General features: G+C 37.9%; 5 protein-coding genes across 9 annotated transcripts in view; 3 read left to right on the forward strand and 2 right to left on the reverse strand.

Annotated features, from left to right (window-relative positions):
• Nucleotides 1-1813, forward strand: part of zgc:101663 (alpha-1,3-mannosyl-glycoprotein 4-beta-N-acetylglucosaminyltransferase C) — a 27811-nt gene extending 25998 nt beyond the window's left edge. For both annotated transcript variants that reach the window (XM_067371893.1, XM_067371892.1), the window contains exon 4: nucleotides 1-1813. This exon is cut by the window's left edge and continues 2174 nt beyond it. The gene's annotated coding sequence lies outside the window, so the exon portion shown is untranslated.
• An 18841-nt stretch (nucleotides 1814-20654) lies between these two features.
• On the forward strand, nucleotides 20655-23282 carry LOC137009572 (thyrotropin subunit beta). The gene is made up of 2 exons (XM_067371901.1): nucleotides 20655-21361; nucleotides 22937-23282. The coding sequence occupies exons 1-2, from the start codon at nucleotides 21164-21166 to the stop codon at nucleotides 23174-23176; spliced, it is 438 nt and encodes a 145-aa protein (XP_067228002.1). The 5' UTR covers nucleotides 20655-21163; the 3' UTR covers nucleotides 23177-23282.
• Nucleotides 23283-28294: 5012 nt separating this feature from the next.
• Nucleotides 28295-33942, forward strand: slc25a55b (solute carrier family 25 member 55b). Its single transcript, XM_067371894.1, has 9 exons — nucleotides 28295-28416; nucleotides 28707-28832; nucleotides 29165-29220; nucleotides 29615-29705; nucleotides 29796-29914; nucleotides 30138-30324; nucleotides 31446-31600; nucleotides 31688-31763; nucleotides 31874-33942. The coding sequence occupies exons 1-9, from the start codon at nucleotides 28397-28399 to the stop codon at nucleotides 32031-32033; spliced, it is 990 nt and encodes a 329-aa protein (XP_067227995.1). The 5' UTR covers nucleotides 28295-28396; the 3' UTR covers nucleotides 32034-33942.
• Nucleotides 33943-34441: 499 nt separating this feature from the next.
• Nucleotides 34442-64659, reverse strand: tspan2b (tetraspanin 2b). 4 transcript variants are annotated; one of them, XM_067371899.1, is made up of 9 exons: nucleotides 64486-64659; nucleotides 48130-48229; nucleotides 42566-42663; nucleotides 42126-42200; nucleotides 41940-42023; nucleotides 38770-38832; nucleotides 37917-38000; nucleotides 37033-37064; nucleotides 34442-36667 (listed from the first exon to the last, which is right to left on the reverse strand). In XM_067371899.1, the coding sequence occupies exons 1-8, from the start codon at nucleotides 64552-64554 to the stop codon at nucleotides 37053-37055; spliced, it is 585 nt and encodes a 194-aa protein (XP_067228000.1). In that variant the 5' UTR covers nucleotides 64555-64659; the 3' UTR covers nucleotides 34442-36667; nucleotides 37033-37052. The 4 variants fall into 4 exon arrangements, 3 of the variants coding, with proteins under 3 accessions (XP_067228000.1, XP_067227997.1, XP_067227999.1); XR_010892928.1 differs by having other exon boundaries at nucleotides 37033-38000; XM_067371896.1 differs by lacking the exon at nucleotides 37033-37064.
• Nucleotides 64660-84759: 20100 nt separating this feature from the next.
• ngfa (nerve growth factor a (beta polypeptide)) lies at nucleotides 84760-87306 on the reverse strand. The gene is made up of 2 exons (XM_067371900.1): nucleotides 87249-87306; nucleotides 84760-85460 (listed from the first exon to the last, which is right to left on the reverse strand). Exon 2 carries the CDS (start codon nucleotides 85447-85449, stop codon nucleotides 84760-84762), a length of 690 nt encoding a protein of 229 aa, XP_067228001.1. The 5' UTR covers nucleotides 85450-85460; nucleotides 87249-87306.
• Nucleotides 87307-144179: the final 56873 nt, after the last annotated feature.

A 144179-nucleotide genomic window follows, 5' to 3' on the forward strand; every position in this document is an offset into this window, starting at 1 on the left:
TACAATAACATTAATAATAGCATCCATGAATGTGATTTCTTCCTGACTCCAATCCCTATTCTTTTGCACCGTTCGTTGAGATGGAGACATCATGTCCCAAGATTCCGCTCTAAAACTTGGCATCATCAAGCTACGCTTATGTTTTGAATAGGCTTCTAGCGACCTCTAGCGGACGGAATTATTACATATTGCACCTTTAATTTTTCTTATCCCATTGTAAAATATTTTGTTGTCATTTTAAATTCATTTTAACTTTTAAATAAATCATTTCGGAGTGTATAGCCTGTCTTGTTGGCCAAGGCTATTTTACACAAACTCCACCCACCAATGTCTGGTTGGGCCACACAAAATTAAAAAAGATGCACAGCACTCAACGTCTGCAGTAGTGTAGGCTGTAGAGAGTATGGCGCATGAGAGTAGCTTTTGACGCGATCGAGCTTTTGATGCACCTTTCGCCAAACTCGCTCTTCTTCCTTTTCCCATCACAAATCAGATCGGAAATTAATTTATTTTCAATGAAGAACATATTTGAAAAATGGAAATAAAGTGCCTAACAAGTGTTTCATATAAAGTATTTATTGGGTAGGGTTTGGGGTGTAGGGTGGGCTTTATTGTCCCAATAAGGTGGCATCCATTTGATAATTTTAATAAATATAACCTTGTACACTCCGTTATTATTGCATCCTGTTAATGTATAACAGTACTGAGGTGCAAATAGTATCTGCATTGCAAAGAACTGCCACTTTTATATAGTGTAAATAGAATATAGTGTTATTTTCATTAAGTGTAAATAGCACTTAATCAGCCGCTGCCAAATAATTTACATTTATTTTAATGTTAAAATAACATAACTTTTAACTTTTCTTAAAACAAGTGAACTGGTCATTCTGCTGCCTTACATATAAGGGGCTTGGACCCTTAAAAAGTAGGTTACAAAATGTTAAACTTTTAAAAGATAAAAGTGTCAAATAATAATATTAAAAAACCTTCCTCAATTAATATAAATAAATATCAAAATATGAATTTTCATGTCAGAGATGTGGCCTGTTTTTTGTGTAGTTGAGTGGTGGAATAAGATTTCTTGAAATACATTTTCCTAGTTTCATGGCACCAGTGAGGGGGAAGTGCAGATACTAGTTTACATTTAACACACACACACACACACACACACACACGCACGCACGCACACACACGTTGGGTTTCCATGTTTTATTGGGACTTATAGATGTAAGGATTTTTATACTGTACAAACTGTATTCATATGATTTATCAGCTGTTTTTCTCACGGGGACCAAAAAAAATATCCCCACAATTTGGAATTACTGGTATTACTATCCTTGTATTACTATCCTTGTGAGGACATTGGTACTTATAACGAAGGGAATACCAGGTGCAAAATTTTAAAATTTACAATTTTAAAAGTTAAAAGTACCACAAATATCCTAAATTAATTTCAATAAATATAAAAATATAAATGTGTAGTTGAGTGGATGGCAAGAGGTAAAGAACATTTTACAGTCAAAACATTTACATTTACAAATATTATAATTATTATTTTTTTAAGTGCATGTTTGTAAGGTACATACCGCCCCCTAGGTGTAATGCATGTATTTATTGAAAATAAATACATGTCCCAAGTTTCATGGCTTATTGCCATCAGAGTTTAAAGCAGAGTTTATGAGGACACACACACATATTAATATTAACTTAATTTTGTTAAGTATTTGATGAAAAGACTTTATATATTTGTATATTTTATACTGGATATTGGATGATAGTAAGAAAGAACATCAGTGTATACATATATATATATATATATATATATATATATATATATATATATATATATATATATATATATATATATATATATATAGTTATAGTTCTGAGATAACTGCACAACTTAATTGCATAACATTATTACATAACATCAGAAACCAAAAACCTGAAATCTGTTTTATATTTTTGTTCTATGAATATGAGTGTTATTTTTTATTACTCTTGTCTAAATGACAGCCAATTAAACATAACACTCACATAATCAGATACTTTAAACTCAAATCAATATTTCATGTCTATTTATGTGCTCATCGTTAGTATAATTGGCTGTGGAGGCAGGATAATTTACAGTTTGTTGATCATTATTGTAAAATAAACCACTTTATTTGGGTACTCTGCATTGCAATATGGGTCTCATTTGAAGTAATGACTTGCTAACTGTATGTGTGGTGTTTATGTGTGGGTGGTCTTTATGAATTTTATAGTGCACTAATTTATATACCGAATCAAATTTGTTAAGTTATTTAGGGAGTCCAAAAAATCTGGATCCACTAGTGAAAATACATATATTTTTATGAATTAACAGCATTTATAGAAGATATATGATACTGCAGGAAATGAAATAGTCCTATATACACAATATACAGTGTATATGGGTATGTTAGATACATCATACTTTATAGGTTTTGTTTTATTTATTACAAAATAATTTAACATTAATTTAAAGTAGGGTTTAAAAAACACTGTTTGGAAGTTAGTTGGGCTGACAACAACAACAAAGGTGTAACCAATCAGCATTAGGGGGCATATAACTGTTGAGGAGAGAGAACGAGCAAGAGGGAGATTTGAAAGAAAAAAGAGAGATGAAACACAATACAAAAGAACTCAAAAGAATATCAATAGAATTAAGGTTTATTACTGGGCAAGTACTTTAGGACCTGCGTTTCTATTAGAAATCGTTTTCTGTTCACTAGGGCATTTCCTTGATTTATTTTATTGTTGTATTTTATTACATTACATTTCTATACAGTCAAACCAAAAATTATTCAGACATTTTTGATATATAAGTGAGGATAGCAAAATAAACTGTGACATATTATACCCAAAAAATCATGGGTTCAAAAATTCAGTGGACTCCCAGTAAAATTGATAAAAATTTGGAACCAAAAATTATTCAGACACTTTGACCTGACCATGTTTTGCTTAAGTGTTATCTGACATAATTAAGATTTTTTTTTTTCTGACACAGTTTAACTCTGAGATCTTGTCATATTTTATTGCCATTTTTTTAAACTAGTGAATAAACTATCAATGAATAAAATGTTTAAGGTGTTTGACTGTATGTGTATATGTTTTTTTTGTGTGTGTGTGTGTGTGTGTGTATTTCTCTTCTTTAAAGCACTTTACAAATGCTGTTTTAAAAGGTGTTATATAATTAAAGTTTTGCTTACAATTAGATTGAGCTCTGATGGCCATTATAGTGAATTCATTGTCATGTTCAAGAAACAGTTTGAGATGATATGAGCATTGTGGCATGATTCATTATCCTGCTGGAAGTAGATCAGAAGATGATACACTGTGGTCATAAAGGGATGGACATGGTCAGCAACAATACTCAATACTTTAAATATACTGTTTAAATGATGCTCAGTTGGTACTTAGAGGCTCAAAGTGTGCCAAGAAAAATATCCCCCACACCATTACACCAGCAGCAGCATGAACCGTTGATACAAGACAGGATGGATCTACTTTCATGAGGTTTATGCCAAATTCTGATCCTCCATCTGAATGCCACAACAGAAATCCAGACTCATCAGACCAGGTAATGTTTTTCCAGTCTTCTATTGTCCAGTGAGTTTGTGTGATTTGTAGCCTCAGTTTGCTGCTCTCAGCTGACAGGAGTGTGACCGGTGTGTCTTCTGCTGCTGTAGCTCATTTGCTTCAAGGTTGGATGTTTTGTGTGTTCAGAGATGCTCCTCTGCAGACCACGGTTGTAACGAGTGTTTATTTGAGTTCCTGTTGTCTTTCTATCAGTCTGGTCATTCTCCTCTGACCTCTGGCATTAACAAGGCATCTTCTCCCACAGAACTGCTGCTCACTGGATATTTTCTCTTTTTCAGACCATTCTCTGTAAACCCTTGAGATGGTTGTGATTGAAAATCCCAGTAGATCAGCAGTTCCTGAAATACTCAGACCAGCCTGTCTCACACCAACAACTATGCCACGTTCATAGTCACTTAAAACCCCTCAGTTTGAACTTCAGCAAATCATCTTGACTATGTCTACATGCCTAAATGCGTTGAGTTGCTGTAGCAAAACAATGATGAAATGTTTTGGTCACGACTGTTTCGGTAGTGACAATTTTAGATACTTTTGAGCCTAGTTTAAAAAAATGATAATACATGGTTAGCTAGCACAGTTCTGAACAGTTGTACACAGAAAAAAACTAAATTGTATGGAATAACACCCAAAAAGTTTGCTTAATTGTTCGGTAGTGACGTTCCTTAAAGTTATACACAGATTTTCAGACTTATGAACACATTTAACTCAAAATGATGCTACCTATCTACTATGAAAAAGAGGCTACGAGAGGGAGGGACACCGAAATATTTCCTGATCAAAAATGCAGGACACACTTTTTTTAACATTAAGTTTCATGATTTAAAAATATAAAATAAATATATATTTTTAATTAACTTAAAAAAAAGCAAAAAAATATTTTTAAAAACAACAATGGGAAAAAAGTGCAAAAATAATTTTCAATATCTGTGGCGAACAGGGCGGGCGAGAGCCATGAGGGCACGGCGCGAGGCCGGTGACGCGAGAGTTAACGAGCTCCACTTGTGAGGTGCACCGGCCTTAAGTCTCTCACGGAGGAGCTCCGGGAGCATAAAAGGTGGAGCAACGTGTAACAATCAATGTCTGTTCCTGTCACTCCCCGGACTACACTTCCCACAATTCTCCCTGTCAGTCACATGTTCACTCCACACCAATCACCTGTCGCCACATACAGCCATGCACACACTCCTCACTAATCACCACACCCAGCTGCAGCTTGTTACCTGGACTATAAAAGGACTCTCCCTCGCACCATCTAATCGCGAAGTCTTGTTTACCCTGTGTGACATTGCCGAGCGTTTCCCTGTGTTTATTGCCTGCCTGCCTGTTTATTGTTACCGATCCTGCCTGTTTCCTGTTTATTGACCCGTTGCTGCCTGTCCTGACCCTTGCTTTGTACACCGACCTGTGAGTGATATCTGCCTGTCCTGATCATTGCCTGTTCCTTGACCACGATTCTGCCTGTTCCTTGCTGTTCCTGTTCGCTCCTGATTGACCCTGCCTGTACGACCATTCTCACTATAATAAAAGCTGCAAATGGATCTTACCATGAGTCCGCAATCATTACAGAAGACTTCTGCTCTCTCCGGAGAGCATCTGCACGATATGGACATTACTTAATTGTTGTTGTGGAGTACGCAGGACACACGATCATTGGAGGAATATGTGGCGGAATATTTAAACATTGCACAATATTCAAACTTGCCTGACTGCGCACTCATAGACTTCTTCTGTGATGGTGTGAACCAACCACTTAAATCTCAAATCATCCATGGATCCTCGTACACCCCGTACATCTCTAAGTCATTTCATAGATTATGCTTTATTGACTGTTGGCTCTCTCTTTACTGTGGGTGTTGCTGAGGAATACGACACCTCGCTGAGTCATGTAATGGCCGCCGCGCCAATAGACACTCACAAAATGGCAATTACTACCACAACAACACCATGTCAAGTCTCCGCTGATCGCATAGAGTCACGTCACCTCTCTAGATCAGCTAGGGAGCGGAGAGGATTGCGTTGCAGTGTGGCAGATCCACCAATGACTTCAGCATGAGCGGCTGGCATTTCTAAGCATCCACCAGCCGCTTCATTTTCAAGCCAGCCGGTCGCTTCGCTCTCAAGCCAGCCGGTCGCTACGCTCTCAAACCAGCCGGTCGCTTCGCTCTCAAGCCAGTCGGCCGCTTCGCTCTCAAGCCAGCCGGCCACTCTGCTCTCAAGCCAGTCGGCCGCTTCGCTCTCAAGCCCGGTGGCCGCTTTCGTACTCAAGCAAGCCGGCCACTTCGCTCTCAAGCCCGGCTGTCGATTCGCACTCAAGCCCGGCTGACGCTTCGCACTCAAGCCCGGCTGTCGCTTCGCACTCAAGCCCGGCGGTCGCTTCGCACTCAAGCCTAGCGGCCGCTTCGCTCTCAAGTTCGTCTGTTGCAACGCACTCAAATTCTCCGGTTGCAATGCACTCAAGTTCGAGTCTGCCGGTTGCAACGCTCTCAAGTTCGTCTGTTGCAATGCCCTCAAGTTCGCCGGTTGCTATGGACTCAAGCGCTCTGGACGCGATGGACAAAATGGCTGCTTTGTCAGTGCCCACGGGCAAGATGGCCACCCCTGCAGTTCTGAAGGTTGTAGGGGGCGTTCCAGCCACTGAGTCCGCTCCAGAAACCGCTCCAGCTGGTGAACCATCGCCTCACTTTCGGAGGAGGAGGAGGAGGAAGAAGACGTCCTCCTCTCCTCAAGACGCAGACGTCCTTCAGGAGGCCGCTCAAACTCCTTGCTCTGCCAGCACCACCCATGCGTCTTGCCCTGCCGGCACCACCCGAACTCCTTGCCCGCGAGGCCGCAACAGACCCCGTTGAAATCCCCAAGAACTTTTTGGGGGGGGCAGTATACCTGAGGGTGGGGAGCTTGCAGGTGGGGAGCTTGTGGGTGGGCACCCTGCCTGGCCAGTGCCGTCATTGGCCTTTGAACAATTATGGCCGTTTATGAACCCTAACCTGCCGTGGTTACCCAAGCCACCTGATCTACTGTGGTTACCCAAAACCCCTGACCTACCGTGGTTACCCAAACCATCGGACCTGCCGTGGTTACCCAAACCACCTGACCTGCTGTGGTTGCCCGAACCACCTGACCTGCTGTGGCTGCCCAGCCACCTGACCCGCCGTGGAGTTATGGCACTCCTGACCTGCACTGGCTGCCCGTAGCACCTGAGGTGCCACGGGTAACTGATCCACCGTGGCTACCCTGGAGCCTGCATTGGAGACCATGGTCCCGCTATAGCTCCAATGCACCCACCCTCCCTCCCTATTCGTGCCTTTTACGTCGCGAGGACGCGCCTTCCGGAAGGGGGGCGTTATGTAACGATCACCGTCTGTTCCTGTCACTCCCCGGACTACACTTCCCACAATTCTCCCTGTCAGTCACATGTTCACTCCACACCAATCACCTGTCGCCACATACAGCCATGCACACAGTCCTCACTAATCACCACACCCAGCTGCAGCTTGTTACCTGGACTATAAAAGGACTCTCCCTCACACCATCTAGTCGCGAAGTCTTGTTTACCCTGTGTGACATTGCCGAGCGTTTCCCTGTGTTTATTGCCTGCCTGCCTGTTTATTGTTACCGATCCTGCCTGTTTCCTGTTTATTGACCCGTTGCTGCCTGTCCTGACCCTTGCTTTGTACACCGACCTGTGAGTGATATCTGTCTGTCCTGATCATTGCCTGTTCCTTGACCACAATTCTGCCTGTTCCTTGCTGTTCCTGTTCGCTCCTGATTGACCCTGCCTGTACGACCATTCTCACTATAATAAAAGCTGCAAATGGATCTTACCATGAGTCCGCAATCATTACACAACGACAGTGAAGGACAAGAGAGGACCAGGCCTGGACTTTATTTTATGTTTTATTATGTTTGTGTGGCTTGCATACGTCCGCGAGGGTCTGCCAGCATTACTTTGTACTTTGTATCTGTTTTTTTTTTTTTTTTTAACGTTTTTCTTTAATTCAAAATAAACAGATACAAAATGAAAGTAATGCCAGCAGACCCTCACCACACAAACATAATAAAACATAAAATAAAGTCCAGGCCTGGTCCTCTCTCGTCCTTCACTGTCATCGCTCCTCCTTTTATGCTCCCGGAGCTCCTCCGTGAGAGACTCAAGGCCCTCACGGCTCTTGCCTGCCCTGCTTGCCACAATATAACTTTCACAAGTTGAAATTTAGGGGTCTGGGTTCAGGATTCCTTGATGAATAGAAAGTTCAAAAGAACAGCATTTTTCTGAAATACAAAGCTTTTGTAACATTATATAGTAGGCTACCGTTCAAAAGTTTGGGGTCAGTAAGAATTTGAATTTTTTTTAAAAAAAGAAATTAATACTTTTATTCAGCAAGGATGTATTAAATCGATCAAAAGTGACAGTACAGACATTTATAATGTTACAAAAGATTATATTTCAAATATATGCTGTTCTTTCTATTCATCAAAGAATCCTGAAAAAAAATATTGAGCAGCAAATCAGCATACTAGAATGATTTCTGAAGGATCATGTGACACTGAAGACTGAAGTAATGATGCTGAAAATTCAGCTTTGCCAACAGAAGAATAAATTACATTTTAAAATATATTCAAATAGAAAACAGTTATTTTAAATTGTAATAATATTTTACAATATTACAGTTTTTACTGTATTTTTAATTAATGCAGCCTTGATGGGCAGATAAAACTTCTTTTAAAAACATAAAAAATCTTACAGATCCCAAACTTTTGAACGGTAGTATATATATATATATATATATATATATATATATATATATATATATATATATATATATATATATATATATATATATATATATATACGTATATATACAGACCTGCCATTTTGACCTCAAAGTACGCTGGTACGATTTGTCACTCTATACTACGCGAAAACCCGGTGAGTCCTCTGTGCGCGCGTAGTACTCAAATCCAGCAAAAGAAAGAGTTTGACCAATCATATCGCTGGGTTCATTTCCCCAAATAGCAAGCGGGGATGATTGACAAAGGCATACGGCCTATCAATAAAAAGAGACCGCAAATCGACAGCAACTATGGGAAGCCAAACACACCAAAAGTGGTACGAGGCAGCGGGGTGTTACAAAGCTCGCGCCGCGCTGACATGTCATCTGCGCGGATCAATGGACCGAGCCACGCGACCGACTCGTCAGCGCAGCGCAGACGAGTTTTCTAGCGCCACCCAATGGGCAGCGCGGCGCGAGCTAATCTCATCCAATAGTATCCAGCTGCAGACCCGCAGCACCACAGTTTCAGAACCGCAGTTTCATGATGTCTACAGTATTTAACAACAATACTTTTAAATAAAGTCATTTTTCTGTTCATATCGGCCTAACATGCATAAGATATCATGATGTACAAAGAGCAAAATTTTAAAACAGCCTATATGCTTAATGTCAATGAATGGATACAAACACAGTCGTGTATAGGCTACTGCGAGAATAGGCTACAACTACGCCGTTTTTATTTTTAAATTATTTTCTCCACGTTTTAAATAGGCTAATACAATGACACAGAGTTTGAGAATATTTATTTATTATTATTTTTATTAATTCAAACATATATTAATACATGTGTAACATTTGACTGTATAATTGATCGTATTATTTCCTTCATGTTCAAATTGTTACACATAATACTTAGGCCTACATTATGTAACGTAGGCTATTTAATGTCAAATAAAAATAACCATTTAAAAAAAAGCCTTGAACAAGTAAAACGTGTGTTGAAAACAAATAGGATATAAAACATTTCTAAAATAATAGGATTAAAACATATTTAAACTGCTGATAATAAAATGAAAACAAGCAAAAAACAAATAATCATCTTAAAACACTTAAAGATTATAAGCCCATATCATGGCATTTCTGCAGAAAACCCTGTCTTTTCATCCCTGAAAACAAAATGAATAAGTTTTATTAATATTTATTTAATATTAACACGATACATATCTTTGACAAATGCAAAAAAAATCTTTAATGATAAAATGTAAATGATTCAATAGCCTAGCAGACACTTAGTAATACAAATACTTAGTAATATAAATATATAAATATAAATTCGCTCACCACATCATGACAGAAATATCATACACTCACCATATACACCTTCTGATGTCTCATTGGCTTAAATGCATGTTTCACTTGTTCAAGGATTTGGAATGATTAAATACATGTAGGCTTATATTTTGACATTAAATGCCCTTAAATGCCTCTGTGTCTTTATACTATTTGTCAGAAGTTCACAACATGAACGGAAATAATATCTCAAGGGAGACATTTTACTATATGGTTACACATTTATTAATATATTTTCAAAATTATTTGGTTAAAAGTATATTTGTTCACAGTTTATACAAATTAGTTCATGCCTTAACAAAACATAGTTTTGCAAAACATTGCATTATCGATTAACTTGGTAATTAAAACTCCTCTTTGTACATCATGATATCTTATGCATGTTAGGCCGATATGAACAGAAAAATGACTATTTAAAAGTATTGTTGTTAAATACTGTAGACATCATGAAACTGCGGTTCTGAAACTGTGGTGCTGCGGGTCTGCAGCTGGATACTATTGGATGAGATTAGCTCGCGCCGCGCTGCCCATTGGGTGGCGCTAGAAAACTCGTCTGCGCTGCGCTGACGAGTCGGTCGCGCGGGCGCGGCTCGGTCCATTGATCCGCGCAGATGACATGTCAGCGCGGCGCGAGCTTTGTAACACCCCGCTGCCTCGTACCACTTTTGGTGTGTTTGGCTTCCCATAAGCAACACAAAATCCCGCGCGATCCTCCTTCCACTCTTGCAGTCTCAGTGACTGAATTTTCAGGCGAGGACAGTACAGCACAGGGGCGGCGCCAGCCGATTTTGCCGGGGCTTCAGCCCCGAATGTTTTGAGTCAAGCCCCGAATGTAATGACTGTCACTGAGAAAATATGAAACTGGACAATAGCCTATGTAAACCCCCGAAATCATAAGTTGCTTTATTTCATTGCGCTTTGGCTTTGCATATACTGCATACAGCCTGTAAAAATAGACCTTAAAAATAATCTAGCCTATAGAATACATTTCTTTGCTGTCGGTAGCCTATGGGCTACTCCGTTTCTTCCTCTCTGTTGAATATGCAGCAGGTAGGGGAGGAGCTAGCACAGTCAACCGCAAGAGTGCGAGAGAGTCAGCAAGCAGGAATTTCAGGTTAGAGGTTTCTTAACAGTGCTCTCAAAATATAATTTTTCTTAACACATCTCTCTATTAAAATACGTTAAGCAGTTCAATACCGCTTTTCTACAGTATCCGACCATACACCGGCCGCGCTTTCTCTCTCTCGCACATTTGCGCACACGATCAGCTGGTGATGATCAAAATAAAAGCTCAAGGATTTATCTTTTAAAAAGAAATGAGTACAAAAGTATTGTAAAAAAAAGATGTTTGAACCCTTTTTAATGTCCAGGTACAAGTCAATGCTGTTTCTTTGTTCAATTTGCACACACGTGTGTTGAAGCTCTTAATTTTGTGTTTCCAGAGTGCACCAGATTGATGCATTTAACCTTAAAATGTACAAAATTTTCTCCCGGGGGAGCATGCCCCCGGACCCCCTAGAGCTGGTACGTTCAATAAAGTTTTACAAATTACAGTGTCAAATACTGTACATTTTCTGAACAAGAATACGGCAACAAAAGCTCCTTTCATGTCAGTAAAGCTGTTAATAGAAAATTAAAATGTCTTTGGACAAACATACACTGTAAAACTTTACTGTAAATTTACAGGAAATTTCTAACAGTATTATACTGTATTTTCATAAAACAGTAACATGCTGTATATTTTACAGAATGTCTGTAAATATACAGTAGTTTTCTGTTTTCAGCCCATTTCACTCATAATACAGTATAATACTGTAGAAGCATTGCATTATGGGATTGATTTTTTTTTTTTACCGCGCTCATTTCAAATTTCTAGGCCAGGCATACATTTTAGCTTCTCTCCCAACACTTTTAGTGTTTCACGTCGACTCTTCAGGGTTTAATGTTATCATTAAACGATATTTGAGTGAATATAGTGTGCAGTTTTAAGCTTTTGAAGCGTCAGTTTGCCTGAGACGCGGGATGACCGGACGGCGCTGCTGAGAAGACGGAGATGTTATTTTCCGCCTGATTTATCAAAACGTTTGCCTGTGTTGAGAAGACGGATAAACGATTGTTCGGCTGAGAATACGGTAAGTCAGTCTTTTATGGAGCTTTTCGTTCGCGTTTCTATTTTGTCATGAATGGGTTGATCTTGAAATGTTAAACTTCTCATGAGCAAACGGTTAACGTTACTCTGTTCTCAGCGCTTCATGCAGTAAACACTGTTTCATGTTATAAACAACCTTATGTTATTCTTACAACCTGATTTTTAAACTGTTTTATTTATTTATTTATTTTTTCTCTGTTTCAGGCTCAATCATCTGATGTGCTCCATTGTTTACGTAAGTGTTGTGCTTATTTTCAAGTGTATCAGGTTTATGACAAAGAATTCAGTGAATAAACGATTTTATTTTGTCAATTATTTTAAGCAATATTTTAAGATGCATCTTTTCTGAAGTGTAACAGGAGACATTACTGAGCTCATATGCTTAGCTGTGAGTCCTTGTTTTCACAAAAATGCTATGGTGAATGAATGCACAATATTCACTTCTCTCTCTTTCTCTCTCTCTTTGCTTTTCTGCTTTTAGGCTCTTTGACATACACCCTAAACATGGCTCAAGAACCAGGAAGGGGGGGAAATGACCTTCTGTGAAATATGGTTATGTTAATGTAAGTATTGCACCTAATTTCACATGTGATGTAATCAGGTTTATGGCAAATAATGGACTACTTGCACTGAGGCTTGTAACAAACGTTTTGAAATAATACAACTTGCCTATTTCTGCTTAGTGATCGATGCTGCAGTGTGTGTGAGACCTGATGAATAATTTCAGGACAAACCTTCATTTATTTTTATTAATTTTAATCCCTATTTTTCATTGACAATCATTTCACTGTGTGTAATTCTTAGTATTCAAATTCTTGATATTCAAAGTATATTTGTCAGTTCGCTGTCAGTGCGTTACTGTTTAAAGGGTTATTTCACCAAAAAATGAAATTTCTGTCATTAATTACTCACTCTCATGTCGTTCCACACCTGTAAGACCTTCACTCATCTTCAGAACACAAATCAAGTTATTTTTGATGTGAGAGCTTTCTGTCACATGTCGCAGAGACACATGGATTACTTTAACAATCTGTTTCCTACCATTCTTCACCTTGAATGTGTAAGTTGTGCTGCTGCCTATGGAGGAACAGAAAGCTCTCAGATTTCATCAAAAAATATCTCCATTTGTGTTCCAAAGATGAACAAATGTCTTACGGGTGTGGAACGACACGAGGGCAAGAAATTAACAACAGAAATTTAATTTTTGGGTGAACTAACCCTTAAAGATGAATTTAAATATTTAACATTTATTATACTATTTTAAAAGACTGGGATAAGAGCACCAACACACACAAGCTAAATTCAACAGGTATAAAATATGAGAAAAACGGTAAGAGAAAAACGGTAAGAGAAAAACAGTAAGAGAAAAACAGTTAATGAGAAGATGAGCACTGGACTGCAGCAGGTTAGTGCTGTATGGAAGGGAGCTGAATGCTTTTACCAGAAACTCCCGAGATGTAATACGACGTACAACGCAGAAGCAGTTGTGCATATAGTCCATTCAATGAATGAACAATTTCATTGAATACAATTATAATCATTATTTTTTAGGTGCATCTTTTCTGAAGTGTTAATTGGACATTTTAACTTACTGCAATAAAATGCTTAGGCTGTTAGTCCTTATGTTCACAAAAATGCTATGGTGCATATACTCACAATATTCATTACTGTTTTCTCTCTCTCCTTTTTTTCTCTTTCTTTTCTGCTTTTTTAGGTACTTTGACATCAACCATGAACACGGCTCAAGAAACAAGAAGGGAAAGTGACTCCAAGACTGGCAACACTGTGCAAAAAAGGAGCAGTACTGAAAAACTTGTAGGCCTACTATTTGTTTTTACTCCACATTTGAAAAAATGTTAAATGTAAATAAGATTGCTGTATTGTTCATTGATAACTGCTGAGTGCATTTAAAATGTTGACCTTTCAACATTGCAATTTTATGCTTTTTTCCATTAAAAAATAATAAAAGTTTTAAAACTCAAGAGTATGTTGCTTTCCATTTCCTTTGCCATAACATAACAAAACTATATTTTTAAATTATTTAATGACAAATATAAGTGTAGTATGAAAAGCTGTATAAATGCAGTTAATAGCTGTAGATAAACAGTATAATGCTGTAAAAGTACATAATATTACAGCAGGATACTGTATTTGATAATTACAGCACTATACTGTAAATGTTGTTTACAGAAGTAGTACTGTAAAAATACAGTAAGTGGCTGGCAACCCAGCTGCCAGTATTTTACTGTAAATTTACAGCGAAAAGTTTTACAGTGTAGATTTGGGCTAAGCCCCGAATGTTTACAATGTCTGGCTCCGGTACTTCTGACTCCTTGAGGTAAACGGGTATAAAATGCTCAAGTAATGTTGAACAACAAATTGCTGTGATGTGTGACTGACTGACAAGAGCGAGTCTGGAGAAACAGGCGTTTATTTATTTATTCTCAGTGTTGAGAAACGTATAGCCTACATGTGTTGCGTTATTGTGTTAATACTAACTAAAGTACCTAATTATGTTACATAGCCTACTTATTTTGTATGAAAACTAGCACATTAGTTACTTATGCATTTAAAAGCACCGTTGTCTCAGTGCTGCGCGAGCTCTCTCTCATACACACAAACGCGCGCGAGCACAGAGAGGGAAGATCATTGTAAAATGAAAATTGCCGTGGTTTAAAATTTGTTCTTGCTTGTGTTATTTTTTTTGTCAGAAAACATTTTTAATTATCCACCCGTGTTTTTAAGATTCGGCAATATGGCGGACTCTTTAGTTAACACAACCGATACTCGATTCGTTTTGCACTTATGGGTCCTGTCTATTCACTGTTTACTGTTTTCTATAAATATGTTTGTATTGGCTAACCTTTAATCAGCGAATGTTTGTCTTGTTCAAATACAGCATGTTACAAATAGATACCTTTTTTTCTGTGGGATTTAGTATATCCAATATTATTCCAATATCCAAATATTTTAGCATATTTGGATATTGGAATAATAAATTAAGTATTTTAAATGAATCACATGTTAACTCAATGTTTACTCTTTTCTAAGGGTTTCTTAATTTTAGACTAGTTTTCATTACAAAACCTGTGTAAAGGACTCAACTGTCAGGTAAGTTGTATGTAAATAGAGCCTATTGAAATTGCAAAAAACATTTTTTAGTCCATATTAATGTGAATGTGATTCACTTGTGGTTGTCAGTTTGTATAAGCACACATTATGCAATGCAATATTAATCATGAATTAAAAAAAAATGCTTTTGAGCAGGTGTAGTGAAATTTTAAAACTTTAACAGTCAAAATTAGATTAACGAAGATGGGTGTGTGTTTGTGCTTTGTGTATTGTATTCTCAAAAATTTAAAAAAATATATGACCCCCCCCCCCCCCAAAAAAAAACCTGTGTCCTGTCCCGTCAAACTGGTACTCGAAATTTTTTTCCAAGGTTGGCAGGTCTGTATATATATTTTTATATTTATATATATATATAGTGTGTTTCAGCCAAGGCCAGAGGTCAAAGGTGAATGTGCAGATTTATTTCAGATTTAATTCCCTAAAATATATATATATATATTAATTTATATATTTTAAGGGATTAAATCTGAAATAAATCTGCACATTCACCTTTGACCTCTGACCTTGGCTGAGACACGCTCTGCTCTCAGCTGTCCCTTAGAAGATATGGCCGAGGAGACATCACACAAAATAGGGAAGGGTCATGTATCCTTGTGACCTAGTTTTTCCTGGAGCAACCAGCGTGTATCACGTTGCCCTCTAGCGTTAGCTTCCATGTCCCATGATCAACGTGACCAGGTCGACTTGCCAGCAAGAGACTGTGAATGTAACTGATTGCACAACCATATATTGTCCTACTGGAATCCTCTGTGCGCCACAGAGAATCTTTCGGTTATAAAGGGCTCAAATAACATCCTAATTATATAAACCCGACACTGTGATTGAGGCTGACAGTGCACTAAACATAGACTGATTCAGTTACAGTCACCTGGAGTCAATGCTGTGGTCAAACCAAACGCACGCATCATCCCATGCTGAGGCTTTTTTTTCCAGAGTTCTGTCATGTTTCGTTGTCCAGTTGACCTTAACAAGTAAATTGAGGACCAGGTGTCTTCTTTTTTAACAAATACATTTGCAGGTAGGTCAACCATGTTTATTAATTGATAGAGAGCTGTATTGATATGAGACTGAACTTCTTTTGTGATTTGGAACTATAATAATAATAAAAAAAACATTTTTTTACACTGTACAATGTTTTGCCAGGTAATATAAAGGGCCAGATCTGGTAGAAACAGTTCTTTAAAGAACACTAAAGAAAACACTGGCATATATATATATATATGTGTATATATATATATATATATATATATATATATATATATATATATATATATATATATATATAGCAATTAATAATAGAAATGTCAAAATCAACCCAATATTTTACTTTGGTTTTCCCTCTGACCTAATTCAAACTAGCTGTTTTAACCCTTTTTTTTTTTCCCCCTGTTAAAATGTATGGTATGTACATTTCTTTTAATATTTATTTAACCTTTTCTTTTGATAAAATATGTATTGTTTTTCATACAAAATTCTTTTAAGTGAAGTTTTTTTTAAACATTATTTATTCAAATTAAATTCATAAATATTTAAACAATTATTAAAGTCACAAGGTATATGCTTTAATATTTTGAACATTTCTTGATCTATTAAACGATTTTTGAGAAATATATTGCAATGTGTATTTTATACATATTACATGTTTAAATTAGTGCAATAAAAAAGAACAACATGTACAAGCTGCTCAAAAATTAGTATCTAGAATATTCATCATTATTCACCTGTATCTGACCCATAACGATTCATTCTGGTTTAATCAGTCTGATCCTTTGACCCATGTTTAACATGTTTCCTTTCAGGTGTCATGATGAATTATGTAATGAAAACACTTACAGATCTAATAACAGAAGAACCAGGGTTCAGCAGTTCATTTAAGTGCTAAATACTTTGTGGGCATTTTTTCTATATATTAAATATACATTTAACCTGACTTATTCATATTTAATATAAATCAACCTGACTACACACTTACAAAAATATTCTTACATTGGTCAAAAGTAGAAATTGCACTTTTTTTTAACAATTAATAATAGCAATTTCAAAATCAACACATTATTTTACCACTTGATTTTTAAAATCTTTTCCTCAGACTTAATTCAAACTAAGAAGGTATTTTTGCGATTTTAATAATCTTAAATTCACATTTAAGATAAATTATGGACATAATGTTTTTATTATATTATAATGTCAGTTAACATGATATAATGTTTAATAGTTCTTTAATGTACATCCAGAAATGCTGTGATAATGTGGATTTGTTGCCTTATAAGGAACTTATAGCTATGGTAAGCTAATGTATAGTCAGGTTCATTCTGTCATATAAATAATTAAATGAATAATATTTTTTATTTTGATCTTTTGAATAAACCCAGTTTATTGAAATATGAATTTATTTCTTAATGAGTTAACATATTTGACGTTTTGTATTACTACTATGTTTGAATGTGAAAATAATTTTTTTTTAGACTTTTGATACTCGAGTCTTTTTTTATTTTTATTTGGGACCAAGTTTTGAGACAGCAGCGACCACAGCACTGTTGCCATAGCTGCAGTTTGGAAGCATGCTGAAACAGGCACATGTCCCAGCGGCAGAGAGCGGAGCTTTAGTAGGGATTAGACACAAAACAACACTGTCCAGGTGAACGACGGAACACGTGAAACATGGCTGCTGTCCACGGCAGAATTGGGACATGGCAGGAAATGCAACACGAAGACAACTGTGATAAGGGATCAAAACCAGCATAAAGACGATCAGTTCGATATAGACTGAAAACTGTTCGCACGAAAAGCTCAGCAAACACACAATGTAAAAGACGCAATTGTGCAGATGTCATAAGCTTGATTTGACCCTTAAAAACGTTTGTCAGTGTCTAATATAGTTGTTGTATTAATTTAATATTTTAACTTTGAATAAAGTAGTTTATAAAGTTTATTTATACCAAAGTGTCTGAAAACTCGATTCTGATTGGCTGGAAGGTGTGCAATAAACCCGATTAATGCACAGGTAGTTCCAGTCAGTTTAATCACCGTCCTATATTAATGCTATTTTCTTTGAAACACACAAAAGGGCTTTTCACACTTGAAAAAGTTAACCCTGGGTCATTCTAAACCCTGGTAAACGAAATCCTGGGTTATTCACATTTCACACAGTTCATACTATAACCAGGTTTAACAGCTGATTCATAAGCTAGCCTACTATTTCACACTGCACATACCTAAACTGAGGGATAAAGTCCTTATCTGCATAGTTGCGGTATCAGTGTCACTGACTGGACAAACGCAGCACGTGACCTGTTTACATAAAGGCTCTAGCATTGCGGGTCCTCATATTACACATTGCTGGAAAAAAATAGTAGGCTAAATCGTGCACAAGATACTAATTCGTATATTTACTAAAATGTGCGCACGATTTACTATTTCTTTCCCTCGATTTATAAATCATGCGCATGATTTATAAATCGAGGGAAAGAAATAGTAAATCGTGTGCACGTTTTAGTAAATCGAGGGAACGAATTAGTAAATCGTGCGCACGATTTAGAAAATCGAGGGAACGAAATAGTAAATCGTGCGCACGATTAAATTTTTTTCTTGCGTGTCATGTGCGGGGCTCTGTATTTTCCATTGCCGTTTGACATTTTTCCTACCATACGCAGAAACTGTTTATACATCGCACGGTGTTTCCGTGACTTCCCAAAGCGCATGAATATACGGCACACCATTGGCTGTCGGTTTCCAAGCGTGTAGTTGTAACATTCTAATAAGGGGCCGTTCACACAGAACGCGTTTTTCTATTCCAATGCGCTACTTTCCCATTGTTTTTCTATGTAAACACGCGCTTGACGGACGTGCATGACCGTTACGCTCGCGTCTCGCGTCTTTTGCAGCGCCTCACACATGAGCGCCGCATTTTTAAGACGCCGTGTCAAGTTAAAAGAATTTCAACTTTTACACGCAGCGCCGCTCATCAATGTCAGTTCCAAAACAGTGGACCAATCAGAAGAACTTGGAGGCGGGGCAAGCGTTGCGAGTTGGCATGACAACTGTTTTATATAATGGCAACATGGCGGAGGAGGCGCTCATTATTATCTTATTTTCGTTTTTTCCATGTCAAAACTTGTATCTGTAAATTCTGCAGATTGCCAATTTCTATTATTTCTGTTATTGTTGTCTCGTTTTTAGACGCAAAGACGCGTTATGTGTGAACGCCCCTAACACAGCATCGTTTCACACTGTACAAGTTTGGCGTACAAAAGCAGTGCTAACCCCGGGTAAAAAGCGGTGCTAACCCCACATCTAAATTACAAGTGTGAAATTTTCCTTTACCCGGGGTTAAAAGCGATGTTTAGAACGACGATAACGCGGGGTTAAGCGCAGTGTGAAATTCCTTAGAGAGACGCGTAGGTCACGTGCGCACAGAAACATTCAGGAGCACAGGAACTTATCAATGCTGCCGCGCGACTTTTATTAATAAAATAGTTCGCCACTGAATCACTACATTATATTTCTCAGCAACGACGGGGGTAAAATCGGTTTTGAAGTACTAATTGAACTCACAGCTTCGTTGTTAGTAGAGAGAACTGAACAGATACAACACAGGTAGTTCAGACACGCATCTCTCTCTCTCTCAAATTCAAATTCAAAATTGCTTTATTGGCATGACTGTAAATCATAGAATATTGCCAAAGCATACATACAACAATAATAAAAAACTGTATAAAGAACTCTGTATAATAGAAGAAAATAATATCAAATATTATAATGCTATCAAATATTACAACATAATTTAAACTTAAATTAACAGTGTAACACAGAACATTTAGTACCACAGTGGTTAAACAAATATATACACACGTAATGTAGGGAATACACTGAGGTCAAACACACACATTACACACATTCACCTGCTGTCTCTCAGGCTGTGGCACATCCACACGTATCTCGCAGCCAGTGCTGCTGTCGGTCCCTCTCCTAATATTATCTTTATTTGCTCTACTTCACTCATGGCTGTAAAGTTATTTATCACGTTACTAAATTTGGTGAAGTAGAGATCTCTAATAGGAGTGTATTTTTGACAGTGAAGGAGGAAGTGCGTCTCTCTCTCTCTCTCTCTCTCTCTCTCTCTCTCTCTCTCTCTCTCTCTCTCGATAATGAATTAAAATAAATGCAATAATTCACTTTTTTAAAATAAATGTAATCTTACGCACTACTTTATCTCTGTGTCTGATTCCGCTTCATGTCGGGCGGTTCTTTGCCTCCACGTGCATTAGAATTGTTTTAATGCACATATTATCCCTTACATGTTGCCACCACATGACGCACATTTTGTTAACTGACAAAATATTTTGATTATATAGTGAAAAAATAATAATAATAAGAAGAAGAAAGATTCATATATTTTCTGTTATTCGTGTTATTCATATCCTAAATATTCTTTAGTGTTATCATTTCACTAGGCCTATATAAAAATATAATTTATTCTATATAGAGTTCCTAAACATTTGCTGCATGACAATCTTTTAATTTTAATATATATATATATATATATATATATATATATATATATATATATATATATATATATATATATATATATATATGGGGATATTTTCATGAATGTGTTTATATCAGATATCAGTCATTCATAGCTTAGAAATTACAGATCTTGATATTATAGATCTTGATATTCACATTAATCATAAAAGGAGATTATAAACTGGTATTTATGTGAAATTTGCTGAAATTATTTCCAGTATCAAATTGTTAAGATACAATTATTCATAAATGCAGTCAAGTCATGTTGGTACATGAATGGGGTCACCTGAAACCAAATGCAAGATGTTTTTCTAATTAGCAATTCCACCGAACACTTGTTGTTACATCAGGAGATGTTGGAGCGGGGCCGTGCGTGGCCATCCTCCCTGGTGTCACGTTGATTTGTGGAGGATCAACCTGAAGATCCTCCCTCCCTGCACAGCCAGATAAGAGGCACACGCAACATTTGGGATTAGTGTGAGTCTAAAAGCAAGCGAGGAACTCTGATTTAATCAAAATTTGGGTGAAAGGAGGACTTTTTTTTTACCCTTATTATATGAAGGATTCTCAACAGCATTGATCAGAACATTAGCCAGAGTAACATTTTATGCTGGTTCTGGAGTTTTTGGACAGGTGCTGGATGAAGATGAGGATGTTGTTTTTTTGCACTCTGCTTTTCCTGATGGGAGGAGATGTTCTCCTGGCCTGCTCTCTGAAGAACTACACGCTGTTCGTGGAGAGACACGAGTGCGGTCACTGCATGGCCGTCAACACCACCATGTGCAGCGGAATGTGCTTCACGCAGGTAAGAGCCTTAAAGTTTACCACGCAAATTCATGGAGATAAAAGAAAGAAAACCGACCAAATCAATCCCAGAGGTTTCATGACGAAGGATGTTTTCTGTTTCATTTTGTGTGAGGCATTTATGAAAATGAAGAGCTCTTAAGTGAAGTCTCAGAATATTAAGAAATCATTATTATATTGAATTTAATATTGAATATATTAAAAGTATTGACTCATAAACAACTATTATCTTATTCAAAGAATATATTATAAGAACATAGTTCTGTCTACACTGTAAAAAATGATTTTAACAGTAAAAGACTGTAAAAATGCTGCAGTGAAAAACTGTCAATTGGCTTACAGAAAGTTTCAGTACCATATAGGGTGAATAACTGTAATAGATCTAATGGTACATTTAATGTAATTTTACGGTAAAATACCGTTAAATTCACAGATTTTGGAAGAGAAAAATAACAATTCATTGTAAAATTTACAGTGAAAAACCGTAAATTGACATTCCCACAATTCCCTGCGTGACACTTCACATTTGATATATTTTCGTTGAAATAACTCTGTTTCTTCTTAGTTTTTCTCATTTTTTTTTTGCAATCAGTTATGTACATTAGGGTTTTATGTTACATCTAATGTTGTTAAATTATTGTTTATTGCATTTTTAAAATTTAATGCATGTTACCATGATGGTGTTTAGTGTGTGTGTGAATGACACTGTGTGCACCTTCTATATATTAGTATTGTCCTCCTCAGCTTGTGGAAAATCTGTTTGTGATGAACTCTGATTCATCATGTGACTCTTATCACCACTGTGTTTGGTGTCAGTGTATTATAAAGGTTCAAAACAGATATTAGTACTTGATTAGGTTGGTAAATTAACATTATATCAGTTAATGAAATATGTTATTTTACCGTAAATTTAACAGATTTTTTTTTTTTTACGTTGCTACTGTATTTTTTACGTTAAAGTTCTGGCAACCACAGCTGCCGTGTTTTTACCGTAAATTTTACTGGGATTGTTTTTTACAGTGTAGTATATGCTTTTTGTGTATGCTGTGTGTGTGTAAGAGAGATAAAATAGATATATATAGAGAGAGTAAGTGAAACAAGAAATAAGACAATATTATTCATAAATGACTTGTTTTGGGGTCATAACACACACGGCATATGGCCTACATTATGTGAAATGCCAATAATAAGAACAATTGTCTCTTATTAGCCTGTTATATTTTTAAATGTTGCTTGTAAATCAAACCAGGCCTCCCGAATTTCATTTTGACCCTGAGAAATATAAAAGCATACCATATAAAATATACGGGCCAGAATCAAACTCTCAGCAGACTACAAATAACATGTGAATCAATGTAATAATAATGGGTCACACTTTAGATTACTAACTATTAACTACGACTTTTGCCTCAAATTACTGCTTATTAATAGTTAGTAAGGTTGTTAAGTTTAGGTTTTGGGTAGGATTATGGGATGTAGAATATGGTCATGCAGAATAAGACATTAATATGTGCTAATAAACATAAGATTTTAAATAAAGTGTTACCTAATATATTCTTTATTGTGTATGTGACAGGACACAAACGTGAGAGGATTTGTGGGCAAGCGTTTCCTGATTCAGAGAGGATGCATGCATCTTTCTGTGGTCTATCTTTCTGCCAGGATGCCTGGCTGTCCTGTCCACATTGACCCACTATTCTTTTACCCGGTGGCACACCGGTGCCGCTGCACGAAATGCAACACTGTCAAGAACGAGTGTGTCTATAAGCCAAGTCACATTCCCAGGAATTGCTCCGATCACCTGCATGCAGTCTGAGAATAAAGAACGAGGACCTTTCCTCCTCACAATAAGATTTTTTTTTTTCTGATAACCTTTATTTTCTAATGTTCTGAGTATTCTGTTTGAATTCAGGTATAAACAAAACGGCTGGTTTTAAAACAATGCTATATATATAGTGTCTAGATGAATAAATGAATATTGCAGGTGACAGAAAGTCTTTGTTCTGGTTCTTCTGCCTGTATCTTTTTCACTATAAATTTCTGCATTAACCTCTCAAGTCTCATTTACTGTAAATCATAATATCATTCACTACTTTTTTTTTTTTTTTTTTTTTTTTTTTTTTTTTAACAACCAAAGGCTTCCTTTTTACTTGGCATCGAAAAACACCATCAGAGCAGCAAAATACATATTTCACAAAAATTATTAAAATTCTCCACAATAATGATAAAACATTGATCCATGAGAACAATTTAAAAATTGCTAGATTACTTTTTACGTTATATCAGAAGGGCTCATGGAATATATTAACTTATTAATTGCACAGCTTATCAACTACATTATGTTTACATGTGTGTCAGAAAAAAATCTGCAAAAATGTATTTTAAAACTGTTACGGATTGCTAACAATGAAATCAAAGTATATAAATAAGGGTTGCGAAAACTGAAAAATAAACAAATGATAAAATTTGGTTGAAAATTGCAAGCAAATTTGTAATTTGTGTGATTTTTGTTTTCAATATCCGTATCACTTTTGGCAGTCAACTTTTATTCAATAGGCTATTACTATAAAATAGAAAAGATGATATATATAAAAAAAATGTATGGTCATAACATAATATGAAACATATCAATTGAAGTTTATTTTCAGTTAAGAGTTTTTCCAGTGACACCAACAAGAAAATTATATTCATTAACACATTATACTATCCTTTTTTTTTTTTTTTGTCATTTTTGCACATATTTATTTATATTTATATTCATCTAGAGTTGGTAAACATCCTTTTTCTTTTTTTAGTCTTTTGTTGTGCCACATTAAAAATTCTTTGTTGAATTCATTGAAAAATCCTCTGTGAAGCGAAAAAAGCGACTGATAACCAGAGGACCATGCAAGGAAAACGTTCTATTGTCGTTTTTGGAATAGCGTTCAACACAATATATTATAAAATTAAACTAATATTATAATTTGGTTAAAGTTAATATGATACTTCAGTCAACATTTATGAAAGTAAAAAATAAGTTTAAATTATATTTTCATATATAAAATAATTTTTAAATTATCTTGCGTGCACTAGCCTAAATTGTATGTATTTTTTTTAGTCTCATTTTACCCACAACTAGACAAAACCTAAAAATGGCACAAGCACAAAACAAATGTGTATCTCCATTGTACGTTAAAAGATATTGTACCATGGAGGGCAATGATATATAATTTACATTCATTATTTTGTTGACGCTTTCACCTATAGCGACTCAAGGAATGTTTATTACAGCTGCAGCTATAATTAGATTAAGTGAGGTTAAGGGTCTTGAAATTGGTTGATAAAGGACACAGTGATATTTGATTCTTGGAAAGAACCTTTACATATTTCAATCTACAGTCTATCAATGGTCAACCAGTCAGTAACCTTCTATTGAGATCTGTACTATTAATATTTATATATTATATACTATTTATGCACCATTTATAAAGTTACCTGTTGCTGGTTCAAGTATTTTATATTTACTGTTCCTTTAACAACTTAACTGAAACAAAAATGCTACCATTGTGAAAAAGAAGTGCACTTTAGCATACTTTTATAAAGTGTACTTATTACGCAAATAATATAACATAATTCACTTAAGTGTGAATTAAATGTAATGTTTTCGAAAACAAATGCAAATGTATTATAGTTTAAATTTATATTAAATGCAATTAGTTGAACTTATAAGTGATTTTTGACCCACTTAAGTGGGACTTTCATATGTACTTTCATAATTACTTATGCTGTCTTCGAAATGTGGTTAAAGTGTTCTTCTGAATGTACTGACAAGCAATTAATGTGAACTAAAATACACTTTAATCAAATAATAGTGTAAATGAAACTAGCATTAAAGACATTTGTAATGAAATTATTGTAAATTAAATTAAATTGTATTTCAAAAAAAGTGTATTTTATTTAAACGCACTACAATGTATTTTTAGTAAGTACACTTTAAACAACTTGACTAGTCATATATAGTCTTCTAACTATAAATCAAATCTAAACACAGATTTTTACCTGGTTGAAATCAACACAAATTCAAAATTGAAATCTAGATTTATTGACAGACCAATGTCCAAAACAAATACACAAACAAAAACCTTTTTGTTGATGCACAAGAAAAACCCAAGAAACACTTGGATTACAACACAACTGCATTTGGAAAGAGTCTGGAGGACAATGAACGAGGCTTACATGCACACTAACTTTCTCGCTCACAGTACAGTACTTCCCCTCTCTCTCTCTCTAAGAAAGATTGCCCATTGTTCATGTTGGCTAATACATTAACCAATGTTACCAAATTATTGTAAAGTGTTACCAAACTTTGTGATTTATTAGCTCTCAAAACTTCACCAGCACAAACATTAAACAGGACCAAAAGGGAGTTCAACAAACAAAACATTTTAGCACAAACTCTTCTTACAAACATGAGATAAGTGTATGTTTACTATGTCAAACTGAAGAACTCCAAAGGAGCAAGAAAACCAGAAGTGCTTGTCATTGAAGACAATTGTTATAAAGCAGAGAGATCCAGTCCATTATTAGAATTGACTAAAATGAATGAAAAACAATAGATATGCAGTCCAAGTTTATATACATCTGAAAAACGTTAACAATTTTAGCAATAAGTGGAATCATAAAAAATGCATGTTGTTTTTTATTTAGCACTGCCCTGATTAAGCAATTTCACATATCCGATGTTTGCATATACTCCACAAGACAAAATTATAGCTGAATTAAAAAAGTGAATCCATTCAAAAATGTGCCTACACTTGGTTCTTAATACTGTGTGTCGGTACCCAGATGATTGTTTATTTTGTGGACTCATTTACAGCTACTAAACAAAAGTGAAAGCATTCACTGCTCAGGGTGGCAATGCAATGCATCAGGAGTCCGGAGGTGTAAACTTTATAATAGTGGTGTAAGAGTCCATCAGTTTAACCCGGTGTGAAAAGATGCATCTCAAAATCATACAGTCAGTGTGAAAAGTATGCAGAAGATGCTGGAAAAGCAAAGACTGTGAAGGACCTGGAGGATTTATCTGAAGAACAGAGGACAGTTAAACTGCTCAGGATGAACAAAGGACTCATCACAAAACAAGTATCCAGGTAATGACACACAGTATTAAGAATCAAATGTATGTAAACTTTTGAACTGGGACACCTGTTCATTTTTTTTTTAATTAAGCTTTTATTAAAAAAAAAAAATAATAATAATCAACATTTTGCAGATTCGCAGTACTTTTGAACACCAACTGTGTTACCTAAGTGATGATTTACCTCAATCATCAGGGCAAAATCGAAATAGAAAGCTGGGAGAAGTTCCTTCACATTTTCCACAAACACCAGGATTCCCTCTATCAAATCGTCTTCACTGACACTTTACTATGTTTCAGTAAAACTTAATTAGATAATATAACAATAAGGGTCCAGTTCTCACTATTAACTAGTTGCTTATTATCATGCATATTACTCGGATATTGGCTGTTTGTTAGTACTTATAAAGTACATATTAATGCCTTATTCTGCATGACCATATTATACATCCCTTAATCTTACCCAAAACCTAAACTTAACAACCTTACTAACTATTAACAAGCACTAATTAGGAGTTTATTGAGGCAAAAGTTGTAATTAACTACCTATACCCTAAACTAAAGTGAGACTAATTAAACATTATTACAAAGTGCATTTTTTTAAAAGCGTACTTAAGTGTGTTAGGAAATATAGTCAAGAAAGTGTACTCTCTTTAAGTACACTTAAGTGGCCTTTATTTTTAAATATATTAAATTGTCTGCAAGTAAAATTTTTAAAAAGTATACTTTTAAGACTTTTAAGAAGTACAATTAAGCACACTTATTTTTCACAAGGGTATCTCTCAATGCTTTAAGATGAGACAACAACACTGGAAAAAAATGATGTATAAACAAATTTCACTCAGAAACTGTCACAGTCACCAGCTCAGTCACCCTCAACACTACACTTCCCAGAATCCCTCCTGCTCACCACCTGCACGCTCTCCTCAATCACCTGCACCTGCAATCCGCCACCCTCGTTATCACTCATCAGCACTTCCTATATCAGCAGTCACCATCCTCACCACAGTGGTCTGGTCTTGTTTATACTAATGGACACTTATCTGAACACCTACCTGATCTACTTACCTGTTACCACCAACGTCCTGTTTCTTCTGTCACCAGTCTTCAGTCATCTGTCTCCATCTGCCAGCTCATCAAAGATTTGTTCTGCAACACAAGATCTCTGTTATCATCCTAAGTCATCCTCAAACATTCTGACTGCAGTTATACTGACCATTAACTCAGTCCTGCTATTGATTCCGGTTTCTGCAAATAAATACCAATGATTCACTACTTATCTGTGTTGTCTCCTTCTGTGTTATGACAGAAACTGCACATTGAATCAAATGTGAAATTGAGGCCCAAAAAAAAAAAAAAAAAAAAAATCATCTGAACTATTAAAAATGAATTTGATGTAAATCAATTTTACATAATTTGAAGTGAAAATACAAAAATAAATCCTGCCATATTAACATTTTTATGTTATTGTTCTTCGTGTAACTAGCACTTCTTATAAATTGTTCAATAAAATTAAAAACAAAGAATTTGTACTATGGAAGTTTTCTGATAGTGAAGGAAATATTAAAAAAAAAAAAAAAAAAACTATTTGGAGTCATTCAGGTATGGACATGTAAGAGCATGTTTTGGAAGAAATCCAACATTCTTAATTCCCCCCAAATGTACTCACCTAAAATCCTTAAATATGTATGCAAGTGTGTGTGCAGTAGTGTAAGTGTCTGTTTGCATGCTTACTGTAAGAAGATCCTGCTTCTCTGATTGGCTGTGCAGTCAGTCCTAGTGGAGACACACAGTGAGGGAGTGAACGCCAGTGTTGCCCGAAGCTCCTGGGAGGGGTTGCTGTATATAACCCCTCTCTGCTGCTTTGCACAGTGACTGCTCCTCTGTCTACCTCAGTCCTCAGATCACAAACCTCTCACCATGTCTCAACAACCAATCAGGTATGGAAACAGAACCACTGTATGTTGTGTACTGTATTCAGTAAAAACACTTTTGGTGCTGCAGTGTTCATGTAATTAGTCTGAACCTGTTGATTTTAACTCTTATATACAAGTGTCAACCTGTCATTGCCTCTTTTGTCATTTATCTTTACCTTCGAAGCGGTGCCTTGAGTTTGTACAAATGTGAAATGGAAGAATGGGTTAGGACTGATTGAAAGCGCTAGGAATACAATGACTATATTTTTGGTGGGTATTGATTCATTTATTTGCTTTTTTCTATTCCTCGCAAGCCTCCCTGCCAAGCTCATCAATGGTGGAGTTGCTGGACTGGTGGGCGTTACCTGTGTGTTTCCCATAGATCTTGCCAAGACAAGACTCCAGAACCAAAGAGGAAGTCAACGGGTCTACAAAAATATGTATGTTTGCATTCCACATTTGTAATATTTAGTTTATTTTAATTCATTTAGGAACTTTGTTTTGTCTATTCTAATCCACTTTCAAAACTTGACACCGAACACTTATTGCAAGTTAACTGAAGCCTAAACAAAGAAAGCAGTTTCTTTGAAAGAGAGTTCCTGGGAGAAAGTGAGATAATTACCTGTTATGGAGGCCCGAAAACTAGTTTTTCTTTTTCAGAACACAATGTATGAGTGAAAAAGGTGCGGCTTATTCAGGCTTCATTGTATTGATTTAGAATGCTGATATAGCTCAGTAGACAACAATAACATATTCTTATTATTGTGCTTAGGATGGACTGTCTGATAAAGACTGTTCGATCTGAGGGATACTTTGGAATGTACAGAGGTAAGTAGTTTTAAATTGATAGAATTTTTAAAAGAAAAAACACACGACCTTCATCTTTTCCTAAAATCTTAAGCCCCTAGAGACATCTTCATAAAGCAATATAATTTGCATGTCAGCACTTTATACCATTAACTGGAGCGAGGCACTGATCCAAAATGATTGAAATGGACTGAAATGGGTGTTGGTCTGGGCAGCTGTGTTTATATACCTTTAACTGTGACTTACTTTTAGATATTTGATATAGTTTGCAAAGTTCTATACATTCGCAAACAAAATATTTTATAAAGGATCCAAAGCAGGAATTTCCCCCACAAAACTTAAAACAACAAAATTAAAGTATCTTTGTAGTGGTAAATATTTGAGATGGATGGAATGATAAGTTTTCTTCCTACAGGTGCAGCAGTCAACCTGACACTGGTGACTCCTGAAAAGGCCATCAAACTGGCCGCCAATGATTTCTTCCGTCAGCGACTCAGTAGGGGAGAGTATGTTCCCTCTGCTTCTATCAAAAAATTGTGCTGTGCTCAAGAATAGTTACATGAAAAGAGGGTGAATGATACACACCTGTGTTTCAGACTCAAGCTGAGCGTGTTTCAGGAAATGCTGGCTGGTTGTGGGGCAGGGATGTGTCAGGTTATTGTAACAACCCCCATGGAAATGCTCAAGATCCAACTTCAGGATGCAGGACGACTTGGTGAGTCATAAATACTGACCCAGGTTCACCTTCTATCATGATGAATCTAGTTTCAATGCCCTTAATGTTTATGATGTAAACAATCATCACATCTGAGGATATGTCTTTCTTGTACCCAACACACTTTTCTTGTTTCCCCAACACACTTTGTATGAATTAGAAGACTTGTAAGGTTTTTTTTTGGGAAGAAAGATATTTGACAGGCTGTATTTTTCACATCCAGTGGCTCAGCAGAGGCACATGCTCCACACTGTGAAACTTGGAACGGCCAGTCCAGTCCTGAACTGCTCGTACAGTGTGGGTCCTGTGTCTTCAACCAGGAAAGTGTCAGCCATTCAGATTACCCAGGAACTGCTCCGCACAAAGGGCATCCAGGGACTTTACAAAGGACTAGGTGCAACCCTCATGAGGTAAGACTCCATCCTGTAATGTAAATGATGAGGCAATGCATCCTATTGCTTAAACTGTGGTAGGGGCAAACAGAATATGAACAAATCTAATACCACAGGCCTAAATAAGAGGTACCACTAGCCTAAATATCACAATCAAATATTGGTGTAAGTTGGGGTGTCCAATCCTGCTCCTAGCTCCTTTCCTACTGAGTTTAGCTCTAACACATCTACCTGGAAGATTCTAGTGATCCTGAAGTCCTTGATTAGCCAGTTGAGGTGTGTTTAATTAGGGCTGGAGCTAAACTTTGTCCAATCCTCCAAAAGCAGGATTGGACACCCATGGTTAAGTTGGACTTGCCCCTGGAGCAACATACTTGTTTATCCTAGAACATTGCCATCAAACAAATGTATTATAGAGTCAGGTTATGGCAGAGTGAGGACACGTTCAGACTGTCAGCAAAAACATTTTTTGCATTTCCAGATTTTATCCAGATGGGTTTTTGGAAGTCTGGACAGCAAAAAAAAAAAAAAAAAAAAGACCCACATGAAATCAGATTTTTTTCACATCTGATTCCAACCATGTATGGAGGTGGTTTGAAATGCGATTCCAATCAGATTTTTACAGATGCATCTCAGTCTAGGCGCTCTGGCTGCTCAAATTGGTTTCAAATTGTCTTTTGCATCACTCTTAACATGACAGACAACAATAACGTCGAAACATGAAAATGTCAGAAGTATTTAAAATGGTATGTCCAAAGAGGAGTTCTGCACTGCGACTCGACAGGGCACTAATTTGGAGAGCGAGATGATGCACATCCTTTTTGAAAGCCTTATCCCAAATGTGGGTACGCCTTCATCGTTACCCAAGCAACCCATGTAGGTTATGTCTGGACACACAAATCTTATTTGATCACTAGCAATTAATAGTGCAGACAGTCTGCCTGAAAAGATCTGATTTGCCTGCAGTCTGAACATAGCCTTAGAGCCTTCAACAACTTTCTTAGTAGCCTGTCATTGCTCTCAAATTTTAGGGGTTGGTTGGGGTTAGGGCTGTAATTGTTTGGTATGTTAAAGACGCTGATCCACGAACGTCCAACAAGTTATCTCTCTAAAACAGACCTTGGGTCTTCTTCTTACAGGGATATCCCCTTCTCTGTGATTTACTTTCCACTGTTTGCCCACATCAACCAGCTGGGCAAGACATCTGAGGAAGACGACGTGCCTTTTTACTGGTCTTTTATTTCGGGCTGTGTGGCTGGATGTACAGCGGCTGTGGCAGTCAGTCCTTGTGATGGTGAGTGTTCAAGATTGGCTGAACAACATGTATTTGAATAGATGTTAGTGTATGTGCAAAGAATAAGGCTGTTCCATCTCTATCCAGTGGTGAAAACCCGGCTGCAGTCACTCAATAAAAGTGCCAATGAAGACACCTATAATGGCGTGTTAGACTGCATCAGGTATAGTATCCAGTAACTTGGATAACGGACATTCTGGGAAAGGGAAATAGTAACCACTTTTGGTTCCTCTTCCGTTGTATTAATGATAATGCTGCTCTTTCTTCCTACAGAAAGATAATGCGTAAAGAAGGGCCAACTGCTTTTCTGAAGGGTGCCGGCTGCAGGGCGCTAGTCATTGCTCCGCTCTTTGGAATTGCTCAAGTGGTTTACTTTATCGGTGTTGGAGAGTTCCTCTTAGGACAAACCCCATTCAACCTTTACTCTGTCTAAACATCTTCACACTATGAAACCACCTGAATTAAACTTTAAAGACCAACGCAGCTACGATGCGACTAAATATTTGAGAACAAACCAACCTGGTTGAATTTGTAATAATTTATATGAGATGGTAAAATTGTTCAAATCTGGGTCATACAAAAACATTCAACCAAAACCTACTTCACCATGACTGTAACCTGGAAGGTTATATATGATCCAAGTTAAAGGACATCCCACGATTTCGCCACCTTGTGCAAAATATTATGTCTTGCCATGAGTGTGTGTTGAAACAAATGTTTTTTGGAGAAGACTGATAGTGTCTTTACATGCTACCTTTAGCATATTCAAATGGCTTATTGAAGAAGCTATATCATTGAACATGATTGGGTTTCTTTTTCTTTTGGAAATGTATGGTCAGAGACAGTCAGATTTATCCTCAGTGAGGGATGATTTGAAAGCATACAGTCATGATTCATGCACTCAATGAGCCAGACAATCTTGTAATGTCTGTTTTTTCTATACACATGTCCTCCATTATCAGTTCCTTCCTACCTGTCTTGTGATGTTTGTATATGCACAATATTATGCAGGCGCTGCTGATTACTGTGGACATTAGTATAGAGACATATCTATGAAGACATTGTTATACAATATACATGACTCTAAAGAGACACACAGAGACAGGATGTTTGATTCCTGCTGAAGTGAGGAAAAGGTTTTACATTAACAGAATTAAAAGACATTCTGTTCAACCTAACCTTATTAAATTGTCATACTTAGAGCTTTAAACATGTCTGACACGTCCTGAACCTTTCCAAGTAGTTCAAATGTTCAGAAATCGGTGATTGGAGTGGGATTCACATATTGAAATGTACCAAATAGAAGAAATATGGAACTGAACAGTGGTTTGACACTAGGACCATGACAAACTAAACTCAATGTTAATTCCACAGTGTTCCTGATTTTGCAGTTAGTATGTGCAAATACATTTTTTATACAAAATACAAAAAGTTTCTTGAAGGTTTTAAGCTGTTTTTAAATGTGGAATGCCACAAAATTGTTTGGCATGTTTGGCTAATCTATTTGCTACTAACACTGGTAATTAATTTACAAACTGTTGAACACAATAACACAATACATCAACCAACCATTTTTAAGGTGTAGTAAAGTACGTGATATTTCAATTTTGAAATACTTCCAACTATATTTTTTTTATCAAAATGATTGATCTGCTTTATAAGATGGTGTTAAGAGATGTGAAAGACAATAAAAAACTAACTCAGAACAGGTGATAATTTGTAAAAACAAGAAAAAAAACATGCAATTAATTAGTTGTGAAATAGTAGTAAACAAGCCTTTAAAAAACTGTATCCTTAAATCTTCGCAGTATTGAAATATAACACTTATTTATTTTTAGCCCATAAAAGAATAAAGTTTTTGTACAGTAGCCTATGTATTAGATATGTGTTCTTCAGTGAAAATGACAAGTTAAAGATTCAAATAGCATGTGTCGCAGTAGTGTAAAGAAAACTCACAAATATACAAACATCTAAAGTTCTTGGCAGGTGTTAACTAAGAACACATCTGTGTTGGTGAAAAGTGCACACTGTGCACTGCAGCTGAAACTTTAGCCTGTGTGATTCTGTCCAAGAGCTTACTGCATAGTATTCACTTGCAGCTGACGTGCAGTTCATGTCAGAAAGACAAGGCAAAGTCTTGACTGTGTGTACATGATAAACTGTAGTTAGCAGTGTAATTTACTATAAAATTGGTTTTATTTTATAACTTCTGTATTTAAAGACACATTTTTTTATTTATTTAAAAGTTAATCTTAATAATTAACCAGCATTTGTGTTTGACTCTGGAGCTCATGTGGCAAGAAATATACCTAGTAACACAAAATCATTAAAAAATGTATACATTTCAGAGCTTTGCCTAGTTTAGGCACTTTTAAATCATTTTAAAATGTTAATTTTTCTGTTTATATATTTCTATATTTTATATTTTTTACATAAACATTTTCATATCAAAATCATTTGTATTTTTTATGTCAACATTTTGTCAGAGATTACAATTCAATGAGATATTGGCAAACTTGGTGTGACTAAATAATGTGTAAAACTATTATATTGAAGCATTACTTTTCACCTTATGACTGCAAGCCAGTGCCAAATTCAGACGGTTCTGATAAGATGGTATGTCTTATCAGCAACATGTCGCTGGTGATATGAAAATCTGAAAAAAACACAAGACTCAGAAACCTCAAACAAGTTTATTTGTTCTCGTGCTGCAATGTTCCTGAGAAACCCGAATGCTATTTTGAACTTATTTTTTCTATTTTTTGAATTCTAGAAAATAAATTAAACACACAAATTATGAACACTAACATCAAAACATTTTCAGTGTTGTGTTTACAGTACAAAAAAAAAAAAAAAAAAAAAAAAAAAATCTCTACATCGTTTACACAAATTGTAAGAATGACACACCAAAAATAGTTTACAACAGAGCCTCTACTTGAAGCTACACGCTCCATACTAGTTGTATTACAGTCTGAACAACCACAAATGTGCTGGAGAACAGATCTACATCAACATCGAATGTGAACGGAACACTTGTTTCATGTGTTACTCTCTGTTAGCATCGACTACGACGTATCCTAATCGCTACTCTAATGCCACTTCAACTTGAGGAACTTCAGCAGTGATGCACCAGCAGAAATATATCTGACCAACCAATGGCTGTCCCATTATAAATAACAAAAAAGAGAGATTTTATCCCTTTTCCAATCCTTTCATGAAAAAAGTGTTAATATTAAGTTGTCTTTTCAGATAAATTAAAAAAGGCACCTTAATATTCAAATGCAACAAAATTATGAAGCAAAAGTTACTGTACACTGGCTAAAGCTGCCTTCTATACACATCAACCACACAATACAGATCTTCATGATCGCTACAACTACAATAAGAACCTATGAAACTCACAGATATGTACACAGAAATGTAAGTCTGTTTAAGTTCGGTTATATGGAAATTGCGGTTCGTTACAATTTGTTGATACTTCAGTGTTCATTCCAAAATTTTGAATTTGATCATTTAAAGTTGAAGGGTAGTTGAAAATATATATATTGTTCAAAATCAAAATTTTAGGGTAAAAATGTATGGGTTCAAAAGTGTGAAACGTTATTGGAAATCCAGGAAACAAAATCTAATTAAAACCTCAAAATACGACATATGGTGCAGATGTACCTTGAGTGACCTGAGTTCGTGCCTTGGCTCGAGGTCCTTTCCTGATCCTGTTTCCCTCTCTCATTACTTCCTGTCTCAACTTCACGGTCCTATTTGATAACTGGCAAAATCACAAAAAAAAAAAAAAAAAAAACGGACTAATTATATAAATGAATGTGTGATATTGTAGAAAGGAATCTACATCGTCAATCTCATATTAATATGAGGTCACTGAATGCATGTCTGATTTATTCATGCATTTTATATAAATGCATGGTGAAAAAAAATGTTTAAAATAGTTTTAGATGTAGCATGTCACAATTAAGGACACTGCTTAGACTACAGATGGTGAATGAATCAAACAAATGATTCAAATGCTTTTCATGATCTGCTTCGTTTTCACAGAACAGATGTTTGGATGCAACCACAGACAGACGGTAGAAGGCACAAGATAGTATCAGCCTTGATTCTTTACTTATAGCTACATGCACAAAATAACCAGGCAACTCCACAACATAAGATCCACATAAATGAGTAGATTTGGCTCCACTGAACACCATGCTGTACCGTCATCAGTGGGGGCTGCAGCTGTTGCATAACAGAAACCCAATCATCTCACCAGTGTTAGCATGAGTTCAAAAGCATGAAAGCAGAGCTGGAAATGTGTGTTAGTGTGTTTTGAACATGGAGAAATTCCGAAGCAAGACTTAAGAAGGCTTACTGAACGATATGGTCTTCAATAATACAAGGATTCCTCTAAAGATCTACATCATGTGAGTTTAGAGTTCTGTGTGCATCCTTCATAAATTTGCGTTTGCAATCTCTTGATGACAAAGAAGACTACTTTCTTTGTGTACTAACATAAAGTGAAAGGCATCTGTGGGTCTTATCGCCGTTCCCACCCGGCCGTGGGATTGCCACAGAACCCCTGGCATCACATTACACAATATTTTTATCTGACATGTGAAGCCACACAGCAACAGCCAAGAATAGCATAAAAACACAAATCAGTGTGCACTAAAACTGAAGTCAATATCTAAATTATATTAACACAATTTAAAGAAATAATGGAAAGGCATCTTGTTTTTGACGCATTTGGAAAATCCAGCTCGGCACCTAACCAGTAGGCATTAAATAATGACAATCCGGCAATCTGAAACAGTTAAAACAACCAGGCTGGAATAAGTTTCGGGAGGTGTACACGATTATGAACATGGAGTTTGTTTTCAGCTCCTGAGATTACAGGGTGGCAGAAGAACACCTTGAACTTGGTTGGAATGTTATTGTTGTATATGCAAGTCCAGTGAAGGTTAAGTGTCAAAGGAGAAAGGTCATTTCAGGGCGAGGAAGACAGTGTTAGATCATCTCCCTGCTGTTCCGGATTGCACAGCATAGGACCATACTGAAGATCATGCCAATAATCTGTAAAAAGAGAAGATGTTACACATATACAAAGATGACATGAAATTTAAATTGATTTAAATTAAGATTTGCTTTCTTAATAATTAGCCCTCATATTACTCTATACAGTAGGTGCACATTATTCTAAATGAATCACACAAATTTGGCTGAGAAATTAACCCCAAAAGATAAAGTCATTATTGTGTTAAATGAGAAAAGCATCAAACAGACATTACAAAAAATAGCTTCAAGAAAGAAATATTTAATTTAATTCAACATAGAATTTATTACATTTAGGCTACAACGGCAATGTTTTTTTTTTTTTTTCCTAAGCTGCATCAGAATTAGTATTTAGATATATTTAGAGACCAAAAGAGTTTGGTTACCAACATTCTTCATAATTATCTTATTTTATGTTCTGCAAAAAGAAAGAAAGTCATACAGGTTTGAAACAACATGAGAATGAGTAAATGTAAATAAACAGAATTTTCATTTTTGGGCAAACTATCCCCAAAATGTGAAATTATTAATGTTATTTTTATTTAATGAAGTGATACTCTAAATAAGAAAATAAAACTGCCAGTAGGTGGTAGTAAATGTCTATACGAGTAAGTCATTGAGTCATTCAATTATCAATTCGTTCAAATGGCTGATTCATTCAGAATTAAGTAAATGGCTCTCTTTATGAATGGGCCATTGAATCATTAGTTCATTGAATCATTGAATCAATCACTCGATTGATTCCCTCAAAATGTGGATTCAATCAGATACTAAACACTGCTGTGTGTTTCTTGGAGATGCACAAAAGTTCTGCTGTGGCTTTCTAAGTAATATTTTGTTGTCAAAATTAAGACAATAACAAATCATAATATAACACAAAAATATAACACAATATTAACTTCTTATTTGTTGAACTGTTGTGTTTTTGTCACAAAGATGAAGAAGATGAAGGTAAGGGATCCAACACGAAATATCTTTAATGACAAAATAAACTCAAAATAATAATAATAATTTAATAGGCCCTGCCGGGCCGTTACGCCACTGTGAAGGGCTAAATGGCATGGTATCAAAGTGATTAACTGTTTTATCCAAATCCACATGCATGGACCGTTGCCTACTGCAATGTCCGAGAGTGTCTCCTGTCTCATGGTGTTTTTCATGTTTGTTTTCAGTTGACAAGCAAGAAAAAAATTCTTTCATATGATGCAATGTTCATCGGCAAATGCAAATGTCATAAGTTGACTACATTTATTGACATATGGGAATTTACCATGACTCCTGCGATTCCAATTCCCACATAACCCACGATGAAGAGCTTACTGTTGAAAAACTCTTCAATGGCCACATGACATGTCTGCAGACAGTGAAACAGATTTATAATATGTATCTTAATACCATATCCTTCTACACCAGTGGTTTCCAAACTTTTTCTGCCAGGCCCCCCTTTTTGTGAATATATTATTTTCAAGTGCCAAAGTGCTGGAGTACGTCAGAAATAGAACAAGGCATCAGTTTGCTGTCAGGGATTTTTGTCTTGTCATGTCACATCCAGTGTAGACAGACTCACTGATTATAATGGGTTCTATTTGCTTTGTTCTATTTGACGCATAGCTTGTGCCATGTGTAGACATGTTGTTTTGGTAGTTGTGATGTTTGAAGTAGATTTATTGTCTGCTTTACATTTACCTAGCACTGGCAGTCCTTTCATAAACTTATCCATGCTTAGTGCAGAACCATTAATCATTCATTTATATTTTTGCAGGGAAGGAGCCATACGATTAATACGTTGTGTTCAATTATTTACTATGTGGCAAGTAGCCACATAATAAGAGGGATAATTTCGTAGTGGGGTCTTGTACCATCTCTTGTACCACAACATCATATAATACGTCCCTGTGGACTGTACACTATCCCTTAGCCTTGTCGAGCCCCCCTTTATATTACTCCATGCCCCCCAGTTTGGGAACCACTGTTCTACACAATTCAGTTTCAATGCATGTTGAACAGGCATCACACTAACTGAAGTGTTTACAATTTTAAATTCTACACATACTGGTATTTACCAAACAAATTTTTCTACTTATTGCATAAATAACAATTAATTTAGGACCAGATATCCTTACCTTATTTGAACTGATGTCTTGACACAAAGTGGACTTCGTAGAAGGTGGGCCACAGCAGTTCAACTGTAGATGTGAAGAGTTACAAAATTTTCTTAGACAAATATACAACCATTATATTATATTTAGTATATCAGTGGTGTTAGTGTGTACTAAAACTAAAACTTTTTAGAACCGATAATTGAAATGAAGCTGAAAAAATGCAGTAAAATAAATATTAGATGAAATACTAATTAAAAATATTAATAAATACTGTATATAATAATAATAATACAAAAATAGCAGTTATTTATATTTCAACTTATGACTCTAAACAAGCATATGACATTACTAAATAAGTGTTGTATTCAATAAATATTGGTTCCCTTTTGAGGGAACTCGACACTGATGTTATGGGAACACCTTTGGTGTGCGCCGGTGTCTCAAGCACATGTAAAAATATGCCAATCATTGGCCAGCATGAATATAAATACACATCATCAGCTTTTTTGACTTCAGGAAGTGTTCTGTGTCTTGTGATTCTTATTTATTGTTGTCTTTCAATCAACGATTATAAGATGGAAGCAAACAAACATACATTTAGGAAGTGTTAGGAAGAGAAAACCATGCACACGATCTATGTGTGTTTTGTTTAGGAGCACATGTGGTAAGCTCTTGAGGGAGCTGGGTGTGTTCACTGTGATCATTTCCCAGAAAAGAAGATCCTCTCCTGTCTGGCTCTTTTTAAGGGGCAGTGTGAAGACTCAGATTGTGTGGATCACAGATGAAGGTTGCGGAGGTATTTGAGATAGGTTCTTCCCTTTCTCAGATTTCCCCAGCTATCTCTGAGGCTCTCAAATTTGATTCGGAAGCCCACACTGCAGCCTCTTCCGATCCGGTTGAGAGCATGATGTTGCCCAGATCTAATGTTGCATCTACCGCCTTCTCCCATAGCCCCAGGTTTGAGGAGTTGTTGGAGGTTATTACCCATGCCACGGCTATACTCTGTCTAGACTGGTCGGTGAAGAAGCAGGAGGTTGTTCAGGGCAGACTAGATGAAATATTCCCACTGGGTCATCAACACTCACCCCCATGCAAGCCTTCCGTTTCTCCCTGATGTCCACAATGAATTGGTGAGACCATGAGAGAAACAGTATTTGTCTTGTGTAGTCACTAGTTCACCATTGAATTATTCAAATGTGTAAGAGCTATGCAAGCACGGATATGTGAGGATGGCCCAGGTAGAAGAGGCATTTGGAAGCTACCTCTTCCCTGGTGCCGCATCTTCACTGAATGCTCTGTTTTGCCATCCAAGCTGTGTCAAACCATGTTGCAGCTGGTAGGCAAGGTCTATGCAGCTCTGCACACCATGGTGGTGTTGCATGTTTACTAGGCCTACCTTCTGAAGGACCTGGATCAGGGTGAGGGACTGAGACCGGAGGCAATCCTGGAACTCCACAGGGCCACAGACCTGGCCCTTCATGCAACAAAGCATACGGCCTGTGCCATCGACCGATCTATGGCTGCTAAGTTTGCCACGGAGCAACATCTGTGGCTGAACTTTGTTGAGGATTAAGGAGAAAACTTTTCTCCTTGGTGCCCCTAATGCCAGTCTCTTCGGTAATAGTGGTCGAGAGATGAAAGTTCAGTCTGCAGTGTTCCAGAGATTCATCCCTTGCTTCATCCATGGTTGATCATCCCCTGTAGCTCCCTCAGACCAACAGCCAGGAACCAGTTCCTGGCGTAAGGGTCAGAAGGTGAGCGTGGCAGTCTGTGCTCCCCCTCCAAGGAGTTGGGGATCAAGTCAGTGCACATTTTGGCTAGTAGGTCTCTTCAAAGTCAGGGTGTTGGAGCACAAAATGTTTTTGGAGTGGGTTTTTCTTGAGCCTCCAGTAGAGCAAAAAAATGATAAGAGAAGAGAGCAAAATAGCTCACTCAATGCGAGCTCAAGCTGGTGTGGACCTTCCATGAGATCAATCTTGAGCAGACATTTTACTAGTAGGAGTCAAGTGGCAGATGAACAGACAGGTTGGTGCCGTATTAAATGTGATCTGTAGTTTATTGCCCCCTTCAGCTTAGAAAGTGTGGAGACAAGAAATAGTCATGGACTACGACTGGCTTCAATCCATCCCTTCGTACTCCACGAGGACACCCACTGAAATGGACGATGTTGCCGGCTCACGCACCTGGTCAGAATTTCCATCAGGCTCAGGCTCTGGGGTGATGATTGGCTCAGGCATTGGCTCTGGCGCTGACATCGCAGAAGCCTCTGTCTCTATATCTGTGGTGGGCTCAGGCATCCTATCCTTGGGGGGCTTGGATGGGCTCCAGATCCGGAGTGGGGCTGGCATTGGCCTTGTCCGCGACGCTGATGGTACAGATCCCTTATTTGCCAGAACCTACTTCATGAAAGCAGCAAAATTTCCCCAAGGACCGTTCACAGGCATGCGTGCGTTAGACCGCTCGTTGAGGCTTGTTTGGAAAAATACACAGAGTGAGCAGTCGAGATAGTGGGTGAGGGATGTCAGATCTAAAATGTCCCTCATGTGGTCCTCGAGGGAGCGATCTCCTTGCTCCAACAACAGCAGGCATACTGTATGTAAACCTTGTTATTTCATGTCACAAATCTTGTCTAGGTCTAGTGTTCTGCTACAGTGAGCAACACTAAATCTCTTACAGATGGTCACTCATTAAGGGCCTTGGGAACTGGGAAAGTCAATCCTGGACTTGGATCCCTGGGTTTCTATATGCTTGAGTGCAGGCAATTTTCAGTATGGCGCAGCAGGTATTAACATTCCCATAGTGGCATCGAGTTCCCTTGAAAGGGAACACCTTGGGGTTATGTATGTAACCTGGTTCCCTGTGAAGGGAACGAGATGCTGCATTGCGTTGCCATACTTCAGGCATGCCTGTGCATCTTCCTTGATGATGTCTATCACAGTCTTTATAGTCATGCCGGCACGCTGAGTGACATCACATGACTGCCTTGGAAAATGATTGGTGTGTTTTTATATGTGCTACTGGCGCACGCCAAAGGCATTCCCATAGCCACAGCAATGATGCAGCATCTCAATCATTCGGTTTACATATGTAACACCAAGACGTTATCTCTATTGGGCAATTTATACTTATATTTATTCTTCCTGATTAAATCAACAGAGAGACAAAAAAATATAATAAAAGTGTAAACTCACAATGATGTGGTAGGACTGGACAGTTGTATTATTGTCGTTGTTTCCAGCTGCTTCGTCATAGAAATGTTTTATATCCTCAATGATCTAAATGACGAATTAAAACAATGTGTCAGAAAGGTCAGACTAATATCATTCCAAATGAACTCTGAATCAACATGCCTCACATCATTTTCAGTTTTGTAGTACCTTATCTTTGTTAAAGAACCCAAACACTCCTGCTGCAACTTCTGCTCCAAAGATGACCAGAAGACAGGCGAAAAACTGCCATGCAAGATAGACACAGCACACAGCACCTGGGTTACTTCTACTTTATATTCCGTGTTTTATTAAAGATTCTAGTTGTTTCTTCTTTTTATTCTTTTCTCAAATTGAAATGTTTCAAACAAAACAACAGCACAAGCATCAGTATGATAGCAATGTATTTGATGAATTATGTCATGTTTTGTGGTATTAATTGATTTGTCTCAATCTAAAACATTCTCTCCTGTTTGAAAAGATTAAAAAATTAGTACACTACAATTTTATCAAGAAGATTATCAAGAAGTTGACAACCTTTTAAGCTTACTGACTTGAGAAATATTGTTTTGTTAAACCCAAAACAGAAGAATGAATACTATCTCACTCACCAATCCCAGTAGGCACTGAGACTCCCTCACGGCACCACAGCAGCCGAAGAAGCCCACCAGCATCACCAGACCCCCGGCCGCAATGAGGATATAAACCCCTGCGCAGGACACAAGAATAAAGCAACAGTCAACATATCACATATTGAAATATTAGCAATAATGCAGATTTCAAATTGTGAACTTCCAGCCGAGCAACTGCCACTGATGTGAACACTAAGGAATAAATTTCTCCAGGTATTAGACCTCTGTCTTGACAATTAGTTTCAGCAGGATGTAATATAACCCTACCACCAGCAGAGGGAAGCACAAGCATTATGTGAATCTTTTTATGAGATGACAGCATGTTTTTGAGAACAGCGAGACCGCACACAACATTTAAAGATGATGTCATTAGCTTTCACTCCAGCCTCTTCCATCAACTTATTATCCTCATTAGAGCAAAATAGAAAGAGGCAAGGGGTGCATGAATAATCTAGAGACATAAGCTCTTTAGTTCATGAGGAGTTCTTCCTGAGCTGTTGTAATTATGCCACAGGAGACCTGGGATAGGTGGGAAGTCTGGAAATGTGATCTGAGATAGAGATAGAGAGAGAGAGAGAGAGAGAGAGGGATATTGCATCCCTTTATCTAGCATTATTATTTAGGATTTAAAAATATAATAGAAAATGTTGAATAATTATTGCAGTGCTGTCAAAGTCACGCTGTAGTGTGTATGATATTCCTCAAACATTCAGGTCAGGGTATTAAATGTTTCAAAATGTAGGGTTTTCTAAATTTTAGAGAAGTCGTCTGCTCACCAAGGCTGCATTTATTTAATCAAGCATACAGCAAAACAGTAATATTGTGAAATATAACTTCAATTTAAAATACTGTTTTCTATTTGAATATATATTTTAAAATGTAATTTTTTCCTGTGATCAAAGCTGAATATTCAGAATCATTACTCCAGTCTTCAGTGTCACATGATCCTTCAGAAATCATTCTAATATGCTGATTTGGTGCTAAAGAAAGCTCACTTATGTGTAAACCATGATATTCTTTCAGGATTCTTTGATAAATAAAAAGTTAAAAAGAACAGCATTTATTTGAAATAGAAATTTTAGGTAACATTGTAAATGTAAATATAGAACCACACAAGAAAAGGAAAAAAAGAAGAAGAAGAAAAACACTTTGCATTTTCCCAGAACATATACTTCCTCTGAGCTGAGAGTGTTACTTAATCACGTTCAAAAGTCTCTCACCCGTAATTCAACGAAACAAAAGGAGAGCAAATTACAGATTAAACTAAAATAAAGTGTGACAGAAAGAGTGAACACAACCTTTATCTTGCACCTTGACTAAAAACAATCTTGTCACACGCTGGTAATATTTACACTGTTGCCACAGTAGCTGTGAAGAAGACAATCCTTTGTCATTGCTGACTCAATAATCTAAAGTCATGTAAAACGTGTGCGTGTGTGTGTGTGTGCATGTGTAAACAGAGAAGACTAAGCCTGAACTGGTCACTGTCAGCATTGTCAGATGGTTTATTCCAAGCGATTAAGGTTTGGCAGGTTAGCATGGTCCAGTTAACCCCTGCTGCTAGATGCTGAAACGACATCATTCTGGAAGCAAAAAGTATCTTTCTTCATTGATGGCCATTACAAATTATTTAACTATTCTGACAAAATTTAATTAAAGTAACATGTATACTACAACAGTACAATGCAAATATTCATTTTACTTAAAGGGTTAGTTCACCCAAAAATGAAATTTCTGTCATCCCAAACCCACAAGACTTTTGTTCATCTTCAGAACACAAATTAAGATATTTTTGATGAAATCCAAGGGTATCTGAACCACACATAGGCAGTGAGAACATCATTGCACCTTTTGAGGGCCAGAAAGGTATTAAAGACATTGTTAAAATAGTCGATGTGACTACAGTGGTTCAACCTTAATGTTAGGAAACGATGCGAATACTCTCTGTGCGCAAAAAATGAAACAAAAATAACGACTTTATTCAACAGTTTGAACTGTTGTCATATGCAGTTGATGTAGTGAACGCAGTGTAGCGCTTCCGTCTTCTATGTCTGACCTCCGCCAATAATGAGTCGGCGTTCTGACGTAGAACACAGAAGCTCTGAACTGCGCTCGCTACGTCAACAGTGAACAACAGTTTAAATAGTTAAATAAAGTCCCTATTTTTGTTTTCATTTGCGCACACAAGTATTCTCGTCGCTTCATAACATTAAGGTTGAACCACTGCAGTCATGTCGACTATTTTAACATTGTCTTTAATACCTTTCTAGTCTGGCTATCACCAGACCAAGCTCAATTTAAAATTGAACATTGGTCTGGGGAGTTTGCTATGTATTTCCTACTGCACAAGAGGCGTGATCAACAAGCATTAGTCACGCAATTGGATAGTCCTTCAACCAATCAGATCCGGGTGACGTACTTTGCAGAGCAATGAGAAAACTCCAGACAGGTTTACCGTGTGTCTCAATCAGCTCCCTAGTTCAGTAGTCAGGGCACTGATCAGGGAATCAGCCACATTCACTTTAATGATATACTGATTCACGACCTAGGGAACTAGGGAGGTGATTGAGATGCAGGTTTAGTTTATATCGGTTTGTAGCATTGATCCGCGGTTTGCAGAAACAGCAATGGCATCGAGCGATTTTTGCAGGTTGTGCAAAAAAACACCCACTCGAGCAATTTGTTTGCTAACTAAAGAAGTCATTCAGCATCGTCGAGAGTTTAAAAGGCGACTCTGATACTGTTCTGGTTCAGTGTAAATGAATGCGGAATAAAGCCGCCCTAAACTACGTCATTGTCATGACAACCAAAAAGAATTCCAGTCAGCTCAGACGGCGTGGGATTCAAGAAGCAGGGAGACGAAACATAGAGCAAATAATAAAAATATTGTCTACCATCAAGGGGCATTGAATTAAAAGAGTCCTGTACTCACATCGTGAAGCAAACCACCAAAATAACAGCAGAGAATCATTGTGTGTCATCAATTGCTGTTTGTAATCTTCCTATGAAGAGACTGTCGGATCAACACTCTGCTACATTTCTCTCAGATAAGGTAAATGTTTAACACAATCAGTGTCACTGTGATTGTGCATTGTTATATTGAAGTGACGGGTAGATCAGATAGAGTTTGAAAGCTGCTTGCTGTCGCTTCTCTATCGTCATCGTGTTATATCCGCCAATAGCAAGCAAGGTGGATAAGCCAGTCTGTGATTGGTTCCCACAAAAGTGTAACAGCGCAGCAGAAATGAATGCACAGGTTTCCAGACTGAGTTGCAGAGCGAAATCAAATCGCCGGCAGATCAGGCTGGGTTTACCCAAACTAATACCTTTCTGGACCGCAAAAGGTGTTATGACGTTGTTGCCTTTGTGTGGACCCTCAGATTTCATCAAAAATGTCTTAATTTGAAGATAAAAGAAGGTCTTACAGGTGTGAAACGACATGAGGGTGAGATTTCATTTTTGGGTGAACTAATCCTTTAATACAACCTTCAATATAAAAGTCTTTAATTCAATAAAACCTTTAATATTCAATGTATAATAATAATAATAATAATAATAATAATAATAAAAACAGTTGCATAAGATAACACACTGAAATTTAAGTCATTATTTACTAATTGTCATGTTTGGTTTTAGTTTCAATTTCTGTTCCTTGGACTCTTAGTTTGTATGTTCTTGTTTTCCTTTATTTGGTTCCTGTTTCCTTTGTTGCTAGTTTGCTTCCTGGGTTACTCATTATCATCACCTGTGTCTTGTTTAGGTCCTTGTTTAACTGCGTATTTATGCCCATAGTTGTTTTCAGCTCAGTGTCCACTATCCACCTTATTTTTCACGTTAGAGCGGGCACAGCCATTTGTAAATTGAATGCGTCTGGCTTCTGGTGTCATCCGCTGCCAATTATTTAAGTTTGTTATGCTGATTGATTTTGCAAACTGATATTTCTTAACGTTTTATTTTAATGTATTGTTGTAATTATAAAACACACTAGTTTGTAGTGCAAATAGTTTTACCATTTAGGACACTTTGTTATTCTTAATTATTTCCCTTTAGCAGCTAATGAATCGGAAGTCTTGCACACTCATAGAAAAAAGCTAACTTCTGCATTGTAAAATAAGGTGGATTGCCTTTACGTTTTCTATGTAAAGCTGCTGCATTCTCCTTCTCCTGTTTACCCATAAATGTAAAGTGCTATATTTAGATGGGCATCGCTGCTCTCCTCTCCTTGCAGTGACACTAATATTCTTCACCTCCACTGCACTCTAAAATCAAATGTGGTATTTGAAAATGTCTGAGTTAAAACTATATATTTAGGTTTAGGTGTAGGTTAAGGGTTAGTACCTAGCTATTACCCAGTTATTGTAATTATTGTAATATGTACATAGTGTATATATATATATATATATATATATATATATATATATATATATATATATATATATATATATATATATATATATATATATATGGGGAACAGGACTGTAAAATAAAGTGTTATATATGTTTATATATGTTTATACATATTTATACATACATACATATATATATATATATATATAGTAAGTCTATAAACACAATTGTATGTGGGTTGTATTTATATCTAAATGTGACAAAAAGTATGTGATGCCTTAAAATGAGCATGCAGTATTCAGACTGGGCAACTCTTCAACTGAGCTGATGTGAAATGAATATGTGACTTTGTCGCTGGAATATTGCTGAGGCTTTGAGTCACGCTCTTTCACATTGGCTTCTCTTCACAGCTTTAACTACTAAAAGCCACAAATGAGGGTGGTGTCAATGACTAAACCAAGCTGGAGGAGGCTGTCAGAGGGTAAGTATATTTTCTGACATCATGGAAGTAGTGCCCTCCTCTGCATCTAGATATAGCATCGCATGACCTCTCTCTTTCTCTCTCTCCTCTCAGGTTGAACTGTTGCTATAGCAAACCTGAAGTCTTGTGGTTTCCTCCATGTATGCACAATTTGAAATGTCACTTCCTGTTTTCAGAAACACCCAACCTCTGAATGTACAAAAACTTACGGTGTCTCACAAGGGCTGGGCAGAAGATTGTGGAAACTTTGCCCTGAGTGGCCTCAGATGTTTCCATCCAGTACCAATAAACACTAGCTCTGTCTAAATGTACATTTATTTGTTTTATGAGCCACAGTGGGGTCCAAAACTCTTAAACAACTAAATAAACTACTTTTTAAAAATACTTTGCACAACTGTATATAGACTATAAGTATGATGTTTTGCATCAATTAATTATAATTATTATTTAAATATTATAATTTCATTAATTTTCTCAACATTTTCTAACATAAAATTTTTTTCATAACCTTTTTTCCCCCCAAGTGTAGGTTTTGAAGCACATAATTTCAATGTGGTCTCAGCTCCACTGTATATTTAAATAAGGAACAGAACTCAATCAGTATTTTCACAGGTGTTTGTTTGGAGAACTGGACATTGCTCTTTGTAAAGAGACATCTGGATATTTGTATGGCCATGGAGAATTAGTCATGAAATATTATCACCTGACTACTTACCGATAAAGAAAGTCTCAGGTCCGCCTTCTCCTAAAAGTGACACAGTATTTGGATCTAGTCTCAGCCAGAGTCCCACAGCCAGAACCAGCGAGCCCATCAGCTGCAAGAACAAGACCAAAAGATCTTTAGAAGATGTCGCTTAAAATCCAAAGCTGCAATTTTGTTCATGGAACACAAAAAGAGACATTTTTAAAGAATCAATCATCAAATAAAATTACTGAGCAAATGTTGATATGTCCTAAACATGGGGCTGTTGTTGGATTTTATCCTCAGGGGAATCTGTAGCAAGAGACCATTGGCTAAGTGGTGCACCTTTAAATCGACACTACTGTATAAGTAGCCTACTGGTACTTAAATTGGTACTTAAGTCAATGTCAAATTTTTTTAAATGATATAATGATACCAGTCTTTCTGCAGTCAGTTCAAATCATTACACATGTAGGCTACTGTGCACAAATAATGCTGCTGTTTGAGCATAAACAACATCTGCAAAGTTACGACGTTCAACGTTTAATGCAAAGGGAGATCTTTTCTTTTAAAGAATTCTCTGATTAAGCACTACAACAAACAACAAGTAGGGAATACAACGGGCTTCTTCCCATGTTAGTGACATCACTAACCCTAAAATTGACAAACTCTGCCCCCAAGAACACACAACAAAGGGGGTGAGGCCATGTTGGGCTGCTTTAGAGAGTTGTTGAAGTAGAGTGTTGTTGCCATGCCATCATTTTACGCCAGACTGCTTCACAAACAAGGATCAATTCAATGTTGGATTTGCACAAAAGATTAACATGACGGCACATGCTAGTCGATGAGTTGAATCAACTCCACAGCAACTACATAAATGTATCTACTAACCATTCAAAAAAGTTAGTTGCATTCTAAAAGTTGTGACTTCTTCCTTAGTCTCTCCATCAGTGTCTGACTCCGGTTTGAACAATGTAAGGCTGAACACCATCACTGACAATCCTCATTTTGGCTGTGTGAGATTCTCCAGCTTCGTTGTTGTTGAGCAACCGAAGCGCGAGCTGTTAAAGATCCGCCCTCTTCTAGAAAGTGGGCAGGAGCAGCAGCTCATTTGCAAGCTATAATAAATGATCTGTGGGGTATTTTGAGCTGAAACTTCAGACACATTCTCGGGACACCAGAGACTTATATTGCATCTTGTAAAAGGGGCATTATAGGTCCCCTTTAAACTGACAAGCCCTAAAAACTTGTGAAAATGATAAACTTTTCTGGAGGAAGCATCACTGACCCAATCATTCAAATAGGTTACATTTTAGGGCCTAGAATCGCTCCTGGTGCTAAATGACTTTGACCCAACTAAAGTTAAAATCCTCAAAATAAATTAATTTGTCAATAAATAAATAAATGGCCTAAAAAAATCTAAGGCCTAAAAAATTCTGTACTCTCTGTCTTATTTTTTTCTGAAGTTATGGAGAAGTGGCACAGATATTTTTCCACTCTGGCAGGATCCTTCAGGTCTTAAATTTTGTAAGAAATGATGACTGAAGGCCAAACCATGAAAGGAAAAGCAGACCGTAGAATTCAGCCACCATCACTCTTTAATGAACTCTAATTATTGCTGACAAAGAAAACAGACACTCCTCTGTCTAAGCACATTTAAAAGACCATGCATTTGAGTAGAGTTTGATTAAATTTAATTTGCCCTCCCAGTTTTATGCTCTTGGACTCCTGCCACCACTGGGGGCAAATTTTCCATTTGTTGGGCTCCATAAAAGGGTAAAACATGTTAAAATGGGCTTTTGAGTAAAATCAACACCTCTGAGACGTCTCAGGTCTGAATGGCAAAGACTATCTAAAGCTGTGATCATAAGTTACACTACATATCTGTTTAAATAGAAACCACAAGGATGATGCAAGACAAGCAGCAATTACTTCACCTTGTCCTGTGTCCTCCAGCTGTCATATAGCACAACCCCCTTTGGGAGACGCAACCCCTCAAACACTCAGTAACCCCACTGCAGTGTAATATTATCCGGTTGACATCAGTGCACTGCCCCACCCTGAGACACCCCCCTCCTCCCCTCCCCCCTCAGGGCATCAGGGTTTATCTGTAGGACAAAAGATCAACTGTCTGTTACAAACTCCGCTACACAAGACAATGAGCGAGTGTGTCTGTGCTCTACTTAAAATCTATTCATTATAAAATAATTATAAGATATTATCTTATAATGATAATATATCTTAATGATAATATAAGTTCCTAACTAAACCTAATAATATAATATAAACCTAACTAAAATATAAACCTAACTAAATGTATTTTATTATTGTCACGGTTTCTTGAAAGAATACAGATGAAGGCAGACGAATAAAGTTCCACTAGGCAAAGTTTAATGATAATCCAGAACAGGCAGGCAGGCAAACACACCATAACGTGAACGTGACAGAAAAGAGACTGAATGTGAAGATACAACTTCAGTAGCAACACAAACTAGACTAATTAATCAAACACAGCTGAACATAATGATGTGACCATGGTAACAAATGCAGAGAGGAAATCAAACAAAGATACACACGTGACTAAAGAATGCAAACTGAAAGTCCATGAAACACAAGCAAACAGAACATAATAGTGACATCACGCCCCCCTCCGACAAGGCGCGGCTCCATGCTGTAACAGAAGATATTATCATTGGAGGGAAGGAGGAGGTTTAGGAGGGGGACGAGGAGATGGCGAAGGGATGGTGAAATGCTGCAGTGAAGGGATGGTGGCAGGATGAGGTAAAGGGATGGTGACCCCCGGCGTTGAAATACTGGAGACAGGTGGACAGCAATGAAACCCCGGCAGCACAGATGTTAAATGTCCTATAGCACAGACCCAAAGCTTCCCCGAGCCCACATCAGAGTCGATGAAGAGAGGATCCAAGATGTTGCTGGCAAGGCTGTCAACTTCTAGGTGACAACCATTGTAGACTGAGCTGGTGGATCTAATGGCGCAGACATAAGGCTGATGGTACTGAGGGGAGTCGCTGGCACTAGAGACAATGTCGCAGCGACAAGCTTCGGAGGTGGAGCCAGAGTATCCGAGGGCTGAGGTGAAGCTGATGTGATGGAGGACAGAGGCGATGCCGAGGGGAAGGTGTGGCTGCAACCGTAGGGGTGGAGAGACGGAGTGCAGCAGATGGCCCGCAATTCCTTGGTGGATGTGGTGTGACCACTGGCCAAGGGGGAGCCGGCAGGACGAGGGAACCTGGTTGAGCCACAAGTCTGAGTGTCTCTGGTGGAGCCGAAGACGGAGCCGACAGGTCGACGATGTAGCGAAGGGATCAGAAGCGGGAGACGGAACCATAGAATACTCATTCGCAGGTGCTGCTTGTGTTTGCATAACCTGCGGCTCGACTTCATAACGTTTTCCACGGAAACAGTGCAGGGCTGCAAACCAGTGATTGAGCTGGAGGTCTGACTGACTTCTGAGGTGGCATAGAGAGGAGACTTGAAAAGGCCATGGTCAGGATGACACAGTCAATACAGGTTAGTGAAAAAGAAGATTCTCAGTCTGCAATATCCTCCATGCGGTCTTTAAACAGCTTAGCCTTAGTCCATAGCGTATACCCCTGGTGAGATACTCCAGGGTGATGGTGGGCTCTGTCCTCCCTTCTTTAAGTACTGGATCACTCGTAGCTGCAAAAAACTTCTCCCTCTCTGCGGGGGGCTCAAGTGACTCAATCGTGGTCGTCATCGGTGGAACTTGCTCTTGGTCTGGCTTGGGTCTTGATCGGGATACAACACCCTCCAGACACCGAATTAAGGTTTCCCACTAATCCAGTCCTATGGCATCTGGGAGGTCGATGGGGTGGTTGAATGTTGCCCCAATCCGGAACAAGGTCCACAGAGTCTAGTCGAGGGAGCTGGTGATGGCAAGCCGGAAAAACTCCCTCGAATAATCCCAAAAAACGTGGCTCAGGATGAACTTTACCCATTCATCCACTTGGGTGGTTCGGTCTTGGGTGCTTCCGTCACAGTTTGTTGCAGGAATACAGATGAAGGCAAATTAATAAAGCTCCACAAAGCAAAGTTTAAAGATAATCCACGGCAGGCAGGCAAACACATGCACCATAACTTGAACAAGAGTGAACAGTGACTCAATGTGAAGGTACATCTTCAGTAGCAACAAAAACGAGACTAATCAAACACAGCTGAACATAATGACATGACCATGGCAACAAATGCAGAGCGGGAACTAAAACAAAGATATACATTTCATGAGTTCACACTTACAAATAATCAGATAATAAATAGTATGCGTAAAAGTATGCATATTTGGCGTGCTGTCCGAGGATAGGGCTCCGAGCTCAGTATTTGGCTGGAACCCCCCGTATTTCTGATTAGGAAGTAACCAGGTGAGGAGATGGGGTGGTAGAGGGATGCTGGAAAACACTGTCGAGGAATATAGGGGAGTCTACTGTGTTTTTTTATATTTTATATATATATCACTCATGCTGATTGGGTAGATATGCTGATTACTGAATGTTGAAAGCTGGCTGAAATGAAGTGGTTATTAGTCTGATTATTTGAACGTTGCTCCTCCAGAATTTTGTCAATAAAACATCATGTGATTAATGAACGCAAACTGAAAGTCCATGAAACACAAACAAACAGAACATAAAGGTGACAATTATATTTTATAATGTAATTAAAGGTGCTCTAAATGATCCTGGGTTGAGTAACTTTCTGTTGACGTTCGAAGTGTTGTCAAACAAAACAGAGGCTAGCTAGACCCTCCCTCCTCCTCCTCCTCCTCCTGTTTTTGGCCTAAAAACACGTGACATCACTTAGAGCACCTTTAATTATGTGATGGCAAAGCTTGATTTGATACTCAAAAAATCATATCTTATTATTAAAGTTGGAAACAGTTTTGCTGCTTCACATTTTTGTGGAAATGTGTTTTTTCAGGATATTTTGATGATTAGAACACCATTTATTTGGAATATATATATATCTTTAGTAACATTGTAAATGTCTTGACTGTCACTTTTGATGCACTTTTGTCAATTGAATGCATCCTTGCTGAATAAAAATATTAATTTCTTAGACTGTAGAGTAAAACAATAATGTTATACAAATAATATAATAAAAAAATAATAGACAATAATTACAAGTAATACCCATTGATTTAGCTTTAAATGTAAATGCTATTATAATCCAAGAATAACAAACAAAATAATCATAAATACAATTAAAATACTGGAAGTTTTTTTTTTTTTTTTTAAACAAGTGAGTGTATTTTATGCCAAAATACTAATATGAGTCAGCTTTAGGCCATGCAGTTTCCACTCTTAAAATTGTTTGTTGGGTCACTTTTTTTTGTTGTTATTTTACATGTTTGGAAAAAGGATTTGGCTTTTTCAAGTTTATTGGGAGTTTTATGGTGTCTTTAAACAGACAATTTCTGAGTACATTTTTATGTAATTTCCATAATTTCTGCAACAAATAGAGTTTTCATTTGTAGCAAAGAAAACACAGGCAATGATTAAACTACCAGACATTTCTTTGATGTTTCATGTTCCAGATAAACACAATATAAACTGGAGATCATGAGATCATGTGTCTATATTCTCTAACGGAGAACCTTTAGCAAACACAAAAACATCAATTATATGCTGGAAAAGAAAGTGGAATGTTTCAAACCGAGACATTATGAAACAAGAAAAACAAAAAGACTGGGGGAAAAAGAATGAAAGAATTGGTCAACCCAAACCCAGGAAAAGCTGATTAGATCTCCTGGTGGAAAACAGAATCCAGTCAGCTCAGAGAAGTTTCCACCTCAGTGTAGTGCACTAAACCACCTTCTGTATTGGTATTAGAACACCCTGATTGACCAGTTACTAATGCTATCTTTAATAAATAAATACAAATGAAATAAATTACACAGTAAAATTGTTTGCCAGATAACAAACAATGTGCTTTATTTGGCAAAACTGTTTTTATTCCAGTCAAAAAAATATTATTAAATACGACTTGGGGTGTGTTCACAGGCAGGCTTGGTTCGACTCTGGGTTCGGGCCAAATACCGAGCTCAGAGCCCTCTCCTCGGACAGCACGCCAAATATGCATACTATTACTATCTGATGTGCATACTATTAACTATCTCATTATTTGTAAGTGTGAAATCATGAAATAGTAGTTAACAAACAGTATGTGACAAAAGTAGTGTGTCCGAATTCACAGCACTCATAAAAGAGTAGGCAAAAAGAACCTGAATGACCTACTTCTTCCGGGATTGAAGTGATGCAACTGATGCTGGTATGTCATGTGATAATGACAACATGGCAAGCTGGTCAAAATTAGATATGTACGCACATACCACAAGTGTATTTAGACCATCAGCACACAGTTTTGTTTTGAACATTTGGCAAGTTCTGTCGCAAAATATACATCATAAAACTGTTGTTTTGTTTGTTTGTTTGTTTTGTATCTTTAGGTTTGGTGTTAAAATGATGGTGTGAATGCTAAGTGAACCAGGACTAGATGTATCATTTTCTTTTTTGGTTCGAACCAAAAGTTATTATGCAAAGATATTATGACAAATTAGGCTATAACGACAAGGGAGAGTGGAAAGGGAGAGTGCGCTATTGTCTCACTGATGAGGGGTGTGGTCAGAGAACATCAGGGGACGCTCTCCACACACACTATGCTGTACCCCACCACCTGCTGTTGCTTCTTTGTGTAATTGTGGCCTTATATTACCTCAAGCTGAAGTCTGATTCAGCAAAACCTCTCAAAGCCTAGTTTTTCACTCATTTTCCTTCCCACACACACACAGACACACACCCACAAGCACAGGGGTGTTTCGGCAACTATGGGCATTTCTGACCCTTTAATTTGACTTTTGACTTTTAATTTATCCACTAACAAAGTTCATCAGTGGACATACATTAATCACAGAAGATTTATGTCATTCTGTGACATTTTTGTCATGTCATTTCCACCATTTGCAATCAACATTCATTCTCTGGTAGAAATTCTAAAATTAAAAAAAGTCTGTATCACTGTGTATGACTCAAACTGGGGCGTTTGACCAATCCCAACAGAATGGACCATCGGACAATTCAGAACAGAGTAGACCAATCATAACAGACTGGACCACCAGACCAATCAGAGCAGAGTAGACCAATCCCAACAGACTGGGCCATCTGACCAATCAGAGCAGAGTAGACCAATGACAGCAAACTGGGCTGTCTGACCAACAAAGTCATTTCTTTTGAAACTTATATGCCATATTTAAATATATTTGTAATGATGAATAATTTAGTACATTTAAAACATATTTAATATATGTAATTATATAACTTATTAATGCAATATCAATATGTCGGTCTTAGTACACGATGTACAAAAGAGTCGGAACTCTTTGGTCATTTTTGAGTGGGATGTTAATGGTCGAATCAGATTCAATGAACTATGCAAAGTAGTGATCGACCGATGTATCGGTTTACCGATATTTTTCCCGATATTTAAGCATTTTTCCATAATCGGGTATCGGTTTTGTAATATCGGATTCGCCGATTTACGGCGCCATCTTGTGGCCGTTTTGAGACTTCCTCCGTCTGAGGAGATCAGTCAACAACAACTCAGTGCACAGGTAAAGTATATGTTCTACTTGGTTTGCTTTACTTAATCAACTTTATTTAACATAACAGACATGCACAAATCTGAGACATAAATTCCTGATAAAGTTAATTTATGCAGCTTGTTTCTAAACAACTGAGACGAACTCATTGAGTCACGTAGTGTAATTCGCCATGTCCTGCCCCAATAAAGACGTAACTTTACATGAATTAAATAAAACAGACGTGAATGAGTGCATGTTGAAAATAAAAGCGCTGAATTTAATTCTCTATCTGTTGTATTTGCTCACCATTAGTCTAGAAGAAAAAGTTCGTTCATATTGCTTAGCAACTGACGGATGATCAGGAGGCTTAAGCACGGCCACTGAATGAAACTTTTGACAAGATTATCTTGTTTAAACACCCTAGATTATATTATCATTTACTACATAACAATTATTTCGCTAAAACACATATAAATATAGCCTACCGCTTTGTGGAAATTAATTATTTATTATCTCCATGCGCGATCGCGGTTGATTAAGTTATAGTCAAACAGCACTTTGTCAGTTGGCATTTCATGATTTAACGTTAGATTAAATTTAGATCATAAAATGCCAACTGGCAAGTGCTGTTTAACTCTATTAGATTATATAATCATTTGATTTACTACATAACCATTATTTAGTTAATACAAATCTAAATAAATGCAGCTCTGTGGAAATTTAGTATCTCCACACGCGATCGCGGTTGAGTAGCCCAATTTATAGTTTTGTGTAAATGCATAGATAAGCTACAGCACTTTGTCAGAAAGCATTTCATGATCTAGACCGACAAAACATAATAATTAATAACACTAGTTGGAAAATGCAATGATGTATGCTGTTTTGTTTGTTACTTTCCTGACAATGTTATATATTCCAGCTAATATTATTCAGTAATGTTTTTTTTTTTTTTTTTTTTGTATGCGAGGAGGGAGTGATTGTTATAAATAAAATGGTTTGTTCAGCTCATTTGTGTTGTAATAATTGTCAAAAACAGAAGTATAACAGTAAATAAATATTGGTTCTGCATATCGGTTATCGGGTACATAAACATGCAAATAATCGGTATCGGTTATAAAAAATCAATATCGGTCGATCACTAATGCTAAGCTGCAGCTAAAAGTGGTACCGCCAGACCCGGAGATCGGCTGAATGGATACGAAAATGGTAAAACTCAACTGTTTAACTCTAGGGGAGTTGGAAAATTTGCCTATTTTCAAAAATAGTGGTGTGTTCCTTAAGAAACACTCATATGCACAAAACGCTCAGAGACAGCAACACACTAAGTGCACATTACACACACAGCCACAAATATCCCTACAGGCATGAAGTCTTTAAAACGCCTAATGGTGTTTACCACAAAGCCACTCCTGTCCTGTTAGCATCAATTACAGCAGCATTATCATAACTCATGTGCCTCTTCCTCTCCTAATGTGCTGTTCTTGTTCGGACCAAGTCTGTATGCCAATAGAACAACTGATGATTAAAAAATAACCACACCTGAGTCCAGTCAAGTCAAGATTTCATTCATAAAGCACATATAAAAAACATATGCTGTACAACTATAGCAACACTTGTAAATTGTTCTGTGTATGTGTACTTCCAGTAGTGTCCTTGTTTATCTCAACACATCATCTCTGGCAACATTTTAACATTATTGTGCAAATTAGTTAAGGCATCAAACTGTTACCAAAAAATAGCATGGAACCAAGAGAACTTTTACCTAAGGCTCAATAACCACATTATTGCTGTCACAGTAAGGGACATCATAGTTTGTTTTCCTCTGTGTCACTTTATTTATCTTTAGAGACAGTTTGCAACTCTGACCTCACTCATTTATGTCTTCCTGTTTGCTGTGCCCCTGACAGTACAGTTCAATCTGAAAGCATTATTAATAATTAATCAGGCTCTCTGATTCAACACACATCAGGGGAATATGATTCACTTTTAGACCTTCTACGACAGGACAAATTCTGTTTGGATTTATGGGTACTGCCAACAAAACCAACCAAAAAAACAAACAAACAAGCAAACAAATAAAATTGTAAAACATACTTAAGATAAATGTATTTACTTTAGAAGCTAAAATAATTAAAACAGAGAATATATGTTCATTTTATATTTATTTTTCTTTCCCAGTGGGGTAAGAAAACTTGAACTTAAAACTTAATTAAAGGTATATATATACCTTTAATTAAGTATAAGTTCAAGTTTTCATACAACAGTTCATTCTGGTTCTCGAATCTGATTGGCTGAGAGCCTTTTCCAGCCATGTGATATTGCACCAGTATCACCATGGGAACCGTTTCACCATTTTGTATCCCTCCGCTTGCAGCATTTCTCACAGTGAGTGTCATGGCGGATGAGCAAACACATCATAATTTTACAAATACTACTGTTGTTGTGTCACAGAATGTAGTTTTAAGAGGTTTTTAGGCGAAAATGTAGTTATTTAGACCTCAAATATGCAACTTGTATATAAAAAGTGCATAGTGCCAAATTGTGATTTAGACTTTAGATAAAGTTACATTATTGCGCCATTAGATGGCAGCAAAGACTGTCTTTATGAGTGAGTCAGTAGCAAAGAGTTTTATACTGAAAGGGACTGAAACAAAGATGTTGTTTTTACTTTAATCAACACCTTATAAGACACAACTTACAAATGCATTGACTAGCACTGCCATAGGAAATCTGTTTGTTAAAAGGACAAAGATATCGCTTTCCTCAGGAGGACATTGAAACTGATTTTGTGATTATGAATAAAAGATTAACCTGAAGAATTTCAGCTAGATGCAGGTAATGTACTCGCTTAGTCGATCTCTCTCTCATAATACTCGACTCTACATAATACAATACGCTTCAATGAAGAAACTCGAGTTGCGTCCCAAATGATGCACTATACACTATGCACTTATACACTATGTACTTGTGCACTATGCACTCATCCATGTAGTGCATGAATTGCATAAGGTTATTTTGTCATTTAACAACGGAGTATGATCCTCCCTTCCCCTCCACTATGTAATTAAAGCTGCGACAGTTGAGTGCATGAAGTGTCCAACATTCCACACTTTGTTTTTTCCGTTAATTTAGTGCATCATCCGGGTATTTAAAGAGTACTTTTTCTTTTTGGAATTTTCAGTGTGAACGCACTACTCGCACTATTTATACTTAAAAACATAGAATTGTGCATAAATAAGCGAATTGGGATGCACCTTCAGTGTTCCTTCGTGTTCCTCCATGACGTTTTAGAATTAGGCCCCTTTTTTCACTAGTGGGCCTAGTGAAAAAAAATGTGTCTGGGATCCCAAAAAGCCAGAAGGATCGTGAGGCCGCGCATTCACGCTCCGTACTCATACTGAAAATCAAGATCAAGCGAGCTTTTGCCCTTCTGCTCCGCGGGAGGTTTCCGCCCTCCCTGAGACCGCCTTAGTTACGACACCTGCGCTACGGTTTGACAGGTGTACCGCCCCAGTCAAACTCCCTACCTGCCACTGTCCCCGGGACGGGTCGCCAGGGGGGGGACCTCACGGGTAGAGAGGCCCTCCCCGGCTTGACGCCAGAAGCGAGAGCCCGCCAGGGACTCGCTTCCCCGCCTCACCGGGTAAGTGAGGAAACGATAAGAGTAGTGGTATTTCACCGGCGGCTCCCCCGAAATAGATGGGAGGCCTCCCACTTATTCGAAAACTCATGTCACATGACCGTTCATGCACACTGGGCATGCGCGTACAAGTTGAAACAGTTGCTGTATGGGCTGATTGTATGGCCACTAACGGTCTCTACGATCAACTTAGGCTTACGATGATGTTGGGAAAAAAAAGCCCTGGTCTGTTATTGTTGTGTTCCGGTTGCGTAATGTGGGCAGTGATGCCTTTGTTTTCAAAAGTCTCCGTTTTGGTCAGTTTACACTGAAACGCAACCCTGGAGTTTTCAAACTAAAACGGGGTCTGCAGCGGTTTTGAAAGTCTCCATTTTTGACGATCAAAAACAAGTTTTAAAACAAAAACATACTATTGTAAACAGTTATGGAGGCTTGTGCTTATCTGTTAAACTGTCAACTAGAGATAAGAATCTGTGGGGGAAGGAAGTACAGTAGTTCCTCACAGAAGATGGTTTTAAAGACACTCCGTTGTTTTTTCCTATTTATTTACAAAATTGTGCCATCAAAATGTTGTATAAACGCAACATCACATGTGATATGGCTCTATATCAGCACGGCTGTGATTGCCTATGGATGAAAAGTGAAAAAGCAATGTGGCACATATGTTCCAGTGGAAATATTTGCTAATGTTTCATTTGTACAAACACCATATTTCAAAATTAGGGTTGATTTGAAAGTTAAATGGGACATTTCTACAGCTCACATATATTAAAAATGCCTTTTAAGAACTCATGAATATGCAAAACATGCATATTTAGATTTTTTTTTTCTGTTATAGTAATATTTCAGGTTCAAAACAAGCTAAGTTATGTAATTTAGAATTTAAAATCACTGTATTTAAGCATTCATAAGCTGACTGACAAGTCTATACTATTTTCTGTTGGAAACTGACAGCATGTCACAGATATTGTCAATATATCTTCTTTTTTATTGATTCCGGATCTTTCCTAACTGAAGATGATGATAATCACTGTATAATTTATGAGGTTTATGAGGAGAGAACAAGCTATTGTAAACAAACAGCCAATGGATGCTAAATGCTGTCAGTCAGACAACATGAATGATCATATCTGCAAGATTAATGTGGCTCTAAACAGGCCAGAGATCATTATCCTCTACAATTTCCTCTCTTTGTTCTATTCTGTCTAGTCCAAACTGTGCCCATTTTCCATGGCTGAGCTGCCAGGTTGTGAGCGAGAGGTTTTAGCTGGGGAAAAAAAAGAGACTGTTCTGAGGCTATTTGGGTTTTTGTGTCAAACTGAACAAAACAGAGCTCCCATGCAGAGATTTTTCTCAAATTCACCCTTTTATTTATTGGCAATAACATTCCAGCTACATTTTGAAGAGAAGCAGAGATTGTTAATCCAGGATTGATAATCCTTGATCTTCTCAAAACAGAACTATGGGGATTAAAGCTGGCCATCAACGTTTTCAGCACTTCAGTTTGATAAAATAGGGATGTTGATCAAATAACTGTTGTTCTAAACAACATTTAACACAAATCTCTAAAAAGAAGAAGTTATTGAACAGGAAGTTGTGCATTTACATAATTTTACTAACAACACTCTTGCGCTCACTGGTTAACTAGGTCATGATCATACCAACTGTCTCTCTTTAGCTCTCTCTCTCTCTCTCTCTCTCTCTCTCTCTCTCTCTATCACACACACACACACACACACACACACACACACACACACACACACACACACACACACACACACACACACACACACACACACACACACACACACACACACACACACACACACACACCAATCTCTAACCCTTTTCTATATCCTATTTCCCTGTCGGCCTCTTAATCAGGCTTGATATTATTAAACTTCTATTCTTTAATTCTGTTTAACTACATATCACTGTATTAAACTACACTTTTAAAAATAAAAAGGTTCCAAAGAGGTTTTTCTCAGTGTTGTCATAGAAGAGCCATTTTTGGTCTCCCAAAGAACCTTTCAGTGAACAGTTCTTATAGGGGACTTACACTTGCCCTTTTACAGTCTTGATTTTGTTTTTGGGCTCTACTTGAATAGGTTTCCATGCTTGAATGTTCAAAAAACACATTATTTTCCCCATATCTGACATTGTTGCAGCACCTCTCTTTTCAGTCTGTCAGTAACACTTTGTTTAGTTTCCGTTTCTATGTCGCCTCTCCTTCTGAAAAGCACAATGTGCTCTGATTGGTCAGCTGGATTAGTGTGTTGTGATTGGTCAATCGCTTCGAGCGTGCTAGGGAAAAGTCCCTCCCCTCACCATAACCATGTTTCAACACACTAGTAACTAACTGAACCAGGCCCCACCCCGTTATTTTGGCCTAAGAAAGCCTGGGGCTTGCAGTGCCACCAAAACCTCAGCAGCAGCAGAGACTGGAAGTTGTGCTATGGCTATTTGTTTCACAAGGCCTTTTTCGAAAAACACCCCCAACACTGATGCATGGTGCGTTCAAGTCATGTCGAAGTCATGAGTTGATCGCACTTGAACGCCACCACAAAGTCGTAAATACGAGTAGGAAGCTCAGGATTTTCTTTAAGCCCCGATCTTTACGAGTTGGGGGCGTTTCAGTGTGAAATGTGGCGGAATACCACAATATTTAGTAGTGACATTGTCAGGCTTTTTTATCAAGCTAATTCCCTGCACAAAATATAATAGCATTGTAGTATAACAATATAATATGTAACGATAAAGTTTACAGTGGCTTCATAAATTAATTAAAAATATTAAAAAGCACCTTTGTTCTTCATTTTCTAGAAGCTGAGTTTAAAAACATTGCTGTATTAATGTGAAGTTAAGAGAACTACATGAAACTATGTGCAGCGTGTATTGTGCAGTAACAAACTTTTTCAAACTGGACTATTCTACAATGTTGCAATATAATATCATCTTTAGTTTAACGAGTTAACAGTTATTTGTATTTATAATATGCAGTTTTGAGTATAAATGTTTTTTGAAAGGCCCATAAATAAATATTCTCCATCAATAATTATTCATTTAATGTTTTTCAAATATATTTTTGCAGACTTAATCTTCTTAACTAAGCCCAAGCAAGAAGATTAGCTCAACTTTGCTCAAATATTTTTGCTATTCCAACATTTTATTAATTGGCATTTTTTACAGTGAAAATGGGGGGGGGGACATGGCAGGGACATGGTAATGTAATAATAAAATACTAATAAAGCTTTACGAGAGTTCTGTTATTGTGGAAAAAGAGAATGTTCCTAAAGTTAAGACTTATTTAATGGGAATCTAGGCGTTTCTGTGAAATTCTTAGAAGTGCATAAACCACATTTATGTCAGTTAATGTTAACAGGTCTAAAAAAGTTACACCAAACAGTATGATGCGCACAAAAACAGAGCTCTCAAACCTTTTGACCATAGAATTTTAATGACTTTGCCAGTTGTTCATGATTTCTGGGGAAAGTTTTTTTCGCCTTTTTCATATTTTTTAGAGAGTTGAGCTTAAACAAATTTACAAATAGAAACTGATTATAGAAATACTGTGACAATGACATTTTAAGATTTTATTACTTTTAGTGATTTTTCCAGTCTGTAAATTAATATTTTAAAAGTCCTTAATAAGACCAGGTTTTTACCATGCATCCAGATAAAAAAAAAATAACCAGGGCTTAAAGAAAAAAATACCACCAAAATATAAAATATAAATGCTGTTGTAAGATTGACCGTGAACTATCATGTGCCTCTGAGAAGAATCAGGAGAGTCTGCTTCTGCTGTATGAAACGTTTATGGTAAATCAGATAAAAGTGTCAACTCAATGAAAAATAGTCAGACCTTCATTAAACTGTTGTTCCCGTGCAGTAGTTAATGCCCATATAAGCAGAACTGGTGATTCATTCATGAATGAATCAGTGTTTTCACTTTTTTTTTTTTAAAATGAATAACCCATTCTCATACACTTACTCAGTTCACTGAAGTCTTTTTAAAGTGCTTGACTGAACTGCCATCAAAGACTGGCTATTTGCATGAAATAGCATTTCAAGTGGAGTCTGTGAAGGAAAATGTTATTGGTTGTGCCAAACGAATGAATACACTGTTCACTTAACAGTCACTTTGTCTGAACGAGGTATTTTGTGATCAAACTGGGACTTGTCAATGTTAACTTATAAGTCTAGCTTAATATTTTTTGAATTATTATAGTTTTACAATTGAATAAATAAATAAATAATTCATTGTTCATGGATGAACTGAATGAATAAGGCATCATTCTCGAATTAACTGAAGGATCCTGCTCCATTAACAAATTAAGTGAATCTCGTTCGTAAACTAGGAGTTACATACCCATTGGCATTAAAGTCAGCATGAAAAGGAAGTCCTTTGTTCTCTATTGTTACATTTAGACACCAAGAACAAATGTAGGGCGGGAATTGATTGGATGGTTGTAGTTTTCTATTGGTTGATCTCATGTGAGCGACAGGTTGCCCCGCCCTCAATCCGTCATCAGAGAACAGACATTGCTGCAAGAGGCAGGGGAAGTTACTTTGATTGAAGATTAAAGGGCACATTATTTAAAATAATAATAATAATAATTTGCACGGACAACTCATTTGTAATAAATACTGCAATTTTTGATAAATAAAAAAAGAACTGAGTGACTGATTCAATGATTCACTCATAGTAAACAATGCTAACCACTCGCCACCTACTGGCATAACAATGTAATAACATGCAGACGGGCTTCCTGAACTAATCAGTGAACGAATTTGAACAAGTCTATTCATGAACAGATCCAAAAGATTCGAAGTCAGTTGGGTGAATCAAAACACCCAGCACTACAGTGCGCCAGTGTCCGACTGCTGCCCTCCAAACAAACACACGCTGAAGGAAAAATGGGCGGATTTTCCTCAGTGGAAAATCTGATTTGAGTCGTACGAGCAGTGACTCTCAGCCTCCCCCCGAATCAAGCTTTAAATTCCTGCATAAAGTGTGTAAACACTAACACAGAGAACGAATATTTGACTAGAAAGTACACGCAAAACTGACTCCAGATAGCAAAATATAGCCTCCACACATGATGGCATGTCAATACAACACTACTGCATTACTTACCCAGAATATAAAGTTGAACACGAAGAGGAGATATTTCACACATTTCATTCCGCCTTCAACTTTCCCCATGGTGACGGTACAATGTGAGCGGCTATATAATAACAGTGACAATAACAGTGAAATGCGAAGATGCTGTTGCACTGCACGAGCACTGTCAACATCTGTACGAGTAGCAGCGGGTGATTTCTTCAGTGTCTCTGTCCCGCCCCTTTGAATAATGTGTGGGGTGACTCTAGGGGGGTTTGGGATGGGCAACGGTCCATCCAGGCACTGCACAGTGGCTTCTTTCATAGGACTGTGCGATCCCAGACAAAACTTTTAAAGGCTTGTTGTTTAATGGAGAACTACTGAGCACAAGCAAACAAACATTTAGTTTTCACTTTTAAAATAATCTCAAAATTAAAACGAATTAAATAAATAAATAAATAAATAAATAAATAAATAAATAAATAAATAAATAAATAATATATGGAACAACAAAATTATGAAATCTGAATGTTTTTTTTTCTGTTGTTGTTTAAGTTTTTTGTCAATTAACCTAAAGTAGGCCTATTACATTACAGAATATATTGACCTTTTTTTTCTTAAGTTGAAGAGTAATATTATCCCCCTGAGACCCAGCAATGGAGTTTTTTCCTCTGTAGAGGACATTATATTTTAGGCAATTGCTTTGAGACCATACAAGCCACCAGTGTTGCCAACTAATTTTCAGGGAAAGTTGCTAAAGGCAGATCGTTTTGTTGCTAAAAGTTGCTAAATGACATTGTGACGTAATTGTGCCATGACGTCATTACGTAATCGCAACGCAAAACTACTTTTGGCTGTACAGTTTTGATTGAGACATGTTGATAGATGTAGTTTCTAATCAAACATTCATTAACAGCTATATTCACTGGATTTGAACTGGTTGTTGAACTATTTAAATGTATTAAGTAAGTTTAAAAAAACAAAAAATACTTAATTCACTAAAGTTTTGTGAGCAGTGAGTGAACTAGCATGCATTAGCCCTTTTTGAAGTGCTAATGGTACTTGTGTAGGCAATTATAAATTTGTCCTTTTTTAAAAAAAAATGTGACTTGCTAACCAAAAAATTACTCTGAACTTTTTGCGTTTAAATTATTTTGCCAAAAATGTGAAATGCGTGCGTGCTACATATATAGACCTTGTGTAACCCCGCCCCCACTGGTTGTTTTTTGTCTTCCGGTTTTTACAGCTATTTCCACAGCGATCTTAAGGAATTATGAATCAGTCTATTTAGCTAGCTTGTACGTGTGCTGTTTTGATTAGAGTCACTTTCCAAAAGTTGCCAAATAAATGTTAAAAATTGCTAAATTTGTTGCTAGGTGCTTTTTGGAAAAAAAGTTGCTAGTGTAGTCTGAAAAGTTGCTAAATTTAGCAACAAAATTGCTAAGTTGGGAACACTGCGAGCCAGAGTTTTAAGTAGATGTCCCGTAAAGAGCACAATCAGGGCTTTTCAGAGATACTAAATGTTTGGAGACTCCTTCTCCTTGGTCTTTAAAAACTACTGAATGACTAAATTCAACAATCATATGATAATATTTTGTATTTATTTAAATCTGGCTAATTTTCATATTGTTTGTCATAAATTAACACCTCAAGAAAACTTTAGTGACTTTCAGTTATGAGACATGCACCAGTTTCATGTCCACTGTAGAGGAAACCGGCATTTACAACATGCTTATCAGACATAATATATGGATAGGGAAGTAATTATCAATATTTCTATGAAATATGATATATTATGAAAATATTGCTACTTATTTTTTATTGCATGTTGAACAAAGAATACATTAATATAATTAGAGACAATGAATAGATAAATTGTACAAAATGAGAAAACTCATTTTTGCCCATGTTTATTCACAATGGCCCTATTTTAATGATCCTCTTTCGCTAGTTTAACGATGGAAAAAAAAAATGGACAAAGAGGGTTGTAGCCTACCTGGTCTCTTAATGAGTCATGGGTGTGTTTTGGGTATAATATGCAATAAACCAATCACAGTGTCATCTCCCATTCCCTTTAAAAGCCATTTGCCCTTGCACCATGGCGGATTCGCTATTTACATGGCGGAATTTGCAAGCGGAAAGACTGAATGCTTCTCCAGAGAGGAATCCTTTTATTTTTAATATTTAAAAATGTTTGTGTGTTGTGCGTCCCTGTCTGTGTAATAAGCAGAGTATACGCACATTGTGCACCCACCTATAGCTGCATATTAGTAATGCACCCTTTAAAAAAACAACTGCATTTCCAGTTGCCTCAAAAAAGCAATGCGTCTGAACACACCTCATTTCAGACCACATTGCCGTTACTGACCACTCACACCGAAACATAGAATCACGCTAATTTGTTGTATACATCATGCGTTCGGTCCACTTTTATAAGCTGTACGAACTGAATGGAATGATTATCTGAGCAATATGACTGAAGCCCAATTTTTTAATTTTGCATGAGTGGCGTGCCAATCACCGTATACGCGTTCACCATGTAGCGCATTCCAAAAGAGTGATAAGATAATGATAAAATGAGCAACCCCTTTGAATTCTATTGAGAATGTAGGCTACCACTTTAAAACGCTATGGAGAAAGTCAAACATGATCTAAAACAGCCACGTAAACCGAAAAGAGGGGAAAACATCCCATTTTAAACAGCATAGAAATGCAATGCTGACACATACAAGACTTCACAAAGAGAGACTTAATAAGGCTTATATAGGCAGGAACTTACAATATAATGAGAAACAGCTGAGAACAATCAGGGATAACTAGTCTGGGGAAAGGATTCTGAGAAATGTAGTTCAAGATAAGATGGCAATGGACTAGGGTGGAGTGCCCTCTGGTGGATATCCAGGTAGTCTCGCAAAGGTCTGGACTCTATCGCAGCTTTCATTGGCCAAGGACCGCCCAAGCGGATGTTTAAAGGTGCCCTAGAATTAAAAATTGAATTTAACTTGGCATAGTTAAATAACAAGAGTTCAGTACATGGCAATGACATACAGTGAGTATCAAACTCCATTGTTTCCTCCTTCTTATATAAATCTAATTTGTTTAAAAGACCTCAGAAGAACAGGATAATCTCAACATAACACCGACTGTTACGTAACAGTTGGGCTCATTAATATGTACGCCCCCAATATTTGCATATGCCAGCTCATGTTCAAGGCATTACACAAGGGCAGCCAGTATTAACGTCTGGATGTGCACAGCTGAATCATCAGACTAGGTAAGCAAGCAAGGACAATAGTGAAAAATGGCAGATGGAGCAATAATAACTGACATGATCCATGATATCATGATATTTTTTGTGATATTTGTAAACTGTCTTTCTAAATGTTTCGTTAGCATGTTGCTAATGTACTGTTAAATGTGATTAAAGTTACCATCGTTTGTTACTGTATTCACGGAGACAAGAGCCGTCATTATTTTCATTATTAAACACTTGCAGTCTGTATAATGCATAAACACAACTTCATTCTTTATAAATCTCTCCAATAGTGTAGCATTAGCTGTTAGCCACGGAGCATAGCCTCAAACTCATTCAGAATCAAATGTAAACATCCAAATAAATAAAATACTTAAATAATACAATGTATGCATGCAGCATGCATGACGAACACTTTGTAAAGATCCATTTTGAGGGTTATATTAGCTGTGTGAACTTTGTTTATGCAATGATAGAGTCAAGAGCTCAGGAGGGGGTGGAGAGCGCGAGCTATTAAAGGGGCCGCAGCCTGAATCGGCGCATTTCTAATTATGCCCCAAAATAGGCAGTTAAAAAAAATAATTTAAAAACGTCTATGGGGTGTTTTGAGCTGAAGCTTCACAGACACATTCAGGGGACATTATATTACATCTTGTAAAAAAACATTTGATGGCACCTTTAACGCAACCAATCACAGTTTGTTTTGTTCCGCATCATGTTTATGGTTGTGAAAATGTAAAGTCGATGTCCCTACAATAACAGACTGGTGTGAATCTAATCAATTATTCATTCAAGAACATTGTGCAAGTTTACTGCAACAATGGAACTTCACATACTTTTGAAAATCCAGCATTTAGTCAATCCAGGTAAGCGCTTATTGTCACAGTTGTACACGACTGCATTCTTCTTCCACAAGGAGGTTTGGCATCACAACATTTGTTTCCAGACGGACCGTTAATGAATGCAATGCACACGTCTCCCAGACATCCTGTAGAATTCAACCATCAAGATGACAACTTCAAAAATCCTGAAGTGTTTTTCCATTTAAGTGTGCCATACGCATCAAACATTCAGCCAGCGGTCTGTGGACGTGACGTCTGAGGCTGAGACTAATATCCAGGGCGCTCCAACTGGTGATTGTGATGTAAAAAAAAAAAGATGTACAGCTGTCAATTTCACATATTAAAGTCGGCATGAAACGGAACTTGCGATATCTTTTCTTCCCTGTTGTGACATTTATATGAGTGAAACACCTTTCTGAACAAGAAAAAATGACAATAGAACCCATTATAATCTGTGTTATTGTCTACACTAGATGTGGTGCAACGCAACGCAACAAATTCCCTACAGTAAACGGACTCCCCGTTCTACTTCTGACGTAGTCAAGTGCTTTGCAACGGTCGGTTTGTCGCGCTGCAGTGTGGACAGCTTTTAGTAAAAAAGTTGCGTCTGGTGTAGACACGGTGTTAAGCCACTGGAATGTAAGCCACTGGAAGACCACAGACGATTGCCTTTCACTGTATTGCATTAATAGAAAGCCAGTTGATATGAAAATTAATACAGTATTTTTCCCAAAATTAATTTTTTATATTTTCATGCCGTGACTGTGATACTTAATAACTGCTAGAGGGCCAAACGTTACATAGTGTACCTTTAAATTGATTGTACCTCACTTCCATTGTATGTCCCTCATGATAACCTAAATGTTTGTTATTTTTTAAGAAAATGAAGGAACAAAAAATAATTCTGGGTAAACAACATTATGCCACAAATCAGCTGTTGGCTGAGCTTAACTTGTATTAAACCTGGAATATTCATTTAATCAGCATGCATATTACTTTGCATAATTAGGCTAATCAAATTGCATATTGTATCATGAATTTGATTCAAATTTTGAATCAGCCCTAGTAATCTGTAACAAATAAAACAGCATGTGCAATAAAAACGTTCAGAGGTATACTTGATATTGTGCAAGGCATTTCTTAAATTCCAGTCACATCCTTTCAGTTGTAGCAATTGTAGTGTTTTTAGAAAGTGTGCATACTTAATTTATGCTGATGTCATGGCCGACTTTAAAAAAAATAAATATGGCCATGATATTTGCTATCTGTCACAAAATTAGATTAGATCATGATATATCCAACAACTGGAAATCCATCCGTTTGTTGTTATCAGCATTGCTTTGGTTTCATTTACTCTTAACTGCACAAAAAGAAAATGATTTGAAATATAAAATAAATGTATAAACCAGTGTATATACTCAACGACTTTGAACCGGTTACTTATTAAACATGAATTTCACTAATAGGATGACAGGACCAGGCTCGCTTATAATCCTATAGCCCAGAACTATATTAATATCAGAATTTTTGTTCAAATTAACCATCTGTATTTTTCTGCCTTGACAGAGAAGGTGGGTAAAATTGTGTTTACAGTTTCAGTTACAGATTATTGGAGTTCATTAGATTATATCTTTCATTAGATTAGTGTGTGCACGTGACCCTTCCGAGACACATGTCCGTGCTATTTTGATCAAAGCATCCAGGGGTCTGCACAGTGTCTTGGTTAATTTACCTTCATTACCAAATGAGCCGGGCAGTGTCCTAATCCAATCACAGAGCAACAGTAATTTATCTTTCAAAGCTCAGATGTCTCAGTCATTCAATTTAAAACAGCACAGCAGTGCTTACAAACCTCTACGGACACACTGAAGCTAGAGTCGCCATCATTGGCTAATACATTTTTTTTTATTTTACTCGCTAGAGTTTTTACATGGAATGAAAGAACACAAATGAAAAAATTCTACATAATATAAAATATAAATATAAAATATATATTTCAAACACAGTTTAAGTAAGCAGTCTGCAATAAAATAAGATCAAATAATCAAACTACAAGCAATAGCAAAAATAAACAACAATAGAACAAAGATGCAAATGAAATAAACAGTGCTTTTTTTGGTAGATTAACAATAGTTATATACAGATTAGGTACAGAATAAAGTAATTAAATGTAAAATAACACTGCATAGTCTTCACTTTATAAAATTAAACAGTCTTCACTTTATAAATTGAGTGAAATATGAAATTTAGATGAAATATAAAGTTACAAAAGTTATTCAGTCAAAAGCATTGAGTGATTTTTTTTGTAATTATTCTTATGTTGTTTGATTAACATTAAAAACAGACAACAGAAGGTTTATTAGGCTGCTGTCACTTTAAGAGCTAATGCACTGATCCAGTATACTGATACTGTTACATGCGTTTTCTTTCTCGACTGTTTACATTCGCTTAAGACAACTGACTATGTTTACTAGGATACTCGCCAAGACAGGCATTTTGATATAATTTTGTGTGAAATTGTCCATTCAAGCAGAAGATGTGAGCTCAATTCAGTATTCACATGCTGTCAGATGCGGCTTTCTGGGTGTGTGCTTCGGATGTGCAGCTATTCTTGCGCTTGAATGTTTAAATCGGCAAGGCTTAAAAACGCGCGCAAATGATAAACTTTCAGCACTGGTCTGTTTGGGACAGTGACAATTCTGTCAACCAGCCCTGCATGTGCTCTCTATTTTCTCTCACGGTGAGTGCATGAGTGAGAGAAAGCAACAGATGGCGCTCTCAGCTTATAGCAATGGAGCGTAAAGCTCAGCAGGCAATTAAATTATATCTGCGCTAAACTTATTTTTTGGCTCTAACTCAATTACAGGCGAATGTAATCGTACAATTTACAAGCTATTTGCTAATTAAATTAATTTTTTGTCAGCTCTCCTGAAATTTGGTGGCATAAGTGAGTGATTTATTTGCATTGTAGAAGGGTTGGCTACTATCACTTACAGCCTTGTTTTTATTCCTGCTGTCAAAAATTCAATATACTGCTACTTTGAATAAAGTCTACAAGCAATAACTTAATAAGATATTTTTTGCAGGATACATCATTAATCCAGTAGGTGGTGAGGTGACCGAGTCATTTGAATCATTAAGGCTACTCAGAGACGCTGATTCATTCAGTAACTAAATTTACTGGATTTGTCGTATGTAGCACGCTTCTCCTGCTTATTATTTTTTACCATATTTTTCTATGGAAGGAATAACAAGAGTAGTATGCTACTATGCGGTTATGATGTCAGCCACGAGTCTTTAAAATGGAATCATTGAATCAATAATTCACGATTTGTTGAAAAACACAGAATCATTCTGGAACAAAACATCACACCGTGTTGCTCGGTGGTGACACGGCTCTGCTATGGATGCGTTTTAATTGGCGGAACAAAAACGGACAGAGCTACGTACGTCTTTATGTAAGTTATCACGTTACTTGTTTTTTTGAACTGTTGTGTGAAAACATGCAATATCTCACAAAGGTGCTGTCTTCTTGTTGCTTCAGTAACTTCTCAGAAACGGCTCAGGCTGTAGTTGCTAGTTTTAACTGGACATTTTCGAAATAGTATTTTTTTTTATGCTGCCTTCACGTGCTATCGGAATTACTGTAGAGTTTCCTAGTTAAAAACTGGACATAAACGCCCTCTCAAGTCGTAGGCTATTTATTACTGGGAATCATTTTGCTCGTGGCGGCAGCATTATGCCGCGTTCTAGGCAACCCGTAACCCGTGTTTTTCCAACCTTCTACCCATGAAACAGCAGTCAAACCCGTGACTTCACACCCGTGAGCTCATACTAGATCGATATACTCCTAAGCTGTGTCTGAAACCGCTCCCTATCCACTATATAGTCCACTATATCGGGTGTCGGCCATTTTGTAGTGGTGTCCGAATTCTGAGTGAACGACTTAATTCCCTACATTCGTTCACTACTTTATACCCACAATTCTCTCTGATTTCGAGTGTACATTCGATGTACACTTGCTGAAGCACTATTTCCCAAAATCCAATTTTTTTTAACCATTTTTTTTTTTTTTTTTTTTTTATCACTACTTGAATAAAACCTACTAAAATGTAGGGGGGCATTAGATGAATTTAAAAAAAAAACGAAATTATATTAATAAAAATATTATTTTTATTATTAAAATATTATGTAGGCATTAAATCAATTTAATGTGTTTTTACTAACAGCAATGTGTTTTAATAATTTGTGGCACTGTTAACACATTAAACTTTAAAAGATGATTATTTAGTGGATGATTTAAAAAAAATCGTTAATCATAGGTAGCGTATTCAAATTATAACGGTCGCCTGAGGGCGCTCAAAGACCACGTCATCTGTGAGCGTGAGCGTTTCTAACAACTTTATTAAAAAGCATAAATACATGAAATTATATACACTTGTTAATGTGTTTATTTTTGTTTGCAGTATTTTATAGTATTGATTATGAACACATTAAGCATGACAAAAAAATATACATCGATTAAACTACAAAGCTGGCACAGAGGCATGTATGATTACAAAATAAAGTCATTATGATTGTTATTGTTATTAACATTATTTTATAATGTAAATAACATGTAGGATAAAATAGGTTTATCGTGTGTCGAGCCTTTTCTGAGACAGATATCTCCGACGCACAGTGTATACGTCAGCGTCCGAATTCACTCACTTCATTTCGTTCACTCCATACAGATATAGTGCACTCAAAAGCCATACACTATATAGGGATTAGTGAATGAGTGAACGAGTGAGTGGTTTCGGACACAGCTCTAGTTACGGGTTCTGACATCACATAGCCCGCGAAACAACAATGGCAGCACCTATGCGGTGTATATGCAAATGCACGGTAAAATAACGTAAAATACAAGGTATAACAGCTTCTCTTGCCTTATGCGCCGTTTCCTCCTCCGTTTCCCTCAAATAAGCAAGGAGTAAGCACCTTTGGCGATAGAAATAATTGTTAATGAGCATAAGCCCCGTACGGTCCGCCATGTTTGTTTATACTCGGGCAGTTTGGCTCGCTTGACTTGCCTAAACGCTACAAAGTTGTGAGTCGTGATTTGAAGTAGTGACTTACAGGCTCAAAAAACCTGCCTGGAACGCAGACACGAATGTTTAGTCCGTGGCGTAAGAAAGTTATGGAATTTTGTTTTGTTTTGTTTTCACCGAATTGTTATAAAGTCCAAATTGCGAGAAACAAGTCAGAATTGTGAGATAAACGTTGCAGATTTTATTTTTAGCTTTCATAGAAAATTCTGAAGCTTCAAGAAAGTGTTTTTCATTTCCTGTTTACACACACAGCCCTCCTGATTAAGAGTCACATAACGCACACATGTAATATTACTTTATTAATATGTTGTTAAGAGGAAACTTATCATTCATTCTCACATGGCTCCTAGCCCTCAACACTTGGGTAAAGTTGGTTTTATATTCGCACATTCGGACTTCAGACTTTCCAATAAATGTACAATAAATTAATGTTTGCGAATTTTAAGCAGTGACATGATATTGACAACCAACGATTGTCAACTTACAACATTTTTCACAGTCGATCAAAATAGGCAAGTATTGTTTTAATGGCATATTTACTTGTGAATGTCCACTGAATGTCCAATGTAGTGTGATTAACAAGGCTATTGAATACGGATGTCCGAATGTGCGAATATAAAACCAACTTTACCCAAGTGCCCTCAACCCAATAATCTGAAGGTCAGTGTGGCATCTGACTATGATTCTAAGGTGTATAAAAACATTCAAAAACACATGATATCTCCTAAAAATATTGACCACTCAAGGTCCCGCCATTAAACCACTACAGTTGTTCTACTGGTCCTTCAGAAGTCTACACTCTTTCTTTGAGAGCACTTATCCTAGAGTAGGATGGGGCCGTATCCTGGCAACAGAAAAGCTATATCCTGGCAACCACAGTGAGAGTGAGAGTGAGAGGGCAGCAGTTGAGATCCGTCCTTTGAGATTCACAGAAGAACAGACAATTAGGTATTAAGAGCTCTTCCTTTATTTCTGCAACGACTCCAGAATACATTGTAATGAGTGTAAATGGGGGTCATGGGAAGAAATGGGTGACTGTGAGGTGTTGTTGACAAATTGCATAATCTTAATGCACTCATTTGTGCAAGATGAAGAGAATTTGAAGCCACAATGCTCAAAGTAAAGTACTTAATGCCCACTTCCTTCGCATTTCTTCCGACGGTGGGCCATCAAGTCCTGAGACAAATATAAGAACGTTTGCTTGTTTCTACAAGGAGGCGCTTATCTCTTATGGAACAACAGAATTATATGAGCAGATGTGCTGTTAACCCTTAGAGACTGGAAATAAGATAATCACATAATGATGTGGCGCTGTGTGTGTGTGTGTATTTTGTACCAGCCTTTTTGTAGAGGACATTTCTCGGGGGCCTATGACTGTCTGCCACTGCTCCCTTCAGCATTAGCTTCAAACTAAATTTATCGCAGCAGATTTTCATTCCTAAAATTATTGGTAATGGAAGCCTAACTTAATTAAACACAAAACATTTTCAGTAACCAAATATTATCTGTCCTGTATGACTAATAATCTCTGAAAGATGACACAATGACATTCTTATTTGGAGGCAGGCATGCTTTGAAAGTAAAGACCTTTATATTCTTACTTGAGAACTGAGTGTACAATTTTCAGCTAACACTGGCTGTGTCTGAAATCTCCCCCTATACCAGGTGTAGACAAGTTCCGTCCTAGAGAGCCGCTGTCCTGCAGAGTTCAGCTCCAACCCTGAAAAGAAACCTTCAGCTGCCTATAGCCTCAGTAATCCTGAAGAGCTTGATAAGCTTGTTCAGGTGTGTTTGATTAAGGTTGGAGCTAAACTCAGCAAGACAGTGGCTCTCTAGGACCGAACTTGCCTACCCCTGCCCTATACCCTTAAAGGGATAGTTCACCCAAAAATGAAAATTTGATGTTTATCTGCTTACCCCCAGTGCATCCAAGATGTAGGTGACTTTTTTTTCTTCAGTCGAACGCAAATTATGATTTTTAACTGCAACCACTGCCATCTGTCAGTCAAATAATAGCAGTGATTGGGAACTTGAACAATGAGAGTCGAAAAAACTTCCATAGACAAATCCAAATTAAACCCTGCGGCTCGTGACGGCACATTGATGTCCTAAGACACGAAACGATCGGTTTGTGCGAGAAACCGAACATTATTTATATAATTTTTACCTCTAATACACCACTATGTCCAAGTTCGTTCAGCTTCCTGTTAGTGAGGTCAAAAAACGCCTTCTGAAGATGGAAGTGATGTCTCGCCCATATACTTCAATGAGCACGAGACATCACTTCCGTTGTCAGAGCGCGATCAGACCTCACTAACAGGAAGCTGAACGAAGTTGGACATAGTGGTGTATTAGAGGTAAAAAATGATATAAATCATAATTTGCGTTCGACTGAAGAAAAAAAGTAATCTACATCTTGGATGCCCTGGGGGTAAGCAGATAAACATCAAATTTTCATTTTTGGGTGAACTATCCCTTTAAATAGGGCACCATTTGTAGTGGTGTCCGTAGAACCTCAGTTAGCCTGCAAAACAGCAGCTACACAGCGAGGCATTGATTCAACGAGGTGGTGATAGGTCTCCTGGGGAATCTGGTACCAAAAAAGCAATCAGCAGGTCCTCCATTTCCCATATATTGAGGGGTGGTGGTGATGTCTTGTGCGAATGAACAGTGTGCTGTGACACATTGCCCTGGTCACCACTATTGTAGCTGCTGGTGATTTATCACACTGTGGCCCTGCTTCGCTGTGAACAATGCCTGACAGGCGACACACGCCTGGACGATGGTTGGCTGTCCGTGCACCACTTTGAACAACCCATAAGGCGCGTCGTTTCTGAGATCGAAGTTCCAGGGTGCCATAACATCACAATTTGTCCTTTATCAAACTTCGATAAATCTGCAGCTTTTCCCATTCTGATACCAAACACTCTGCTGATTGAAAGCCAGACCTTGTGTGGTGTATACTGCTCTGTGAACCATACCTGCAGCACCGTTTGGTTGCCAGGTGCTCTCATTGCTCTAGGCTGGGGGTGGCCTAATGGCTCATCAGTGTAAGTAAAGTAACAATTTTGAAATACTTGATGGTTGATTTTTTTATTTTTTTTATCTCCGTATTCTTATCAGTGTTGTATAAGGGTTTTCATGATTAATAGTTAGGGCTGGGACAATACATCGATGCATGATTCCGGATCGATTCTGATGTTTTCCGTCTGTAGCTTGATTTTCTCTCGAATTCTGAGCTTAGTTTTTAACAGCAGATGGCACTGCGTGCTTTAGAAACAGATGTACTCTGTTTCCTTCCAACTTCTTACACTCACCACTTCAACCTTCTATAAAATAATCATTCATAAAGTTCGAAAAGGTTGAAGCGAATTACTGGGGTGTTTGCAGTGGGTTGTTTACATTAATCTCGTGTCATAAAAGCATTCTGAGGTGCAAATACATTTTCAGACTCAGCCGAATGCACAAGCGCTCTTCTTCTTGAGCATTTGAGCATTCTGTTAAAAAATAGCCTAGAACGCCATCTGCTGTTAAAAGCTAAGCTCAGAATCGATTTGCGATGCTTTTAGAAAAATCGCAATGCATCGGTAGTATTGTCCCAGCCCTTATAATAGTAATGTGAATGTGTTTGTAACTGAACTGAGATATATAATAATTTTGATGACTGCAGAAATTAATTTGGTTATACACATTATCCCTCCAGTCCCAATTGTGGCCGACCATAAGACACAGTTTTTCATACGCTTTTCCATAAAAATAAAAAAAGAAAGAAAGAAAAAAGTATTGATTATTTCAAGGCGTTACCGATGACCCATCCTTTTGGATATTTTTATGTTTGGGAAAAATTTGGGATTAAACAGGTTAAGTACTGTTATAGTTAAGTATTCTCCTTGTTTTTTTGTTTTTTTTTTACAGTAGATATTCTCACAATACAGATGAATTAAGTTTAATTAAAATTTACAGCATAATTTTGTGGATTGTGTTCTGTTAGAGATGAATTTGTTGTGTCAGAAATATGTTGCCTTGCTCCATACAGCCATTATGGTTTTCTATATCATTTTATTGTCTATTTATAAATGGTATACTGCCTGATTATAAAATATAAATATATATATAAATAAATATATATATATATATATATATATAAATATATATATATATATATATATATATATATATATATATATATAATAAATAAAATAATATATATAGTCATATTTTTCTTTTTAATCTTTAGGAGTAATACAACCAAGACTTTGTGAAATTCACCTGATATCCAACATTTAAAGACTGCATACATATTTCTGACCACAAGATGGCACACGTACACTATCATAGACTTCTCTGATCAACAACACTGTTTCTGAGCACGAAACAAAGTTTGCCTTATGATAATATTATTTTAAAGCACTTTTAACTGATTTTACTGACAGCCGAGTAAGTGGCACTTTTGGCAGATGATATTTTAACGATGACCCATGAACTTAGCACAATATAAAATAATATAAATGTTTTAAAAAACTTATATAAAAAGTTAAATAATTTCTGTATAATTGTAGCTTGTTTTTATTCATCAAACTTTTATGCAGTAGAAGCATTTAGAGTCTCTGTTGATGATGGAAAACTATAGGACATATTCCCATATTTTTATGTAACTAATATGTAACCAAACCAGAATATGAGTATAACAAACTTGTTGAAGTTATCCAGGCTTGAGGCAACTCAAGGAATGTCTATCATATAATTTCTCATTTCAAAGACAAGTCTTGGCATGACATAATTCTGGTCTCACAATATTCACAGAAAAAGAAAGTAAGAGTGGCAGTGTGTTTTCGGCAGCCTTTATGTTATCTAATACCTGCTATTGTTGAGCGTGACACTGAAACTTTGACAGTGTCTCTCTCACTGGCCCATGCAGCTGCAACAGTCCTTCCAGTCCAACCACCCACTGTGTTTCTGCACCTCGCACGACATATTATCAGTTACATCTCAGGTGCACTTCCATGTGTTTTAATCCATTTGTAATGACAATGACAATGTAATTTCTACATAAGAAGCTGTTGAAGGTACAGAAACAGTGTAGTGCTTGTGTGCCCTTGAGTTCAGCTGTTCTTTACAGCATGGCCTCGGGTTCAGTAACTTTGTTAAACACACATTCATTAAATAATACTTATTCTTTATAAAACTCATTTTATACATTCATATAACATTAAATTAACATAACTGTTAGATAAGTGAAACAATAGCAACACTTTATCAATTTATGTTAACTCATAATCAGTTAACTCATTGTTATTAGTTCATTTATGTTAGATTCTTTTTAATTTTAATTTTATATACACACTACTGTTCAAAAGTTCGGGGTCAGTAAGGTTTTTTATTTTTATTTTTATTTTTTTTTAAAGAAATTAATATTTTTATTTAACAAGGAAATATTAAATTGATCAAAAGTGCATGACATTAAAGACATTTATAATGTTTCCTAAAGATTTCTTTTTTTAAATAAATGCTGTTCTTTTGAACATTTTATTCATCAAAGAAACCTGTAAAACTATTATGGTTTTCACAGAAATATTAAGCAGCACAACTGTTTTCGACATTGTTAAAAATAAAAAAAATATATTTCTTGAGGATCAAGTCATCATATTAGATGGAGTAATGATGCTGAAAATTCTGCTTTGACATCATAGGAATAACCAAAAGTGAATTGAATAAGCCTCAGGGCAAAAGGAAATGCAAATTCACGCCTGAACAGTAGAGGGCGCTGCTCAAACAAACCTTTCAGCTTGCTGCTGTTCTGGTTCACAGAAGAATAGGATGCAGGAAAAGAAAGTTCAACACTCTTCAGCAGTAAATAAATAAACAAATTTTTGGAATAGTCTTTTTTACTTATTAGTATGGTTGAGAGGTCAAAAGGCCAAAGGTCAGAAGCAAGGACATTGGTCAATAAAGTGAGATTAAATAAAAAGTATATTTGTGTTATTTAAGCTATTGAAATACAGTACTGCAGGTTTGCGTAATATTCTGTGTCTGCATTTCACAGTTTTATTCATTTTGAGGAATACTGAATCTGTTTTTGTGCAAGTGAGATAAGTAAATGCATGTTCACATTTAAGCCGCGTTTCCACCGAAATGACCCGGAACAATTTGTCCCAGCAACTTTTTAACCCAGGAAATTTACCTGTTGCTGTCTGCATTTCCACCGTGGTCTAAAGTACTGTGAAGATTAGTTCAGTGACGTTGGACTGCATGACATTCTACACTGTTAGGCTGGATAAGTTGAATTTACTTAAAAAATTTGAGGAAACTGGTTGCCCTAAAAAAATTAAGTAATGATTAAGTAATGTGAACTTAATAATTCGAGTTAATTTAACTTAAAATGTTTTGTAATATTAATTACTTTGTAGTTATTACACATAGTATATTTAAGTTCAATGTACTAAGCAAGTTAACTTGCCACCAATCAAAATTCATCCATGCCTCCCATCATGCATTGCTGCATGAATAAATTATGAGCTGAATTGTCTTAGTAATTTTCTATTCTCACTATTTAAATTTTGCTGTTTTTCTGTGACTTTTTAGTAGCTTGTTTTCTAATGTTCAGAGTTGATCTGTTTATCAGAATATGTTGCTTGTCACCATTGTTGAGATTCATATGCTGATTCTTGATGTCTGTGTCTGCCTAATAAATATATATATATATATATATATATATATTTTTTTTTTTTTTTGTAATAAGAACAACTTTAAAAAAAAAAAATGTATTGTAAAAGTTGATCCTCCGCTGTAGAATCACAGTGCTGCTGTAATCAATAATGTAAATCTAACTCAGAGATTGGGCTCTAAATGAGTTCAGTGATTCAGATCAAATAATGATTATGTGAAAACATAACCAACACCACCTGATCATCTTTTAACTTTGCTTGTCTGGTTGGTTTTAATGCAGTTAAAACTGCCCAAACAAAATCTAATATTAAAAAGTCAAGGGTCAAGAGCTCAACTAAAACAAACCCTGACCTCGATGATGGTAACCTAAAAATTGTGATTTTCTCCTTTGAAAATAAACTATAAAAAGGTAAATGTTTTGAAAAAATGTCTGTAGAACAGCCAAAACAAATGTTCCAACTGCTCATCAACAGCTCCTTGAATTCACACACACCACGACAAAATGGCGTCATCACCTGCCGCAAACCAGTGTGTAGGAGTGGTCAGGAGAAAAACTTCATAATTTAAATGCATTTAACTTACATTTATTAACACATTCAAATACACCCACAAATTAGTAGAATATACTTATATTATTAAGTAATGCAACCAAACTTAAATATTTTAAGTATATTGTAATTATATTTTTAAGTAAATATAAAATCCGGGCTAAGAGTGTAGTTCCTGCTGGATTTCGTCCTGTGCATATAAGCATAATAAAGCCCGAACCTCGTCGTCGGTCCATGTGTCATATTTTTTTAACTCCATTGTTGATTCGACTAGCAAACAACTCTTACTGCATGCACCACAACCCATCAAAATGCTGCGTGAACTCAACCAATCAGCATGTTCAGTCCCACACCTGAAATTTCCAGAACTTTGAAAAAGTACTACCTCGCGAGCAGGGGCTTTCTGAGGGGGAGAATTTTTACCCGGAACTTCATTTAGGCTCTGCGGTCGAAATGCGGCTTTAGTCTAGAACTGCATTAAGCGTCATGTTCAAACAGCACACACAAAGCCTCTGCACTTACTCATGATTCCTCTCAACATGGGGACAGTAAAGCTGTCAGTCAATAAATGGGATACTTACTTGCGTTACTTATTTGAAAAAATAACTCAGCTATTTTATTGTAAATTTAAAAGTAATGCGTTACTCGTTACTTAAAGTAATCTGATTACATTACTCAAGTTACTTTTAATACGTTACCCCCAACACTGATAATGACAATCGGTCAGCTGATTGTGTTACATAATTCTATGATAAAGTGTTGCTATTGTTTCACTTAACATAACTGACAGTTACATGTCAATGAAATAAGAATGCAACAGGCATTATGTAACACAATCAGCTGACCGATTGTCATTATCAGTGTTGGGGGTAACGTATTAACAAATTATAGATTTATAGGGTAACAAATTATAGATTTTACTTGCTCTGCTTCCTGAAAAAGAACTGCCTTATAAAAACGTTTGGCATTTTTAGATTTGAATTGAGACATTTTTAATCCTTTCATCAAGTTGACGGTGGGACGGTCATCAAGGTGACATTTGGTCCCCACCTGACCCACAAACACATACTCTCTCATGCTCTTCTCTCTCCGCCTAAACTGTAATCAGAATACATAAACATGTTCTTGCATGGACAGAGGTTCAGTTGGGACGCTCTCTCACAGACTGCCGCCAGGACCTTCATTAATTCACGATGCCCGTGCATGATTCCAGATGCCGTTCAGCGTGTGCTCCTCACCACCGGCAGGACAGCTGCTTCGATTTACACGCGACCTCCTTTATGGCTAGAGTTGCGCTACTAAAGCCAATCTGTCTTTCCCATTGTATATCTTCTTGACGTGACCCAAGGATCCAGAGTGAGATTCTAGTCTGAAATGTCTTCCAGGTCACCTTGCATGGATGATTACACTATGAGTTTTGTCTCATTTATTTGAGCTCATTTTTATGATCCAACATGGACTGGAAAGGAAAGAACATGAGGGATCCCAACTAATCCCTTAGTAGCCTATTCCAGACAATACATTCATCCCTGAGCGGGAAACAGACAGGAAGATGCTTTTTTTGAGTGCCAACTCCACGTCAGTAGATGAACTTATGATACACACTTACACATCTGTCAGCACTGTATAAGAAAAACAGTTGTTGCTATGCGTTATAAACAGCGGCTCTCTTCAATTTTACCTTAGTTAAAATTTGACAGTGCATTAGATTGCTTTCATCAGCTTTAAAATGGACATTGGCAAAAGTCTGTAATAGTTTTCCAAATGAGATGTTACATTTTCCAGTAGTAGATTTGCATTTCAGGACTACTCAAATGAATAGTGTTAAAGCTAAGCTGTTTAAAGGTAGCTAAAGTTTTAGGTACTTGAAAGCTATCTGTTGGCATTCTCATTCATCTCATCTGTGTTTCTTTCTTGGCAAACTCAAACAGTTCTGGAAGTATGTGACCTGAATTCTGCTGTCAGTACGATGTAACCGATTAGTTTTGGTTGGGACTAACTGCTACCAGACAAACAACCTGGATCGGTTGGATAGTGCAGTGCAAGAATGTATAGGGAAAAAAACACAAGGATTTGTGGAATTGTTTTCCTGCTTCAAACTAAACCCTTGTGAAAAAGAGGTACAATTTAGCATACTTTTTAAAAGCAGGTAATATTTCAGATGCTTGCATGTTAATTGCAATTAAATTTAAATTGTATTATAGTTTAAATTTATATCAACTGCAGTTAGTTGGACTTTAAAGTGCTTTTTGTCCCACTTAAGAACATCTTTGTAGGAGATTTCATAATTCTGTTGTTTTTTGGGAAATGGTTAAAGACGTGTAGGACTGCTAAATGTACTGACAAGCATTTAAAATATACTTTAAAAAAGTGTACTTAAGTGTGTTGAAAAACATTATGAAAGTGCACATTTAATAGAACTACGTGCATTTCTTTTTCACAAAGGGATACCGTATTATGCAGAGAATAGTTGAAATCATGCTCAATAAAATGCATAAAATGCATAACTTTTGCTTCGGTTACGTCTGTCGTTTACACTACTCTGTTTCTGAAATGCTGTGGAAACGCCAGTGTAGATGAGGATCATTTTCATTTTAAAACACAGTTTTAAAAACGCACTAGTGTAAACGGGGCCACACTCTGTGTGATTTGAGCTTAAGAAGCACAATGATATTCCTGTTGCTCAAACAGAGACAAATTCTGTTAGAAATGGGAAGTTCTACCCGGAAGACTCTAATGCACTTTATTACTCATTATCTAACTAACCAATCATTATACATCACCTGAGTACCCACTATTATGTTCGCAGATACATACGACATTCACCCCCATCTGCAAACGTATGCTACTCCGGATTGTACTATGGACGGGGCCTACGCCAAAGAACTTTATAATTTTTCGATATATGCATACAAACTGTTTAATAAATCTTATCCAAATGTTTCTTGGCCTCCCAAGTCTTTCTGGTAGAAATGGCAGCATTTGATCCAATCTAATTTGCATTCAATAAAACATTGACTGTTTCCACACCTTAAAAAACATCATACTTGTGAAATACTCCATAAGTGGGAGATTTTCAAACTTTAATCTTTAATTATAGATAGATTTAATAAAAAGTATAAAATTTATAAAAACTGAAAATAAACAGCACACCCAAGACTATTTAAAGGGACAGTTTACCCATAAATGAAAAGTCTGTCAAGTTGTTCCAAACCAGTATGAATTTCTTTCTTCTGTTGAACACAAAGGATATTTTGAAGAATGTCGGTAACCAAACAGTTGACGGACCCCATAGACTTCCATAGTAGGTTATTTTTCTTTTTCCATACTATTGAAGTCAATGGGGCCCATCAACTGTTTGGTTATCCATATTCTTCAAAATGCCTTCTTTTGTGTTCAGCAGAAGAAAACCTCACTGATGGTTATGTTTAGGGGTGGACCTTCATTCTTACTTTTTTCATGCAAATTCAAACGAAATATGCATGAAGTTTTGCACTAAATTAACTGCTTTTGTGAAAAATAAGTTTGAATGAGCATATTGAATGAGATTAAGACAGAAACAGTCTTGCATTGACATACTGAAGTGAGGTGTTTAATAAATAAGAGCATCAACAACACAACAAAAGCTTGCTTTATGTATACTGTATATACACATATATATATTTATATTTATATTCTGAACGTATAAACTATATAAATATGTCATGCAGTCCTCATAACTTAAACAACCAATAATTTACAGAGTGAGGTAGGGTAGGAGGGGACTGGGTTGCGATGTCATAAACAGAACAGAAAAGGGGCGGGGTCTCGGATCACCAGCGTTGGCAGTACAGATGTTATTGACGTGTGGGAGGGGCTTATGACAGGAGGCTGCAGTGGGTTGGCTGAGACACCAGTCAATCCATCAGTCAATGCCTCCATGAGTTGCGGCTGAGCACGCACACGCAAGCGGCATTGATTCGGATGAACCTCCAGGCGATCTGGTTTTTGTAGGACGTTAGCGCCCGCACATAGGTGTGCGTGTTGGTGCAATATGAGTTCCAGTGCTTGTTGTCAATCCCACGACAGCTAGAGGTTCCGGCTTTAACGCCGCTGGCTCCATGACCTTGCTTGGGGGTCCCGATGGGTTTCGACACACGGCATGTGGTCTCGAAGAAGAGTTGCTTCTTTACGACGTTGTTGATGCGAACGTGTGGCAGCACCGTGACTTCATTGCCCGCTAAATCTGTGGCATGGGTCAGGTTGCCAACCCAGTGCTCTTCGCTGTCGCACACCGAGTACTCACCACGATGCAAGAAGTCGTTAGCCTTCCGCCGGACACGTGGGCGTCTGGGGCCTCCCGTTTCATTTTCCGTAGGGACCACGTCACTGAACAGCACGCGAGGTGAGCGGTAACGGCGTTTGTTGAAGAGTTTGGGGTCCACGGTGGGGATTAGGTCTTCATAATGCGAGTCCTGCTTGGATTGGCCATGAGGCCTGGGTGAGTGTTGTGCTGCTGCATGCTGATTGGCTGGCCCCTGCGCCTGGGTGTGGCCTCCCATGATGAGTGCAGCCTGGACGCTGATCAGGACGAGCAGGACCAGCGTCAACGACCTCATGGGCACTTGTCCTGTTTGCAAAGAGACGGTGAAAAACAATCATCATCATGGAAATGTGCATATTAATTTTTTTCTGTCAGTAATGTGGACTGGATTTCTGGACTGGTTAAAATGGCAGCACTGTTCATATTGAAGATATTACTGTGCTATGCATGGAGGAATCTGGCTGAAACTTGTCGAGAACATGGCTGGGGTATATTTCGCCCAAAAATCAAAAGGAAAAAATAAGAAATATTTTTGAATAAAAAAAATGAAGGCTGTTTTAAGGCCATCAATTTTTTTTTATTATTTATATTGAGATTATTTTAATGACTATTGAGAAACCAAAATTAGATTAAATAAAAATGAAATCAACAAAGTTATTTGTTTAATTAAATTAAATTCAAATTAACTGACTTTAAGTATATTTACACTACCATTTTTTATTATTATTATTTTTTTTTTACTTTTTTGTAACAATGTAAATGTCTTTTCTTTCACTTTTGATAAATTTAATTGAGCTTTGCTGAAAGTGAAAGTGATGTGACAAATTTGTGAAAAAATGTGAAATTTGTCCTCTATCCAAGTGCACACACACAGCAGTGAGCAGTGAACAAACACACACCCAGTAGGCAGCCAATTTTTACTGCGACGCCCAGGGAGCAGTTGGGGGTTCGGTGCCTTGCTCAAGGGTCTCACCTCAATCATGGTATTGAGGGTGGAATAGAGCACTGTACATTCACTCCCCCCACTTACAATTCCTGCCGGTGATGAGACTCCAACCCGCAACCTTTGGGTTACAAGTCAGACTCTCTAACCTTTAGGTCACAAGTGCCCCCCAAATCAACTCCTTCGAACTGGATAATAAATAATAATAGTATTAAAGGATTAGTTCACTTCAATATTAAAATTACTTCATGATTTACTCACCCTCAAGCCATCCTAGGTATATATGACTTTCTTCTTTCAGACAAATACAATCAGAGTTATATTAATAATCACCTTAATGCTCCTAAGCTAACCAGTGAAAGGAAACCACCTGTTTGAAGCTCAAGAAAGTGCATCCATCCATCATAAATGTACTCCACACGGCTCCAGGGTCGGGCACAGGCCTTCTGAAGTGAAGGTATGCGTTTAAGAACACTTTCGTCAAACCACCTACCGTATTCAACTTACGAAGAAAGTGTATCTCCTCTCACAATTCAAAACGCCTACATTATGTCCTACGCCTTCCGTATTCAACTTACAAAAAAAGCGTAAATGACACAATGTATATTTTACTTTATAATGTATTAAATATGGATATTTTTCTTACACAAATGCATCGCTTCACTTCAGAAGGCCTTTATTAATCCCCCGGAGCTGTGTGGAGTACATTTATGATGGATGGACGCACTTTTTTTGGGGGGGTTTCAAACTGGTGTTTTCCGTTCACTGCTATTATAAGGCTTTGGAGCATCAGGGTGATTATTAATATAACTCTGATTATATTTGTCTGAAAAAAGAAAGTCATATACACCTAGGATGGCTTGAGAGTTAGTAAAGCTTGGGATAGTTTCCATTTTAAAGTCAACTAATCCTAATGTCCTCACTTGTATAGTGAAATATTATGACAAACGACTAGTGTCAGTTATGACAACATTTTACTGGTCCTCACTAGTTAAAAATAGGGGTGGGGTTGGGTTAGGCCATAGAAAATACCATTAACCTGATATAAAATCAATGGAAGTTCATGCAGTGCCATCACTGATATTGTTATACAAATTAATGTATGTGTTTGTGTGAGTGAGTTTGTACAGTATATGTCTCTGCTCACTGACCTGTGAAATGTTCAGAGTTGAAGTGAGGGCCCAGTGGGCTGCTAGAGCCAGAGTCCAGTGCAGGCTGACCCCCAAGCGCCTGCCATCAGGACTGGCCTGTGTTCCTGCTTTTTTCTGTAAAACAGACACACACAGTGGCTCTTTAGGTACAATAACATCCAAGTATATGCGTTCAGTCGTCTGAATATAATCTTCAAAGCTGCATTTGAAGGTCAATGACGAGTTATACATATTTTGAAGTTTTTATAGTCTAGAACCTGTGAACTTATTTTTCTCTCAGTATTCACATCAGAAATTATGTGGCTGCAGGAACTCAAAGTGTGCAACAGTAGGGTTCTAAACGATTTTGGTTGTTAACTGATGATATACACTGATCAGGCATAACAATATGACCACCTTACTAATATTGTATTGGCCCCCCTTTTGCTGCCAAAACAGCCCTGACCCATCGAGGCATGGGCTCCACTAGACCCCTGAAGGTGTGCTGTGGTATCTGACACCAAGATGTTAGCAGCAGATCCTTTAAGTCCTGTCAGTTGCAGGGAGGGGCCTCCATGGATCATACTTGCTTTTCCAACACATCCCACAGATCTGGGGAATTTGGAGGCCAAGTCAACACCTCAAACTCGTTGTTGTGCTCCTTAAACCATTCCCGAACCATTTTTGCTTTGTGGCAGGGTGCATTATACTGCTGAAAGAGGCCACAGCCACCAGGGAATACTGTTTCTATGAAAGGGTGTACATGGTCTGCAACAATGCTTAGGTAGGTGGTACATGTCAAAGTAACATCCACATGGATGGCAGGACCCAAGGTTTTCCAGCAGAACATTGCCCAAAGCATCACACTGATTAGGGTCCAATTCTCACTATTAACTACATTTGCCTCAATAAACTCCTAATTACTGCTTATTAATAGTAAGGTAGTTGTTAAGTTTAGGTATTGGTAGGATTAAGGGATGTAGAATATGGTCATGCAGAATAAGGCATTCATTTGTGCTTTATAAGTACTAATAAACAGCTAATATCCTACTAATATGCATGATAATAAGCAACTAGTTAATCATGAGAATTCCACCCTAAATTAATGTTTTATCTTTTATTTTATTTGCAATGCTAAACAAAGACTTGTATCTTTTAAAGATTTTAATATACTTTACTATACAATATATGAAGTTTGTAATATTGTGATTCATCTTGGAGCTGATTGGTTTGTTTCTTGTCTTTTTTTTATTTTGGAAAAGGACAAAATGAATGGGGAAAATACTTCCAAAACCACACAAAAGGTCATGGTTAATTATGCTGTATTTACCCATATCCTCACCCAGACCATTAGTCACTTCAGCTGCCTGAAGTGTCATTCCATTAAAAGTGTGATATTTTACACTTCATTATGAGACCTCTGCCCCCATCTGAACCACACACTAGAAAGTGTTTCATTAGAAACCATCCATCAGACTGGGCTTTCTGAATTTACGTTAAAATCCCCACATATGGAAGCTTTAATAAAGTTAGAAATAAGCAGAAATAAACAAGGAATGCATTAAAAAGAGAACTCAATAACCAACGGACCTTATTATTGCATCAACAACAATAAACAAAGTCTAAATTCGGTACACCAACTAAATTGGATCATGATTAATATTACCTGCACAGCTTATAAGCAAAACATCCAAAAGCATTTTCCAAAAGCAATCCAAAGCAATTTAGTTCTAGTCCCTGCAAACATCAGCCTCTTCCATATTTACACCACAAATAAGAGACATCCACACAAAATTTATTGTGACAAAAGGAACCAAGTAAACAGGTTCATTTAAAGTCAGTATTGTTTTGTCAAAAAACAAAACAAAAATATAAACAGACAGTCCCAGCACAATCCTGGTCACCCAGTGCCCACAAACGTGTTTACTTGAAGATCCTGTGTACTGTAAAACAGTCACAACACAGAGAGAAAAGCCCGTTTCCAAACACTGCCACTCTGTTTATATAAGGTAAAGCCAAAGAACAGGCGTAATGCCAAATCTGTGCTGGCATAATCTCATAGGCTTCCTAGTGTGCAAACTAGTAATGTTTATTGTGCAATAATTGTATTAATGTTAAAAATGCACTGCACAACATCTATGCAGGATTCATAAAGGTTTGATGGTGGGTTATTTTAAATAACGTGCAATGCTTACAATCAGATCATAAGCATGGACTGAAAAAGCAACCCTCAACTTTGATAATCAGGAGAAAAGTGAGCAGATGGTCTGCAATCTGCAAACCGTTGCTTTCAGATGATCACACTTTGTATGTGATTGTATGACTATGTGTGCGTGTACTTGTGTAAAAAACAGAACACTCCACATTTACACCCCCCCCCCCCAAAAAAAAGAAAGAAAAAACGTCTTTCTTAATCCTTTTTACCAATGAAAAAAATCTAAGCATTCTCAAAACAAAATAATTTACAAAAAAAATCTAAAATAACTGTTAATAAATGTAATTTATTCCTGTGATCAAAGCTGAATTTTCAGCATCATTTCTCCAGTTTTCAGTGTCACAAGATCCGTCAAAAATCATTATAAAATGATGATTTGATGCTCAAGAAACAAACACACAGATTGATAGACAGACAGACAGACATATATTATAGATAGACAGACAGACAGACAGGTAGGAAGGAAGGTAGATAGATAGATAGATAGATAGATAGATAGATAGATAGATAGATAGATAGATAGATAGATAGATAGATAGATAGATAGATAGATAGATAGATAGACAGATAGACAGACAGGCACACAGACAGACAGACAGACAGACAGACGGGTAGGTAGGACTGACAGACAAGACTGTCCTCCTCCAAAAAAACGACCCAATAGGTCATTTTTTCAAGCACCATATTACAACCTATATTTGTTTTAAAGTCATGCGCCCTCTAGCAGGCGTAAAAATTATGACAGTGTTGTGTGACATCTGTCATCATGAAATGACATATGACCATTGTTACCAATCAAATGCATTCATTTAAATGCAATGTGTGGACATTTTATACGGTCCCTTACCCGCCATTTGTCCTATTTCCATTTAGCAAAACTCATTTTTTTATTAACAACTGGGTAGATTATTTATGAATTGTAATCAGTTACTGATTATAAATTACATGACAAAATTTGTAATCAGTAATATAAACATTTTTGGTAACGTAATCTGACTACTTTTGGATTACATTTAGATTATTTTTGTGCTAACTCTTATTTGATGTCATATATATTGTAGAATAATCTTGTACTATTTTGACAGATACAAAGAAAAAATATAGTCCAAAAATATATTCTATCCACCAACAAGAGCCTCAAAAGATTCTTTTTAAAGTGCAATGTATGGACAGTTAATACTTCAAAATATTAACACTAATGTACCTGTTTGTGTATGCTGATAGCAACACTGAATAAACCAATATCACATCTTATGATTTTTAAAACATACTTACTTAAAATTAAGTAAATTTAGAAAACAGCAACATCACAAAAACAAATATTTTTTGTGTTGCTGATTTCTGTGCATGATTCCACACCCCTCCACCTCACCGCCGGAAAAACTCGAAGAATCACGAACGCATATAAGCGGCAGGTTTATTATGAAAAAAATATAAACGTTAAAAAAAAAAAGAAAAATTAGGAGAATCAATGAATTTGTGAACGATATATATTGTAATATTGTAATAATATTGTAATCATGTAATCCATAAAAAAGTAACTGTAGTCTGATTACAAGTATTTTAAAAAGTAGTTTACTCTAATAACTTGATTTTTGGAATCTGATTACATAATCCAGATTATCTGTATTCAGAAACTACCCAGCTCTGCCTACACCAACCCTAAACCTACCCTTAGTGATTTATAGTGCATATAAACACTTTATGAGCACATGCGTTCCCTGGGATCAAACCCACGATAGCATGATCATATGATTGCATATTGTTGTATATTGCAATGCTCTACCAATTGAGCCATGCGAAACCCGAAATATGACGCAGATAAAGGGTACAATGCATTAAAATGAAAGTGTCCTGTTGTCGATGGGGCGCAACTTTAGCAAACACTTCTATGGGTCGTATTTCAGGGAAGTGACAAACGACCTATATGGGTGTATTGGTTGGAGGACATGTTGAGATAGCTAGATAGATAGATAGATAGATAGATAGATAGATAGATAGATAGATAGATAGATATACAGACAGACAGACAGACAAATGACCTATATGGGTGTATTGGTTGAATGACATGTTGAGATAGATAGATAGATAGATAGATAGATAGATAGATAGATAGATAGATAGATAGATAGATAGATAGATAGATAGATAGATAGATAGATAGATAGATAGATAGATAGATAGATAGATAGATAGATAGATAGATAGATAGATAGATAGATAGATAGATATACAGACAGACAAATGACCTATATGGGTGTATTGGTTGAATGACATGTTGAGATAGATAGATAGATAGATAGATAGATAGATAGATAGATAGATAGATAGATAGATAGATAGATAGATAGATAGATAGATAGATAGATAGATAGATAGATAGATAGATAGATAGATAGATAGATAGACAGACATGTTAGTGGCACACAGAGAGAAAGAGCGCTTTATTCACAGTCACCACTAGAGGGCAAAACTGCACTAACATTTCATCCACACACATCTGGGGAGTAAATAGAGGCATTCATTGTCACGGATCTGCACATGGCAGCAAGGGCTAGACTAAACTCTCAAGCAAACAAATAGGACGGAACCAGAACATAAAAACAATAAAGCAATGCAGCCGCACATACTGACTCTATATTTTTCCCTGTATATGTTTTGCAGCTGAGGGATTCAGCTCACAAACTGAGGCCACACCCATTGTTTGCGTCTGGGGCTGCTCTCACACGCATGATATTGCCCAGATGTCACCTAATGTTGTGCTTTCAGTTACAAGTTTGTCACACAAGGAGAAGAGAAAGCCTTAAGTGTCTGGATTGCACCGTGTATGAACGCCAGCATTTTCGCAAATAATATAACATGACAATTTAATGTAGTTTGATAACATTAACAATAATATTAATATTAAAACACTTCTGTGTACATCAAATGTTGTAAACACATTGTGTGGGCTGTTCATTGTGTTTGAACATTTGTTACAAAGTTTTAAATCAAATCTGTTGAGGAATTTTCCAGGTTGATTACAAGTTAAGCTCAATCAACTGCATTTGTGGCATAATGTTGATTACCACAAAAGTTCATTTCCCCTGTTGAAAAAAAAAAAAGAAAGAAAGAAAAAAAGGAAATCTGGGTTACAGTGAGGCACTTACAGTGGAAGACCTTGTGAAAAAGGAGTACACTTAACTGTACTGAATGTGCACTTGTAATGTACAAATCGTAAAATTATATTTTTAAAAACCTGTTCTTGCAGATAATATAATATTAATGAAATAAAAGGAGGCTTAGTGTAAGGAATCTTAGAGAGAGTTCACTTTCACAACTGTTTCTTAACACACTTAAATGGTTAGTTCACTCAAAAATTAAAATAATGGCATTACTCACCCTCATGTCATTCCACACCCGTAAGACCTTCGTTCATCTTCGGAACACAAATTAAGATATTTTTGATGAAATCCGATGGCTCAGTGAGGCCTCCATTGCCAGCAATGTTACTGTACCTCTCAAGATCCATAAAGGTACTAAAAACATATTTGAAACAGTTCATGTGAGTTCAGTGGTTCTATCTTAATATTATAAAGCGACAAGAATAGTTTTTGTGCGGCAAAAAAACAAAATAACAACTTTTCAGCAATATCTATATAGGCCAAGTTCAAAACACTGCTTCAGAGCTTTACAAATTGAATCAGCCAAAGTCACGTGATTTCAGCAGTTTAGCCGTTTGATAGGAGATCCGAATCACTAATTTGAAACAAAAGATTCATAAAGCTCAGAAGCTTCATGAAGCAGTGTTTTGAAATTCGCCCATATTGATATTGTTGAAAATTAATTATTTTGTTTTTTTGGTGCACAAAAAGTATGCTTATTAAGAATATAAGTATTCTTTATAATATTAATATAGAACCACTGAAGTCACATGAACTGTTTCAAATATGTTTTAGTATCTTTATGGATCTTGAGAGGTGCAGTAACATTGCTGACAATGGAGGCCTCACTGAGCCATCGGATTTCATCAAAAAATATCTTAATTTGTGTTTCTGAAGATGAATGAAGGTCTTACAGGTGTGGAACGACATGAGGATGAGCAATTAATGACAGAATTTTCATTTTTGGGTGAACTAACCCTTTAAGTACACTTTTAACTAGTGCGATTTGTAACTAAAAGTTTTACTCTAAAGTACATTTTAAATCATTATGTTTTAATAATCTTTTGTCGTATTTGAAAGAAGTAGCCTACACTTATTTTGATGTGTTGACTATAAAATACTGAAGCACATGAAACGTACTTGATTATAATCTTAACTGCAGTGTGTTATTAGATGTTAAGTTAATGCATTTTAAATATACTAAATTGTAACTTCATCATTAAAAATGTGTGATTACAAATATATTTTAATACATGATATCTAAAGGGTACAATATAAATTTAAAGTATATTTAATGTATACGCTAGCCATATTTCAAAGACAATAGAAGTAATTATGCAACTACATATAAAGATGTACTTAAATGGGTCAAAAAGCACTCTTAAGTTCAACTTATTGCATACATTAATTTTTATTAACAAAATTTCATTTTCCGAAAACACATTAATATTTCTGTAACATTTACTCTTTTTTTTTTTCAAGTATGCTGAAGTGTAATTATGTGAGTGAGTGAGTGCATGGGACCAGCCTATACATTTTAAAATGCTTATTGTTTCAAAAGTATAGCCAGCAAAAAAATGTAACAATATGTGTATTAACATTATTTTAGTGCAACTCCTTTGCCATGTCAACACCTAAACCCCCTTAAAACAACCATAAAATGACAAGAACCGTTTTACAGCTCAAGTTTTAACCGATTAATTAATGGTAGTGCTTTTATAAAATTATATGCTACACACTTCTGCCATCCAAAAATTGGCCCCATTCCCTGCCATTATAAGTGTGTCACAGATGTTGCACATAGAGCTTAACTTGTTTTAAACCCAGAACTTTGCTCTAAAAGGCTAAAAATATTAACCAAGTCATCAACTTCTTTCATAACCTTTATGTCACAGTTTAAAGAAACATTTTGGCTTTTGACCCTAACACATTTTAAGTAACCTGATTATAAAATGTTATGATTCTTATTTTGAAAGATATGAAGCTGCTGCTCTCTTTTGTACCCGTACAAAAATCCCCACCAGCACATGTGCAGCATGTATAAACACACACTCATCAAAGTGATACACAACGACTAGTCCTCTAAGTCCTGTAGTGCTGAGTACGCTTCGTTTTCGAATGCTACATAAATTAGCTCTGAACTGCCTTTGGCGAAACCTATATAAACACACCGCGCAGTGCAGCCACCGAGGGTCAAAATGGTTTACTGAAGACCTCCAACCCGTGGTGCTCAGAAAGCACTTTTTCTTCTCTCACAGACTTAACATCTAACATTCATCACATGACTTTAAAACACAGGCTGGTACCTGAAACAGTCTCTGCCAGAAATTGGTGATGACAGAAGGGGTTTTGTGAGAGATTACAGTGGTTTGAGGTTTGTGGTTGTTATCCATTCTGTTTATTTTAATGGTAAAAATAACACAAGACATCATGGCCTACCTTCCTGTAGAGGAAAAGAAAAATGTAAGAGCGAAGCTGATCTGCACGTGTAAATGCAGATATTTACTTTCAGCTTTCAGTGCAAATAAACATTTTAAAAGTCACTTAAATGTTTTTCCCCAGAAACATTTTTTAAAAAATATATATATATTTATATTGCATGCTGTCATGAGGCACTCAACATTTTTACTTAGAAATTGGTTACCCTTTATTTTGATGGTCCCCTTTAGACATTCTATTAACTTTAAGTAGCTTTGCAACTTTTTGTCAACTAACTCTCATTAGAGTATTAGTAGACTGTTAAGTGTTAGGGTAAAGGTGTTAGGGTAAAGTTTAAAGTTACTTGTAGTCAGTAGAATGTCTGTTGGAGCATCAACATAATGTCAGGTGGGTGGAAGGGAAGGAGCGAGGACTCAGTGATGCAGGGAAAGGAAGGGCTTTATTAATAATAAAAATAAAAACAAAAAACACAACAAAAACAACCCCGAGGGGGAAAACAGACTATAACAAACTTGACTTGACTTGACCTAGAACTTGACTTGACACACAAGGAATAATATGACAACGAACCAGCACAGGACTGCAAACACAAGGAGAATAAATAGGAGAGCAAATGAGGCAGGTAATGAGGGAGGACAGGTGGGGCAAATCAACCAATAATCAGGTAACAAGGTGGGCGGGGTCAATACAATAGACATGAGAGCACATGGCACAAAGAAACACATGACAAGCCATTTGCTCACAACAAACAAAACAAAGACACAAGCACATGGCCAATGAAGACAAATCACAAGCCATGTGCTTACACAAGACGAGACACGAACACGTGACTATGAAAACTCATAAGCCACGTGTTCACACAAAACAAAACATGAGAGCACACAGCCCGTGAAACAGACTGCGTGCTGCACAAGACAATAACACAACATGAAAGCACACGGAAGGTGGAAATAACCGCGTGCTACACAAAACATGAGACAAGAGCGCACGGCAAGTGAAAGTACACACAAACCGTGCGCTCACAATAAGGACAGGACTGGGAGTGCGAGTGTCCGAATCCCGACATGAAACCGAAACCAAACTAGACACGAGTGCCGGGATCCGAACGCCACGCTCCCAACATGAAAAGGCACGCAGACAAGAGAGCGCACAGCCCCGAGAACACTCGAGACCGTACGCTCACACAAAAACACGACAAGAACGGGAGTGTCAGAGCTCTGTCACAAAACCAGGAAATAGACTAGACCGAAGTGACAGAACCCTGACACTACCCCCCCTCTAAAGGGACGCCACCTGGCCTCCCTTACGAGGGACACGAGACAAACATGACAACGTACACGACACAAGACAAAACACCAACAAGACAACATGACAGAACATCAGACACAAAGACAAAGAGGGGAGGGAGGGAGGGGAGCCAAGTCAGTCAACAAAACAAAAACAGAATGTCTTTAAGGAAACCAGGGAGGGACGGGAGGGTTAGCCGTCCCGGCTAAGAGCCAGGCGGGACGGACCAGGGCGGGACCGGCGGGACCATCCAGGCAGGCTCCCGCAGATCTAGGGTCCTGGCAAATGGGCAGGGAAATGCAGGGAGCTTGGGTGGAATCGGCTGGGCAGACGTCTTGGATGGCGCCGGCAGGGCAAGACGCTTGACTGGCGCCGGCAGGTCAGGGCGCTTGGATGGCGCTGGCAGGGCAGACGGCTCAACTGGCACCGGCAGGGCAAGGCGCTTGGGTGGCGCCGGCAGGGCAGACAGCTTGGCAGGCGCCGGCAGGGCAAACGGCTCGGGTGGCGCCGGCAGGGCAAGGTGCTTGGGTGGCGCTGGCAGGGCAAACGGCTCGGGTGGCGCCGGCAGGGCAAGGCGCTTGGGTGGCGCCGGCAGGGCAAACGGCTCGGGTGGCACAAGAGTGGCCTCCAGACCGGCCTCCGAGACTGGAGCGGGCTCAGGAACGTATTCACGGGCAGGAGCGGGCTCTGGAGCGGACTCACGGACAGGAGCGGGCTCTGGAGCGGACTCACGGACAGGAGCGGGCTCTGGAGCGGACTCACGGACAGGAGCGGGCTCTGGGAAGGCCTCCGGGCCTGAAGCGGGCTCTGGGAAGGCTTCCGGGCTTGAAGCGGGCTCTGGGAAGGCCTCCGGGCCTACAGGGATGGAGGAAGACTTCTTCCTCTTCCTCCGTTTATGAGAGCGAGGAGGTGGCACTGTGCCTACCTCCTCTGTGGGCGCTGCAGCTTCCTTGGTCAGCTCTGGCGGTGCTGCAGCGGTCACAGCAACCACTGGAAGGGCTGCAGTGGGTTCAGCCACCTCTGGGCAGGTGGCAGATGAGGCTGACCTGTTCTTCCTCCTCCTCCCTCTCCCCGAAGAGGTCATCGGAGGACTGGGGACTTGGCAGCTTGTGAGGGGAATGGGAGGTGGACCAAGAGGGGGAAGGCCCTAACAAACTGCCACAAACTGCCAGAAAGACAAAATCCCCAGCATTCCCATCTCCCAGGCGCTGACGGGCTCATTAAGGCTGCTGTTGAAAATGTCCTTGAGCGCTGCGTCGCTGATGTTGAGCCCCTCCGCTGTGAACACAAACAGGTGAGCAAACTCCTTCACGCTGGCTGCTCCTTCTGCTGAGTCCTCAATTGGCTGGTTCGTTCTGTCAGGTGGGTGGAAGGGAAGGAGCGAGGACTCAATGATGCAGGGAAAGGAAGGGCTTTATTAATAATAAAAATAAAAACAAAAACACAACAAAAACAACCCAGAGGGGGAAAACAGACTATAACTAAAACTTGACTTGACTGACTTGACTTGAACTAGAACTTGACTTGACACACAAGTCAACCAATAATCAACCAATAATCAGGTAACAAGGTGGGCGGGGTCAAGACAATAGACATGAGAGCACATGGCACAAGGAAACACATGACAAGCCATGTGCTCACAACAAACAAAACAAAGACACAAGCACATGGCCAATGAAGACAAATCACAAGCCATGTGCTTACACAAGAGGAGACACGAACACGTGACTTTGAAAACTCATAAGCCACATGTTCACACAAAACAAAACATGAGAGCACACAGCCCGTGAAACACAGACTGCGTGCTGCACAAGACAACAACACATCATGAAAGCACGCGGCAGGTGGAAATAACCGCGTGCTACACAAAACATGAGACAAGAACGCACGGCAAGTGAAAGTACACACAAACCGTGCGCTCATAATAAAGACAGGACTGGGAGCGCGAGTGTCCGAATCCCGACACGAAACCGAAACCAAACTAGACACGAGTGCCGGGATCCGAACGCCACGCTCCCAACATGAAAAGGCACACAGACAAGAGAGCGCACAGCCCCGAGAACACTCGAGACCGTATGCTCACACAAAAACACGACAAGAACGGGAGTGTCAGAGCTCTGTCACAAAACCAGGAAATAGACTAGACCGAAGTGACAGAACCCTGACACATAAAGTGTTAGCAAATATTAATCAGAGATTCTACTATAGCTACATCTACATTAATCCAGATATTTGAAAAAAAAAAAAAAAAACACATTTTCGTTTCAACACTAGTGAAACCCTATCAGACATAATGTTCTTCTGGCATTTTATTAGCAAAATATCCCACCACTCACTGTTGCGTCCAGGTTGCACTCAAAATCAAAATCACTCAAAAACTCAAAATGCAATTTCGAAAAAAAAGCAATTGCGAGTAAATATTTTGTCATCTCTGCAGGACTGTAATATGAAGATTATACAAAGGAACATTTATTTTTAGCAACATTATAGCATAACATTATGACCACCTTCCTAATATTGTGTTGGCCTCCATTTTGCTGCCAAAACAGCCCTGACCCATTGAGGCATGGACTCCGCTAGACCCCTGAAGATGTGCTGTGGTATCAGGCACCAAGATGTTAGCAGCAGATCCTTTAAGTCCTGTAAATTGCGATGTGGGGCCTCCATGGATCGGATTTGTCTGTTCAGCACATCCCACAGATGCTTGATTGGATTGACAAAACACCTCAACACTCAAACCATTCCTGAACCATTTTTGCTTTGTTTCAGGGCACATTATCCTGCTGAAAGAGGCCACAGCCACCAGGGAATACCGTTTCCATGAAAGACTGTACATGGTCTGCAACAATGCTTAAGTAGGTAGTATGTGTCAAAGTAACATCCACATGGATGGCAGGACTCAAGGTTTCCCAGCAGAACATTGCCCAAAGCATCACACTGCCTTCGTCGACTTGCCTTCTTCCCATAGTGCATCCTGGTGCCATGCATTCCCCAGGTAAGCGACACACACTGCCATCCACGTGAAGTAAAAGAAAATGTGATTCATTAGACCAGGCCACCTTCTTCCATTGCTCCGTGGTCCAGTTCTGATGCTCACGTGCCCACTGTTGGTGTTTTCGGCGGTGGACAGGGGTCAGTACGGGCACCCTGATTAGTCTGCGACTATGCAGCCCCATACACAACAAACTGTGATGCACTGTGTATTCTGACACCTATCAGAACCAGCATTAACTTTTTGAGCAATTTGAGCTACAGTAGCTCATCTGTTGGATTGGACAACATGGGCCAGCCTTCGTTCCCCACGTGCATCAATGCCCATGTCCGCCCATGACCCTGTCACCAGTTCACCACTGTTTCTTCCTTAGACCACTTTTGATAGATACTGACCACTGCAGACCAGGAACACCCCACAAGAGCTGCAGTTTTGGAGATGCTCTGACCCAATCGTCTATCACAATTTGGCCCTTGTCTAACTCGTTCAAATCCTTGCGCTTGCCCATTTTTCCGGCTTCTAACACATGAACTTTGAGGACAAAATGTTCACTTGCTGCCTAATATATCCCACCCACTAACAGATGCCTGTTATGAAGAGACAATCAGTGTTATTCACTTCACCTGTCAGTGTTATGCATGACATGACTAAAGTATAAAGTCTAGGAATGCCTCCGTTTTCACAGTCCATACTACAGTGCCAAAACAGCATTTTGAGACTTATCCACGTGGGAAAGCGTTTTCAAAAAGCTCCATGTTCGTTGACAAAAATGGACTCTCAGTGTGGAAGCAAGGCCAAAATGGAGAAAAATATGTGATTTCAAATGAAAACATATTAGTGTGGACAAGGCATATTATAATATTCTCACTTTATATTAGATACCTTTAACTACTATGTACTAACATTTAAATTAATAATTGATACAATGCACTTACTGTGTACATACATGTTTCAACATTATACATCTATAATTACACTGTTAACCCTTCCCTTACACCTTAACCCACTCTTAAACCTACCCATACCACCAAACCTGTCCCTAACTTTACCCGTATATCACCTCAGTAGCAGCACAAGTGTTTTTTTTTTTTTTTTGAACAATATGAACACAAGAAGTACATTGTACTTATTTTTGATGTAAGTACATAGTAGTTAAGGCCACATAAAGTGGGACCTAATATTCTAATGATAACTAGTTGACATGTAGTTCTAAAGTTACTTATAGTCAGTAGAAACATTGAAGTGGACCATTGAAATAAAGTGCTACCAAAAAGCACACCGCACAACCATTTACATTAAACTAGTGAATGCAAAAAAAAAAAAAAAGAAAGAAAAGGTAACTCTCACTAGAGTATTATAGACTGGGTAATACTTGAGTATGGGGAACACATTTTCACTATTAACTATGACTTTTGCCTCAATAAACTCCTTATTAATAGTTAGTAAGGTATTTTTTGTAGCATTCAAGTTTAGGTATTGGGTAGGATTAAGGGACGTAGAATATGGTCATGCAGAATAAAGCATTAATATGTGTTTTATAAGTACTAATAAACAGCCAGTATTCTAGTAATATGCAAACTAATAAGTGAGAATTGTTCCCCATACTGTTAGCTTAGGGTTTAGGTTAGTGGAAATAGTTGACAAGTAGTTACTTGTCAGTAGTCAGTATGTCGGTTGAGAACATCAAAATAGAGTGTTATCAGACATTAAGCAGACAGTCTACTAATACTCTAATGAGAGTTAGTTGACATGTAAGTTACTTATATTTAGTGGAATATCTAAAGTGGACCATTAAAATAAAGATTTACCAAAAATAAGCTGAATAAAAAAACTTAAAAGCAATGATGACCATGAAAATATTCACTTTCCATGTCCCAAAACCCCCTTTAACCATAATTCCTGAAATCATTCCCATCACACTTAACTACTGTACAATAACGGCATGTTTTCATTTGAGGTTTAATTTATGCTTAATGACACAGGGAAAGCCACAAATGAGCCTCATAGAACAAAGCTCTTAAATCTAATCTGAGCGATTCTCCATTCATAACCAGCAACGCTGAAGCAAATGTCAAATAAATTTACGAGCAAAAAAACTTTGTGCTAATTAATGTTTAGAGTATTTTGACATCATAGTTCTCCAAAAATGTGTCTGTTTGTTTTATAAACACTGTGCTATATGAAATGCCATAGAACATTGAGTTTATGTTCATAGCTACAGTCTGATGTTAAACTTTCTGCCATGTATGATACTATGGCAAAAGTAGTGTGTATCTTATGTATTTGCTGGTGATAGTAAAGTTTATTCAACCACGCAATAAAATTGCATGTTGGTGGTACCAGATACCACTGTTTGCATTTGCGTTTAAGCATTAGTGAAAATTAGTAAATTAATTTCCACAAAATGTATTATCACTTCAGGTTTAAAAACTGTATAGTAGCACACAATATCTGGATGACTTACTACACTTGCCAAAATGTACAGAATACAACAGAGTAAACTGCACTTAGTACAGTATCCTACAATGCAATGCAATCAACTTACTGATGAACATAAATCCGCCACAATTTTTAACAATTTTTCTTGACTTGTTATTTGTCTGGACTGTACTGAAAATGACTCTTTATTTCCGAGATGGTTACTGGACACAAATAATTAAAGGTCCCGTTTTTCGTGTTTTTTTGAAACTTTGATTGTGTTTATAGTGTGCAATATAACATGTGTTCATGTTTCGCGTGTAAAAAAACACAGTATTTTTCACATAATTTACTTATCTGTATACCGCTGTTTCCGCTGTCATAAAAACGGGCTGATGACTTCCTTGTTCTATGAAGTCCCTCCTTCAGAAATACATAACCAGTTCTGATTGTGCCAGCGGTTCCTGTGTTGTGATTCGACAGCAGCTTAGCGAACCTTGCCCGGAAAGGTCACGCCTCTTACCATAACGTGTGCTGCACATAGTTTTACATGCGGATTATTGTGATGTTGTGCCGAATGAACACAAAAGACAGTAATTCCCGAGAGACTGAACTCTTTAATCTCCACAAGCAGCGACAGAAAATGTACAACGTTAGCAGTCACTCAGAAGAGTCCCTCATACGGAAAACAGCCATATACATAAACATAGTCCCCTCTTGTGGCCATTATGTGCACTGCAGTCCAACATTAACTATTGCAGTAAGGATACCACAATTATAATTTTCGGGAACCGAGTTAAACATAAATTGAAACCATTGTTCTCTAAGTACAGCGTCCCTGGGAAGGCCAAACAAAGGTGATTGGACTGCGGGATGAAAATAACAGCGTTTCGACGACATGGCGACAAACACACTCTACAAACGCAACTTTTGCTCTTCTCCGTGGGAGCGCAACAAGACCACGCCCCCTTTTTTGTGTATTCCTGTGGGAGGATGTAGTCCAAACGGGCCGTTCGATGTAGGCGACTTCTGTTAAATAAAATATCTCGCTTGGCATTGAACTTTGAGCTTTAAAATTTTACAGATTTTATTTATACTCTAACAACAACATTACACACTAACTAAAGTTTGAAACATGGGATCACGAAGAACGGGACCTTTAAGGTAGTAAGTCATGCGACCAAAATGTACTGTTTGAAATGCGTAGCGTTACATAATGTGTATTGTTTTTGTCACGATCACCGTCAGTTCCTGTAAGTTCCCGGAACACATTTCCCATAATCCTCCCTGCCAGTCACATGCACACTCCACTTCAATCACCTGTTGCCACATACAGCTTAGCACATTACCTGGACTATAAGAGACTCACTCACACACCACCTGATTGCGAAGTCTTGTTTACCTTGTTTGCAATTCTGAGCGCTTATTCTGCCTGTTGTTACCGTTTCTGCCTGTTACCCGTTATCGACCCGTTGCTGCTTGTCCTGACCCTAGCCTTGTCTGCTGTTCTGTGAATGATATCTGCCTGCCTCGATCTACTGCCTGTACCCTGACTATGATTCTTCCTGAGCAAAGTCAAGCCGCCGTTGATCTTCGTGAGCCAAGTCAAGCCACAGTTGATCGCCCAGAGTCACGTCACGTCTCTGGATCTGTCTGAAGGCGGAGAGGGTTGCGTTCCAGTGTGGCTGATCCACCGCTGATTTCAGCACGAGCACTCGTGATTTTCAGAGAGCTTCGCACTCAAGCCAGCGGGCCGCTTCGTTCTCAAGCCAGCGGGCCGCTTCGTACTCAAGCCAGCGGGCCGCTTCATACTCAAGCCAGCGGGCCGCTTCGTACTCAAGCCAGCGGGCCGCTTCGCACTCAAGCCAGCCAGCCGCTTCGCACTCAAGCCAGCCGGCCGCTTCGTACTCAAGCCAGCCAGCCGCTTCGCACTCAAGCCAGCCAGCCGCTTCGCACTCAAGCCAGCGGGCAAGATGGCCGCCCCTTTGGTGTCTGTAAACGTAGGGGTCGTTCCAGCCATTGAGTCCACTCCAGAGCCCAAGCTCCTTGCCCTGCCAGCACCACCCAAGCTCCTTGCCCTGCCAGCGCCGCCCAAGCTCCTTGCCCTGCCAGCGCTGCCCAAGCCTCTTGCCCTGCCGGCGCCACCTGAGCTCCTTGCCCTGCCAGCGCCACCCAAGCTCCTTGCCCTGCCAGCGCCACCCAAGCTCCTTGCCCTGCCAGCGCCGCCCAAGCTTCTTGCCCTGCCAGCGCCGCCCAAGCCTCTTGCCCTGCAGGCGCCACCCGAGCTCCTTGCCCTGCCAGCGCCACCCAAGCTCCTTGCCCTGCCGGCGTCACCCAAGTGCCTTGCCCTGCCGGCGCCACCTGAGCTCCTTGCCCACAAACCTGCCATGGCCTCCGTTGAATTCCCCAAGAACTTTTTTTGGGGGGGCCATATACCTGAGGGTGGGGAGGGAGCTTGTGGGTGGGGACCCTGCCTGGCCACTGCCATCAACGGCCTCTGAACTGTTATGGCTGCCCATGGACTATAACCCACTATGGCTGTTTATGGACTCTGACCCGCCTGGCTGCCCAATGGCTGCCCAATCCGCCTGACCTGCCGTGGTTGCCCGAAACCACCTAACCTGCCGTGGCTGCCCAAGCCACCTGACCTGCCGTGGTTGCCCGAACCACCTAACCTGCCATGGCTGCCTGAGCCACCTAACCTGCCGTGGTTGCCTAAGCCACCTGACCCGCCATGGCTACCTGTGGAACCTGACCCCTCATGGCTACCCGTGGCACCTGACCCACCGTGGCTGCCTGAGTTCCTGGATTTGCATTGGAGACCCTGTTCCCGTCTGCATCTCCAATGCACCTCCCCTCCCCCTATCTGTGCCATGTACGTCGCGAGGATGCGCCTTCCGGAAGGGGGGCGTTATGTCACGATCACCGTCAGTTCCTGTCGGTTCCCAGACTACATTTCCCATAATTCTCCCTGCCAGTCACATGCACACTCCACACCAATCACCTGTTGCCACATACAGCTTAGCACATTACCTGGACTATAAGAGACTCGCTCACACACCACCTGATTCCGAAGTCTTGTTTACCTTGCAATTCCGAGCATTTATACCCTGTCTGCCTGTTGTTACCATTTCTGCCTGTTACCTGTTATTAACCCGTTGCTGCCTGTCCTGACCCTAGCCTTGTCTGCTGTTCTGTGAATGATATCTGCCTGCCTCGATCTACTGCCTGTACCCTGACTACGATTCTGCCTGTCCCTTGCAATTCCTGTTTGCTCCTGTCTGACCCTGCCTGTACTACCACGCTAACTTTTAATAAAAGCTTTGCATTTGGATCCCTGCCTGAGTCCAGCCTCGTTACAGTGTTGCATACTGTTTTAAAAAATCCCACTTTATATTAAGTGTCTTTTGGTGGGTCCAAATAGGAATCAAAATTCATTATACTGTGCAGTTCTCAAATATTTCTTTGAGCTAAAAAAATAACAAATTAAAATGATAAAAGTACAAAATGAATTTGTAAATGGCAAAAAACACATTCTGCACTATTTGCACGTGTGCACTTTAACACATATTATGTAACGTAACATCAACAGCAGAACAGACAGATGCAATTTCATTTTTTTACTGAATGCATGTCAGTAGGTTTAGTGACCTGTTAAAAGATTTGGTTTTGAGTGTCAACACTGTATTTTGTCAAAGCACACACCTCTTCTGAGGTGCTGACAACACAACAGAGATAATGAAGCAGTGCTAAAGACAGATGGCCTCTTTTATCAACAAATGACAAAAGGAAAGAGAGTAAGACAAAGAGAAATGGGGGGAATGAGAGAGAAAGAGAACTAGATATTGATAATAAGTAATGGCTGAGCACAGAATTATTCTCTTACAAAAAACACCAAATTTGAGCTCCTGCTGGCACAGAATCTTGCCTCTCTCCTAAGTGTTGCAAATACATGCGAACCAGTGTTTAATATACTGCTATATAAAGAAATCCAGAAAATACAACAGCAACATAAACTGAATATGCATTTAGAACAACGTAAGTGTGCTTAGATTTGTGTAGCAACAGCATGTAATGCTTATGCAATTTCATCATTACATACAATAATGTATCATAGCTGGAATATGCCTAGTTAACTAAGCTAATGTATTTGAATGTAAACTCATCTGATTACTATTTTGATATATAATTCTTTTGTAATCATTATAACAGCATTTCACAGCTGTTTTGAACTCAACAGAGACTGATACATGCCAGAACGGCTTTTAAAGGGATAGATAGCTCAGCCAAAAATGAAAATTCGCACACATTCATGATGTTCCAAACCAATATTACTATTTATCAATTGTGGAAAGAGAAATGTTGAAAAATGTATGGCCACTCTTTTCCACATAATGTAAGTAACTGGGGACAAGGACTTTTTTTTTTATTCCAAAAAGTACAATTAAAATTTTATTAAAGTAGTTCACATGACTATTTTCCAACATATTCACTGAAAAACTTGATCTCTTCATAGTGAGGCTCCATATGTGTATGCGTTTGGACAAAGGAGGGGAAGATTTTACTTAAGACCCAAATTTCTCATCACACGAAGCTTATGACTTCAGAAAACTTTTTGTATACTTTTCTAAAAATTTTATATTTTTAAGATATTTCTGTATATTTTTGTGTTCTGAGGACATTCAGGACAAAAATATTCTGTAAATATTTTGAGGGTTTGAGGATGAGTAATTGACAAAATTTATATTCCCTTTAAACATTAAATAATATGAATTGCTTTTGTTGTAAATGGTTCCACTGAAAGCCTTAGAATAGCAAAAGCATATTTTTTTTTTTTTTTTTTTTTTTTTTTTTTTAAGACGATAGGTAAACATTACAACGTAGACTGTGTAAAATCCTGATGCACTGCTACAACAGTCTTTACTTCAAGGGATCATTTTGGTAACACTTTATAATAAGTATACAGTAATAAATTATTTACAAATCATTTGCAAACTATTAATTTATAGTTAATTAATAGTTTATAGACTGTAGTTAATACATTAGTAGACTATATACAAATAGTGAGTTCTTCATTCATTGTCACTGTAATTAACAAATTATTATTGTTTAATTAGCTTTTATAAAAAAAGAGTTGGATATTGCTTTGGTAACAACTTATTAACCATAAATAGTTCTTTAGATTAGATTAGGTCATGGAAAATGTCATTAATTAAGTGCTTTAATCCAGCCTTTATTGAACATAAATTACATTAGAATTAAGAGTTTATTAAATTTAAGCCGCCAAAGCTAAACATACCCACTTAAAAAAAAAAAAAAAAAAAAAATCATAATGCTGTCAATATGAAATACATAAAAATGCTCATTAGATCACCTTGTTAAAATACATCAGTTAGGGGATAGAATATACAGTTTGTACAGTATAAAAATCACTATTTCTATAGAAAGTCCCCATAAAATATGGAAACGTGTGTGTGTGTGTGTGTGTGTGTGCTTAATGTATTTGTTAACATTTTAATGAACTGTTAATACTAATGTATAATGTTAAATAAAGGCTGGATTAAAGCACTTAATGTCGTTTTCCAATTTTCCATGACCTAATCTAAAGTGAGAACTATTTATGGTAAATAAGTTGTTAGCAAAGCATTGTCTAACTCTTTATATATGAACTAATTAAACAATAATAATTTGTTAATTAGGCCTACAGTGACAATGAATGAACATCACTCATTGTATGTAGACTATTAATGTATTAACTATTGTTAATAAACATTTAATTAACTAGTTTGCAATAAATTATAAGTGCTTTGTTACTGTATACTTATTATAAAGTGTTACCATAGTTTTAGTAATATAATCATTTTAACTCACCCTCATGTCACTCTAAGCTGTTTTTTCTATTTCTTTCACGGTAAACAAGTAGAACACAAAGGGAGAATTTTAAAATATTAGACAGCAGCTCTTTTTCCAGAATGACAGCTCATAGTGACCATCTGTCAAGCTTGATATGGACACCATAAAAGTACAATGAATGTTGTATGAATATATTTTGTGTTACATTTATGTTGTTGTTTTCTTAGCTTGAGAGATATGGCCATTGTGAACTGTTGTTATATGGAAAAGAGCTTTGAAGATTCTTCAAATTGTCTCTCTTTTGTGTTCCACAGAAAAAATAACAGCATACAGGTTTAGAAATCATCAAAGTGAATAAATGAGCAGTGGGGAAAGTTATTCAAAAGTAATATGTTACCATTTTGTGTTGCTTCCTAAAAATGTAACTAAATTGCATTATTTTGTTACTTTTAATGGAAAGTAATGTGTTACATTACTTCTGCGTTACTTTTTCACACCTGTGCTGGGCTTGCTTGATTGTTTTTAATAACAGACAAGCTCTATTTTTGGCAAGTGAAAAGGCCCTTTCACACCAAGGGCCCTATAATACATGCGGCGCAATGCGACGCAAGGTGCAGCGCAAGTGTGTTTGCTAGTTTGCGTCCGGCGCCGTTCGTGTTTTCCCGTTCAGCGCCACGCCCTTAAATTAGTAAATGCATTTGCGCCAGTTAGTGCGCCCATGGGCGTGCTGGTCTAAAAAAGAGGTGTGTTCAGGCGCATTGCCGGCGCATTGCTATTTTAAGGAGCTGAAAATAGACTGCGCCATAGACCAACTCAAACCTGGTCTAAAGTCTAAAGTCAGTGGCGCAATATTTTTTTGTTAGAGCGCGTTGGTAGAAACTGCACCTCTGGGCGCGTCCACAGTGCGCGTTGACTTTGCTTATTACACACAGGGATACGCATCACACAAATATACCAAATATTAAAAACAAAAGGATTACAGTGGAAAAGAATATTATTGTGTAGGCTACATAAATATAAAAATGTAATGATGAATAGTCATTGTGTGTATTAGAATTAGGATACCTATTTTCAATTCAGCCTATTACTACTTATAATGATGAACGAAACTGGCTAATTAATTGAACAATCTTGCCAATACACACACATATTAACTGACTGATCGCGCGGAGCTATTTGAAAGCCTGCATCCAACGCAGACGACTGAAAGATTGACTGGCCACTTAACAGGTAATTTCAGCAAAACATCACTCGTTGAACTCCTCAGTTGAATCGGTGTGTTTAATAAGTCAGTGTATTTTATAATGTTATATGTTATATAATATATAATTATATAATATATATAATGTTATATCCTGCTTGTCCCGTAGATGATCTGCTCGCGCGCTTTAACTTCGCGCACGAGCAGATCAGTTTCTTCGCTTGAAAAGCGTTCAGCTTTTCCGCCAACAAATTCCGGCATGTAAATAGCAATCCGCCATGGCGCGAGTGCATCTCGCTCTTAAAGGGAATGGGAGATGACACTCTGATTGGTTTATTGAACGTTACGCCCATTACACATTAAGAGAATAGGGACAACCCATTTCAAAAAAAGCCCCGGCGCACGGACCGTTTTTCCGTCGTTAAAATAGCAAAAGTGGATTTGGACACGCCCTGAGTGCACCTGCGCCGTGCGCTTCACACTTTGCGTTTAGATCGTTAAAATAGGGCCCCAAAAGTGAAGGCTGAAGGAAATGCAAATTCATGCCTGTACAGTAGAGAGCGCAGCTCAAACAAACCCTTTCAGCTGTGCTGCAGTTCTGGATCACAGAAGAATAGGACACAGGAGAAAGAAAGCTTAATGCTCTTACTTCAGCAGTGTAAGCAGTAACTGAAACACAAATGTCATGTCATTTTTGCTTATTCATATAGGATCATTAGATCATCAAATATCAGCAGCAAAAACATTAGTTAATAAAGTGAGATTAAATACATAAAGTGTTTTTGTGTTGTTTAACATATTTAAGTATTATATTACTAGATCTACAATAACATGTTCACACAGCACACAACGCCTCTGCACTTATGATTTCTCTCAACATGCGGTCAGGAGTAACTTGCATTACTTATTTGAAAAAAGTAATTTAGATATATTATTATAAATTTAAAAGTAATTCGCAACTTTTCCAATTACGTAATCTGATTACATAACTTGCGTTATCCCAACACCGATAATCTTAGTTAATGTTAAAAGGTTAGTTCACCCAAAAATGAAATTTCTGTCATTAAGTACTCACCGTCATGTCGTTCCACACCCGTAAGACCTTCGTTCATCTTCGGAACACAAATTAAGATATTTTGATGAAATCCAAGAGGTTTTTTTATCCTCCATTGAAATCAACAAATTGACCACATTCAATGTCCAGAAAAGTTAAACTGTTAAAACAGTCAACATGACTACAGTGTTCAACCTTAATTTTATGAAGCAACAAGAATACTTTTTGTGCGCAAAAACAAAACAAAAATAATGACTTTATTCAACAATTTCATCTCTCCCCGGCTCAGTATTGACCGACGCCTGTTCACGTGAGCAGCACAACATATGCGCGTGCTGCATTCGGATGTAAACAGGGAAACACTACACTGCGGCAACTGCGTAACAGACTGACAGGGCAGAGGAAAAATTGTATTGTATTGTATTTTTTTTTTTTTTTGCGCACACAAGGTATTCTCGTTGCTTCATAACATTAAGGTTGAACCACTATAGTCACGTGGACTATTTTAACAATGTCTTTACTACCTTTCTGGACCTTGAATGTGGTAATTTTGTTGCTTTCAATGGAGGATAGAAAAAAAAGTCTTCATCAAAAATATCTTAATTTGTGTTCTGAAGATGAACGAAGGTCTTACGGGTGTGGATCAACATGAGGGTGAGTTATTAATGACCGAAATGTCATTTTTGGGTGAACTTATCCTTTAAAGGTGCAATCGAACGTTTTTTACAAGATGTAATATAAATCTAAGGTGTCCCCTGAATGTGTCTGTGAAATTTCAGCTCAAAATACCCCATAGATTCTTTTTTTAATTCATTTTTTAACTGCCTATTTTTGGGCATAATTAGAAATGCGCCGATTCATGTTGTGGCACCTTTAAATGCTCACGCTCCCCACCCATGGAGTTCGCGCTTGCCTTAAACAGTGCATAAACAAAGTTTACACTGCTAATATAACCCTCAAAATGGATCTTTACAAAGTGTTCGCAATGCATACTGCATGCATGCGTCGGATTATGTGAGTATTGTATTTATTTGGATGTTTATATTTGATTCTGAATGAGTTTGAGGCTATACTCCGTGGCTAACGGCTAATGCTACACTGTTGGAGAGATTTATAAAGAATGAAGTTGTGTTTATGAATTATACAGACTGCAAATGTTTAATAATGAAAATAACGACGGCTCTTGTCTCCGTGAATACAGTAAGAAATGATGGTAACTTTAACCACATTTAACAGTAAATTAGCAACATGCTAACGAAACATTTAGAAAGACAATTTACAAATATCACTAAAAATATCATGTTATCATGGATCATGTCAGTTATTATTGCTCCATCTGCCATTTTTCGTTATTGTTCTTGCTTGCTTACCTAGTCTGATGATTCAGCTGTGCACATCCAGACGTCCTGCCCTTGTCTAATGCTTTTAACATGAGCTGACATATGCAAATATTGGGGGCGTACACCCCGACCGTTACGTAACAGTCAGTGTTATGTTGAGATTCGCCTGTTCTTCAGAGGTCTTTTAAACAAATGAGATTTATATAAGAAGGAGGAAACAATGGAGTTTGAGACTCACTGTATGTCATTTCCATGTACTGAACTCTTGTTATTTAACTATGCCAATATAAATTCAATTTTTAATTATAGGGCACCTTTAATTTCAACATTTACTAATACATTATGGAAATCAAAAGTTGTATTTGTTAACATTAGTTAATGCACTGTGAACTAACATGAACAAACAATGAACAGCTGGATTTTATTAACTAACATTAACAAAGATTAATAAATACTTTAACAAATGTATTGCTTATTGTTAGTTCATGTTAGTTAATGCATTAACTAATGTTAACAAATGAGACCTTATTGCTTTATATTCATTTCTAAATGTTTTCAATACCAAATGAATATACAGAATCAGTGGCATGGATCATAAATCCTTTATAATATACAAAAAAAAGAAAAATCTTCAACATCAGGACAATTTAAAATCACTTGGTTTAGATTTAACTCCAAAATCAAACTCAATTCACGTAAATACCCAGCAAAATTGACAACAGAAAAATGTTGCCCTGACCTGTGTCTGCACCACGTTCTGAGGCATCCATCATCAAACATTGCATAAAGTAAATCTTTCACGGTTATCTTTTGGGAATAGGCATGAAAACAAGACTTCCGCACACAGAACTCAGCAGAGGATGTGTCCAAAAGCTGCAGTGAATTTGAGGAATGATTATTTTTGTTGAAGAGCTGAAGAATAACATCAGACCCTCCAGATGGAATACCAACATTATTATGTTAATGATGAGTTGCACAAACACATATGGACACAGATACATATAATACGTACACACACATGGATATCTGTACATCGTAAATTTGGCAGAAGACAAAGCCACCACTGGGGCAGCTGTGAAATCGTATTTTAAACACAGCTGCTGTTTTGTAGACAGTACAACATTGAACAGGATGTAGCATGAAATTTGTTTAGGATGTGAGAGCATTGTGGTAAAAATCTACCTTTCGACCACTTTTGCTCAAAAATTCTCATCGGCTGAAAACGAATACCTGAAAATCCATCCAGATGCATTAACTCAAAAATTACGAACTTGTACCATATAGCTTTTTATTATTATTATTTGATAGGGAAATCACAGAAATGATTAACATACAATAAAGGAACATATGAAACCAAGTTTTTTTTTTTTTTTTTTTTCAAATAAAATAATAAGCTAATTTTGAAGGCGATATACACAATGTTTCTTATGTATACAATGTTCCACATTCTTTGGGTCAGTGATGGTTGTACAGGCTGTTGTCTTTCTCAAAGCTCTCAGGCATGAGAAATCACTTGAGGTAAGCTCTCCAATAGCTCACAGGACAGCCAAATGTTTCCCAAACAAACCTGAAGACTTCCTGGATAGGCTGACAGCTAAGATCATTTAGAGCCTTTCCTCCAAACAATTTAAACAGATGGAGACGAGAGGACAAGGGCTGTAAGCGAACATTGTACATCATTTGTGTCCCCTGGCCAAGTCAGACGAGTCTTGGTCAGAATTCAGAGTAGTGCTTTTAGAATTATATAAGAGTTTCTTGATTAAATCTAAAACATCAGCACTGCTGCAATGCACAACTCCCACTCTGAACAGTTGATTTGATATGGCTTTGAGCCTTGTGTTTTGGTGCCAACACTAAATTATGGGAACATTAGTTCATTTGTTTTCACATTGTTCTGCAGCCAAATCGACTCATTGCTTTAAAAAAAAAAAAAAAAGAAAAAAGAAAGAAAAATGAAGTATTTCCGATTTTGCTGTGAGATATTTGTTACCAAATACTTCTGCTTGCTAGAGAATTTTGGGGAAAAAAGATGTACAAATTTGCATTATTTAATAAATAATTAAAAAAACACTGAAGTAGCAAAGTCTGGAGAAGTTTGAAGCATTGCTCAAAAGAGATGTGTGTAATTTTCTTCAGTGTTAAAATATGTTCTCATATTCCAGCTTAATATGCAGAGACGTCTTTAAATAAACCATTGGTAAGATGACTACCTAAAAAGTGTAAACACTGTGGTGCTATCAAAACATTGGTCTGTTTGTTTGAGTATCCCGACCAGAGGTGTGTTCCAAAAAAAAAAAACATCATTAGCCAACCATGGGAGCAAGTTCCATCATTACTAACGTAGTTCAAAATGGGAATGTACTAGTGAACATTCCCAAACAGCATCTCAAGTTTGTGTGGTTGGAACTATACAGCTCTCGACTTGTGGTTAGAAGCTGTTTCTTGTTAGGATTTATTGATCTTGCAGTAACACTTTAGGGTCCAATTCTCACTATTAACTAGTTGCTCATTAGCATGCATATTACTGGGATACTGGCTGTTCATTAGTACTTATAAAGCACATGCCTTATTCTGCATGACCATATTCTACATCCCTTAAGGATTAGTTAATTTTAAAATGAAAATTACCCCATGATTTACTCTCCCTCAAGCCATCCTAGGTGTATATGACTTTCTTCTTTCTGATTTAACACAATAAGAGTTATGTTAAAAAATATCCTGATGCGTCCAAGCTTTATAATTGCAGTAAACAGGGGCAATGAGTATGAAGCTCAAGAAAGTGCATCCATCCATCATAAACGTACTCCACACGGCTCCGGGTGTTAATAAAGGCCTTCTGAAGCGAAGCGATGTGTTTTTGTAAGAAAAATATCCATATTTAACAAGCTATAAAGTAAAATTATTATCTGTCAGACCACCTTCCGTATTCAACAACAAAAAAGTGTAACTGACATCGAATATGGATATTTTTCTTACACAAATGCATCGCTTTGCTTCAGAAGGCCTTTATCAGAAAGAAGAAAGTCATATACACCTAGAATGGCTTGAGGGTGAGTAAATCTTGGGGTGATTTTCATTTTAAGGTGAACTAATCCTTTAATCCTACCCAATTGGCAAAACTCAAAAAGAACCAAACGAGCTGGTTCTGACTGTCAACGTTTTCAGAGGAAGGCTCATTTGGTTATTTTTGATTTGATCTTTTCTTTGGTTCAATAACCGCATAACCTGATTTTGCTAAGTTCAACATGTTCCTGGGTCAACATTTTTGTTGATCCTGGAACAACATTCAAATCAACCAATCATATTTGAGGGACAAGTTTACAGATTATGTAAAGTTTAGGCTTAAAATCATGAATTGGTGCTTCTACATCAGTGTTATTCATCTATCATTTCCCTTTGATTTTTGGGGTAACTTATGGGTAGGGTTAGGTTTAGGGGTAGCAATAGAGTTAAGACTAAATTTTCAGATTAGAATGTTGTTCCAGGATCAAAAAAATATGTTGACCCAGGAACGCATCTAACTCAGCAATAACAGGACGTGCTTCAATAACCCATCCGGACATGCTCATTGGTTCATCCCGTGCTACTTCGGATTTGCGTCTTGCATCATCATCACAGAGCTAAAGTTCGATTTAGTTCGGTCAAAGTCCCTTTAAGGCAAATCATTTCACTCGGCGGACATCTTTGAAATGCCTCTCGGGCAGCTATTTCAGTCATGCAAGTACAGCTCCTATCTTTTTGAATGTGGAAATGTCATTTTCCAAAGCTGTTCACCAAGCTCACAATTAAATTTCATAAATTTGCAATCACCAATGAATTCTGACAACTGTCTCATAAATTTTGTTTCTAAATGTTCAAATCATAACAAAACAACTGCATTTATCAGACTGGACCTTTGGGGTTATGTTTCTGCCACAATTCTGCATGTGCAAGATCATATTTTGAGCATGCAAAAGGGCATTTTGCACATGGATGAACTGAGTTTTGTGAAAAAAAAACATTTGTCTCGCAAATAAAAAAAATATTTAGAGCGAACGAAAATCAATTTTGCATTTAAAATAAGTTTATTTGGATGTGCGCGGATATTCTCTTTCGCATGTGCAATGTTTCAGTTGCTTGCTCTCCTGATACCCAGGCTGAGTGCTCTCTAATCGCTGATGGCTGGCTTGCTCAACACAACCCAGCATTACAATATGCCATAATTCCAGCCAATCAGAGATGAAGCTGCTAAATTCTGATTGGCTGGCTTGACAACCAATTACAAGACTCCCTGCATTACCGACAGAGGAAGAGGAAAAATACATGGTGGAAGAGACGTTTCTTCAATGGCTTGCACACTATCAAAGTCCCTTTAAGACTATATAAAGTCATTGGCACTATTTATCTTCAAGTTCAAATGTTTACCACTCTGCGACCATGCGTAACTAGCTTATTTTTAATCAAAATCATATTGTATTATTACATAATGGCATGTCCCAGTTTTTCCTACACCTCACTTAACTGGTAAGTTAGTTATAACTTCTTACTGAACTGCAGGTTATGTAATTAGTGGAATTTAAAAGATTGACTGAGCTGGGGTCTCTAATGTTACATGTTTTCAGAAATGAAACTTTTCCCCTTTTAATTACTTAAGTGTGTAAGCAAGGTACAAAACTTGCCTCGGATATTTAAAAATAAAACCTATCAAATAAATGCAGAAATGCAATGTAATAACTGTAAAGCAATTATCAAAATACTTCACTCTATTTAGGATGGATAGTATGCACATTGGGATACAGGCTTGTTCTCTCTCACTGCAAAAAACAAACAAACAAAAATTATGTGGATAACAATGACATATATGCAAATATAACAGTAAGTGAAGATCTTGGCTGTGACCCACAAGGTCGTCATCTTGGGTCACACCCAAGATCTTCACTTACTGTTATATTTGCATATATGTCAGTTCAGTAAGAAGTTAGAACTAATTTACCAGTTAATTGAGGTGTAGGAAACACTGGGACATGCCATTATGTAATAATATGATATGATTTTGGTTAAAAATAAGCTACTTACGTGTGGTCGTCGAGTGGTAGACATTTGAACTTGAAAATAAATAGTGCCAAAGACTTTATATAGTCTTAAAGTGCCACTATTATGGTATTTGAAAGGTTCCTATTTTTGTTTTGGAAGTCCCCAACAACAGGTTTACAAGCATGCAAGGTCAAAAAACACTTTAATTGTTTTATAATATGCTTATTTGCTCAACGACTCCCAAACGATTCGCTCAACAATTCATTTTGCCGAACCCCTTGTTTGCGTGACGCTAATCTGTGGTGATTGTACAGTGTACAGTGCTTGCATACATTATATTATAATAATGATGGTGCTCCGCTCTGTTCTAAAAATAAAAACTCGAGGAAAAAAGTTGTTTTGTGTTTATGCTAGTGAACCAAGCCCGCAGCTCGATGGTAAACACACAAACAGTCATGGTATATGCGTTGTTAGCCCAAGACAGAAACGTACTGATAAAGCACTGCAGTTGTACACAATGTATTGCTCTATTATTTATCATAACTCCAAGTAATAACAACGAAAAACATTTGATATATTTCTAGACAATTGCAAGCGAACACATATTGCTGTTAGCCGGAGACCTAGAAGCTGCATGGATCGTACACAACACACACAACTGAACACGTATTGTACATGCTACAGAGAATGTGGTGACTCTGGCTTGAAATTTGGATGCGTACTCAGACCACTGAACTGAAACTCAGAACTGTGTGGATGTTAGACACTGGATTTTAGTCCTTGCTAATCGCATATTTGTCTAGAAGATTTTTTTTTTTTTACTTTTTTACTTAGAGGACATATAGACTTGTGCTGTTTCTTTTTGTTTGGGGGCAGTTTTATATCTTGGCTCCATAAAAACTTAACTAATTTAAATAATTTTCTCTGTGAGAATTATAATTACATTCTTTCCTACAGTCTGTCAAACATGGCAACAATTATTGATTGTACTTACAGGTTGTGATTCGGAGGAGGAAAATAGCTGGTCCAAATAAACTGGGTACTGACCCATCCTTCAATAACAATATGTTAATGTTTCGTTGTGATGTCACAACGAAATGGCTTAAGATTCATTTTACAAACGACTCGTTTAACTGATTCAGAGTCGACTCTTACTTTTGAGAGACAATAACTTAATTTACGGTGCACTTTCCGATTTAAAACTTTGCAGGATGTTTTCATTCACTTACAGCTATGTTACACACTACATGAAAGGTAATTTTCAAAAATCCATAATAGTCATAAAAGCCATTGAACAAACGTCAAATGTATTACAAATACAAATGTATTTTTCTTCTTCCTCTGTCATATTGTAACACTAGGTTGTGTTGAGCAAGCGAGCCATTGGCTATTTAGAGCACGCAGCGTGGGTATCAGGAGAGCAAGCAACTGAAACATTGCACATCCGAAATAAACTTCTTTTAAACGCAAAATTGATTTTCGTTCACTCAAAATACTTTTTTATTTGTGAGACGAACATTTCTCCGCAAAAACCCTTTTGCACACTCAAAATATGATCTTGCATGCGGACAATTGTGGCAGAAACATAACCCCATATGGACCAGCCAATGCACATGGCTCAAAATGGTGACTGTTTCTATAAAAACAGGATCTTCTAAAGGCAGCTACAGTGAAGCAATGACTTTACCTATTGGCTCTTTTATTTATAAGGCGGGACTTATGAGTTGTCTAAATTGTCAAGACAGGACTCCGCCATATTGCACGTTGCACTTTCTTCCATTCATAGTAATATGAGTGCACCGTCTTTCTATATCTAAAGTCTTTGGTTTGAGTCTGTAAACTGGCTTATAAGAATAATTCATTCAAGAATCAAACATCACCAATAGGAAACGTGCACTAGCTTGACGCAGTGACAGCTCAACCAATGGTGTGATTTAAGGGCGGGGCAAATAGCAAATAAGGGACCTATTAATTGCCGTTAAAGTGAAATTACTGAACCTAAACATACGAGCTGTCACGATCACCGTCGGCCCCTGTCAAGTTTCGGACTATCATCCCCCCTGCCAGTCACATGCTCACACTCCTCTCCAATCATCACCTGCCACATCCACCCTTGCACACCACACTGATCACCACACCCAACTGCAGCTCATTTACAGGACTATAAAGGACTGTCACATACACCACCTCACCGCAAAGTCTTGTTTACCCTGTGTGACATTTCCGAGCGTTTCCCTGTGTTTATTGCCTGCCTGTTAATTGTTACCGATCCTGCCTGTTTCCTGTTTATTGACCCGTTGCTGCCTGTCCTGACCCTTGCTTTGTATACTGACCTGTGAGTGATATCTGCCTGTCCTGATCATTGCCTGTTCCTTGACCATGATTCTGCCTGTTCCTTGCTGTTCCTGTTCGCTCCTGATTGACCCTGCCTGTATGACCACTCTCACTTGTAAATAAATGCTGCAAATGGATCTTACCATGAGTCCGCATTTATTACAGAAGACTTCGCCACCACCACGATCCAGCAGCTTTCCCGGAGGACCTTTACACGGTATGGACATTACACAATTATTATTGTGGAGTACACAGGGTACGCGATCGCTAGAGGAATATGTGCAGAAATACTTGGACATTGCTTACCTCTCTGATCTACCAGACTGTGCATTAATTGACTTCTTCTGTGATGGCGTCAACCAACCTCTCCAGAATAAACTAAGGCGAGAGGGACCACGTTCATCACTCAGCGGCTTTATGGACTTTGCTTTGTTATCTGTTGGTTCTCTGTTTACTGTGGGGGTCACGGAGAAATGCGACACTGTGGTAGAACACGTAATGGCCGCCGCGCCAAAGGACATACACAAAATGGCGGCTACCACCATAACATCGAGCCATGTCACCGTTGATCGCCCAGAGTCAAGTTATGTCTCCGCTGATCACCCAGAGCATCGTCACGTCCCCGCTGAGCGCCCAGAATCACGGCACGCCTCTGGATCTGTCGGAGTACGGAGAGGATTGCTTTCCAGTGTGGCTGATCCACCGCTGATTTCAGCACGAGCGGCTGGCATTCCCAAGCATCAGCCGGCCGCTTCACACTCCAGCCCGCCGGACGCTTCGCTCTCAAGCCAGCCGGCCACTACGCTCTCAAGCCCGGTGGCCGCTTCGCCCTCAAGCCCGCCGGACGCTTCCCTCTCAAGCCAGCTGGCCGCTTCGCTCTCAAGCCCGGCGGTTGCTTCGCTCTCAAAGCTGCCGAGGGCAACACATTCTAATTCACCGGTTGCTACGCACTCAAGTGCTCTGGACGCGAGGGACAAGATGGCCGCTCCAGCCAGTGAGTCCATTCCAGAATCCGCTCCAGCCAGTAAGTCCGCTCCAGAGCCTGCTCCAGCCAGTGAGTCCGCTCCAGAATCCGCTCCAGCCAGTGAGTCTGCTCCAGCCCCGCATGCGCTTCCTGTCAGTCCCATCATGGCCAGAAGGGCGGTGCTTACATTCTATGTTCTGGCTGTTTTGCAGGCCTGGAGGATGCACTCAGGCTTCTTTGACCATGGACCAGTTTGCCAGCCTGAGCCCGCTGCCATCCCGGAGGAGTCCGAACCCGCTGCAGTCCCGGAGCAGCCCGAACCCGCTGCAGTCCCGGAGCAGCCCGAGCCCACTGCAGTCCCGGAGCAGCCCGAGCCCGCTGCAGTCCCGGAGCAGTCCGAGCCCGCTGCAGTCCCGGAGCAGTCCGAGCCCGCTGCAGTCCCGGAGCAGCCCGAGCCCGCTGCCGTCCCGGAGCTGTCTGCTCTCCCTGATACGGCCATGGAAGCCGTCACCGAACCGCACGCTCTCCCTGATACGGCCACAGAGCAGCCTAGGGGTACCTAGGGGTGGGGAGCTGGGGGGTGGGGACCCTGCACCGCCACTGCTGTCATGGCCATTCATGGACTGTAGGCCCTGCCGCGGCTGCCTAAGCCGCCTAACCTGCCGTGGTTACCCAAGCCACTTGACCTGCCGTGGCTGCCCAAGCCGCCTGACCTGCCGTGGCCGCCCAAGCCACCTGACCTGCCGTGGCCACCTGAGCCACCTGACCTGCCGTGGCTGCCTGAGCCACCTGACCCGCCGTGGCTTTCTGACACTCCTGCCCCGCCGTGGCTGCCCGTAGCACCTGACCTGCCATGGCTGTTCTGGAACCTGCATTGGAGATTCCGTTCCTGTCAGCTGTTTAATCTCAATGCAACCACCCCCCCTCCCTTATTGGTGTCTTCTATGGCGCGAGGTCGCGCCGTCCAGGAGGGGGGCGTTATGTCACGATCACCGTCAGCCCCTGTCAAGTTTCAGACTATCATCCCCCCTGCCAGTCACATGCTCACACTCCTCTCCAATCATCACCTGCCACATCCACCCTTGCACACCACACTGATCACCACACCGAGCTGCAGCTCATTTACAGGACTATAAAGGACTGTCACATACACCACCTCACCGCAAAGTCTTGTTTACCCTGTGTGACATTTCTGAGCGTTTCCCTGTGTTTATTGCCTGCATGTTAATTGTTACCGATCCTGTCTGTTTCCTGTTTATTGACCCGTTGCTGCCTGTCCTGACCCTTGCTTTGTATACTGACCTGTGAGTGATATCTGCCTGTCCTGATCATTGCCTGTTCCTTGACCACGATTCTGCCTGTTCCTTGCTGTTCCTGTTCGCTCCTGATTGACCCTGCCTGTACGACCACTCTCACTTGTAAATAAATGCTGCAAATGGATCTTACCATGAGTCCGCATTCATTACACGAGCTTGATAAAAACGGCACTTAGAGGCTTTTGCATCTGAAGTCTTCATACACACATATGTATATATATATATATATATATATATATATTAGTGCTGGGCAACGATTAAATATTTTAATCGCGATTAATCGCATGATTTTTCTGCGATTAATCGCGATTAATTGCAGCATGCGCAAAATTCTATAATGAAATCAAAAGTAGTATATTGCGTAATTTTATTCTTTCAAAGTACTGCTGTATGAACAAAAGTGCAATAGAGAATACGAACCGACGTCACACCTCGTTGCATGCCGGAGCGGAGCCGCCATTTTGACAGTGTCGCCCTCGTACTGAAATTAATACGGATTCTTGCTTACCTTTTGTTTTGTTTCTCCCATTAAGTGGAACGTTAACATTTTTAATGGTATCGTTTGCATGGAATAGAAGCTATTTTATCGCATCGCATGATCATTTTATTTATTTTTTCACTGAAGTTTTGTAGGATTTCGTTTACAGTGTTGATCTGTTTACCGTGTCGCACGCTGGGCGCTCACTGCTGCTTCAGCCATCGTATGAATATCATCGTATGAATATCCAAATAAATCTATGTAATTAACACACTGAGAAAAGTCGATTCATTTATTTGTTGGAAACGTTTAAATGATGCTTAAACGAGCATATTGAGTAGGCCTACAACTGTTGTCATTGTAATTCCCCTTTTCCATGATCATAGGTGAGGAGAATCAGAGATTATGGGTCAAATTCAGCGGACAGACGGACACGAACACACTGTATTTTTATATTTATTTCAACAAATGACAACCACACTAAGCTACCTTTATAAAACCGTTATGAAGAAAATTTATAAAATGGTTACATTTTAAGTGATACTGAAAGTTTATATTTTGGTGTCATCCGTTTTTCTGCATGTGCTTTATTTGTAAATAGAATTTGGTATCTTTAATATCAGTCTAAGTGCATTAAGCGTTTTCTTGAGATGACATGAGAGGAAACCGTTTAAGATATAAACGTGTTGCATTCATATTTTGGGCTCATTTGTGTATATCCACACAGTATGCTTTAATAAACATGTACAGAATTGTTGGTCACATGAAGCGTTTGTTAAGCATTTGAATGTCCCCGTCAAGTTCTGCTAATTCACGAGTGCAGTGAGAGTCAGACTCGCAAAGGTAATGTTAATTATTAAACCAAACGAAACCAAAACGTTCAAAAACACTTAGCAATGTGATTCTTTTATTGAGTGATAAGCAGTGGGTACCTTTTTCCATTTTTCTGTCCGCACCATAGACTGGTCCGCACCAGATATTTTCTTTTTCGCGCTGTAGCTCTCTAGGCACACAACAAATGCTTTCATTGGTTGAGACGTGTGATGACGCTCATCCCAAGCAGCCAGTAGCCTACTGATAAACATCCCACCCCTCCTGTGACCCATGGTTTGTGTTGTATTCGGTTGTAGTCTATCTATGTGTATTCAAACGCAGTGAGCAACGGACTTTCAAAATAAAAAGTACGTTAACGCGCGATAAACTAATTGTCGGCGTTAATTAATTAATGCGTTAACGCGATAAAAACGCGTTAACTTGCCCAGCCCTAATATATATATATATATATATATATATATATATATATATATATATATATTACTAACTAATTACAGCATTCCTTTACTGTGTGTTATTCCAGTTATCTCAAGACCTATTAAGTTGGAATGCGTTGACTGGTTCTTCAACATTGTTCGCTAGTGGATAAAACGTAATTCCTTTACGCAATCTGACAAATTGCTAATTCCTATCTGGCAAGTTCGATTTTTGCATAGATTTCAAAATAAATGTTATGGTTTACAAAATGCTATACCCTCGCTGTGTTTACCAAAATAGTGTCATTACAAGAGGAAATGTGGTGCTTATGTTATAATGTTAGCATTAACATTATGCTGACATTTAGCATTGTTAGCTAGTGCATGTAAAAAAACCTTTTTCCGTTTAAGGAAAGAAAATTCTACTGCCTTGTAGAGCAGCAAGTCTTGTGAATTAACAGACCAGACTATCCTATTCACTAAAGCTCTGAGAGGAAGCTGTAATTAGCAAATACAGCCAGGGTGAACGGTAGCAGCTGAATTAAACTCGTAATGATAGACATTTTAAGCCCAAGGCGAATGTTTTATCAGTTTGTTTCAAGAGATTTTGGCATGTCTCGTTAAGAGGCTGTATGTTGCTAATTGAAGTCTGAATGAGGCTGAAATTGTATAGTGGCATGAGGAAGTGAGAATCATTTTTCATTGACAACTCAATGAATATCACATTCAGTTTAATTATGAAAAGATGAGCTAATACAGCACAATTTAAAAGATTATTCAAATGGTGGCTGATTGCTAACTGATAGACTATCTGTTCACATGGTACAGGACAATCAGACTAACTTACACAACTTTTATAATCTCAAATGAGCCATGATATTTAGTTTCAAGCGTGATTTAATGGCGTTTTAATAACACATTTGAATTCCAAATTAGATTTAGTTGCTTTAGAGAAAACTCAGCACACAAAACAAGAAAGGTTTTGTGTGCACATCAATGAGATCCCATATAAAGCCACAATTAATGGAACTACACCAGGGCCTAAATACTCAAAACTGGAGGAATTCACTAAGAACAAATTGCAACTGATGATAATGTCATTTATTTGCACTGGCTACGATGCGACAAACAAGCAGTAGCCATTGATAATAAAACAGCACTGTGTTATCACTTTTAGTCCCTGGTTAAACTGGATTTCAGGTGGTTATTGAATAAGATTCCAGTGTAAAACCATGTGCAAAAGTGCTGTTTAGTGAGTTCATCCAACTGAGTTCAACCTGCTCCAATTTTCTTACACAAAATATCCTGATCCTTCAGTCTACCATTGATAGAGATTTCTCATGGCTCATGTTCTTTGGGAACACATTTGTTTGTCTCTCCTTGTCTCATGAGGCCCATAACATCTCAATGGTCTGTGAATTTCAGAAGTGTGACGGTGTTTAATGTTCTCCTAATGAACTCTCCCAAACTGTCATTGCAAGAGACAACCAGTCAGGCCTCGAGAACTATAAAGCTGACCAGGAATCACTTTTCTCGCTGTTTGACATTCATAATAGTTCCACTGTTTTTTCAATTCCTGAATGATCGTTGGTGGGAAAACCTTGAACGTCAGACTAACGTCTTTTCCATAATGCTGGAGTTTTACAGCCTTGACATTCAACAGTTTCTGCATGACACATGGCTGTGTTTTAGTTAATGCTACGCCATATTTCCCCTCAGTTGGTGAGAATTTGATTGTTCACTCTGGAATTGGATACAGGCTTGCCAAGCAGGAATTTTTGTCGTTACGCTGTTTGGAGGAGAGCTGCGCTCGTTCCTCTTGACTTGGTCTCAATGGGTTTAACATCTTTCATTGTGACCGTTCCTGTTCAGAACAGTTGCTTTAAACTTGACCTTCGGCTGTCTGCACTCATCTTAACATAATTTACCATAGCTGACAGCAAAGAAATATATGTCTCATGCACAGCCCTCTACCAGACGGCTGATACAAAGATTCCTGGATTCGGTAAACTAACAGAGATTTCTAAGTTGGTTCATAATACTACACGGCAAATATTGTAGTTATTTAAAACACATACAGTAGTGAGAGTATTGCACATCCTCTGTAGGTCAATGGATAAAAGATGTGATGCTTTTGAACAAAAATATGACGCTGCATGATGACCTCCTTCTTAAAAAGAGAACTCATTATGGAAATAATATACATTAAATGAATATACTATAAGTGCAAACCTAATGCAATCTTTTTGGACAGTTAATTGCATGTTATTTACAGTTAATGAAAATGTATTATATAATTTAAATTGTATATTAAATGCAATTACTTGAACTTAAGAGTGCTTTTTTGACTTATAATTTAATGATTACTTATGTTGTCTTTGAAATATGGTTGAAGTGTACTGTTGAAGCATTTGTGGTAAAACGGAAATTGCTTTTGTCATTTCTATTGAAACTTGAATGTCATATATATAAATATATTTGTAATTACACATTTATAACAAGGAAGTTGCAATTTAGTACATTTAAAAATATTATCTTTAAATTATATTGAATAACTCAATATAATTTAATATAATTATGTATATAATTATGAAATATAATTAAATTATAATTCAGTACTTTACATGTGCTTTAGTAGGTTAGTCAACACATCAAAAAAAGTGTACTTTAAAGCATGACAAATTATTAAAACAACGATTTAAAGTGTACTCTAAAGTATCACTGCAAAAAAATGCTTTTCTTAAAGTTTTTGTCTTATTTCTAGTCAAAATCTCTAATATATATATATATATATATATATATATATATATATATATATATATATATATATATATATATATATATATATATATATATATATATATATATATATATATTCGAATTTATTTATTTATTTATTTATTTATTGAAAATAAATAATTTTTTTTTTTACTTGTCTAGAAAATGCTTCTTGATTTAAGAATTTTTAAATATTTGGACTGGAAACAAGACAAAAACTCTAAATAAAGCATTTTAAGAAAACATTTTTAATTTGACATTATTACAGAGCACTTTCTTAAAAGTATACTTAAGTGTGAAAGCTTACTTTAAGTAAATGGCCTTTTATTATTATTAATCTTATATCATCTGCAATAAATATACTTTTAAGATTTGAATTACACTACACGTGCACATTCAATACAATTAAGCCCTTTTTCAAAAGGGTTGAGCCCAGCTGTTCATACGTACCTCAACAAATATGAGATAAAGTGATGTGCGACAGATGTGCTAATTCCTTCTGGGCTAATTCTTATCTTCTTATGCACATATAAAATTGATTAGAATAGTTGGATTGAGTTGTCTAAGATAATCACACTCTCATGAAAAGGCTTTTTTTTTTGACATTCAAAATGAGTGATAAAACAGTAACTAAAAGTAGTGACAATTTTTTTTTTTTTTTTCAGAAGCATAATTAGCACTGCTGTTTTCAAACATGTAACTTTTCCAGTAACAAAGTACTTCCTCCTACAATTACCAGTGTAGTGTTACAATCTTGTTCTTCATTTCATTGTATTGCATGATTTGGTGAATCATGATTTAGTCAATTGGTTTGTTTGAGTGCTTCAAGTAATTCATTAGCTTCCCTGTGATTTGGTTATATAATATTTTAAGTTAGAAATTGGATTAAATATTTAGAAATGTCTATTTGTTTTTTATTTGGTTAAATATATTATTGTACTTTATGCGTGGACCAAAAATATGAAGGCGGTGCTTCAAGTTTGAATTGCTCATATGATAGGAAAAATCACTGTATATGACAACAGCAACTCTGACATGAGCATCAAAAGTCGGAAAAATTCAAGATTTAAAGGGGCCATCGAATGTTTTTTTTACAAGATGTAATATAAGCCTAAGGTGTCCCCTGAATGTGTCTTTGAAGTTTCAGCTCAAAATACCCCATAGATTTTTTTTTATTAATTTTTTAACTGCCTATTTTGGGGCATCATTAGAAATGCGCCGATTCATGTTGCGGCCCCTTTATATCGCGCGCTCTCCACCCCCGGAGCTCGCACTTGCCTTAAACAGTGCATAAACAAAGTTTACACAGCTAATATAACCCTCAAAATGGATCTTTACAAAGTGTTCGCCATGCATACTGAATGTATGCGTCAGATTATGTGAGTATTGTATTTATTTGGATGTCAACATTTGATTCTGAATGAATTTGAGGCTGTGATCCATGGCTAACGGGCTAATGCTACACTGTTGGAGAGATTTCTAAAGAATGAAGTTGTGTTTATGAATTATACAGACTGCAAGTGTTTAATAATGAAAATAACGACGGCTCTTGTCTCCGTGAATACAGAAAGAAATTATGGTAACTTTAACCACATTTAACAGTACATTAGCAACATGCTAACGAAACATTTAGAAAGACAATTTACAAATATCACTAAAAAATATCATGTTATCATGGATCATGTCAGTTATTATTGCTCCATCTGCCATTTTTCGCTATTGTCCTTGCTTGCTTACCTAGTCTGTTGATTCGGCTGTGCACATCCAGATGTTAATACTGGCTGTCCTTGTGTAAGGCCTTTCATAATATTGGGAACATGGGCTGGCATATGCAAGTGTTGGGGGCGTACACCCCGACTGTTTTACATAACAGTTGGTGTTATGTTGAGATTCGCCTGTTCTTTGGAGGTCTTTTAAACAAATGAGATTTATATAAGGAGGAAACAATGGAGTTTGAGACTCACTGTATGTCATTTCCATGTACTGAACTCTTTTTATTCAACTATGCCGAGGTAAATTCAATTTTTGAATCTAGGGCACCTTTAAGTTATACATCTGCATTTCTGCAGATTTCTGCTCTTAAATAATGCATAGAAGCACTCTTGTAAGAATGATAACATCTCAATGCAGACATAAAATTAGGCTTATTGAAATGAGGAGGTGTTCCAGCTAGTGAAAACCAATGATCCATTGGATAGCATGACTAACTCTGTTCTTCAGGTCAACAAAACCAAAGCTCATCATTACACCATCTATTTGCAAGATCTACATCAACATCTCTTCAAATTGCCTGGAGGTAAAAGCAGGTAGAAGGCTTCAGATGTCTGTCTACAGATTGTTGCTAGTGAGCGTTTATGACTGCAGGAAATGAGCTCTAAAGCCATACAACCAATCATGCTGAGCAGCGAGTGCCAACAGAATGACTCAGGCTAAAAGGTTCACGCAGACGCGACAGGCCAGACATGCTCTGTAAAGTTGCATGATAATTCTTCCTAGGCCACACACAGCGTAAATGTGAGAGATTGCAGTAGATCCCATAGATCTCAAGGCTGTAAATTCAATGTGGAATTCATTTTGTGACAAGTTACCAAGAAGTCAGACATTATGAAGGATATCAACCAGTGCGATCTGTCCGTAACCAGTGCACACGCTAAAGACTAAAGGAATCACAAATCGTAACAGAGCAAACACACTCGCAACATTAAATAAAATATATATACAGACATTATAGGAGTATTCTCTCATTTTTGCTAATTTTTCCCCCCCAAAAAGTCATGAAATTTATCACCATGTAATTTACATTAGGTCTCAAAAGATGTTTTGTTTAATAAATTAAAGTGATGCAAATAACTTTTCAAAAAGGAATGTTTTTTGATTAAACTGTCTGTGGCATTTTATGCATCCTATATGCAATTACAGCTTGATTATAAAGGATGCACAATAAAAAGTATTTACAGTAACACTTTATTTTAGGGTCTTTTGAGTAGTTTCTTGTTAGCATGCATATTACTATATTGGCTATTTATTAGTACTTATTAAGCACATATTAAAGGTGCTACAGAGGATGTTTTGTTTTATACAGTTTTGCAATATTACTTGAAACTTTCTTTACTAACTGACAAAAGACTATTTATTAGGTGCACTGAAAGGAATAATATTAATATACATCATCTGTGCACGAGGTAGGGCCTTAAAAACATCAGCCAATCGTTTACGCGATCATTGCATAAACGATTGGCCCTCTGGCTTGTCAGTCACTGCCATGACGTTCCTTGTGAGAGACGTGCATGGTTGTGCGCTCCAGTACCTTTCCACACTACACAGGCGCCGCATGCAATGTTTTTGTCAGGAGACAGGAGTAACAATCCTACCCAATAACCTAAACTTAACAACTACCTTACTAACTATTAATAAGCAATAAATTAGGAGTTTATTTATTAGGGAAAAGTGTGTTCCCTATACTAAAGTGTTACCGTGAATTCACATCTTAGTTTCCAGTTTTCAAAATTGGAAGTGTGTGCAATTTTCTATTTTATGACTATTCATGAAACAAAATGAATTTCTAAAATCATTTTTATATAAGTTGTTGCGTTGATTTGAATGAACTGAATGATCCACAAGATCTAATTTCATGAAAAGCATGATGGGAGCTTTTGTTTAGGAAGTAGTTGTCATGCTCTGCTCAGTGGCAGATATGTATATATATGTTTTGTACATTGAAGTGATTTGAATTTGTGTTAATCACAGGAAAGCTTTGAATGTGGGTATTGTCGACACGCTCTGCGGTGTAACTACAATTAGCTATTTCCTAATGTAATTATCAATATGCATTCAACTTGTGTGACCATTGTTCATATTTGTACTTAAAAATTTAAAATCAAGTCAATGTAATTAAAAAAAAAAAAAATGGTCAAAATGAAATAGTGACAAGACTCAACATATCCGAATACATTCACATTTACGTTGATAAAAACACCCATGGACACGTTTTGCACCAACTACCAATGTATGCATTGAGTGAGTCCTTCATTAAGCTACACGATAATAGTAAATATTCTCACAGCTGTCTGAATCATCTTAAACATGAAAATACATGTCTACTCACCCACCTGCAGTATCAAAAGACAAAGTAGTAATGTAAAGTCAGGGCCCACAAGGGGAAAGTGGTTGCGGCAAGTTCAAAGCCTGCTGATTGTGTGTGTCAGTTCAGTGTATGTTTTGGAGACAACCTCATGTAGAGACAAGCACTGCAAAACATGTCATCTGTCCATGAAATGAAAACAGAAATGCAGTGGGTGGGGTACAGGTAAGGGCATCATGCTCTGCGGTCGAGTTGAAATTATAGGGCATATAACATCTGTTAAGCAAACTTCTCACAACTGTTATTGTAGTGTCGACTGTCGTCCCGAAAATGAGTCATTAGTCACTTGTGCACATAACTCCAAAACCTCAGCTCTCAGGGAATTAAACATGCTTGTGTGTCAACTGAATGAAAGGGAACATTCAAATCTGTGAGAGTATAGGTTTAACCTTTAACATGCTGTACAGAAAGAAGAAAATGACAGTGTTTGTAAAATATGAAGTACAAATGGTGGGGTCCAAGTCTGAGGGTGCGTTTAAATGACAACAATGAACTAAAATTGGAAAAAAGTTTGTCCTTTTACGTTTTTCTCATATAGAAGACAATGTTGTCAAAAAGATCCCTGTTCACAAGGATCTGCGAGAACGACTAAAAACGCTGTATTATTCAGGCCAGGCTAGTAGTTGGCGATGTCACTTTGTAAAGAAACACTACAGACTGAACACGTAATATGCATTCACATGATGTCACCGTTTTCACAAATTTGCATGGTGAAGTGTAAACGGCCCCTGAAACCACATTTAAAATCTAGGATTCAAATTCTAATTTAAACCTGGACATAAACAGAACATTTTTAGAGTTTAAATCTTTAAAAACAAAGAAATGTTGTGATGTCAAATGAATATGAACTATTTGAACTATTTGCAGGTCACCAATCAAATAAGGAAATTTGTGACATGTGAACCATTTTTATACAGATTAATATATGTTCTTGTTTTCTTTTTTAATTAATGATGAATAAAATCAAATGCCATCCTACACCATAGCAAAACTATAGATATCATTAAGTTTTTTCCTACTTTGTTAGGAAAACTGGGTAAAAGCATTTATTTACAGAACTGTTTGCTGTTGTATGTTCTCATGTATCAGCCAGCACAGCAATTAGATGGAAATCAGAGGGCATTCCATTTAATGAATAATGTGGAGATTCACAATTCACACCAATCACAATTCAGATTTAACACTAAAATGTCACATTCTGTGGCATTGCTTCAGCTTTGCTTTTTTTAAACCGAAGGAACAAAATGTCTAAAAAAAAAGAGAAAAACTTTGCTTTTAATGTTTCAAAAATAATGTGATATCATTCTTTTCAATAATAAAACAATGTGAAACAAATATGTAAAATAGGTAGCAACAACAGTTGACAGGGTAGAGAAGATATTGTTGAATAAAGTCGTTATTTTTGTTTTGTTTTTGCGCACCAAAAGTATTCTCGTCGCTTCATAAAATTAAGGTTGAACCAGTGCAGCACTTTCTGGACCTTGAAAGTAGTGGTCAAATTGCTGTCTACGGACGAGTCATAAACCTCTCGGGTTTCATCAAAAATATCTTAATTTGTGCTCCGAAGATGAACGAAGAGAATTTGTAGAATTTTCATTTTTGAATGAACTAACCCTTTAATAATAATATAATTTACAAAGAAAAAAGCAAAATAGAAGCCTTTTCTATCATTTTAACCCCACTGTAATTTGAAAATCAAAAATATGAAATCAGTTAAAAAGCAAACAAAAAACAGCTGTTGTCTTCTTGAATATGACACAGAAACAAAGCTGTAGCATATTAAAATTGTGTACTTACTGCAAAAAAAAAAAGAAAAGAAAAAAAGTATTATCAACCACTTGAGATGAAATTCATAGCTCAACAAATAATTTTATAATGTATTTGGAACAGAGCAGATTTCTAGAGTGAATTTATAGGCTTCTTGCAAAGAGTTCATCAATAATACATTACATTCAAGCATCTGTCTAGGCATGTAAACAATCCTCTTCGTACAAAGTTTTTTTTAATGTAATTTACTAATTTACTTAGTTTTATAAAAAAAAAAAACAACCCCCTCCCCCTCAAAGATATGGGAATAATGACATTGCAAACTTCTAATGCTTTTTTGCAGAATTTGTCCGACCTAACCTATACCAGCAGTCATGTTTGTCAAGCAAGTTTTTGTTACCTATTAGCACTTCTTTACTGATGTTGATGAATTCCAGTGTCATACTTAGTTTTACAGTCATTCTATTAATTTATCACTTTCACTTCCCTTCTCAAATGTTGCATGAATCACCATGGGAACAATTTTCAAGCTCTTGTGTGGCCATAGGGGGCATTAAATTTTGCTCTCTGTCGGAGGTCGGCCTTCTCTGCACAAACAAACACAGCTTAGCCTAAACAGAAGCGCTCCAAAGCAAGCTCAAAAACTCATAAAACTGTCTTGGCAGTGCACACAAGAGTTCTAGGGCTATCCAAACTCTGAAATCCATCAGAAGATACTATATATTCCAGATAATTTCAGCCGGGTGCCAAGGAGTCAAACAGGACCCCGGAGTGCATGTTTGAGACACATTTTTAGGCTGAGCACAGCCATTGTCTGCAAAAGTATTTTGTTTGTGAACATGGAATGTTGAGTGAGCAGAACTAGATCGACCTCATCTGTTTTGTTTGGCCAGATGGCCAGATGGTCAGTGTGGTCTTATCGGGCCATATAGTCAATGAGTTATTTTATATATACATGTACTAAACTATAGGCTCAAGTCATCAGCCTGGGTAACTTAAACACCCAGGGGAGTTGCTGGCAGTGGCCCACCTGCCTCATTAGAAGCCCTCATTACCTCTCATTACCACAGCGGCACGCTACGCTACGTGAGCACAGATCTACAGAGAGAAACCTTTAATTCAGGCTCAATGGGAAACCTGACCCTGCTCATGAATAATAATAGCCAACATCATTGTATGGAAGGAAAATAGCACTGTCCATCTGCCTCAGGACAAGAGAGCATCTGGGAATTTGAAAGGCTTCACTCACTCAGTGTCAAGTAAACTTTGGGTTCTGTCCAAACCGATTTCAAGAGGGCAGTCAGCTTGCATTTTGACTGAGACACCAAGGAAAGCGGACATATACAGTTCTGGGAGAATTTCAAGAGATACATTATGCAGTACATTATCACACCTATCATTTGTCTACGCTTCAAGAGGGACTTTATCTTTTACAGATGTTGACTGAATTGCCCAATCTGTTCTGGACTGTATGATTTTCAGTTCCTAAAGAGACAACTCGTATTTATATATTCCGACTTAACTGATCTATTACATCATTCTGCCAAATATTCATAAAATCCCTCTGCCTGGGAAACACGTCTGTGTTGATTTCTCCCTGCTGTTCGCATATTCAGACTTCAACACCAGTCTTGAATCCGGCTGACATGCTAACCACAGCTCCTGCCCAGATGAAAATGATAAAAATCTGTAACGTGTTCCATGTCTCAGAGAGGAATGAGGCAACGATAGCGAGACCCTCTGGTTGTGTAACATGAGTGGCTTGACGGATAGATAGAAAGAAAAAGAGCAAGGGGGAGTGTGAGAGAGAGAGGTTTGATGTTTTAGAGGTCTCTACCTTAGGAAAGAATACTTCTCCAAAGTCTGCAGGTCACCCGTCACCTATCAGACCTCCTAGTTCATCTCTTCATGCCTCAACTACATGTCATCTCACACCCCAACACACTCGAGTTTTCATAATACCACATGTTATTGTTTTTCAAACCACATGATTTGGTTTGGAATTTATTCAGAAACAGCTTTGGTTTTTCTTCTTTTTCCTTTTTTAAAATCCTTTAACTTTTTGAAGTTGATGAATTAAGCCCCGCTTTTGCTGGTCCTCTCCCCTCCAGATACCATCTAGTATATCACTCAAGTTATTTCTTTTCAATGCATGCATTGCCTTTCTTGTCAACAGCACCTTGAGTCTTCCTGTCATAGGATACGGGCTCATTTCAGATTAAAAGCTTCCCCTTTGCTTGCTGACAGGTAGCAAGTCCATTCACAAGCATTCCATGAAACTCATAAATTCAGACATCAGCACCCAGTGCTGCTTACCTCACAGCTGCTCTCCTCTCAAGTTTGTGAAACGTCAAAACCCCAAGTTAGTTGTATTCCAGCTCTCAAATTCTCCACAGGTTTATCCCCAAAGCCCGGTCTTGTTCAACAGTACAAAATGTGAGTATCCAGGTCCTGTGCCATCCACTCCAGCCTTGCTCCCACTCTCTCTTAAGGGAAATTGATTGTTCTGAAAGTTGGAGTCCCATAGCTACTCCCCTGACCTCCACTGCAGGAGCCAACAGGTCCTAGTGCCTCCCCTTTCCCTCCCTCTCTGCCCCTCCTTTCTCCCGTCATGTCTATAGGCTGCAGAATCCTCTGTGTAGCGCTGAAAGTAACAGGAAAGTGGAGCTTTGTTTAGGCCCCGTTCACGAGATGATTCACTGTTGTGATTTGCTTGGCCCATATCAGCCATTCAGATCTTGACATTTCCTAGTCCTGTTAGTCATCATTGGAATTACTTACCTCAATAGTTGTTTCAAACTCTTTTCTTGAGTCATTCAGTCACGATCCATTTTGCTCTAGAAATTCAAAAGCGCCTCAGGAATTTGCATAAGAAAATATGAGGCGGTGTATTGCAGATGCAGAAAATTAGAAACATAATAAAGGAATGACAGAAATGGCTTTTCTTTTTTTAGTACAACTCCCACAAACAAAACCACAAGGAGAATAAAAGCCAGCAGATGGAATCGCTTTGATAGGGGCTCCAACTATAGTTCAGAGGCCCTGAGTTGAATTGAATTTAAAGAAGAATTACACTCAAAGGAAGTGGAGTTGGCCGATTGTACTAAGTGAGTATGACATGAAGAGTTTTCTCACAGCAAACAAAAACCTGGCATTAATAATTCTGTATAGGAAATTCCCACACAGAAATGTACATCTCTTCAAATTAAAGTCGTTCCATTGTTTTATTCATGTCCCTTTTGGGTGTTCAACTTAAAAACATATATAATGCAATTCGATACCTATAGCACACACCCAGCTTTGAACTGGGCCAGTCCGCTCATATATCATAACAGAGGGGTCTCATCTCGTCTTTACCACTGTGTCTTTCCTTTAGCTCTCTGACTTTAGTGAAACCAGATTGGAACATTCATCTGCCTTTTCGATGCAAATAATAATGTACTTAGCTGAAAAATAACTTTTAATCAACCAACAAATTGAAATTTTCTTTTGGGATTGGCTTTACTACAGTTCAACTTTAAATATGAGTTGACCTAGCTAGCTGCTAACATTAAACAATACAACCTCTTAAAACCACCCTAAAGTGGTTTGTGTGTCATTGCTGGCCACCAAGCTGGTTTCCACTGGTCAGACTGGTCTGGTATGATACATTTATTGTTGATTTAGGCACTTTTTAGCTGTTCAGGCTGGAAGACCAGCTATACTGAACACCAGCTTTGGTAGCTTGGGAAAAATTAACAGTTAACTCAACTAACTAATACCGATTAAGTGTTACACCATGTTAACACTGGATACGAGCAGTGGGATGCAACACAACAAAATCAAAGAAAACCCATTATAATCAGTGATACTGTTCTAAATTACTACACACACTTGCACCACCTCCGTCAGCAGTACAAATGGGTTTAAAACTTTTGCTTTGACGCCTTCAGTTTAGACAGTCTCAAGCTATTGTAGTTTGGCGAAGTGTAGCCATCATTACAGGAGGGAGGTCAGGTGTAATCAGGGCATAGGCAGGGTTTTATAACTACAAGGTCCCAAATTTAAGGTTCATTATTAATCTTATATGCCTAATATGATGAAAATGGCTTCCTTACATTGACAGTTACTATAAATATTACAATTACATTAATCGCATAAATTAGGCCTATTTTCAATTTAAAATGGTGAAATTATACAAAAGTTTATTAGCTTGCCCAATTTTTTTTGGCAGTCGTTTAAAGGTGCCATCGAACGTTTTTTTTTACAAGATGTAATATAAGTCTAAGGTGTCCCCTGAATGTGTCTGTGAAGTTTCAGCTCCAAATACCCCATAGATTTTTTTTTATTAATTTTTTTAACTGCCCATTTTGGGGCATAATTAAAAATGTGATGATTCATGTTGCGGCCCCTTTAAATGCTCACGCTCTCCACCCACAGAGCTCGCACTTGCCTTAAACAGTGCATAAACAAAGTTTACACAGCTAATATAAGCCTCAAAATGGATCTTTACAAAGTGTTCGTCATGCATACTGCATGTATGCATCGGGTTATGTAAGTATTGTATTTATTTGGATGTTTACATTTGATTCTGAATGAATTTGAGGCTGTGATCCGTGGCTAACGGCTAATGCTACACTGTTGGAGAGATTTATAAAGAATGAAGTTGTGTTTATGAATTATACAGACTGCAAGTGTTTAATAATGAAAATAACGACGGCTCTTGTCTCCGTGAATACAGTAAGAAACAATGGTAACTTTAACCACATTTAACAGTACATTAGCAACATGCTAACAAAACATTTAGAAAGACAGTTTACAAATATCACCAAAAATATCATGTTATCATGGATCATGTCAGTTATTATTGCTCCATCTGCCATTTTTCGCTATTGTTCTTGCTTGCTTACCTAGTTTGATGTTTCAGCTGTGCACATACAGACATTAATACTGGCTGCCCTTGTGTAATTCCTTGAATATGAGCTGGCATATGCAAATATTGGGGGCGTATACCCCAACTGTTACGTAACCGTCGGTGTAATGTTGAGATTCGCCTGTTCTTCAGAGGTCTTTTAAACAAATGAGATTTATATAAGGAGGAAACAATGGAGTTTGAGACTCACTGTATGTCATTTCCATGTACTGAACTCTTGTTATTTAACTATGCCAAGATAAATTCAATTTTTAATTCTAGGGTACCTTTAACATTTCTGCCTTAAAACAGCTGTCAAATATGAAAGTTTTAGTTTAGCTACTTACTGTACATCTTACCTCGCACTTTATGACCATTAAACTGAAGCGTTGCACTGGAATTCACATTTAGCAGCCTCTGTTCTGTGAACATAAAGCCCGTCTAGGTGCCGAATTTGATTTGATTGGTCATAATCATCTCAAATATTTTGACATTGAAAAAAAAGTGTGTGTGTTACGTTTTGTTAAAAGTGTGGGGGACATGTTCTACACCCATGTAGCGTGGTGTGAAATGACAATTGTCGTGTCTGAAGTAGATATGTTGTTGGCTAGAATATGAATGGTGCTACTGTAAACATGACACAAAAGAAGCTGCTCTCCAAGACTGTGGAATGTTGATATAGTCAATTAGTAGCAAATCTACAAGAACAAGCACTGATGGTAAAACTTTCAAAAATTTCTGCAGCATCTGACACTATTTGCTCTTCGTGTGTCCATGGCAATGTAAGAGAGCTGTTACTGTTCTGGGGCAATAGACCAAAGAATTTAAAGATGTGTCAATTGCATTGTCGGGAGCTGTCTTTACAAGACCAGTGTTTTAGTGGTGTTGAGTTGGAATGTGACCTGATAGCCATGCAGACCCCTTGACCCTTCCCACTGGTTCATGGTTGCAGGAGTCGTTGGAGACAGCTAAGTCATCATAGGTCAAGTGTCTCTGAATTTCAGATTTGCTCAAGCCATAACTGTGTGCAGTGCAGCAGCTGGGGTTGAAGACTTCCTACCAGGAGTGTTTTCACATTATGGACAATGATATAGTACTAAACTTCGATAACCAAATTTCTTTAGCCATCCAGGAATGATTAAAGTCTGTCTCCATGGTAATGGACCCAAATGGCAAAATACACACTATATTTATCTTATTAAGCATGCTTGAAATAAATTGACACTCCCATGTGACTATTGTAATCTAATGGTGCTTTCAAATCTGGCAATGACCCAAGTCTATTACTCCTTAGAGTTACATTTATGCAGATGCTTTTATTCGATGTACACTTCAAAGATGTACTTATATCAGTTCATGCATTCCCAGGGAATCAAACCCATGACCTTGGCATTGCTTGCACCATGCTTTACTGTTTGAGCTACAGGAACTGTGGTGTGCACCAACAAACTGAGTGCACTTAAGGAGGTGGTCTGGGTACAGTTCATGTGAACTAAAGTACAAGTCAGAGTTATTATAAATGCAATATGTCTTAAATCGCAAAATGGACCTATTGATGATCTTTAAATTGCATCTTTGCATTATATTATAGTAATGCACTTTTTAGAAGAATGTAGAATAAATTGTCCTTACAGAGCAGCTCAATTTCTTTGCATTCTTTTGCAATATTGTGGTTTGGACCCAAAAGTGAAATGAGACCAGTGGGACAAGAGGAGAGGGTAGAACTTGGGAACTTGGGTTTGGACAAATCAATCAAACCAAGTATAAAAACAGACTTTCATGCACATGGTCCATCACAACATGGATGGAGATTCACTACACAGTAGCTTTATTGTCCGAAGTCTTATCGCCCACTTAACTGCTAAACCATAAGGAGCATATATTCACTGCAATGAGGGTTGTGGTTATAAAAGTGGTTTGACAGGTTTTCCCCAAATGATGTGGGCGATGCACATTATAGATTTAGGGTATGAGAACCTAAATGTGCACTTTTTTTACACTATGTAGTCGAGTATGTGACTTTGACAACCCGCCAATCATCTTTATTCTCAAGCCTGGAGCTCTTTCTAGGGGGTTTACCTTAGTAAGTCACTGATTGTAGTCAAATACTGTAACTCCTGTGGGGCCATAAGGTTGAGTCACTGGTTGAGATTGGAGCAGTTTGTAACGTCAGAGGGGCGTGGAGGCACAAGCCCTCTGATTCAAGGATCAAGGCAGAGGGAGAGGCCCAAGGTATTTTCATGTTTATGGCTTCCATGCACTGGCTCCGTGCCTAGAAAGCTGGAGGCAATGAAAGGAAGATTCTGAGAAAAAGATGAACCCGGGATGAAGATCTTTCATGCTCTATCACATCTCCTGCAGTTCTCTCTTGGCTCTGATGTCAGACTCTGCAATCATGATTGACTGTGAAAGAAACTCCTCAATGTATGAATGAACTAAAATGCAAAGTCAGTCAGTCATATTTATTTATTTTAGTTTTATTTACAGGTAGTTCTTCAAGCAAATGGTTTAATCTTTTCCTTGCAGCATTTATTCTTCTGTGATATTTCACAATCCTTTTATTATTTCTGCAAATGTTTGACAGACATGTGAGTATGAAAAGGGAAATAGTGCTGTCTGATCGTAGTTTAAAAATAAAATTTGGTCCCACTTTATATTAAGTGGCATTGACTACTATGTACTTACATCAAAAAATTTGTACAATGTACTTATTGGGTTCATATTGAATCACAAAACACTTATTCTGCTATTGAAGTGGGATACGGGTGGTTAGGGAAAGCTTTGGTTGTATGTGTAGGTTTAAGGGTAGGGGTAAGGTGTAAGGGATGAGTCAACAGTGTAATTATAAATGTAATTACAGAAATTAATTACAGATGTAATTACATGCAGGTGTTTTTAAAATAAAAGTACAATGTAAAACATGCATGTACACAATAGTGCATTGTATCAAATTATTAATTTAAATGTAAGTACATAGTAGTTAAGGCCAATTAATATAAAGTGGGACCTAAAATTTTGTTAGTAAAGTGGACTTTCAACAAATGTGGTACACTTTGGTGCCCCACTTTTTTTTTGACAGTTTAAGACACAGAATGTATCGTTTTTGTTTTTTTTTTTGTTTTTTTTTGTGAGTGAGATGAGTAAAATGCATGGTTGCCTAAATTTAATCTGTGAGCGTCATCCAGAAAAATTGCTGAAGCTAATAATTACACATACGCCTTAGTTTTCTTTCCTTAAAAAAGAAACAGAATGAAACACAATAATGCTTACTTAAAAATACATGAGATAAATTGGAATTAAGGAAAAATAAAATAAAAAATATCATGTGAAATATAAGTTCCCTTTCAGTTGGTCATGTTCGATGTACGTCGGAACTGACCAACAAATTGGGTATTGCTTTGAGAGACCAATCTACTTTGAGTGTAACTAAAATGAGCCAATGCACATCGGCATGTGATAAATGCATCAGCTGTTGGTGGTTGCGATCTCACGAGCAAAACAAAAACAGCTATTTTCACACCTTCAACAAGTTTGCTGTTAATTCAGCCTTAAAGAGGTATAGCTACTCAATGAGAGTGTGAGTGCTCACAACAGGGTGGCACTATCATCCTGTTTGAGTAGCTGCAGCCATTTCCCTGTGAACTCCAGCACCACAGGGAGCAAATTCCTGAAAGAGCATACACGGTTTGACCCTGCGTCTTTTTCAAGATGTCATTCAAACCACAAGTTTCTGGATTAGGGCGTTACCTGGCTTCAGCTGACGGTCATGATCGCTGTCTCACATGCTTGGGCTGTAGGCATGCTGAGGTGGCGTTCATGGATGGCTCATGTTCTCACAGCAGGAACATGACTATCATGGTGTTAAGGTTGAGACTCCAATACCTCGAATGAGTTGGACCCCCTTCCCATATTCCCCGATCTAGTTCTTCTTCTGGGCCACCTCAGAAGAAGCCTACTTTGGTTAATAGCCTTGGTGACCTGAGGATCACACTGAGGAATACCCCGCTGAGTCAACCTCCTCGGGCTCCAGCCGATATGAAGACAGGGTTTTACAGCCCCTAATTCATTGTGCCCAAGAAAGGCAGTGGGTTATGGCCAATCTTGGACCTGCAAACCTTGAACTGGGCCCTGCAGAAGCTCCTGTTCAAGATGTTAAAGCAGAAATGCATTTTCAAATGTATCCATCCCAGAGATTGGTTTGCAGCAATCAACCTGAAGGATGCATACTTTCATGTCTCTGTCGACACAGACCATTCCTATGCTTTGTGTTTGAGGGTTGAGCATATCGATACAAAGTCTTACCCTTTTGGGCTTTCCCTGTCGCCCTCACGTATTTATAAAGGTCGGCCATTGTTCCACTCAGAGAACGCGGCATTCACATTCTCAACTATCTCAAGACTGGCTGATACTGGCACAGTCTCCGGACCAGTTGTGCGAACACAGGGACATGGTGCTCCCTCACCTCAGCTTGTTGGGACTTCAGGTCAACGGGGAAAAGAGCAAACTCTCTCCTGTGCAGAGGATCTCTTTTCTCGGTATTGGACTTGGTCAACTGTACAGCACGACTCACAGAGGAGCACGTACAGTCAGTGTTGAACTGCTTGAATTCATCAGGATGCAGGACAGCGGCCCCACTGAAACTTTTTCAGAGGCTACTGGGGCATATGGCATCCACAGCCACAGTAACACAGCTTGGGTTGCTTCGTATGAGGCCGCTTCAGCACTGGCTTCACTGCCGAGTCCCGAGATGGGCGTGACAGAGTGACACACGCCGGGTGTCCATCACTCCGTACTGTTGCCAAACCTTCAGCCCGTGGTCAGACCCTTTATTTCTACGGGTGGGAGTCCCCCTAGAACAAGTGTCCAGGCATGCTGTGGTATTCACAGATGCCTCTGCCACCGGCTGGGGGGCAAAGTACAATGAGTATGCAGTGTCGGGTCTGTGGACGGGGCTTCAACTGCATCAGCACATCAACTGCCTCAAGTTACTAGCAGTATGTCTTGTTCTGGGCTGCCTCAAAGGGCTGGGACTGGGGCCTACGCTAGTATGCGTCTCCCCCAGTGAGCCTTCTTGCACAGACACTGTGCAAAGTGAGGAAGGACGAGGAGCAATAATAATAATAATAATAATAATACATTTATTTTGTATAGCGCCTTTAAAAGTTGCTTTCTCAAGGCGCTTTCTAAGAAAGCTACATAAAAGAAAAACACAACAATTAAAGACAAATTATTATACAAATCAACAAAAAATAAATTACAAAACAACCAAATTAAGGCTTCCCCTTAAAAGAATGTTTTAAGCAAGGTTTTAAAAACAGCTAAAGAATTAGCAACCCTAATGTCAGTTGGGAGAGAGTTCCACAGTTTTGGAGCATACGAAGAAAAGGCCCTGTCACCCCTGGATTGTAACCTTGTTTTGGGGACAGCTAAGAGACTGTGCTGAGAAGAGTGTAAATTGCGAGTTGGCATGTAAGATGTTAAAAGATCTACCAAATACTGTGGAGCGAGACCATGCAGAGCCTTATATGCAAGAATTAAAATTGTAAAATCTATACGGTATTTAACAGGCAGCCAGTGCAATGTCTTCAAAACAGGAGTTATATAGTTGCCAGCCCTAGCCCCTGTTAAAATTCTAGCTGTTGAATTCTGCAAGTATTGCAATTTGTTAAGAGAGGATTTGGACACTTGAACAAGGAGAGCATTGCAATAGTCAAAGGTAAGTCTCTCTGTAAGCACAACCTGGTCGTCAGGTTCCTCAGAGGTTGAACCCTCCTCGTCCTACCTCGGAAACCTCTTGGAACCTGTCTCTGGTGCTAATGGCACTGTAGAGACCTCCCTTTGAACCTTTGCAGTCAGCTGAGTTGAAAATTCTGTCAATGAAGATAATTCTCCTGACCGCATTGCATGATGCTGTCCTGAGACCCTGGCCTGGATATGTGCCCAAAGTTCCTACCACTCCCTTCAGGGACCAGGTAGTGAACCTGCAAGTGCTGCCTTCGGAGGAGGCAGACCCAACCCTGGCTTATCTCTGTCCTGTCTGCGCTCTGTGGCTGTACATGGACAGAACGCAAAGTTTCAGGACCTCAGTCCAGCTCTTTATCTGTTACGGAGGCCAGCAGAAAGGAAAGGCTGTCTCCGAAGAGAGTTTAGCCCATTGGATAGTGGATGCTATTGTCTTGGCATAGCAATCCCAAGACTTGCCTTGCTCGTTTGGGTTGTGAGCACACTCAACTAGAAATGTTGTTTCCTCTTGGGTGCTGGCTCAAGGCACCTTTCTGACAGATATTTGTAGAGCTGCGGGCTATGGCATTATTTTACTGTCAAATGTCGAGAGCACATTATTGTGACGCAAGAGCATATCAATGTAATGCGCGAGCGCAAATCTGTCCGCTCACGTGCGGATTTCCTTTGCTCTCAAGCAAAACTGGACGCACGCTCTCAAATATACAGTGCTCTCTTATGAACTGCCTTTCCTCTCTCTCAGATGCATGTGCAAACTCAAACTGTTTCCTGCATGCTCAAACTGCACCTGTGCGGTATCTCTCCATGCTCTTGCAGAAATTATTTTGTCTTGGATTAAATGCTGTCAAAAGTTATCAACCAATCAGAAGAGACGACTGATCCATGAAAATGCTACGTGGAATCTTATTGGCTGAGATTGAACTGCGCCTGGAATTCTTTTTACAAAAATGGATGTTTAATTTCTTTACAATTTAATAATATTTAATAATATTAATCAAAACGCAGGTCATATCTTAGAAATGGCTTGGAATGGGCCGCTTGTATGTTTTCTATATTAATATGCTTGTTTGTCTAACTACATCACATTACAGGTCAAACCCCACTGAACGATTTATCCAAAACCATCATATTAGCCAATATCAGGGACCAAAACATTAAATTAAACATAAATTAAAAACAAAAGATTACACAACTAATTTAATGTTATAAATCAGTCTATTTAGAAATGTTTGTAAAGCCTATTAAAAAATATTAATTTAAATGAATTCATTACAATATCATTTGAAATTAATGAAGACACGTTTCGTCCAGTGTTTTTAAATGAATTTCTTGAATTAATGATTCTGATACATCAAATACATTAACGGTTACTGGTCACCGCCTACTGGCAGAACAGTGTAATAACATTAGTTTCAAAGGTCATTTATTGCTGAAATCAGTGTATATTCGGACTATAAATTGTTATTGCAATACTTGCATTATTATTTAATGTTTGCAACACAGAAGTAGCAATAGTGTGTTGTTAAACACGTTGGGCCCTATCTTGCACCCAGCGCAATTCACTTTGTACACCGACGCATGTGTCATTCCTATTTTGCACCAGCGCAAAGCGCGCTTTTCCCTCCACAGAAGCACGTCGCTAAACTAGTGAATGAACTTGCACTCCCTGGGCGGTTCAGCGCAAAAAAGGAGGCGTGTTCCGGCGCAAACAATCCCTGGTGCTATTTTGCTGTTCCATTAAACAATTGCGCCACTGACCAGAAAAAACCTAGTCTAAAGTCAGTGGCGCGTTGCGCGTTGTTCATTATGCTATTTTAAGGGCGCATGCTTGACCATAATGTATAGCGTGCACAACGCGCATACACTTTGCTCATGTAACCTACACAGATGCAACAGTTATTTTTGCAAATCATATGTTACACTAAAAAAATATTAACACATGAGATGACGGAAATCATTGTGGTGTGCCACGAAGATGTGAAAAAACCTGTTTAACCGACGCTATTTTGGGTGGGTTTCTCCCATCCCCATACAACACAACTTCTCTGTCTTTCACTGCTCTTACAAGAACATCAGTCTCCTCGGCTGTGAACCACTCCTGGCGTGCGCCTGGTAAATACGCCATAATAATAGCAATCCATAATGGAACTTGCACACCTGCTTTTAAAGGGAATGTTGGATGACGCTCTGATTGGTTTATTTCACGTTACGCCCAAACCACACCTATGAATAATGAAGCTACTTCAGACCAACCCATTTTAGATTTGCGCCGGTCGCAAGAGCCATTTATCCCGCCGGGAAAATAGCAACAGCGCCGAGACCCGCCCACAAAGTTA

Source organism: Chanodichthys erythropterus, chromosome 20, assembly GCF_024489055.1.
Source record: "Chanodichthys erythropterus isolate Z2021 chromosome 20, ASM2448905v1, whole genome shotgun sequence".
Classification (NCBI taxonomy): Eukaryota; Metazoa; Chordata; class Actinopteri; order Cypriniformes; family Xenocyprididae; genus Chanodichthys; species Chanodichthys erythropterus.

Bases quoted from the DNA above. Each gene is read 5' to 3' on its own strand.
- LOC137009572 (XM_067371901.1), top strand. From the start codon at position 21,164: ATGCTGGTTCTGGAGTTTTTGGACAGGTGCTGGATGAAGATGAGGATG. The intron at 21,362-22,936 runs GTAAGAGCCTTA...TGTATGTGACAG, and splicing joins GCGGAATGTGCTTCACGCAG to GACACAAACGTGAGAGGATT.
- slc25a55b (XM_067371894.1), top strand. From the start codon at position 28,397: ATGTCTCAACAACCAATCAG. The intron at 28,417-28,706 runs GTATGGAAACAG...ATTCCTCGCAAG, and splicing joins ATGTCTCAACAACCAATCAG to CCTCCCTGCCAAGCTCATCA. The intron at 30,325-31,445 runs GTAAGACTCCAT...TTCTTCTTACAG, and splicing joins CTAGGTGCAACCCTCATGAG to GGATATCCCCTTCTCTGTGA.
- tspan2b (XM_067371896.1), bottom strand. From the start codon at position 64,554: ATGGGGAAAGTTGAAGGCGGAATGAAATGTGTGAAATATCTCCTCTTC. The intron at 38,833-41,939 runs GTGAGTTTACAC...TCACATCTACAG, and splicing joins TCCAGTCCTACCACATCATT to TTGAACTGCTGTGGCCCACC. The intron at 38,001-38,769 runs GTAAGGATATCT...CACTGTCTGCAG, and splicing joins AAGACATCAGTTCAAATAAG to ACATGTCATGTGGCCATTGA.
- ngfa (XM_067371900.1), bottom strand. From the start codon at position 85,449: ATGAGGTCGTTGACGCTGGTCCTGCTCGTCCTGATCAGCGTCCAGGCT.